At 37.9% G+C, this 101,605-nt stretch overlaps 2 protein-coding genes across 6 annotated transcripts; both read left to right on the top strand.

Moving 5' to 3' along the window:
* Positions 1-6,254: 6,254 nt before the first annotated feature.
* rbm25a (RNA binding motif protein 25a) lies at positions 6,255-39,049 on the top strand. Of its 5 annotated transcripts, none has more exons than XM_088648916.1 (19): positions 6,264-6,407; positions 7,220-7,327; positions 7,758-7,881; positions 8,805-8,854; positions 9,173-9,343; positions 10,292-10,364; positions 11,428-11,588; positions 12,368-12,565; positions 13,618-13,701; positions 18,540-18,814; positions 18,974-19,094; positions 19,364-19,453; positions 20,138-20,211; positions 24,415-24,565; positions 25,394-25,778; positions 28,834-29,108; positions 29,664-29,762; positions 36,140-36,187; positions 36,385-39,049. In XM_088648916.1, the coding sequence occupies exons 2-19, from the start codon at positions 7,274-7,276 to the stop codon at positions 36,475-36,477; spliced, it is 2,526 nt and encodes an 841-aa protein (XP_088505042.1). In that variant the 5' UTR covers positions 6,264-6,407; positions 7,220-7,273; the 3' UTR covers positions 36,478-39,049. The 5 variants fall into 5 exon arrangements, with proteins under 5 accessions (XP_088505046.1, XP_088505042.1, XP_088505043.1 ...); XM_088648917.1 differs by having other exon boundaries at positions 6,265-6,407; positions 12,383-12,565; XM_088648918.1 differs by having other exon boundaries at positions 6,265-6,407; positions 10,292-10,349.
* A 3,146-nt stretch (positions 39,050-42,195) lies between these two features.
* Positions 42,196-63,177, top strand: slc39a9 (solute carrier family 39 member 9). Its single transcript, XM_088648921.1, has 7 exons — positions 42,196-42,727; positions 48,572-48,680; positions 49,599-49,799; positions 51,853-51,921; positions 55,312-55,397; positions 57,013-57,147; positions 59,755-63,177. Exons 1-7 carry the CDS (start codon positions 42,632-42,634, stop codon positions 59,983-59,985), a joined length of 927 nt encoding a protein of 308 aa, XP_088505047.1. The 5' UTR covers positions 42,196-42,631; the 3' UTR covers positions 59,986-63,177.
* Positions 63,178-101,605: the final 38,428 nt, after the last annotated feature.

Here is a 101,605-nt window from a genome sequence, read left to right on the forward strand (position 1 = left end):
AGTCTTTTCAGACTTAAGTTATATACATTATAACATAAGATTTGTATTGTCCCCTGAGGAATTTTTTTTATGGACACCCAGCACTCCTGTACATTTAAATAGAATGCAAAGAAAAAAAAAAGAAGAGAAGAAAAGAAAAAACATTGCACATTATACGATTACAAAAAATAAGAAAAAACATTGCACATCATTCTATTGCACCTGTACAGTATAACACTTAACAACATGTAACATTTATAACACATCACAAAACATATTGCACTCAATTGGGTTGTGTTAAAATTGTGTTTATCCTCGACATTTGCGTTGACAGCTTTAATGGATAGTGGACCAATGGAATCTTTGTATCTGTTTGACTTACATTTGGGAACTCTAACACATTTGACAGAAGGAAGAAGTTGATATTCAGAGTTGAGGATGTGGGAAGGATCTTATATAATTTTTCCTGACTGTTTGATTAAGGATTTTTCAAAGATTGTCTGCAGGGCTGTTTCACTCCCATAATCTTCAAAGCTGTCTGGATGAGGTGGGTAATTTGCTATTTAAAATGAACTGATACGATTACCAAACCAAACTAAAATGCCATATCTGATAATGCTCTTGATTACAGCACGGTAAGAGTAGCATTACTTCCTGTCAAACCCCAAACTTTTTCTCAGGAAATATAAGCATTGCTGAACTTTGGATCAAACACTCTCAACATAGTAGTAGACCAGCACAGGTTACGGTCTATGTGTACACCTAAGTACAGTACTTATATGAATCAGCCTGAGTGATAAATTCATTGTGGATTACTACCTGTGAGTGATCACCAACTGCTCTGGGATCGAAAAACTATTGCGTTTGTTTTTTAAGCATTTAAAAGTAGGCTATTGTTGTCACACCATTGCACAAACGTTTGGATTTCTGACATACAGATGAGCTGCTACCTCTATGCACTAAGCCAAGAACAGCTTTATCATCTGAGAATTTGAAAATGATGTTGCTTTATCTACTGCTTGTACAATCATATGTATAAAGTGTGAACAGAACTGGAGAGCTCACACAGCCCTGACGGGCACCTGTGCTAATGGAACTCGGAAAGAGTTTTGTTGACCTTGACATATTGTATGCGATTTGTTAAAAATGAATGGTACCATCTTATAATGTTATGGTTAACGGACATTTGCTTCAACTTGCTTATCAATAGATGGGTCTGCAGCGTATTAAATGCAGAGCTAAAGTCCACAAATGGCATCTGAGCATATGCATTGGGGTCCTCTAGGTATTTTAGAACAAGATGCATAATGCTGTTGATTGGGTCATCGGTGCCCCGCCGATGTTTATATGCAAACTTATATGGATCCAGTACAATGTTCATTGCTGAGCACAGCACGGATACCATAATCCTCTCAAATCATTTCATCACAACAGACGTCAGTGCTACCGCCCTGTTGTCATTGTTATCTGAGGGACAGGGCTTTTTGGGTATTGGCATGATTATTGCTTTTTTACACAGTGCTGGAACAGAGTGAGAGTCAACTGACTTCTGAAAGAAAGGACACCATGCTGGTGTTAATTCCTCTGTGCAATTTTTTTAAAAGAGAGGTAGTGATGCCATCGGGGCCTGTTGCCTTTTTCACACATATGTGCTTGAAAGATTGTGTGGTCATCTGCGGACTTATTACAAACCTACCAGCACTACTGTCAGCTGTAATAGTATCTAATATGCTGTTATATGCACCAGAGAAGTCCTGTGTCTCAAACCTCAGATAAAAGTAATTCAACTCGTTTGCTTTAGCCAGCTCAACCATTGTATGGAAGCTCTTCTTTGAAGAATTCATGTTTGTGACTGTTTTCATTGTGTACCACAACCTCCTGGAGTTCATTGTTTCAAAGTCACTCTCCATTGTCTCCTTGTGTTGATTCCTTGCATTCCCGAGTTTTAGTTTAAGATCTTTTTGCAGTAATTTCAGTTGCACTTGATCCTGGTTTTAAAAGCGAGTCTTTTGCGGTTGATACAGTCTATCACATCCTTAGTTTTATATGGTTTATTATTTGGGTACACTGTAATGCTTTTCTTGGGTATGACACTGTCCACACAGAAATTAATGTAGTCTGTATCAGTCTCTGTTGCCTATTTAACCTCCAAGCTATGAAATATATCCTAGTCTACGCAAAGAAAACACCATTTCAGCATCTTTACTGTCATCAGTCCATACATTACATACATAACAGGTTTGCTGCTCTTGAGAGCTGGGGAGGAGGTGAACAGTATTGTGATCAGAGTTAGACAGAGGTGGTTTGGCTTTGGCGGTATAGGCTTGTATTAGAAACAAGTAATAGGTTTATTCCATCCCAAAAAAGAGAACAGAGAAAACACAACATTTCGGCTGTGAAGCCATCTTCAGGTGTGAGAAAGACAGGGCAGACAGCAAAGATGAAATAGCACAGAAGAAAAAACCGACTTATTTTCGTGTAATCTTCTCTATTCTCATGCAGGTTTTGACTTCACACCTTTCTTCACCCTTCCCCACTTTGCACTTCCTGAGTGGCCTCTCTGCCCCTCCTGCCTCCTCCCCTCTCCAAGCTTTTGTTCTTCTGTGCTATTTCATCTTTGCTGTCTGCCCTGTCTTTCTCACACCTGAAGAAGGCTTCACAGCCGAAACGTTGCATTTTCTATCTTCTCTTTTCAGCATGGAATAAACTATTACTTGTTCCTTTGTAGACTACGCATGCTGACGCAGCTACCCACCTAGGCTTGTTTTATATTACCGTAGCATTTGTCTAGAACTCTGTTCCCTCTCGTCCCACATTTGATATACTATTCAAACCCAGGCAATGCCATCTCCAGTTTGCAGTGGTTAAAATCGCCCAAATTAAACACGGGAGCTTTCGAAGTCTGCTGGAGTTGCTCATGTACACAATCGGCTACCTGAGAATCGGCAGTCGCTGCATTTCCACTGGGAGGAATGTAAACAGCACATATAATGTTACCTAAATCTCTCTGAAGGTAGAAAAGCCTGAGACTCCGGCACAAAAGCTCAACATTTTTATTGCAGATAATCCTCCTCAGAGAGTATTGCCTGCACAACTTAATGTTCACAAAGACACAAATACCACCACCTCTGCTTTTCCTAGATGTTTCAATTCTATCTGAGCGAACATGGGAAACCCCCTCAATTTCCACAAGAGAGTCGGGGAAGTCTTGTTGAATCCAGGTCTCAGTAAAGATCATCATACAAGACTCACGGTACTAAAAGCAAGCTCTAGGAATTGATCCGAAGCTCATCCATCGTGTTGCTCAGGATCCCGGAGGGCAAGGGTGGTCTGCTCACTCTTTTCCCGAGCCGCTGCCGAACGCCTCTTCTCCGCGGTCGCCTTCTTCTTTTACGGATGTCCTCGGGCACATGGTTGAGGAAACTGCAGGGGCTATCCGCTTCGCCAGATGGCCGTAATGATAAAAGCGCTTGCCTTGTATAAGAAAGCAGTGCGCGACAGTTCCTTATGTGATCCGGCTTGAGTAGGCATATAGTTAGAAAGTCGGACAGGATCAGTGTCGTAAATAGTATTGTGTAGTTAACTAAAATAGACATGCTACAATACTTTAAAAAAGCCAACGTAAACAAGAACCAAAAGTAACAAGAAAAATAGCAAAACAACAATAACGAAAATAACCAACTAATAAGGAATAAAATAAAAAACTACAGAAAGTACAGGAGCACAGGTGTCCGTGTCGCAGCACATGGACACCTGCATGAGGCCTTTGTAGTATGTTATACTATTTTAAAATCCCCTTGTAATGCTTGCACCAGGTTAAGTGCTGTTTCATGCTTCCATTACACCAAAGCCAGTGGTCAACATCCAAGCAATCTTCCAATCAGCTCGTAACCTTGAAAACATGGCCTGGCAGGTTACACTTACAGTGTTTCTAGCAGAGTATTTTTTCCAGCTTCGGTGGCATTCTAGTGCTCAATCCTATTTCCAATCTTGAGAATTCAATTGCTGTCCTAAAACATGTCAGTTTAATTTATCTAAGTAATAGTATTTACTTATGAGTATTTGAATGTTGAGTATGTTTAATGAATTAGTGTAAACGATGGTACACTAAACGCATAACCCTTGTTTTTGTATCTTTTCTTGATCTCAGCATTAGCCTAATAACCCTCACGTAATGATCAGCCTTTTGTATTATAGCGGTCCCCCTCTGTTTCCCTTTGCACAAGTGGCGGTGAAACAAGAGAGGCAGGAGACTGGAACTGCAGCTCACTAGTTTATTTTCCTTTTAGGTACATGCTAGTTACTCAGGTGAGGGAAGAAAGGAAGAAAACAGTGAGGAGAGAGTAAAAGACCCAACTGCTCAGCCTGGACTTTGGCATTAGAATACAGGAAAAAGTAAAAGAGGCCTCCTTTTTATAGGGGAGGGGAGTGGGGGAAATGTGTTTGCAATTTTGAATACTCAGGGTCAGGTGCACAGCCTCTTAGACAATCCATTTCCGGGACACTACAGTATTCAACCAGACTTCTACATATTTACTTTGAATGCCTTTATGTACACATTTTTTGTATCAATACCAGGGTAAGCTCTCGCAGTTTACCATAACAACTACGATTGTGCCAGTAAATTCACACAAACCCCTACACTCTTAACAATCAATTTGACAAGAAATAGAAATTTCTGAACTTAATCAGAGGGCTGTCTCTTCTCTCCCCACAAGCCCCTCGACACAACACAGACAGTGCAAGGAAGCTGCAGCCTACAAGACCACAAAGGAGAGAAACCAGACCAAGGGATACATTGGATACCATGCAGAGACTTTTAATACCTGGATCCAAGGTGCAAAGAAACAGTCCAGGAGAGCTGATCCTTAACTGAGGGGAATGTAGTAGGCCTTCGAATATAGCTAAAACAGAGAGTTTGGAAATTGGACCAGGTGGCATCCCCCTTCTCTGTGTGGCTGTTCTTTTCCATACCATCAAAGACTTTTACAGAGACCTTTACAGAGAAAAAAATATTTCCTCATGACCTAAAAGGACTCCTGACTCTCTGGAATCCATTGTGTCCCTTGGAGTAACATTTTGTTGCTGTGGATGCTGTTTTTTTGTGGCTTGGGGTAATAGTGAATATTCTTGGGGTATTTAGAAAATAAAACAGGCACTAATGTCAATTGCTAGTCTGTGTGTGCGTTGGTGATTCTGGGAGATAAATAGAACCTGTGGTAAAGTAGAGGGGGCCTAGCACCCTGTTTGAATTTGCTGGTAGCGTAGTTATACATGAGGCAGGAATAATTCTTGTTCAAGGGGTCACCTAACCGTGACAATCACATCACTCAAGAAGTTTGTTAATCTCCAGGATTTGCTAATCAAGCCTTGAAGGTTGAAGGGAACAGCTCCTTAGACATTACCATCACAGAAACAGACAAGGTAAGATAGCAGTTAAAAAAAATTCAAACACTGTCAGTGCCACCAGAAACACAACAATAACTGCAGAGTATTGTAGATTGACTGATTTATCACTTATTAAATAGTACTGTTTAGTAGTCAATTACGCAATTTATTAAATGATTAGGCCAACTATGGAACTGACAGCATGGGTGAAACAAATACCAGAAGACACTTCAGGAACTGAATTTGAGACCCTTTTTTTACACCATTATACAAAGGTAGGCTCCTCAATGAAATATACCTTTTTGAATTAAAACTCAGGCTGATATGACTTTATATCTGGAACACTAAAGTTGATTAGATGTGATTAGTTAATATGAGCAAGCTGCAACAAATATTACATACCCATGTACAGTTTTTGATAAGTTTCTGTGAATTAGTCAATTAAAGATTGTTTAAGCTTGATTTTTTCTCTTATATTCTTCTCATATAAGAGGTGTATTAATAACAGTCACAATTGCTATAGCACCAGAAAAGTCCAGTGTGGCTACATAAGTACATTAGTTGTTACTCATAACATACATATATTGTAACAGCTAATTGTGTCTGGGATGCTTTAAGGCTTTGGCACATTTAACACAAAATTACATTTTAAACTACCAGATAAGTGTAGCACAATAAAAATAAACTTAAAAAGTCACTAGGATAAATAATTGATATCACACTGACACTGCTACTACTAATACTTCTAGTGCTACTACTGTGCTTTTATATGCTAACTAACATTAGCATCAATGAAATGTTACATTCTACCACTGTTCTAAAACTAAAACAATTCACGGTATGTCTGGAGGACTGGCCCACAGACCTCCGAGTCCATTGTGTTATCCCATAATGCAGTGCGAGTACAGCGCTATGATTCCTTCTACGCCTATATGACTCTGTGGTCTGGTTGAGTTGACTGAGGTAGAGAGTTAAAATTTCGAAGTGAAGTATTTTAAGGGCTAAAAGCATATTTTAACTAATAAGCCACCTGGTTTCGGGTAAGTAAAAACCTTATCCGTCTAGACGGCTAGTTTGTGAGGGGACATTTTGTGTTTAATACCGGATAGGAGTAAAAGCACCCAAAAAATAGTGTTCGACGAGGACAAAAAAGCCTCCATCTTTCTGTTGCGGCAGGTTTCGGAAGGCTGGAGATCGTTTTTGTCAGAGAGCATTGCATTGTGAAGCCCTTTGGGTTGCAGAGAAGGTTTTGTTATCAAGAGGGTAAATTCCGAAATAACTCGCGTTTTGTTTTTTTTTCCGCGAATTGAGTGAATTGAAGTGAGTCCGTGTGTTGTTGGACAGGCTACACGTTTACTGTAAATTAACCGAGTTTTTCTTAGTATTTAACGAAGTTAATTATTGGATGTATGATTTTATGAGCTATAGAGAACATATTTAAAATCTGTTCCATCACAGTTTTGTCAAATATTTCTTTTACAGCGCAGTCTTTAGATTGAGGTTGTAGTTTGTAGGCCGAAAAACCCCAAGGCCTAGATGTATAGCGGTTCGAAACAAATACTACCTACAGATTAGAGAATGCATGTTTTCGAGATTTTCGTTTGAAATATAATTGGAGCAACAGGAAAAAATGGAGAGCGTCAGTGTTTGATTTTTTTCATCACTACATGTCCCTTGGGTAAAAATAATACTTAATAATTTAGTATGGATTATTTGATCATTAGTGTCTGAATATAACGCCTACCCACAGTTTATTCCTGGTTTTTTTTTTGCTTGCTTCTTATCTGATGGCTTACATTTAACGTGAAATTTAAGTATTAATGGTAGTATAAATAATTCATCATTAACAAAGGGGGTTCTATTGGGGATCGATATATGGAGAAAACCAGAGAGTAGAAGTACTTAGATGGAACCAGAGACTGCCTCCGTGCTCTTCAGGCTCAGGTCTGGACAAATCCAGGTATGATGTCAATATACTGGATCTGTAGGCTTTAGAGGGAGATGAAAAAATGTGGGATGGCATATAATGTTTTTGGTGAAAACACTTAAATTTTTTATCAATTATATTACATTTATGTATTTTTGTAAATGATTATTAGATCTAAAACAAATATTTTTAAATGGAATTTAATTAACTTCAATATTTTGGTTCATAATTGTAAACACCTGTTTGCATTTGAGTTTTCCTACAAATATAGGATTTCAATCACAATACTATATGAATTTGAATTGCTGTAATGAAAGTAAAACAATATTAACAGTAAAATCTTCTGCCTTAGCCATGTCAATATGTCTCACTCTCTATCAAACTTAATCCAAGAATTGATTTAAGATGGCTTGTATGGAAGTTTCCCGTGACAGTCCTTTTCTTTTTTTGTTTTTGACTGCAGGTTGGTGCCATACAGAAAATGTCTTTTCCACCACACCTCAATCGTCCTCAGATAGGGATACCTCCACTTCCTCCGGGGATTCCCCCTCCTCAGTTTGCTGGTTTCCCTCCGGCTGTACCTCCTGGTGAGCACTGAAAGAACAGGACTGCTTGACAATAGAACTGCCATTTATATTTGTTAGCTTTACCTGATCTGGAATGTTTTTCAAGTTTTGGTAGCAGGTATGAACCCCCGTTCCTCATAGAATACCAAATGAAGAAGTGTATCAGAATTTGACCTGCCCACTTTAGAGCTATTTGTCATTTATCATGTCACAGGCATTGTTGTTCTTTACCAGATGTTCAGATCTGGTTGGAGGAGCACTGGGGTGCAAGTGCATGACCATTATCTCTGAGATCTGAGAAAACCCTGGTTATATCGTCTTACATCTGCAGGTGCTCGACCAACTGTTCAAAACTGTTTGGAGAATCTTGGTCATAGTTGGCTCGTGACAGCAGAGTTCAACCTGCTTTCAGGCAACCAGCTTTATCATGGGAACCACTCTGCACACTTTAGGTGCAAAAGACATGGTATCTGCAAGCCCCACTGAAGCATCTGCAGATCACTGTGGGGTTCAAATCAAGTAGTAATGTTTTCTATATGCTGGGTTGGCTAAATGTTAACTTTATACCTTCATTCTCTTTCCCTGTTGACTAAATGTGTGTTGCATTTTGTAGTCAGATTTGTATGTCTTCAAAACTACTTTTCCAATATTGTGAATTCAAATCCACTTTCAGAGCTGAAAGTTTGTAATGAAGGTTTTTCTTTTTGACCTTTGCTTTACTAAACCATACTACATTTGAAACTGTAACCTGCACATGTTTTTGGTTAGTACTTGAAAATATGCTTGTCGGGAACGTCAAGAGAAATTGGTATTGGTATACCAGCTTGGCTGGTATTTTAGTTAGGAGTACATATGTGAGTTGCTTCATAAAAAGAAGAAATGAAAGAAGAATGGAATTGTAGTATTCCAAGCTTCTGGTTCATCAGGTGTTTTTTGTGTTTTAGGAACACCGATGATTCCAGTTCACATGGGCATTATGACTCCTACACCAGCTGTGAGTTTTGATTTATTGCATGTTAAAGTATTTATATTTAGGTGTTTTGCATCTGTGCATCAGTTTCTAATGACTACAGTGACCTGAATTTAATTGGCCTACTTTGACATTTTATTTTGTATTTGCCGATGAAGTTTTTTTCTGACTTTTCTGATGTGAGTTTTTGCGTGTATCTAATCTATAGTGTACTTTAATTCTTATATTAACTAACATGTTGAAAACAATTTTGACATTTAAATTTAACAATCAGAAATACAGCCCATTAGAAATGTGTGAATGGGTTTCAGGGTAAACATGGTTATGGTTTCTTTAAATTAGGTACTTGTTCCGACAACTGTGCCCATGGTGGGAAAGCCAATGGGTCCCAGAAAAGATTTCCCTGGAGTGAGAAACAAGGAAAATGAGGAGAGTGGGGGCCCCACCACTACAGTGTTTGTGGGAAACATTTCAGAAAAGGCCTCTGACATGCTCATCAGACAACTTTTAGCAGTGAGTATGAGTTGAACCTTCTCTGTTTAGTTTAATCACTGAACTAATAAATGCAAAACAGTGATGTGTGTCGAGTCTTGTTTACATGAAGCCAGGATTGGTTTTCACTGATTGCCAACTGATTTAAGTGGTACATGCCAGGAGATTGTGCCAGACGTGCTGTTCTTTCTAATCCATAACAGTGGCCTAGTCTGTAGTCTGTAAACTTTAGATTTACAGACTGTACAAAACTCTTCTACAAGAGACATTCCTGCACTTGTGAGATGATTAACTAGAATAGCACCTGGTCTTAAAGGTATGTTAAATGTGAATGACCATATTGTGTTCAGGATCACCCTCCATTTCATTAATTTAAATGTTGATATATGAATACAAAAAGTTACTGAGGGAGGCTGTTTAACTAAAGCATGTTGGTGATTATTCTACAGGAATGAGTTAAAAGTACTTTTAAGAAAGGCTTAAATGAAAATAAAGCAAGGTTTCTCTAGGTTTATGGAAAATCTGAGCTATGATTGAGTGTGGACCAAAAACTCCTTGAATATGTGATAAGTTAAAGAAACGTGTTCACTTATTCAAAATCCTGAAAGAAATAGATACTTAACACATACAGTAAGAAAGCTAGAAGCAGATTTTGCTGAATGTGATTTTACAATAAAATGTGGTTATGGATGTTTGAAGCAAACTACTTTGTTGTAGAAAGGCATTAATAAAGGTATTAACTGTGATCTTTAAAAAATGGCTTGGTCCTTGGGTCAAATAGATCCAAGAAACCAAATGAGCAAGACTGACAGAATGGTGGACTTTGACAGAATGGACTTCTTTTTGTTCTTGTGATGTTGTGCTAAACGGTTCAAAGTTGGATTCTCTTGATGGATGTGTTTTTAATTGCTTACTATAAATATGAACGTTTTTTATGAACATTGGATGTAATATTTTATCTTCCCTCAGAAATGTGGCTTGGTTCTAAGTTGGAAGAGAGTTCAAGGTGCTTCTGGAAAACTCCAAGGTAAAAACAAAACAGGTACAACACTTCTAACATTTTTTTCAGCCTTCCTGAATGAAGCTGATGTGATGAAAGCTTAAAGTCACTAACTTTCAACCTGTCCTTGACTGGGTATGGCCAGTGTGAGATTGAATTTGAGTATGCTGCTTCAATTCTTTTTTTTTTTTTTTTTTGGCAATGGGGTAAAACACACCCTTGCAGGTTTGGGGCTTCCTTGCAACCATCTGATGGAATGTTTATGGAAATTCAAATAATATTTTCTAACAAAACAGTCACATTAAAATTAATTTTGAGTTTCAGTGCTTTGAAATAAAAATATCAGAACAAAAGTTCAATGTAGAACTTGTAATTCGGTAATTCAGTAAAATGAGAGAATTGGTCAAGGGTCTGAATACTTTTGCAAGGCACTGCATTATTAAAACCTAATAAAAGCAAAAACTGAAACTTTTATAACTTAGTACAGGATAACATGCTTTATAAGTGTGGGATTCATTGTAAATTTCAGAATTGCTAATGTCATTTTGAAGTGTCTTCCCTTTGGGGTAAAGCAAAGACAGATCACTATGGGTTTTTTAAAGCACTTCCTCAGGACAAATGTTCGTGGCTTTTTGCAATGGGATGTTAATGAACTAAAATGGATCAGCTTAAAGGTTGTGTGTGTATAGGATAGATGTGTAAACACATCTTAAGCTGGTGTGGTTGGGAGGGAGTTTGGGTATATAACAAACTTTTGCTGTATAGCTGTAGACCTCTGATTAGTGTGAAGTGTTTGCAGTTAATAATTTTGTCATCAATAAGGTTTTGTTTGAATGCTTTTGTGTAGGTCTTTGTTTTTCCACCCCCCTTTCCATGGAAAATAGGTTTTGAATTTGCTTGCTTTTTGAATTTCATGGCTCAGTTTTAGTACTATTTTGAATTTATTATATATACACCTTAATCTTTAGTTTGGAAACTTCAGAGCGGTTCTGGGACACCTTCTCTCTGTACTGCTTATCAAAGAGTCATTCTTGTGCTTCCACAGAACACTGAGGTAGTTTTGCTGCCAGTTTCTTCACCATTTTGTGTGTTTTTCCCTGCCCAGCTTTTGGATTCTGTGAGTACAAGGAGCCCGAGTCAACATTGCGTGCTCTGCGTCTGCTTCATGAGCTGCAGATCGGCGACAAGAAACTACTGGTGAAGGTAGATGCCAAAACTAAAGCCCAGCTAGATGAGTGGAAGGCCAAGAAAAGAAATTCCAATGGGGTATGTACAGCAGCCTTTAACTGGAGTCCTTAAAAACTCTGGGTAAATTGGGTAGATAACTTAAGGCAGTATTTATCTGCATTTTCTTTATCTTTTTTTGCTAACTGAAAAATTAGGGTCAAGCTTCAAAGGAAATCAGATTTATAGGTAAAGTCCTTAGAAGAAAGTTTCTTCACATTGCTTTCATTTAGCAATAAGATGTTCTTTGCTGAAGTTGTTTTCTGTAATGTTTATCATATTTTATCAGCAAATAGAGGAATACGTGGTTTACAGTCAACAATGAAAATGTAACAAGAATAAAATAATAGCTGCCAAAGGTTTCTTGAACAGAAGACTCAGATCCATCTTAGCAACCAGTGGTTCTGTTAACCATTTGGACAGTATCTGTTATTTTGCAGTCCTGTAAAGTTTATCTACAACTAAAAATGGGTTAGACATTTATGTTGATATATTCTCTAGGACTCATTTCAGAGCTGTGTTACCCTGGTCTTTTTAATTTAAAGTTATGGGGTGTTACACTAGCAGGATAGTTTAGTTCAAGTTTGAGCCTGATTTGACAACATGAAAAGGTGTGTATAAGTATATTTAACATTTTCATCTACCTTTTTTTCTGCATAATAGATCAAATTAAATAATCATGTTTTTAGAAATTGAAAATGGAACTAACAGTATTTACTTGTGACTCAAAGCAAAATTGTGGGGGACCAACATATTTAGTTTTTTAGACTGCTACAAGGAAGTCAGCTTTTACGGATTAATGAGATTGGTTAACATGGCAGCATGCAATTGCGCAGAATGCCAAGCCGGGCGACAATGCAGATGAGGAGGAGGAGCTGGATGAGGAGACGAAGCGGCGGGATCAGATTGTGAAGGGGGCCATCGAGGGGCTGATCCGCGAGTACTCCAGCGAGCTCAATGCACCCTCCCAAGAAGCAGATACCCACCACAGGAAAAAGAAGAAGGAAAAAAAGGAAGATGTGTGTGATTAATTTTTACCTGTTCCAAGTTTCTCCCAACTTATAGGAGCATACAGTGAATACCGTTGAAGCAGAAATCACTGGTTGTGATACTTTTAAGTGTGAATAATACTTTTAATTTTTAATAGTTAATTGGCTTATCTGAACTTAGTTTTCTGTTGCTTCAATACCATTTCAAATTCTTATTGGCATGAAAGTTGTCAACAGCAACTATGCAACTGACTAATCCAGTAGTGTATTAAAAATGATAAACCGCTTATACAGGTCTATAAAATAATACATTAACAAGCACTGTAATAAACTAAACTGTTTTTAAGAAGCATTCTTTCTTAAATTTGTACTGGGGATTTTCAGTCAACTTTAGTGGCAAAAAATAAACTATATAATAATATAATATTAATAATATTATATAATATAATAAAATGAAAGGAAATATGTTTTATTAGTTAACAGGAGATTCCGAACAGATTAAAAATCTACACTATTTTGTTTAAAGTGCTTAATGTTGAGGATTTTCTTAAAAAGGATATATGTAATAGTTTTCAGTAATATTTTGAATTGCCATACCATAATTTATCACCCGGAGGATGGAAAGCAGTTAATGAGACTATAACTTAATCTATATAAACAAAACCATGGAGAAGTATTAAATAATTGAAGGTGGCACATTCAAATGTTGCTTTTGAATTTTGAAATTTACTTAGTGGAAGAAGATAATTTGTTTGCTGTTTAATTTCAAGTCTATATTGGACTTAACTTGAATTTCTCTGGTATACATTTTCATAATTTTATTCACATTGCAATGCAAATTTATAATGCCAATATGATGCCTTTGAGGTAATAGCTTTTCATCTAATAGAGATGCAGTGATGACAGTGGTGTTCTATAGAGAAACAAACACTAAGAGCAAACAGTAGTGTCTAAAAACTATAAAAATAAAGGCTACCTCGATTGTAATTTAAATCTTGAACAGTAGTTTAACAGTAGCAGACAGAACAAACACTTGACTAATGTTAAGCGTAGCCCTTTTAACATCTTTTTATTTCCAACAGGAAGATATAAATGCAATAGAAATGGAAGAAGACAAAAGAGACCTGATTTCGAGAGAGATCAGTAAATTCAGAGATACACACAAGGTAACTCTTATTTCATATTTTAATAGCTTAGCCCTGGAAGGCAATGAAAATTCAGCTGCCGAGTTGTAATTTACACAGAAGGTTAATGTAAATGTAGCAACATTATGAATAAAGGAATGTTGAAGTAAACCGTAGTAAAACTCATCATCTGGCTGATAATTCAACTGAAAGATTGTAATGTAGAAAATGTGGCTTTTCATAATGTGGAGGGGAGAAAAGCTTTCCTTTTCTTAGCTTGAAAGTGCTGCCGATCATCTTCAGCAAACATTGAGAAGACAATCTTTGCCCTGACGTTGCATCATGCAGGTGTAGTTCAGGAATTCTGTTTAAGGGTTAGATCTGTTCATCTCTGCCTAAATTTGCATCACCTTTCTTGTCTATCAAAATATATACTACAAGTTTGGGTTGTTGACCTTGTAACCCCGTCATTTATGCACAAGAAACTGTGACAGCTTTGTTTTACATGCATTGGTTTTATTCTATAAGGCCTGAAAACCTGAACAGATGGTGCTGAAGGCCCTGTTTATCATTCAGTACTTGTGAAATCTCACTGAAGGAAAACTGTTATAAAGTTAGGCTTCCCTATGCTTTATAGTTGACTAATAGGGAACATTATGTAACTCTGTAAGGGGAAGGCATCATTAACCACACATAAAATGCATGGACATAATGTAAAATTCCCTTAAAGCTAATCTATTCATTAAACCCCACCATTATGATAGAGATCATATGGTGACTAAAGCAAGATGAAACTCAGAGCTTTGGAAAAAGTTACAAGGATAGGATGTAAGTATGAGCTTTCATTTCTATTTTACAACTCTTGGGCGCCCCCTTCAGGAAGATTTGCAAAGGGGCAACTGGCTTTCACCGTAAAATCCCTTATGTGGTTATCTTGTTTTACACGCAACATTATATCCAAATTCTAAATTTACTGGCCCTGCTTATAAGACAGAAGAAATGGATAGATACAAGAAACTTTAATTTGCACTGCCTACTTTTGGATGCTGTTTTCTATAACATACTAGTACAAGAAATTACTATGAATGTTAAACTTGGCATAAAGAATTCTGTTTACTGCACTATGTAAATACAGAAAGAAAGGAGACAGGAACAAAACAAGGTTGTGGTGAAAAGCTTTTTAGTTTTAATACCTAAATACATTAAATCATTTTAAAATAAATTTCAATGGACTCTCCTGTGATGACATGTCTGTATGCTTGTATATAAGGTGGTGGTTGAACAGTTTTTCTGCTTGACTTTTGACACATTTTTAAAAAAAATATTAGCTTTTGTGCTTATGTTTAGCTCAGTGAACCTTTGCGTGTCTTACTGTAAAATTGTCAAGCCGAAAGTAGAAAGGCAAACAAAAACAATAACCACTGCAGTCATTCCGACTGTAGACTGTCCGTAGCAGGGGGCGTCCCTTTGCAGCACGCTGGTCTCTGAAGACTGTTTCAGGTAAGATTTCTGTTTTTGCCTGCTGCCCTTTCTTTCTTTTCATTCTTCCTTTTGCTGTTTTTTCTGATTTCACTCTTAAGTATGTCGAATATTTTTATTGCCAAGGGTGTTCCATGCACCAGCTATAATTATTCCAGTTAAGATCTGAGGAAGGTGTCTGATTGGTGCTTAGTTCTTAAAAAATGTGCGCCTGGAAAATACATTAGAGATTCAGTCCTTTTGAGCCAACAGTTTAATTTAAAATTGCTGCAAATACAATTTTAATAGCAACTAATATTTTAATAGAAAATACATTTTTCTTAAGTTGTTAGTCGTTGTCAACTGTTAAAATAACAAAAACCCTGAGTATAGCTTGGGGTGGAAATGGTTACATGACGTTCCATGTAACTATTAGTTTAGTTTCAGTGTACATTGTATATGACTGCAGGAGCTTTCTGCATAGGAGACTTATCAGTAGTGTCTTACAAGTTTTCAGCATCTACGTATGTTGCCTAGAAACCCACTGAAATTAACTGTAACTGGATAACTGAAATTTTCTTGAATTTGTTTTAATTCTTAGTGTTTTACTTTCATTCCTATATAATTTAAATAATGTTTTGTAAAATCTTATTTTCAGCTGTTTTAGTCTTTTTTTTTTGACTGAGGGGGGGTGTCAGACATTCATAAAATATTGGTATAAAATGAAATTAACTAGTCATAAATCCAGAAATATGAATTTCACATTTTTCCCCAATGAAGAAAGTTGCTGTGACTTTTCAGATTTGAGAAATGAACTTTCTAAAGATGCTTGAAAATCACTTACATTACTCATTTATTTTGTACATAGAGGTTAAATGACCATAGAGTAACATTACATATTATGTATGCATCTTGTTGATTTTAACTGTTATCAGATCTCTGTTAGAGGATTTAGATTACTAGGTGGTTTTGTAGAGGTCTTAGTTTGCAACAAGTATTGAGTTAAACTATCTTTACAAATATAAAACATTCACTGTTAATTACTGCAGAAAAGCTACTACAAATTTAAGGACTATATCACTGGGTCTTGAAAGATCACTTTAGAATTTTTAAAACGTGTAATTATATTATAATTACATTTCTAAAATATGAATACAATTATAATTACATTATTATAATTGATATTTATAAAACTCTCTGCAGAAGTGCTGTAATTAGTCTCTTGAGCACACTGCAAGTTTTAAGTATTTCTTCCTCAGGCTTAAGTGCCAATTCATGCTATGCAGCCTGTGTCAGCCTGTGACAAGAAAAACCAGCTGCAGGTTCTTTGTTTATAGAGCCGATACATTATATTAATATTTAAGTATATACATTGAGTTAGTCATAGGCCTCATTAAAGTAAATATTTTTCGACATACCCTAAGGTAAGTCTAACAAATCAGTATTCAGACAGTATTCAAATCAGTATTCAGACAGCATTCAGCTGTTGCTGAAAGTTTTTAGGGTCCGATTATAAACTCTGGTGTCTGCCCTTCCTCCACACTACACACTGAGTTCTAGTTTTTGACAATTGGTTTTACCCATTACTTTTCTTTTGTCTCATTTTATCCTCTGTCTCATCTGCTTTTTCTGTGGCATCTGTATACCCAGCATTCAAATTTTAATTTGATTTATCTGCTGTTTAGTTTCAGATCTTTTAATTTGAGAAGTGAGTACTCTGAGAACCATAATTTGTTTTAACTTCTGTAGTGATTTAGGTATAGAAGTTCTTACCAGCTCTGCATCAGAATATTAACTTTTTCTTCTGTTCCTTTTCCCATTGAGCTCCCAATAAGATGAGAAAAATTCTTTAAGAATCTTTTAAATGGTATTGTCACATTATCATTGAAGGTACATAGAATCTGTAGCAGATCTTAGCTGTATTACAGAGATAATCAGTACATGCTTACTCAAAACAGCATTTAGATTTCTGATATTTTAATCCGGAGTTTGAAATGACCAAAATATGAGGAAATTAAAATATTTAAGTATGAAAGTGTGCTGCTTTAAGCTTAAATGTTGGGTATATTGTTGGCTTATCTGGGAGTACTGTTATTATTGCTTGTTGGTGAGAACAAGCCACAGCGATCCTTAAGAAGACTACACTCGGGTAAGATGGCTTCTATGATTTAATTTATTTTGCAAAACTTTAAAAGTGGCGTTTTCATATGTAAATCCGTTTTGTGTATTTCGAAAAGGTTGTTTTGGAAATGTATTTGAGGATAACTATTAAATGCATATACATGTTGGTATTAGGGATGCTTAGTACTAAGTCACGTATTATCTGTGAACCATTTTACTTGCTTTTCCTCCCAGACCTAGCTTATAGGCATTGTAATCGCTGTGCTGCCGATGAAAACCATAGCACAACACCTGTAAGTCAAAATCAAACAGTTGCTTCCAAAGGATGGATATGTACTTTTTTGTAAGCGAAAAGAAAAATATTTTACACCGCTTTGTTGAAGTTCACAATACAAGTGTATGTATTAAAAACAACATTATTTTTAATGCAATGTGTTTAAAATGTAGAACACGGGTACTTTTTTGAAGTGGTTTCCAGCCTCAACATTTTAATTTATATTAATTTTAAGGTTAGAACACTTTTTTCCTTGACTTCGTAAATTTTCTTTAAGGTGCTACTTTTGAACACATTCCAGTTGATATGACACTGAAGGCGCAGTGTTTGAGCAGTAGATCTACACGTTTCATGCTACAGTAGCATTCTTGCTTCTGGATAAGCGTCTATCTTGATAAATATATTTTTTGTGTCCTACCCACAACTTATGCTGTTTAGGTATGATGCAAGTGCAACACTAATCTTTACTAATGTCATTTCCTTAAAACTGTGGATGACTTTTCTGGCAACAGCATGTGCAGTAACCAATACAGAAACAAGTTCATATACGATGTTGAATGCACAATTAATTCACATAAACTGTTTCATTAGTCATTTAGAGTATCATTGCATCTAAATGAGTTGCTTTTGTTATCTTCTAATGCAAGGGGATTGGAAGGGTATCATTAAGAATAACCCTGTTTAATTTTACATTAACTGATTTTTAACATTTTGGTAAGGGTAGAACACATTAATAAACACTGTTAGTAGTTTGTAAAACATGCATTTTCAATTTTAATAACATTGTGATACAAAAACAGATTTTAAAGCCATGCTCAATTTCTGACACTTGACTTGAGTTTTAGTGATGTAGTTCTAGAACTTAAAATAGGGTTAGGAAAGGAGACTGTAAACCACTTGCGTTACGTGTTTAGTTATGCTTCTTTTGCACGTTAATTTTGTGAGTTGTGTTCCATTTGGTGAGTTTCTTAAAGGTTGTCACCAGACTAACAGCAGCTTTGTCTTCTTTTTGTCTGTGGACCTGTAGAAGCTGGAAGAAGAGAAGGGGAAGAAGGAAAAGGAGCGTCAGGAAATTGAAAGAGAGAGACGGGAGAGGGAGAAGGAGCGAGAACGGGAGAGAGAGCGACGGGACCGCGAAAGGGAGAAGGAACGGGAGAGAGAGAGGGAGAAGGAAAGAGAAAAAGAACGGGAGAGAGAACGGGAGAGAGATCGGGACCGGGAGAGGACAAAGGACAAGGAGAGGGAGAGAGAACGAGAGAAAGAACGGAGCCGCGACCGAAGCAAGGATCGCAGTAGATCTCGGTATGTGGCCACTGCAGTGCTTCACTCAAGGCATATATACCTCTTAGGTTTATGTATAATAAAAAAAAGTATACAAATTTGGCTCTAAAGGTTCTTGCTAAGTAGGTATGTTATGTAAAATATTACTAAAAAACGTTGATGTAAGTGGCTCCTCGACAGAGAGAAGAGCCGTGACAGAGAGAAAGACAAGAAGCGAGACCGGGAAGAGGATGAAGAGGAAGCATATGAGCGAAGGAAGCTGGAAAGGAAACTACGCGAGAAAGAAGCAGCTTATCAAGAGGTATGAGTCGAGGCTCTGTCTGGGAAGCCGTAGTCATGGAATATAATGGAAAAGTTGAATTTAAGGAAAAAGTCTGTCATATAATGAAAAGAAGTTCTAATATCTGTTAGTGATGCAGAATCTCAGAGTTGTATTTTAATACACTCCTATGTGTTGGTGAGAGAAGTAGTAGTAGTACTGTTAGAAGAACTTATGAAATCTCCAATTTGTTTAATAATTAGCTCTGTTTTGTGAATACAATCTAAGTTTGTACTGTACGGTTTCTTAAGCGACTGAAAAACTGGGAAATCAGAGAGAGAAAGAAAGCTCGTGAGTACGCGAAGGAAGCTGAGAGAGAGGAGGAGAGGAGACGAGAAACGGTGAGGAAAAAATTATTCATCTTTGGTTGGCCTTTGTAAGTATTTGCAGACCTCCCAAATATAACTTGACAGTTCAGTAAAGTATGAGAGTATAATGAAATATGCATTTACTTTTTTCACAAAATAACACTTCATAATTTTTTGGACAGCAGGTCTGGTGATGCTTCCTGCATAAAACATTTGAAGATAATGCACTTTATTTACTTAAAATATTCCAGTGATGAAAAACTTATAACGTATTAATTTCCGTGAACATTAATTAGGGTTCCCACGGTTATGGAAATGGTAAAATATCCATTAAGTTTTGGGGAAAGTCATGGATTTTTTTTTAATTGACCCAAAATTATCATGACTGCATCATGTAACTTTGTTCATAATTTAGCAAACTTTTAAAAAGATGTTGTAGCATTGTCGTTGCTGACATTGCACCTTATAATGTTGCATCAGAGCCGTAAACTAGCTTAGTGCCCATGTCAAAATGCCGGGTAAATGTGTTTTCAGTGACCTCTGGTATAAAAAAAATACAAGGTATGGCTCCAAAAAGATGAAGACCCACAACGTGCAAGAAAGTAATGGAAAAGTTTTGTTGGTAAAAATGAGTGGGAACCCTGATTAATATTGATTCTTGTTTTATGAAACAAATGCATTCTTTTCATTGTCTAACTTTTTGTGTAACATTTGTAGGCAAAAGAAGCTAAAAGGTTGAAGGAATTCTTAGAAGACTACGACGATGACAGAGATGATCCCAAATATTACAGGTGAGTCTGAATACATCAGTGTGAAAGTAGGACAAAGTTAAAAATACCAGGTTGTGAGATCTTAAAGATTGGATAACAATACCTTTCTGAAATATAACTGAACAATTACATTGCCCTACATGTCTGGGGCATGTAAAATATAACATCTAACAGAGCAAACAAGTTTGTGTTTGGATTTCACAAATGGTATATTTGTTAGCTTTCATGGGCTTGTCTGGCTTTTCTAAAATTACTGTATTGTGATGTTTTAAGCTTGGCAGGATGCTAAAGTAATGAAACTGATTAAATATATTTCCACCTCTGTCTATTCCCCTTTCCTCATATAATGCCAGTTTTACCTTTGGAATCGGGTTTCCTCAGTGTTTGTGTATATATACGTTCCTTTGTATACTGCCCTTTTTATAAGATCACCCAATCTTATTGTTGATGTCTCTTTTCCAGACTTAGAGGAGATTTTTTTGTATCAACCCCACATCTTGTAATGAACATTTTAGATTGTCAACCTGTAAGAGGTCTAAGCAGAGTTCTCCATACCCCATACTGCAAAATGGTGTTCAAGTCTAAATATAGATACTTTATTGTCCACTGCTGTGGATATTTCTTTAGCTTCTCCCATAGAAGCACAAAATACCCAAGCAAGACCTAAGAGTCACATGAAATCAGAACAGTATGTAATACAGTTGCAAGAAAGTTTGTGAACACTTTGGAATTACCTGTAGCTGCTGATGAGACTTGCACAACGGTTAAGAGGAATTTTAGACCATTCCTCCTTAGAAAACCTTTTCAGTTCATTGATATTACTTGGATTCCTGGAGCGAGCAGCTCTCTTCAGGTCATGCCACACCATCTTAATTGGGTTGAGGTCTGGACTTTGGCTTGGCCATTCCAGATGAATTTTCTTCTGTTCAAGCCATTCTGTTGTTGATTTACTCGTGTGTTTCGGGTCGTCTTGTTTGTATCACCCAACTTCTATTAAGCTTCAGGTGATGGACTGCTACTCTGACATTCTCCTGTAAAATTTGTTGAAACAATTTTGAATTCATTGTTCCCTCTATGATAGCACGCTGTCCCAGACCCTGGGGCAGAAAATCAGCCGCAAACCATGATGCTCCTTCCACCATGCTTCACGGTTGGGATGAGGTTTTGGTGTTGGTGTGCAATGCTTTTTTTCCTTCAAACATAGCGCTGTGTGTTTCTGACAAAGAGTTCAACTTTAGTCTCATCCGTCCACAGAACATTGTCCCAGAAGCAGTGTGGAACATCCAGGTGGTCTTTTGCAAACTTGAGACATGTAGTAATGTTTTTTTGGAGAGCAGTGGTTTCCTCCGTGGTGTCCTTCCATTAACACCATTCTTGTTCAGTGTTTTTCTTATAGTGGATATATGAACAGAGACTTTGGCAAGTTCAAGAGGTTTCTGCAGGTCCCTTGCTGTTACCCTAGGGTTTTTTTTCACCTCCTTTAGCATTGCACGCTGCGCTCTTGCTGTGATTTTTGCAGAATTCCCACTCCTAGGTAGAGAAGCAACAATAGTGAATTTCTTCCATTTGTAGACAGTTTCTTACTGTGGATTGATGAATACTCAGGCCTTTAGAAATGCTTTTGTAGCCTTTTCCAGTTTTATTCATCTCTACAATTCTTCTTCTAAGGTCCTCTGATTTTTTTTGATTGGGGCATGGTTCACATTAACAGCTCTTTCTTGAGAAGAGCAGACTGTCAGTAACCAACCTTGTGTGCCTTTTTTATAGAGCAGGGCACCTCCAACCCACACCTCCAATCTCATCTGATTGATTGGAACACCTGACTCCAACCTCTTTCCAACCTACACTGTGAATTTTTAAACAATGTGTTCAGTACTAACAAGAAGTACAATTGTTTATGAATTTAAGCAGTTTGTTTTTGTCTATTATTGTGACATAGGTGAAGATCAGACCAAATTTTTATGAGTAATTGATGCAGAAATCCAGGTAATTCCAAAGGGTTTTTCTTGCAACAGTAAATAAATGGATAAATAGGTAGTGGGGAGACTACATGCATTAATTGAGTAGTCGTATTGCAGAGGGGACAAAAGACTTCTTATAAATGTTTTATTTGAATTTGGCAACCTATGCCATCTTCCTGATGGGAGTATTATGAATTGAGAGTGGGTGTGTGGAATCAGTTGTGATGTTCCTGGCCAGTCTGAGAATTGTATTATGATATAAATTGCAGAGCAGGGGCTGCTGTTTCCCAATTATTTTTCCTGCCATTTTCACAATTCTGGACAGTTTGGTTTTACTTTTCAGCCCCAGGTTTTCATATCACACCGTCATGTTAAATGCCAAGATGCCCTCAACAAAGCTTTTAAATGCCATCTCTTGGACATTTTGACTAACATTAAAGTTCATGAGTCTTTAAATTAAAAACAGCTTTTGATTTGCTTTCTTAAAAAGTCTATTCTCAGCCTCTGTTTAATGTGTACTGAGATATTTAAAACTCTCCACAACCCCTACAGACTGACCATTGAGTACTGTTGTTTGCAAAGATTGCCCTCCATTGGTTTTAGCATTGAAAAGAAGCTCTTTAGTCTTGGTCACAATTATTTCCATTCCACTGGATTGGCATCAGTTTTCAAGGATACTGTTTTTAAACTAAGTTTGCTTACCTAGAGGTTGGTCCTTTAAACAAAGCCCTAAAAGAACCACATTGCATATTTAATCAGCCTGGCTGTGCCACTCTGAATCTGCATCTCATTAGTATATATTGAGAATAGAAGAGGTGACAGTACACAACCCTGGGAAACACCTGTATTTAAAACCAGTTTGTCTGAGAATACACCATTCAAGTAGACTCTGAGGTCGTTCTGTAAGGACATCTTTAATCCAGTGTATAACATTCACATTCAAGACAAAATGCATAAAAGAATATGAATATTATAAATATAATTTGTTACAAATATAAGAGTGTCGGGTAAAGAGCAGGAAATAACCCCTAATATGACCAAGAGGTAGGTATAATTTGAGGAATGTGAGTTTTTTCTCTGGCTCAACTCTGGTGAAAAAAAGTAATAACTTGAGGCAAACTTGTAAAAACATTTATACAACATGGTTTTGTAAAGAGTGTATATGGTTTTTGTTTGTTGTATACCAAGTGTTTCAGAGGCCGATATTCAACAGAAAACAAAAAGTGTGCTAACACTGTTACCTGAAACACAATACAATACCCTGAAAAGCCAACAAGAGATGTACCTTGTCTTAAATAAGAGTATGCTTCAGGATTAAATCTCCCTTTCTAGAACATAGATGCATAAAAGTGAATGAGATTCTGTGATCCTTTTCTGAAAATGCATCACCTACTAGGAGAGTGTTTTAGCCAGAGCATTCCACAAGAAAGGAGTTACCTAAAATTAAAGAATGGCAAGCTCTCTTAATGTTTGGACAGTCAGAATCTGGTCTCCATGATTGACCAGGACAAGGTTCCCTCAACTGGCACAAACTTAGAGCAAGACAGTGCTTTTGTCTCTTTTCTTCCCTCTTCCTTTTCCTTTCTTTCCTTTCCTTGGCTCTTTTATGCTGTTTAATGAATGAAAGACTAACAAGAAGGTAATAAGAGTAAACCAGAAAGTTTCCTTTGATTCTTTTTGCCAGTGTATGAGCTCAATTTCAACTGACCAAATGGCTCAGTTTCTCCTCATTGTAGTTCACAGAGTCTGAAAAAAATGTTTTTCTGTCATGTAAACTTACGAATGGCAAATGATGGATTTTACAGCCACTGCAACAATGGTACATTGTGGAATTTATAGATGTATTGCCTTTGACAGTTAAAATTGTGAGAGATTTAGTTTGTCCACCCATACTTCAGAACATTTATTGGTGTTTTGATATAGCAAGTACCTGTTACGCAAACAGTTTAAAACTATTATTGGTCTCTTCTGTGAAATATGCTGTGACCCATGCATTCAGGAGTAAAAGTGTGATGATGCATAGAGAAACCCTTGGTACCAGTTTTTATTAATTTTACCTTTGTGTGCACAATGCATATGCCAAATTGGACTGGTATGTTAAAGCTTCTCAAATGTCTTACCACTGTTTCACATGTGAACTGTGTATTTGGTAGGATGAGTGAATAGATTGTTCAGCCTAATGGCAGATTTCACTGCACTAGGGGGAGTGAATAAAAACGTGAATGTTTTACTTTAATAATACTCGCATGTGGCTGACATCCAGGGGCAGTGCTCTCCAGAAGCGACTGCGAGACAGAGAGAAGGAGATGGAAGCAGATGAGCGAGACCGGAAGAGGGAGAAAGAGGAACTGGAGGAGATCAGGCAGCGGCTTCTGGCAGAGGGTCACCCAGATCCTGATGCTGAGCTGCAGAGGGTGAGACACTGTTATCTATGGATGGTGTAGGAATCGATCGAAAAATCCAGTTGTAAGTGTTAACTTCTAGTGAGCTTGAAAACCACATAAAACACTTTTCCAAAATAACAGTATAGGGGTGTAACAAATATTGTGAAGATTTTTAATGTTTGTGGATGTAGTACAGAAGCCAAAGTAAAAGCCCAAGGAAAATGTTTGGTTTTATTATAGATTTGTTTTGAGAGAAGATCCATAGAGGCGATGTATTTCCAAATATATATGACCCTACGTTTTGACCAATGACTATGCAAAGTGTGGGTCAAATACTTTACTGCAGTATTCTTAATGTTATGGTTTTTTTTTGTTGTAGGCATTATTTTCATGTAAAAATATCTTAATGAAATGCTATTTACATTAGCATGCCTGGATTATAGAAAGGGCTCATTAAATTGTTTTTGGTTAGAAAGACAAGTAGATATATGGTAACTTCTTTGTTCTTGACTGAATATATTTAGTTTCTTTAACTTAGTGTTATGTAGATTTGCTGCAAACTAAAAATAATCCCCAACAATCGTGGACAAAAAATGTTTAAGCACTAATCAGTAAAACTTTCTGCTAGCTAATTCCTATTTTTGCATCATCTGTGTCCCTCTAGCAACATGGTTTGTGTCTAAGGCAATGTCATGCTGTTTGATTGTTGTGTGTAAGGACCAATATTGGCATTTTCATGGTTGATGTGTATATACTATATAACTATATAGTGTTGTTGTGCTTGATGACAATGTCTGTGTGTTTAGGATTATTACAGTCACTGTGCCTAGGGTTGATGGTGTTGTGTCTGTGGGGCAGATGGAGCAGGAGGCAGAGAGACGCAGACAGCCCCCTGTAAAGCAGGAGCCTGAGTCAGAAGAAGATGTGGAGGAGGAAAAGACCCAGAAGGAAGAGAGAAGGGAAGGTGTGGAGCCGGAGCCCCAGTCCGAGGATGAAGTAGAGGAAGGTGAAGAAGAGGAGGAGGAGGAGGAAGAGGATGAGCCTCCTGAGTCCAAACCCTGCCTCAAGCCCACGCTTAGGCCAATCAGCTCTGCCCCTTCTGTTTCCTCTGCCAGCGGCAATGCCTCCCCCAACACGCCTGGGGATGAGTCACCCTGTGGCATCATCATTCCCCATGAGAATTCACCAGAGGCTGTCCCACAGGAGGAGCTGCGGCCGAGAATAGGACTCAGCCTCAAACTCGGTTGGTTTCAGTTTAGCTGCTCTTCATGTGCTTTTCAAGATGATTAATGCAGTTGGTTCTGCACATTCTGTTCATTTTTAAATTCTGGACGAGGGATCCAGGCATGAGAGATCACTTTATTAGCCATATACAACTTCTTGCATTAGGAATTCATCTTTCTGCATACCCCAGCTTGCTCTCCATGAGACACAGACACAGACAGGGAGAGAATCTTGGGGTCAGAGTGCAGGGTCACCCATTGTACAGCGCCCCTGGAGCAGTTGGGTTTAAGGGCCTTGCTCAGGGACCCAACGGAGTAGGATTCCTCTGCCGGCTGCGGAATTTGAACCCGCAACCTTCCAGCCACAGGCGCAGATCCTTAGCCACAGTGCCACCGCTCCACCCGTAAAGACCGAATGAACTTATTCAAATCATTTGCTTAAGTGGATGTGGAAGACTTTTACATAATGATTCACTGTGCTCGTTTCATTTTCAAGCATATAGGACTACCTGAACATTAAGTTATGATTGAGTCTTTTCCCTGTTACTAATTCCATCAAATGTAAAATTATTTGGCTAAAAACCTCCACATTACTAAAGTAATACTTTGCAAATTTTGAAAACGTATTGGTGGTATAAAACTTCTAAGGATTTAAGAGACTTTAATGTGCTTGGCTTGGAGATACTATTAGTCCATCCATTATTAGACAGTTGCTTTTTCCTGGTAACATGACAACACGTAGTCTATCCAAAAAGCATAGTGCCAAGATAGGACTACAGTGCCTTGCGAAAGTATTCGGCCCCCTTGAACTTTTCAACCTTTTGCCACATTTCAGGCTTCAAACATAAAGATATAAATTTTTTATTTTATGTGAAGAATCACCAACAAGTGGGACACAATTGTGAAGTGGAACGAAATCTATTGGATTTTTGAAACTTTTTTAACTAATAAATAAATGAAAAGTGGGGCGTGCAAAATTATTCGGCCCCTTTACTTTCAGTGCAGCAAACTCACTCCAGAAGTTCAGCGAGGATCTCTGAATGATCCAATGTTGTCCTAAATGACTGATGGTGATAAATAGAATCCACCTGTGTGTAATCAAGTCTCTGTATAAATGCACCTGCTCTGTGATAGTCTCAAGGTTCTGTTGAAAGCGCAGAGAGCATCATGAAGACCGAGGAACACACCAGGCAGGTCCGTAATACTGTTGTGGAGAAGTTTAAAGCCGGATTTGGATACAAAAAGATTTCCCAAGCTTCAAACATCCCAAGGAGCACTGCAAGCGATCATCTTGAAATGGAAGGAGTATCAGACCACTGCAAATCTAACAAGACCTGGCCGTCCCTCTAAACTTTCAGCTCAGACAAGGAGAAGACTGATCAGAGATGCAGCCAAGAGGCCCATGATCACTCTGGATGAACTGCAGAGAACTACAGCTGAGGTGGGAGAGTCTGTCCATAGGACAACAATCAGTCTTACACTGCACAAATCTGGCCTTTATGGAAGAGTGGCAAGAAGAAAGCCATTTCTCAAAGATATCCATAAAAAGTCTCGTCTAAAGTTTGCCACAAGCCACCTGGGAGACACCCCAAACATGTGGAAGAAGGTGCTCTGGTCAGATGAAACCAAAATCGAACTTTTTGGCCACAATGCAAAACGATATGTTTGGCGTAAAAGCAACACAGCTCATCACCCTCAACACACCATCCCCACTGTCAAACATGGTGGTGGCAGCATCATGGTTTGGGCCTGCTTTTCTTCAGCAGGGACAGGGAAGATGGTTAAAATTGAGGGGAAGATGGATGCAGCCAAATACAGGACCATTCTGGATGAAAACCTGTTGGAGTCTGCAAAAGACCTGAAACTGGGACGGAGATTTATCTTCCAACAAGACAATGATCCCAAACATACAGCAAAATCTACAAAGGAATGGTTCACAAATAAACGTATCCAGGTGTTTGAATGGCCAAGTCAAAGTCCAGACCTGAATCCAATCGAGAATCTGTGGAAAGAGCTGAAAACTGCTGTTCACAAACGCTCTCCATCCAACCTCACTGAGCTCGAGCTGTTTTGCAAGGAAGAATGGGCAAGAATTTCAGTCTCTCGATGTGCAAAACTGATAGAGACATACCCCAAGCGACTTGTAGCTGTAATCGCAGCAAAAGGTGGCTCTACAAAGTATTAACGCAAGGGGGCCGAATAATTTTGCACGCCCCACTTTTCATTTTTTTATTAGTTAAAAAAGTTTCAAAAATCCAATAGATTTCGTTCCACTTCACAATTGTGTCCCACTTGTTGGTGATTCTTCACATAAAATAAAAAATTTATATCTTTATGTTTGAAGCCTGAAATGTGGCAAAAGGTTGAAAAGTTCAAGGGGGCCGAATACTTTTGCAAGGCACTGTATATCCCAGATGGGATGCTTGTCTGTGGTAGGAGGCAGGCGAGGACAATTTAAGAGACAAAATAAACTAGCTCAATTATGTAAACCTCTGTCTGAAGGGTGGGCCCATAACCTAATTCAGGACACATTAGAGTAGTGCTGGCATTGCATTATGACTTCTGCTTCTCTTCCTAGAGACTTAGTTTATATCACAAATTTTAAATTCGTACAAGAGCTAAAACACGACAAAAATGCACACAGTAGCCCAGATTGTGCCACTATGTGGTTTGGTGGCACTTATTTTCACATAGATGGCTTTAGTTGCTTCTTAGTTTATATGTCTTGCATCTTAAGTATTTTCAATAGAATACAATACATAATTCATTCTCAGGGAGGTCATTTAAAAAGGATGTAATCCTTAAAGATGAAGAACTCCAAAATTTTGTTTTTACTTTAACAACACCATTTCACTAACAATAAATTCCTTTACGTATAATTTACATTTTAAAGAAATGTAAATCCTTTTGGGCATATTTTACTTTTTTATTGTACATTAATCATTGCAGTATCAGCGGTTTTGTCATCTTGCTTATGTTCTCTCATTAATTAATAATGTCTTAATAGCACGTTAAGGGTTAACTTTAAAGTTTTACATAAAATGTTTCCTTAACTGATTAATGTGTTCTATTTAGGGTCCTCAGCTAGCCCTGGTCAGCCCAATGCAGGAAAGAGAAAGAAACTGGCAGTGGACAGTGTGTTCAACAAGTTTGATGATGAAGAGAGTGACGAGTTGCCACGCAAGAGAAAACTAGTGCCCCTGGATTATGGGGAAGATGAGAAGGGAGCTGACAAGGGTAACGTCAACTCGGAGGAGAAGCGTAAGAACATCAAGAGCCTCATTGAGAAGATCCCAACAGCCAAGTCAGAGCTCTTTTCCTACCCCCTGGATTGGTCCATTGTAGACACGGTGAGAATTCCCACAGGACACTCAAAATAAGGCCTGTGTTATGTAAGAGCTTTAGCCCATCTGATAGCTGGCATTTGATGGCAGGTGTTTGACTGTTGTTGGCATGTTGAAATCCTGTACAAAAATGCCATTACACAGATGATGGGTATCTTATTCACAAGCAGGTCAAAAAATGTTTTTTGGGACCTAAGTCTGCTAAAATATATTTTGAATTTCCCATTCAAGTGTGCCTTTCCTTGACTAATTAAATATGTTGCAGATCTAATTTTAAAGTACTATACATTGCGAAACCTACATTTTATCCTTTGTAATGTACACTTTATCATTTTCTAAGACTGTAAAGTGAAAATACTATATACCAAAGTTTTGCTGAGGTTTGAGAATACTAAATTGTTTAGTTGCCTTCTATTGAGAGCTGTTGTTTCTTGATCATGCTACCATTAGTGTTATCCTACACCTGTGGACAACTATGGAAAACAACAACTGAGAAGTATAAGATGAATGAAAATGTTTTACATCAGACCTGTTAACCGGATTAATACAATTTCCCTGCAGACACTGATGGAGCGACGAATCAGGCCCTGGATCAATAAGAAGATCATAGAGTACATTGGTGAGGAGGAGGCGACTCTAGTGGATTTTGTTTGCTCAAAGGTCAGTCTGCAACTTGTGCATACATCTCTTCAGAAACAATAGAAAAATATTTCTCAGTCAGCTATGAATGGTTTGCATTAGTTCAATTAATGGGATATAGCTGTAATCTATATTCGTAAGGCTTGAATATATGTGGTTGATCAAAATAGAACACTTTAGGTTGTTACTTAGTCAGATAATAAGCAAGCTGTGAAGCTTTGGCCCACACCCTTGTGGATTGCAGGCGGTGGCAGCAATTATATGTTCCACATACAGTAGTTGGCCATGCGGGTAAAAGTGAAAACAAGATGCATCATAGTAGAGCTATTTAAAGAGAAATGAAATTGCAAATTGTTTTTCTGAGAATTTTCTTGAAATTGTAACTGTATAAAAATTTTGTACAGATGCAGCCATTCAAAATGCACAGTACACCCCCATACCATGTGAAATTACCCACAGTTCACTGCGGTGTACTGGGGTACGTGATTTGGCTGGCCAAAATGAACGATGTGGGCACCCGTGGTGCATTAGTTATTAGTGAAACAATGTAATTTAATCTCTTTACTGTGCATGTTTTAATCCGCTTAGTATTAAATATATATATAAGGAATTTTACAACTAAAGGGAAATTCTAGTAGCTGAGCATAAAAAGAAGAGGAGCTGTCTGAAGGTCATAAATGATATTAATTTAGGAACATAAACACATTATGTAAACTGTATATGGCTGCTATTGGTAGTTTAAATAAAAAATACACACTAGTATACCACTTTCTGCCTAAACAGTTTAAGCATCAAAGTCTTTTATTCAGTTACATACTGTGGTTATTTTGGAAAAGTTTTCCCGTTCTCCTTCTGACTATATTAAGTTTATATACTTTGTAAAAAGTTATAAGTTTTAACCTTTTCTGCAAATACTTTCGCTCATTGTTGCAGTAAAAAATGCATACTTTTCAGCATTTAAATAGAAGGGAAAATAATATGGAATTGCATATCTAAAGAAATTGGTAACGGTATAATTGTATTCATATACTGTAGTTCAAATTATCACAGTAGTACACTTTCTTTGGTGCTTTTTTTTTTCCACTAAAAAGTTGTTAACAAAATAATAAGTGCTTACACTTATATAGTGCTTTTCTGGAAACTCCACTTAAAAGCACTTTACAGGTAATGGGGACTCCCCTCCACCACCACCAATGTGCAGCATCCACTTGGATGATGCAACGGCAGCCACCACCTATCAGTGGGGAGGAGGACAGTGTAATGAAGCCAATTCATAGATGGGGATTATTAGGAGGCTGTGATTGGTAAGGGCCAATGGGAATTTTGGCCAGGATGCCGGGGTTACACCCCTACTCTTTTTGAGAAACGCCCTGGGATTTTTAATGACCACAGAGTCAGGACCACCACAGTATGCTTAACAGCTACTTGTAAGAGCAAGGTGACTTTCTACTATCTAAACCATTTTTTACAGCTTTTAAAGTCATGCTATGTTTGAGTTAGGCAGGAACACGTCATTGTATCTTATTTTTATTTCATTTTTTTTAATATAGGGTAACCAGCAATCAAATGTTCTGTTTTTTTACACTCGTTTCTCCATACTGTAGTTTGAGTCTGTGTAAGCTGTAAGTTTGTTTTACTTCTTAATTAAACATTTGAAACACTTAAATTTTGTAAATGCAACACGCATTCCATACAGAAATAAAATCATGTTTTCTACAGGTGTTAAGCAGATTAGCAGGTTGCTGACAAAATAGCACATCAAGTCAATCCTTTTATGTGCGAAAGAGGTGCTTTTTCTTCCTTGGGATCAGCTTAGAACCTTTGTATACGCTGTAAGTTTTTTACTATTAGTAATCAATAATATTAAATTAAGCACTAATAAATTGTTGCACTTTTCCCAGCATCTTGTAAAAATGTTTTCATTGTTCAAATATACATTAAATCTGGCTATCAGAAAATAAGTTAAATACAAAATTAAAGAAAAAATAGGGTAAAATATAATTCAAAATATTTTGCTAACAATGTTAACTGTTAATAAAAAATGAAATATATTAACTAAGGAATAGGATGGCACAGTTTTAGTATGCTTTTTGTATGTTTTTTGTATGTTTTTTCATAAATACAGCAATGGTAACCAGATGTCTCAGTGGCTTTCAAAATTAAATTATGCATGCAAACCTGTGAAGTAGAAAGATAACTAAGCTATCCATCCATTTCTAATGGTGGTGAAGTGGTTAGTGTTGCTCTCTTGCAGCACTGGGGCCCTAGGTTCAATTCCAACTGTCCTGTGTGTGTGGAGTTTGCATGTTCTCTGGGTTCCGTGGGTTTACTCCATGTGTGAAATATGATTTCCTCTTGCAGTCCAAAACATATTGGTAGGTTAATGGGCTTACGGGAAAACTGGCCCTGGTGTGTGTCTATCTGTCTGTTTGTCCTGTGATGGACTGGCACTATGTCCAGCGTGTATTCTGCCTTAAGTCTTGCGTATTCCTCAACTTACCCCAAATTATCTTTTTCCTACCTACATCTCTAGTTTTACATCCTGCAATAACTCTGCCAATACTTAAATACTCATTAACTGCTTGTCACAAAATATCATATCTAAATACCAGCCATGTAGTACTCTGCATTGTGGAATAATAGTTTATTTTAAAGGGAACTAGAGAAACTAGGAACTATAGAAATCAGGAAAGGCTTTTTTTCTAGAATTAATAAATGCACATCGTGTTCACTGGGTTAATTAAATCCACACTGAGCCATCTCCAATATGTTCAGAATTTGACAGCCAGAATCCTGATCGGGTTGCATTACGCCTGTCTTCAAGTCCTTGCACTGGCTTCCTATCAGGTTTCGAGTCAGCTTCAAAATCCTCATCTTCATTCAGTACCTATCTGGGTTATCTGTCTACTCCCCACCTTGCAACATTTGTCCGTCTGGTCTTCTGGCTGTCCTTAAGAACATCGACATTCTATGGGTGACAGGAACTTCTCTAGCTGCACCCCAGAGCTCTGGATTTGTATCCCCAGTGATATCAGTCACCCACCCTGAGTGCATTCAAATCTAACCTCAAAACCTTTCAATAAGACTTATCCCAACTTTGTGTTTTCTCTCTTCTCTTTTCAGCATGGAATAAACCTATTACTTGTTTCTTTGCAGACTATGCATGCTGACGCTGCTACCCACCTGACTTATTTAGTGTCTGTCTGCTTCATTTTCAAACTTCGGTAGCACTTCTATCTGCTTGTCTTTCTTATATGTATTAACTTCTTAATCTTTGGTCCTTATAACTGTTTTTATACCTACTGTATTGCTTTGAGATGCTACTTTTAAAGGTGCTATATAAAATAAAGATTTTTATTGTTATAGAGAAACATGATTTGATTTTCCCTGGTTCAGAAAAAAGATATAAAGTATACAAGTTTGACACTTTTTTGCTAAATGGCTTTGCATACTAATCTGATCCATCTAACTACCTATTTTCTGTACTTTCTCTATCCTGCTAGATTTATAATTATTCTGAAAATCTTGAAATGAGTCATTTCTAAATTCGTTTTCACTGTTAACATCTTGCAGCAACTCTGCGACAAAATATACACTTAACTCACCCTGACAGTTCATCCTGCTACCAACATTGAATAAAAAACTCTTTAGATTTCTGTATTTAGTGGTTTCATTAGTGACAAGGGCTAAACTTTCTTGGAAAAATGTATTTTACATGTTGCAAAAAACTAACTTGCTTTAACAAAATATATTTACAAATCCTTTTGCCTGGCCATCTACCTGAATGCCCAACTATCTGAGAAGCCCTCCATAAAACCATGTTTGCTATTAATTCATAAAAGGCTCTCTGACAGAATTGCTGTTTTTTATGTGTGCTAATTTTCTGACTCTATCCCATCAAACCTCCATACTCTCCCTGCCAGAAATTCACCTGATTATTGAAGCCCCCTCACTCTCGGCAAAATCTATATCATGTTGCATGTTCTTTTGTAATGCACCTGTGATTTTTCTTCTTCTGTGATTTTTTTTTTGTACATCTAAGCTTTTGCAAGTGTTCCTGCATCCCTCTTCTGCACTGTCTAGTCATTGCTTATTTCAAAGTAACACTTGCTCCATTTCTAAAACTTTTTGCTTGTGCATTTTTGTATGTTTTACACCTCTACTACTTCAACGTCCTTAATTTTCATTTGCCTTAATTTGTAGACTGAATTTTAGTTTTAGCCTTAAAAAGCTTGTTTTCTCTTTTTGTTTTTTGTCCTACAACTGTTATTGCTCAACAAATTATTGCACTTGCATTCACCCTTTCCTGACGGTCTAGGACAAGCAGAGATAGTGCTGTCTCTGGTGTGATCTTTTGCAGCTGAAATGTCACTGCTTAAACGAAAAAGAAATTAGATTGCTCATACATCTAATCACTTATTCTACATAAATACAATGTAATTCTTCTCTGAAATGCTCTTTTTCCTGTTTGTTTAAAGTGATACTGGGAAGTGGTGACTGGTGTGCTATTTTGTCAGCAACCTGCTAATCTGCTTAACACTTGTCGAAAACATGATTTTATGTACAGAATGCATGTTGTGTTGACATAATTAGTGTTTCAAATGTTTAAGAGGTAAAAAGAACTTGGTTTACACAGATTCAAGCTACAGTTTGGAAAAACAAGTGTTAAGAAAAAACAGGATATATGATTGCTGGTTACCTTATTTATTTTCAAAAAAGAAATAAGATACAATGAGATGTTTGAGTTAGACAGGAACATTGCTTGACTTTAAAAGCTGTAAAAAATTGTTTAGATAGCAGAAAGTCACCTTGCTCTTACAAGCGCAAAGAAAGTGTACTAATGTGATAATTTGAGCTACAGTATAAGAATATAATTATATCGTTATACATTTCTTTAGATATGCGATTCCGTATTATATTCTCTGTTAATCAAATTCTTAAGTATGCTTTTGTTAACTGTAATAACGAGCTTATTCGTAGAAAAAGTTAAAAACTTTTTACAAACTATATAAACTTAAGATAGAAGGAGCACGTAAAAACCTTTCCAAAATAACCACAGTATGTAACCGAATGAAAGACTTTGATGCTTAAAATGTTTAGGAAGAAAGTGAAATACTGGTGTGTATTTTTTACTTAAATTACCAATAACATAATATGTTTGTTCCTAAAATATATAATTTATGAGCAATCTCTGGGAAACCATTAGAGGCATGGTGAATTGGAGATTCTCAAAACTTACTTTGTATGATTGGAAACAAATACGTGATCGGATCAATGAAATGCTTTAAAGAAAGAGGCTCTCTTTTTCTTGGTTTAACAGTCTGTGCAGCAACAAAGCAATCCATTTAAACAAGAGTGTGGTGTTACTTTTTGTCAATGAAAAAAGTTTTTTGTGTTGCAACTAGGGCTGGGCGATATGGCCAAAAACATTATCATGATAAAAATGTTCATATCAGTCGATATGACAATTATCACGATAAATGTCAAATCATTATTTCTTTCAAGTTTAAAGGCAGATTTTCTTCTGAGTGAAAGTTGAAGAAACCAGACAGTTAATTGGTAAATTAAACAACTCTTTATTTTAAGAACACAACAAACACTTGCCAAACAGCAGAAACATTAAACTAATCTGAGGTAAAGAGTATTCAAGTCTTTTTAATGTCAAAATATGCATGAGTAAAATTTACAAAATAAATATCTTAATAGAAAAATTAAATAGTGCATTGTGATAAAACACACATAGAAGATGGCTCAGACAGACTGCAAAGTTTAAAGTGCTCTGTTTTATGTCTGATTGTAAAAAGCCAAAATATCTCCAAATTACCGAAGTTGAATGACCTTTTCTGTCGACGATGTCATCGTCCTTCGAGCTGGTCGTGGGCAGCACTACATTTGCTTCAGTGTTGCTCATTTCTCCACTCTAACTACAATCCTATCAGCCACCACCGTGTGGGTAAACAACACCACGTTAGCAACACGCACGCACACTCGCGCAGTATTTTGTGCGCATACGCGTATCATGCACAAAGCATAAACATATATAGTTTTAAGTGTTTAACATGCTCTAATACACAGTTTCAAATTATTAAAAGTCTAAAGAGTATACAATTTAAATTCTTAGTTGGAAAAAGATTGTCCTTCAGCAGTGACCGGGATTCTAAGCTGACGTTTTCTGGTGACATTTGAGATGTTAAGATTTATTAGCTGCACCTAGTGGTTTTACAAGGTATTACAAGGTGCTGCCGGATACTATTGTCATAATTTAATTTGCGCCATGCGTACCGCGTTTTAATGCAGTGTTCTTCGTGCTTTTTGAATAGCTGGATCTGTATCTTTTTAGAATTTATGTCCCTATGCTTTTATACTTTCACAGTCTGGATTTATACTTTCCTTTTCAGGTCATGGCCCACAGTACACCACAGGGCATTTTAGATGATGTTGCTATGGTGAGTGTTGCTACGTATTCATTTTAAATTTTGAAAATTAATAATCTTTAGCTTTAGGGATATACCAATAAGTGTCCTAAAACATACTTTGTAATTTTTACTATTCATCACATGTTGCTTCTTGTTACGTTTATACTTGCATATACGTTTTAATTTTTAATTTTAAATTACTTCTTAATGTGCTCCTGTGTCCATAGGTACTTGATGAGGAAGCCGAAGTCTTCATTGTTAAAATGTGGAGATTATTGATCTATGAAACTGAAGCAAAGAAGTTTGGAATAATGAAATAAATCACCGAAGGGGGATAAGAACTCATTTTTGGTTATCTTTCTTTCTGTGCACTCTTCAAGCCAACAGACATTTTTCTTCCCCTTCTTTAAGAGCCCATGGAGGGGGCTGATTTTTAAAAGCAAGAATGTGAAAAGGTTATTTCTTCCATTTTTGTTCTCTTGTTCCTTTCTATCAGAAAGCGTTGTACATTTTATTACATGACTGCTCTTTTGTGTGTGTGCACTACCTGCTGTGTGCCCAGATGAACAACAAGTGTCCACATGGCCAAAACTTAATTTTTGGGATAGTAGCTAAAAAAACATTTGCCGTAAGCTCCTTATCAGCCCTTGGTCAGGTGTCCATTTCAGTTTAAGTATGTCTATGTACATTAATGCTCTGGTCTTTTGATAGAGTGCTGGTCTAAGGAAGTATCAAGTCTAAAATATTTAGACTTTTTACACATTCATTGGGATCTAATATAATGTCTGATTCTATAACTAGTGTTTCAGTTCTGTTACATGCAGAATTAAACCTCAGCAGGTTAAAAAAACTTTTGCTGCAGACATTTTCCATAACATTTATGTTGACATGAGAGCTATAAAGGTAATCTTGATTATTCATTCCTGACCCTCAGACATGTGATTCGAGACAGTCTGATGTATTTAAAACTTTTTCTGTAGTTTAATAAATTTGTATGATTTCCATTTATTGAATTCCATGATGCTTAACAAGGGTGCAACCAGTCTAGAATTTGACTGCCTCACAGTAAATGACTCAGGGTTTTCTACTGCTATATAACAGAACTTTGTAGAACAGTTTGACTACCGTTTGTGTAAAAAGTCCCTGTACTTGACCTTCAGTCAGAATCTGCTTATACCTGTTTATAGCCAATACTCTGTATAGCCTCAAATTCCCAAATTAGAGTTCCCAAATTATCCCTGGACCTTTAGCTGGGTTATCTAAAGCTGTGTTGCAACTGTTCATTTCTGATGTTTGGCAAATGCTAACAATTTTCACCTTGTTCACCTTTTTAACTAAATTTCATTTTGTACTGGGTAGGGTGTTTTAATTTTTTATATGGTAGAACATAAAAGGTGAAAGTTCTAATTTTTCTATGCTCGACATTACTGCTAATCTTGGGCAGGTTTCATTATTCCCATTTCACAATGAAACAAGATGCTAGTGTTTTCACTAGGTCCACACAACATAAGAGTAGGATTTTCACATTTACAGATGAGTGGAAGATATCCAAGATGTTTCTTGTAAATCTAGTTTGCTTGTAACCTATAATTTCAGACATTTGAAAACTCCCAGATTATTTGAGAGAATTTTGCTATTTCAAAGATGGCATTTTGAGTAAATGATTTGGCACAGTTAGTCCTGTTAACATAGCTTGGTATTGGGTAACTTTGCTATGATATCATTATGCATGGATGTCTTGCTAAAGTTAACTATGGTCTCTTATTTAAAACACTGCAATTCTTATAAAACTCTGTCAAGACCATAGAGCAAAATCTAGGTGACCGCAGATTCCAGCATAAAATCTAGTGCCTGTATTGTGGGAACTTGAATGAGTGTTTTCCTTAACCTTTTAAGCAGCAGCTATAAATTGTACCTCATTTTTTAATGTGGCAGATCAAATGTATTAAGAAATGAGTGTACTGGATTTTTTAAGAAAAAGTATCCCAAATCACTTTTGGCTTCAGTCCTGGAAGTAGAGTTCATAGCATCAAGACAGAAGATTCCAGTGACTCTGAGACACGGTTATGTTGAAATAAAGGCGAGTAACTTTAATGCTAAAGCTATTTTGGGTTAATATTTGAAAAGTAATAGAAATATAGACATTTCAATATAAAAAATTTTGCTTAATGATGTAGTATCCCTTTTATGTTATTTCTCAGAAGTTAAAATATGAGGGTTCCTGATGAAGGAATTGCACTTGTGAATCTACAACTAAAGTGATCAAGAGCAGTTTTACCTTTTTTATGGCAGTCCCATACCTTAAATTGTAGTATGTGTGGCTTTAAATTGATAAACTGTTTAAAAAACCAGCTTAATTTAAATAAAGAAAAACCTCAGTATGAAATGGAGTAACATATAGATTGACAGGGCTGATCTGCACTCTTTTAAAGTGCCTGGGCCAAAGTGATCAGTTTAGGGTGCATTTAGTGCAGATAATTGAAGGAAAAGAAAGAGAACATTGTAAGGTCTGTTGCGTTTTAACACTAAACAGACACATAAAGTATAGTCATTTTGACCCAACTTGACTGTATGACACATTTGTGCAGTTTGGAATATTTGTGGCTTGTAAAGGTTTCCTGTGTCGAATCCCCCAAAGCTGTGTTCCTGTGTTACAGTTCTTGAATTGTATATTAGGAAGGAGAGGCCCCCCAGTGCACATTTATTTTTGTGACCCAGTGTAAATTTTCAAACGTCATTTAATGTAAAACGACTCAGCTTTTCTTAATATGAAAAATGGTTCTGATCATGGAATGGCCATGTCGTGGTGGAATGGAATATCCTAGCAATTTAACTATGTCCGTGATCTGTGGCTTTAATTTTTGTTTTAATAAAATTCTTTTTATAATCGTTTCGAGTTGTTCTTTTTGCTTTCATGCATTAGTATTATGATAGGCCTTAAAGAAACAAATGATCAGGTCATCAGTAGATCTCGATTTGTTTAATATTAGCTATGATTGTAAATATAACTGAATATTGTACAGTACCCTGTTGAGAAAGAAAAATGGATGGTAAATGATAGGAGGGAAATGAAAATTAAGTAGGCCCTGGAATTGATGATAAGCATCTATAAACTGCATGAAGGATAAGGCACACCACTTTGCAGCTGAAATATGAAGTGAGAAGCAACACCTTTTTTCATAATGCAAATGTATACCACTTTTAACCAACCAGGCTACTTCTCCAAGTATTCAGCTGTTGAGGAAATACTATATCACAATAGGTTAATCGTATCTTATAGTTTGGTACCCTGGTCTCATTATTTTTCTTTAAATGCTCCCAATTTGGAGATATTTGTTACATGTCGGCTCACGCTTACAGTGCCTTTGTCTACATGAGGACATGCTCCTCAGGCTGCTACAGTTCCTGAACCTTGAATACTTTCAAGATATTGTAGTGTCACATATCCAAATTAGCTTGTTTCTTACATAAATGTGTTATGAGTGCTAAAGTGTAGATGATGGCAGAAGCCGTGTTCTCAGGTGGTTGGGCTATCCAGTTTCCACCAGAAGGTACTGTTTGACTGATTTTTCACTGTCCTAGGTAGATATTTGATACCATTCTTCTGTTTATGACCTTTTATGTATTAAAATTTCTGACACAGCTGTTTGCTGTCTATAAGTAGAACACTGATAACAGTTGCTTAATGAGAACCCTCTGAAGCCACTTGTTTAAAATAGCCAATGGTATTCAAAGTGTTTGGTATGATTTAAATCTATACATTTACAATATTTCAGTTTTTTAAATACTGATAAGGGCGCATGATATTTTGTAAGCATTCTCTTCATTTGCATGGTCCTGAAACCATCGTTCTGAATTTTGGTTTTCAGAACCACCAATCTCCTGGAAATCTTATGTTCTTTTACTAATTGAGGCATCATTGGAAAACTTTCTAATCTTTTTTTTAAAAGACTTTCATTATTCCTGGTTTTCAGAAACCTTGCTCTAAATTAGGGGGCTTCAGTCCTGGTCCCAGAGAGTTCCCATCCAGTTAGCCTTGCATGTCACCCACGGACAACTGTTTTTCTCTTTTGGAACACCGCTCATGGTTCATGCTTAACTAATCAAATTTGTTCAGATAAATTATGAAAGCGCTCTTAAGAGTTCTTCAGAACTGAAAGGTATTCTGGTGCCACATTACTCCACTTACCAAATCTAATTTTAATTGATCACTGTTAGATTGTTCCAAATTTAATTGAGCAAATCTTAATCTAGAGGTTACATATGAAATCTTTTAGATTAGGGCTTTCCAGGAACTGGATTAGAGGAACTGCTCTAGATGTATTCTTCACATGAAAAATAGAAAAAATGTTCTCCCAAGCATTTAATGCATTGTTGCTCTTTTATAACTATTAAGATAATTGTATGTTGGTACATTCCTAACCCATAGAAGTTATGCACTATATTACTCTGTAGTGTGGAAAAGCAATTAATCATTTGCATTTTAGCACCGAGGGTCAGGTCAAATCCATTGTACTTTTAAGAAAAGTATTTCACTCAGATTAAACTACTAAAATATCATTGTGTATTAACAAGCGACTCTTCAAGTTTGTTGTAAATTTGACTTAAATAAAGGATATGATAAAGATACCTGTGAGAGTCTTAACTGAGTTTGAAAGGTGAGAAAAACAGCGTACGGCCGGGTCCCAACATGCACACTTGAGGTTTTATGCCCTTCAAATATGCTTAAGTCTTCAAGCGCTAAGGGTGTCCGATTTCTAATTTGTCTGTTCTCTGAAGTCTGCATCGGAGCGGACTTCTCTGACGGGAATTACCCTCAGTTCCTCTCGAAATGGTGTTTCATGTTCTAACCTATCAAAGCGGAGAGGAGTTGCTATGGAGAATAAAATATTCATGTTAGTAAAATTGATTTTCTTTACAGTTTAAACTCAATATTTGATGTAAAAATATCATTGGGCTACTTTAGATTTAGACTGTATGTATTGTAGATACGCAGTTTTGAAATAAAGCTTTTGTTTCGTCACCGTATTTTGACAGATGAATAATCGTTTACCTACAGTGTATTTTGTACACGGAAAGACTAAGTATTTAACATTACAAAGTTTTGAGGTATTGTCAAGTTTACCGTATTTAGTTTATCTTGAATGAACGTGACTTATCTCGTTATGTTTCTCTTACTGTCATTTTTGACATAGGACAGACGACATGAAATGTTTTTAGTAGTACAAAGATTTTAATAAACACAGTGGTACTATTACCAAGTTTTCTTTAGTTTATTTCACCCGTTTTGTGTCGGGCCTGCTCAACATGAATGGACACGATATATCACCACTTTTGTAAACCGACAGATGAGATGACATTCAATTTCATTAAACCGCGAGCGGAGAATGAAAAATTACTTAAAAATTCCCTTCAGAAGTGCACCTGACCGCTTAAAAAGAACCATCAGCAACAGAAGCAAATTAGTCCGAGAGCTGAATGACATCACGCGAGGGTGTCTTATTACCGTTTTTATATCGGTGAGCCATCGAAGGCTCGCGTACTTGCGCTAAGTCACAGACGTGCGGCATTTTAGACAAGGCCTAAAATTCTAATAACGTACTTGACACCATTCAACGAAGTACGAATAGGTAGTGTATGCATTAGCATGCGAACGCTGCCAAGAACCAGGTAAAGGTTTATTCCATACTGAAAGGAAAGAAAATAGGACACAACGTTTCTTCTGTGGAACCTTCTTTTCAGCCGAAACGTTGTGTCAATCTTCTTTTCCTTTCAGAATGGAATAAACCTTTACCTATAACATTCAACGAAGTCACTTCTCAAGCCCTTTTAAGATATACTTTTGTGTTGAGGTCAGCTATTATAATAAAAATTCAAATAAGTAACTTTAAAACAAATCTCAGCAAATCTAAAAAAAATGAAAGCAACATTAAATGCTAAGCCAAATTTAATTTATGAGCAGACGTTGTAAATACAGTATATTATTACGCATGCCCATTGCCATAGTAACGGGGTTATCCGGAAGAGGAGGTGTTTAAACAGGAAGCTTTTGATTATGCCACCCTGGACCATGGTAGCTGTTGTCTACCTGGACGGATAATGAGAGCCAGAAAATTTGCAATTATTGTCAGTGATCTTACTCTCAGAAAAACTTTAATGTAATTTAATTATAACTCCGTATATGCGTGTTTTTATTTAACTTATCCACTGGTAAAGACAAAGCAAGTCGCTCGATTTTGACAGAATATATATGTTAAATTAATATTCGGCATTTAGTAAAAAGGATACACGAGGAACCGATTGTAAAAATGTCGTTTTAAATTGCATTTTGTAATTTCTTTTCATAAACATTTCACATTTGACCCCGTTTGGATTTCCCGTGGTGGTTGTGTTTTTAGCTCATGTATAGGTCTGACTACATTATCGAGTTCTAGCGAGCTGCAAGTGCATTTGACTTTTCGAACGCTACGGAGAATGGATGATTTTAGCTCAATTAGTCTTCTTTCGCTGGCGATGCTGGTGGGCTGCTATGTAGCTGGTACCATTCCTTTAGCCGTCAACTTTTCAGAGGTAAGTTTATTTTGCCATTAATATGTTGTAGGAAGTTTGTTCGATTATGTTTAACTACTTATTACGTCATCTCTCCGAAGTGCATGTGAGTGGAAGTCAAATTGTCATTTTTATTTCTTTGCTTCTTCAAAACACATTAAGAATTGACGTTTTCTTGTACAATATATAGTATACAAGTTTTATCTACGTCCATACCATCTTGTCTTAAATTCTGACTTCAGTAGCCTTTGACATAGTGCAATTGCTACGTCAGATCTGCTTTATAATAATAATACTAATAGTAATAATTGCTTACACTTTTCTGGACACTGCAGTAAAAACGCTTTACAGGTAATGGGGACTCCCCTCTGCCACCACCAATGTGCGGCATCCACATGGCTTTAAAGCCATGTTGAATAAACGTCAGAACAGTAGTTGGTAATCGAATAAAATCTTTTCAATGATTAATATGGGATTTTCCGTTTAAATAGACACTGGTAGATTAATTATAGGCTAGGTCTCCGAATTCTTAGTCAGAGTGTAAAGATTAACTTGCATTTTTGTTTGGTCTTTACATACGGTATTGTAAATGGATACCTGATATGCATATTATACGTATAATCCATTGTAGCACAGTATGTGGGGAAAAACATGCCTGCAATTAAAAACAATACCGACCCTTCTACACCTACATATGAAACGTACTTACGCGTAGGGCTTCCGTAGTTACGGCGCTTTTTGACATCCAATTACAAGTTGCACACGTCTTTATTAAGTCCACTGCATATTGTTGTACGGCACATATTTGCTATATTTCTAAATTTATTAAACACTAATGAATTCTTCCAAGTGCCATTTTAGATAAGACGCAGCATCAATATTTATCTATAACTCCAAATATTGCTAGCAGGAACGAGTAGCTTTTATCTTAAGAATTGTAATGTTTTTTTAGGGATAAAGCCATTTTCAATGGCCTTAGAAGAGATCACTGTTAGACAAGCAGAATAAAAAACTATTAACCTTAGTAAATCAGTGAGTTGTAATGTTAGGAATTGAGGGTGACAGTATTTATATTTACAATTTTAATAGTACCCCCCACAAGAGATATGATAAAATAGGTTTGAATAGAGCAGCTCATATACTCCTTGGCAAAACGTTTGAAAATCTGAATTAAATATAATATTGGAGGACAATGCATGATTGGCTTGTAGACCACACAAGAGACCCATCATCTTTCCTAACTGGGAATCCCAACTCAGTTATCTATGGAAACTGGCTAAGTTAAAGGAACATGTAGAGCTATAGAAATGTCTGTAAAACTTAAGAGTTTAATTTTACAAATAAGCCTCAGTACATCTTCAGGAGTGGACATCTTCTTGAAAAAGCCTGTAGCTTACTACACAGACCAGCAGCATTAGTGTCTTTTGAATTTCCAGGAGTCAGTTCTGACTTTTTATGCAGCATTCCCTTATCTGTTTTGCTGTTTTATTCCACAAGCTTTCGATATCATGAAAAGAGCCAGATAGTGACTCCAGCTGCTGCATATGTTTAAATCCTTTGTCAACTGAATGAATAGCAATATCAAGGACTGTGAAGTAGAAATTCACTTTGAAACTCTGTTTTAGGTTCTGAATGGGTGTGTCTAGTTCTTCATAAGAAAACACTTTTCTTTTGCTGAAAAAAGTATAGGTAGGATCATCAGAAATTTCAATTGGGGCATCATAAACATTTTCTAGTTCATAGAGAAGAGGCTTCAAACCATCAATGCATCTCTCCCATCTTGTCTCACTTAGTGGTTTCACAGTTAGGGAACTCGCATGATGAGTTACAGTCTTCCAGCCATGTGTTGAGCCTGAAGAAAATACATAAACATGCTGGACTAGGTTAAAGACACAGCTTGCCTACAAATAGCTTCTAGCAGTATCAGTGCAGAGGAATAATACGTTTTGACCATCAAGAACACTCATTGAAGCAATTAAAGTCTAATGTTTGAATTTTTCATCCATATTTTTCCTTTTTTCAATTTTACTGCAAATTCTTTCTCATTTTAATAACATTACAATTCTTCTGTACCTCTTTCATATGAACCTCTTTCTGGCTTCTTGTTTATTTGTGACTTGTTTGTAGCTTCCTTAAGCTTTTCTTCCTTCTACATTTACTTCATTTACTTCAATTCTTGCATGTGTCTCTGAAGGTGAATATATATATATATTTTTTACTTCCATATCAGTTTGATGGGGTTAAATACCTTGATCTATAAGTAAAATCCATGATCTTCAGTTTTCAAAACAGTTGAAGATGTGAGGTGTCACTATCTTGAAGAAATGATTCTTCATTTTGTTCCAAACTGCTTCTGTGCAGATGTAAACCAAGCCTCTCTCCAAGTATAATTCCTTAATCTTTATATTGTGAACTGCTTCCATCTTCACTTGGGTTAAGGGGAAGATATTTCAGAAAGAATCCTGTTTTGTTTGGTCCTTTTCCTTCTCAGCTTTTGTTTTACGATACTCAGCTCCTGAGGGTTTTCTTTTTCCTTTTTCTGCCATGGATCAATATTTTGTTAAAATTAATAATTAATCCCTACATCTTCATTAGGAAGGAGCATTAGGGAGTTGAAGAATCATTAATGTGCAGCTAAGGTATACATAGAAACCAATATTTTTTTTCTGTCTGCAGTTTTGCAAAGTTACAAATTAGGGTGAAATAGATCCCTTTATGACAGAGAAATAAAATAATTAAGATTATTATTTTAATAATTATTTAATAATACATAATTAAATCCTGAATGTCACAGTTATATCTGAGATGGGATAATTTGAAGATTATGTCTCTGGCACAGTTCTAGTAAAAGAGTAATAAATGAGTGGTTATTTACAATAACAATAACACATTGCACATCATACAACATAAAAGTTACTGTGTTTACAAAGCAAGGTGTTTTAGAATCCTAAGTTCTAAAGACCCAGGAACCCAGAATGCTAACCCTGTAACCTGAAATCCTATTCAATGCTTAAACAGGCCAACAAGAGAAACACCCCAGTGTCCTAAATTAACAGAATCCAACCTAGTGCTAATCTCCCTTCCTATAATCTTAGATGTCCAAATGTGAAAGGAAGTCAATGTGCCTATATTAAAAACATGACCAAATCCAAGATCAGAACAAGGTCAACTCACCTACTGCTTCAGCTTCCTTGTGTTAATTCTCCTCTTCTCTTTTCTCTAACTTTTCTCTCTCCTGTATCTTTTTATGATGTCTTCATGTAAGTTAAATGTTAATTAATTAATTTTAATTAACCAGAGTGGAAGATTTCTTTTCATCCTCTCTCTCACACGTCACCCACAGCTAGGTAAATAGCTAAACTTTTACTAATATTTTATTTTATGATGTCTTAAATAGATATAATATTGTAAAATGCATTCAGACAATTAAGTGACATAAGAGTCTTTTAGCGTCTTTTATATTTCTTACATCTAAGCCAGTTATAAGAAAGAAGAGGTCATAATTATACATCCTAATATTGCTAAGGTTTAAAAATGCCTAAAGATACCCACATTCTGGATATAGAAATCTGAAAGATGCTGATTTGCAATATCACCACTCTATGGCAATAACACAGACAGCAGTGTAAAAAACAATAGTGGTGTACCCTTGTGGAGTGCAGTGATAACACAGTGAATTATAATTCCTATTCCTTCTTTAAACACAACTATTAAAACAATTAAGTGTTCATTATTTTATTTGTGATTTTTAAACCTTTAAATTTATTCTGAATAGATTTTTTTTAACTATTTTTCCCGTCAAAATTGGTGCCCCATTTAACTTGGTGCTCTAGGTAACTGCCTTGTTTTCCTATATATTTATGAGCGGGCCCTGTCTCAACCAGCTTTGAAACTGCTGCAAACAGTGGAATAGGCGCTAGTACTTATCTTAATCCCAACTGAAAGTCATCTTGCTGGAAATAGGAGAATTGTAAAAGGCAAGTATTTCAAACACTGAGTGGCAATCACATTTGGTGGCGTACAGCCTTCAGCATTATATCTTTGGAATAGGCCCAGGATGCAACGAACCTGGACTTCTGATAACGGTTGAATCTAAATTTTAAAACCTTAAGGTGTACATGCCACATTAAGTGTGTGATATGGGAGTTGTTGCTTCTTATGAAAGCCAGGCACATTATTGTGTGGTTTCTATGATTTGGTCAGTGAGGTTATGTGAGTCTGGAATAAGATTCCCTTAGTTTGTCCAAAATAGTGATCTGATTCTGTATGGTAGTGTAGCTTAAAGTAACCTAAGTACATAGTGATGTTTGTAGTGGGCACTATGTGCTTTTGCATGTTATTACAAACTATTGTGGAATGTTATTTTCAACCATGTGTTGTGATAATTTCAGTGCATACTTGAGAAACTTGTACAGAAGCTAGATATGTTAGTTATTTAGCAGAGTAAATAGTTCACGGAGCCAAATCTGATCAAAATTCCTAACTTATTGATCAGTGTTATGTTCCAGTGTGTGGTCCATGTGTGTTTTTGTTGCTATGTTCCACACTTATTGACTATGGTTGTTCTCCCTCCCCATTGGTTCATTAATTCATCTAGCTTGCTGTAATATGTCATCATCAGGCAGCTCTCGACCAATCAGAACACAGCTTCTTCGGTATTTAACTTTTTTAAGAATGAAGGAGCCTTTCTCTTGACTTTTTCTGCTCAGCTTGGCTTTGTTTCGCTTTCATTTTGCTTTGGCTTCGTCTCTCTGTTTTTGTTTGTTTCGCTTCATGAGTGTTTCTGTATAGCTTCGGCATTGTTGGTTTGTGTTCGTCTCCTCGTTCTTTCATTTGTTTTTGTTTATCCTTTATTTGGCCATTACCTTGCCCAAGCGTGTCATATCAGCCTCTGTGCTTTTTGGTCCCGATTCCTTGTCTACATTTGTTTTCCCTTATTTGTATTCGTCGTTCACTTGTGTATTTGTGTGAATATTTGTGTTTAGGGTTAGTTAAGGTCGTCGGGTACATTCTACACACGTAGTTGATCTTTGTATTAGTAACACTGGTTTAGGACATGTGAGTGCCTTTTGTCTTGTATGGTTTGGGGTAGCTAGTGAAGGTTTAGCCAGGGTGTTAGAAGATGCCGAAGACCAAGTGTTTCGGGTTTTGTTTTGGTAGATAGATCAGCTTTCCCTCACTTTATTAGCCAGCTCCGTTTTGTTTCTTTTCTTTTCTTTTCTTTCGCACCGCTCTAGTTCCCTTTCCCTGTGTGTTATTGTGTCCTATTACGTACAAGTCACTTATTTTAAAGTCACTTATTCACTTTTAAATAAATCCTTTTGCACCAAACTTGTTGCTTCCTAAGTCTCTCACCAGAAACCCACCTGCATCCAAAACCATCCTAAAGTTACACCCCTTTACCCCTAGACACTTGGGGTCATAACAGTCAGTCTGCAAACTAAAAGCCTTCCTGAGTGGGAGGCTACAGTGTATGTATGTGTTCTAGCATGGTAACCCCTCAGACATGCTAGAACATATGTGTACAACTGGCATGACTATAACAATAGCTTTCTCTGGGATGCAGCAACAGCCTAATAACAGTTTGACGTGCTGAATTTATCGTCGTACTTTTGTATGTTTCTTATTACTCTGGTTTTAACATGCTATCATGTGCTTTGCTATGTTTTGAACTGGACCAAATCAAACATGGTATACTAATATAAATCAGTATTATGACTGTGTTATTTTCATTTTTTGTTGAAAAGCAAAGTTAAACTTGTAGCCACAGCTATAGTAAGTAAGGTAAGTGCATAAATAACATTGTGAAATCATGGAAAACTTTTAAATGGTAGTCTTCATGCTGATGGTCCCCTCTCCCTGCAGGAGAAGCTGAAGCTAATAACAGTGCTGGGAGCAGGGCTGCTGTGTGGCACTGCACTGGCGGTGATCATTCCAGAGGGTGTGCATGCGCTGTACGAGGAAGTCTTGGATGGTAAGAGATCTTGAAATGGGATCTTCATCTCTTTGAGGAAACTGAAGAGTAGAGACATAGAAAAACAGGTTTCCAGGGAAAACAGTGCAGTGAAAAGTGTGTTCTGTTCTGCCATGTGTCTACAGTACAGCTGACTCTAAGGTATTCAATGTAGGTATAAGATAAGGTCAGATATTATGTACTTTCAAAGTTACACAGTTATTCTTTATTCACCAAAAAAGATACTGTTGGCTTCAGTAGGTATATCATGTAATTTTCACCTTCTCAGGATAAAATGTTTCATGTCTGTAAATCGGAAGCCACAGATGCTTTTAGTTTTTAAAATTGAAACACTGCACTTTTGACAGTTTGTACCAGTTCATGAAGTTGAAAATCTTAATTTATTTTTGAAGAGTGCGTGTACACAGTCCCGGTTTCCTACATTATTGTACTGCTCGTGTGCTGTTGAAGTATAGGTGGTGAAGACTGAAGTCTGAGTATGGAAAAGGTGGTGAAGACTGGAGAGGGGTCAGTGGTTTTCCTGACAGTTGCAGACCCCCTCTCTTCATTCATGTATTTCTTCATGCATAATTATTGTTTATTGGACCCCATGATGTCAACATACACAGTATACATACAACAGTATCTTTAGTTTACATTTTGCACACACTGCTCACAGCCTGCTGTTTCAAGAAAATGCAATGCGCTGTTCCAGTACAGAATGCATCCAAATCTGTATGTAACAGTTTGGGAATGTAGGTGTAAACACACCATATGATTCACACCTGAAAGCATTACAATTTTCTCTGACATCAACAGGGCACTCTGTGTCTTGTGGGACTGTGGTACCAACAGCAGACAGGAAGCAGTATGAACAAACGGGGCTGTTGACACTGAGACTGTGCAGTACTGACGCTGTGCTGTTGCGTGTTGTTATAGGGAAGCACCACAGGGAGCATGATGCACAGAATGTGGAAAAGGTGGTGAAGTCTGGAGAGGGGTCGGTGGTTGCAGAGCTGGGTGAACAACTACACAGCCATGAGCAGCTCCATGCCTACATTGGTGTCTCGCTGGTGCTGGGCTTTGTCTTCATGTTGCTGGTGGACCAAATCGGCAGCACCCATGTGCATGCCACAGAGGGTAAGGCTGATGAAAGTACTCCAAAACCTGGGAAGCTGGGACTGGGTCAGGTGAACGCAGAATTCACTTCTCAGTACTGTATTTCATTGTGACACATTCCATTCCAGCTTTCACTTAAGGTAGGTGCTAGTTATTCTAGCTTGTTAGCTTATTTTGAATAAATATGCAAATACAGGTGTGTGAATATAAAATGCAAAATGGTTATAAATCCTTGCCATCACTTCAGCTAAGCACTAACACTTTAAATGTTAATTCTGTTTCCTTAAAATTATTTATCTGAAGGAGTATGTTGCTTCATTAAAAGCTTTTTGGAGGATTACCTGGATGTTCCTTTGTGATATGAGTATTATGATATAAATTCCTGCTTGCATTCCCTGATTGATTATCAGAATTTGCAGGTCATATTCCACCAATTCAGTCCCCCAGGGCAGCAGAAGAAATTAATACCTTTCATCAGATGTTAACTGGCTTCATTGAGCTAAGTAATGAACTGCTAGTGAGATCTGTCTTTTTGTTTCTTGAATTATTACTTAACGTTACCTGCTTTCTTCAGGTTGTTTATTCTACATTAATATCCTGCACAATGCATGGAAAACTCTTTTAATCCTAAATCTCTTTTTACCTGGATTCTAGCTTTAAAAATTGAAGGAACAGTTCAGAAATGAGTGCAAACGTATATGGTGGATCTTCAAAGGGTCTGGGGTTTGAACATTCAGTGGGAAAAGGTTTGTAATGTGAGAATGTTGCCATGGGTGGGGAAAAAAAGTTTTTAATTAGCTTAGGAGCTTATACACCTGTGATGTGGCTTAGTGGCAGTTAATAACTCTTGTGGTTTACTGTGTTTTTTATTTTTTCACAGTATCACACCAAAACTGAAACATTCGTAGACGTGAATTGACAAGAATATGAGCTAACAATTTCAAAATTACACATTTTTCTTTTCTTAAAATAATAATCTAAGATTCTGCAGCTGAAGCTCATCATAGTAACAGAAGTAAATTCTTAGTGAATTATATTGGAAACGTTTATAGTTGGTACTGAAAATTGAAAAGTCAGTGATGAAAGCTTGGTCAATGCCTCAGTACAGCAGATTCCAGAAGAGCTGAATGGTCTTATTTACACTGCTATATGCATCCTAATAGCAGAATCTTGTACACAAGACAAAAGTGAAAAACTCAAAAATACATTTTACATGTCTAGAGGCAAAGATGGATGTAACTTTCTAATTACACAGCCATAATGGTGACTGTATGCAGTTTGTCCTATACTGGTACTTTAAGCAGAAGCATACTACGTCGGTTATAGCACCACACTGCTCTCTAGAACAACCCTAGCCTATGATCTGGATTCCTGGCTTTATTTTGCCTTATAATTGTGATCTTGGCTGTATTGTGAGACCACAGTCATCTGGTATTGCTGGTTGACCAGCTCTCCTCCTGCTAAAGAAAGCAGTGAAAACCACTTGGGCAAGCTGTGTTCTTGGGGTGGTAGGCAAAGATGATTGAACCTGAAGCAGGAGACTGGTAAAATAAACACAGATCAGATGGAACAAAAAAAAAACATGGAAAAGCAAGAAAAATCAATTTAACCTACCACCCTAAGCACACCTCCTGCCCAAGCTGTTTTCACTCCTTTCTTTAACTGGTGAAAGACTACAGTTGTAGAATCTTTTGCCCAGAATATTTCATTGGATTTTTCCTGCTTTTCCATGTTTTTGTTTGTTCCATCTGATCTGTGTTTATTTCACCAGTCTCCTGCTTCAGGTTCAATTAAACATTCAATGTTCAGTTATCTGCTGCTAAGATGAAAACTAACCACACTGACCAGAAATCAACTGCCTTGTCTGAATGATCCTGCCATTCCAGGCATCAGTTTGCAAAAAATGTACTTGTGCTTCTCCAGCGCTCCATGAGTGTCTTTTATTTAAAGATACATTTAGATCCTCCCTTAATTTTCCACATAATAGGGGTGTAATACTGTTTGTCATTTGTTTTTTAATATATTTGAGTTTTATTTGATTACTGAAATTTCTTGTGTGTTGCCTGTCTTTCAGATCCAGAGGCTGGGAGAGTGACAAATTCTAAGATCACAACCACTTTGGGGCTTGTAGTGCATGCAGCAGGTAGAATGAAATGAACATAAGCATGTTAATGGTTGCAGAGCTCCAACAAACAGAGCTCTTTATATTGACATATGTCTATCTCCAACCACCCAGGAAGCATAAAACTGACATCTTAAACTATTATTAAAGGTTAATCTATGCTAGGAGCAGTTTTGAAGTATCTTTTTATGCATTTGATATCCACCTGCTGCTTCTGTTACAAGCATGTTGTAGTCTGTATGGTCAGTCTGCACTGGCAGTGTGGGCAGTGCTTCAGCAGAGCAGCAACGTTTGAGGCTCTTAATCCAGTTAAGTTTGTGTTTAAGTATTTTTTACACTCTTGCACACACAAGTGGATCATAACACACAGAGCAGCTATATGATGCAATGTAGATATATCATATTCATTGTGATATCCCTATATGGTATCCCAATGGCCCACTACTATCCCAGAAATATCATAGGATGCTTGTGATTTTTTTTGGGAGAGCCCAGATGCCACTAATTTCCCTGAACTGTTGTTCAAAACCCTGTGACTAAAATAGGTGGCTAGATAAGGGCCAAGTAACTAATGAGGTGGAAACCGTGCGTTTTTACGAAGACAAAGAGCTCTTCAGCCCTCTTCATACACATACGTCACAAAAAATATACAGTTTATATATTATAAAATATTATTATATAATTAAATATTAATTCTGTTACAAATGGGGGGGTTATGAAATGTTGAAAATTTGGGAATTGACCGAGCGGTTTAGTCAATAAGTAAACTAAATATTTGTAACTTGTAAGTGATTTCTCCAGAGAGTGGTTGGTACAGAGGCACATAAATTCTTTATTCTCTGGCACAGCTTTGGTGAAAAGAGAAATAATCCAGGCACACTTGGTTAAAAAAATGTTTATTAACAGTGACAAGATAAACACAAGATATACACACCTAAACATACAACACACAAGTTACCATATTTATAGAATGTACAAACATGGAAACATGGCGTTTCAGAGGCTTAACATCCTAATCACCCATAAAATCCCCGGACAGAATAGCAAGTTCTCTCTAGCAAGGTTCAGATACTTAGCTCCAGTCAGGTTTTATTTGCATGATCATGGAGTAGGGGCTCTAGCCTGGAGCAAGCTTCAAGTTCCAACTCCTCTTAACTCTTCTCTCCTGTCCTCTTGTCCTCTTCTTATTGTCTTACCTTCTTTCTCGCCACTCTCCTCCCTGGTTCCCCTTGTCTCTCCTCTTGTCTTTATGTGATTTTATATAGTGTGTTTCTAGGCTACTCATTGACAATAATGAACACACAGTTTAATTACCCAAGTATACAAAGTTAAACTTTTTAAATATTTTTTATCAGGGATCCCCCACATCTCGGCAAATATCCCCTCTGCTTTTACATATACCATTCACAAGCAAGACAATAGTCATTATTAAGGCAGTGCACATACAGTATAATTAGGAATTCTACTTAAGCAAAAAGATAGACTTAAGTAATCTTTAAATAAGGGGGGTTCTGGTTTTAACAGACCAGCAGTTTCTTCTCTAGTTAAGTTTTTAAAACAGGTAATAGCCTGGGTAGGAGGGGTGATCAGCAATCTTTCCTGCTTACTTCCTTGCTTTGGAATTTTACAAATCATTAATGGAGGATAGATGACAGCCTATGTCCCTCTCCAAAGATGGCTCTGTAAAACTGTATTTGGATTGGTTAACAAACATCAAAGATTTTCAGTTGGTGCAAAAAGTACATTTTCTGCTGTGTTTTCCTTGTCATACTGGTGATATTCATGTCCCATTTAATGGTATTAGAGATCTAAATTCACAAAAAGGACTCCACCCCACCCACAGCCACATCATTGATTACCAGAGGTAATCGTTAAAATGAAATATTTCTACAACACTTTCATCCCAAAGGACTCCAGAGCAGTGTACGTGTGAGGTAAAGTGCAATACTCACAAAGGTGGGGATCTACTTTACCGTATATCAGTACAGATAAAGAACTAATAAGGAGATTCACTACTTGAATTAGGGAATATTTAGATAGACCAGTCTGTACAACCCCAAATGTCCTCAGAACACTGGGATAAACATGTCCCTCTTTTATGAACAACATCATAAGATCTTTATTGTCCAAGTAGTCAGAACCTAGGTTTGCCATCTCATTTGAAGGACCTTACCTTATGTGACAAGCTTTGTTTAGATCAGACTAGAAGGTGGTAACATTGCTGTCAGATATATAATATAGCCTAAAATGTAAAAATAACTCTTCCTAAGAAAAGTAGTAATCTACTATATGTTGTGTTAGGTTTTACCATGCAATGTTATGTTTCCATTTGTTCTGTGAATACATAATGATGAAAAACATATTTTGTATTTTACAACAATAAGAAGTGTAAGAACAGTTACATTTCTTTATAGATTATGCCATATAGCTTAGTCTTAAGAACACACATACTGCTAGTATACTACTCAGCAGAACCAGTAGATGCTGTGGTTACTGTGAACAGGACAGCCAGAATGGAGTGAATGTTACAGCTGCTGTTATTTAACACTGACACTACACACTGCTATGTCTGCCATAGCCTGCCGTCTGCTGTAGCTAGAGGTCACAATCACCACTGTCTTCAGTAATATCGGACCTTGTTTTGAAAACAAAAGTATTCAAGTATATGTGCAAAGCAGTGAACAAAGTGTGTTGTAATAAAGGCCAAAATTCCCATTAAATTCCAAAGAACATTATAGTGATATTACAAAAATGCACAATATAGTACATTGCTGTGGCAACTGTCTTGGACAAAATGCAAGTCTTATTTCTTTCTTGACCTTCGTGCCTGATAATGAGCAAGGCTAAACCCAAGATGTCAGAATGTAGCCAGATACCCGTCTGTGCCGGGGTACTATAAATAAGGTCCAGGCAGTTTTCACACTCTTGTTACCAGATGAGCATCAATGGTTTGTTCCCAGTGTGATCTGACTTTTAGTGGACTTCCAGCACTGTGTTCTTTCTTCCAGCATTAATATCCAAAAGTGGTGACCACTGACTTATTTAGCCTGATAAGTAATGTCACTTTGTGCTTATTTGGCAGATCTCTTTTCCAGTTCTTGTTTTTCTAAGACATCCACTGAATCAAATTGAGATTAAATAAACACTTATTTATGCAATTCTTTAGTAGTCTATGTAGTTGTAGAAATAAGTATTTATACTCCGTGCTCAGTAGTTATCATGTCATTTGTAGTTTGCCAGCCAGTATTTCTTACTTTTAATTATATGTAGTAGGTATGCATACTATTGGGGGTGGCTGCAACTCTGTTTAATCACATGTTAGTGTATTTGCTAGTATATCAAGGTGCTACTCTATTTTTTTTCTCTCCTTATGGAGCAAAACTCAGATCTTGTTCTGTTTCTTTTCTCCAGCTGATGGAGTTGCATTGGGAGCTGCTGCCTCTACTTCTCAGACCAGTGTTCAGCTTATAGTCTTCGTTGCCATTATGTTGCACAAGGTAGGTTGCAAGTTAGTAGAGGTCTTAGTCACTCTTCAGCACCTTTCTTGTGGGTGTTCAGGGATTTTCCAGACTGTTGTGAAAAGTTTATTACCTCAGTGGCTTCAGCAAGTGTTGGTAATTCAGGTGCTGATTTAAGCTACTTTGAATGCACAACATAGTATGAAAAGCATTGGAGCTTCACACCTGTTGTCAGATAGTATGAAGACAGTTATGAATTATAACCCCGGTGCTCTGCATTTGGATAAATATCTAAAGAAAGACTTCTTGTGTATAGTCATTCAGAACTGAAAAGTTTGTGAACAGTTTTGTAAGCAACACAAAAATCAGTGATTTAGCAAAGAATTAGGTCATGTCTTAATCAGACTCATGTCTGATTGTAACCATAAAGTACACTTTCCAAAAGTATTTGAATGAGTCTTTGAAGTAATCTGAATGAACTGCAGAGTGAATGTTCTAGAATAGGGCTTGTTGTAAACAAAAGTACTGACTCTATATGTTGGAGGATATTAAATGTCAGATTCAGATTTTAAAATCTGAGTGGTAGAAAACATTTTAAAATACATACTTGCTGTTCTGTCACTGACTTTGATTCATATATGAATAAAAGCTGGAAATGAGTCTTGGACCAGTTTTCCTGGATGCATTGTGCATAACATGCACTGCTCACATTCCTAACTTTGGGTCAAGCATTTAGAGAAACATTAAAGTAAATAATCTTATTGCTGCTGTAAAATGTGTGTTCTGTGCCTGCCCTGTTCTAATCATTGTTAGAAAAATGGAAGGTGCTTGAACTCTTCCAAATAATTTACTGTATTTACATACTGTAATTTACATACCAGTCACTTGCAGTGACTGGAAAGTGAAAATTATTTTGAGCAGGAGAGTGTGCAAAGCATTTAAGCTTCTGAAGTAACTTTAAGAAAATCTGCAGGCATAAAGCAGATGTGATAGTAATACCATTTGCACCTAGAATAATGTCACCTGTCAATAAAAATCCAAACGTCATCTTCTACCAAGGATTTTAATTTTACTGATCTGACCAGTTGGGCAGACCTCTTCAGTTATGTCATGTCATAGCATGTCATAGCTGATAAGTAAGAACTTCCTTCAGGAAAATGGTAATAAAATTGAAGTCTACATGACTAGATGTCACATTTGATTTTCAGGCCAAAAATCTTGACCACGCATCACTAAATGTATATTGAATTTGTTCACGTATTAAAGGGCACTGTGTTAGCCAAAACTGAGGTTTTTAGCTACAAAAATTCAGTTTCCAAATTTTATCACTTCATTAACATTTTTGTCTTTGTTGAGCCTTATTTGAATAATCACTTATCACTCCCATTATGGTTGCAATAAAATATTGTAGCAATAAAATGTGACCAGGACCAAGGCAGTGAACATATTTGATAGCCACTGCATATGGTCTGTTTGATGTTGTATTTTTAAAACCTTCTGTACTGATGTGAGAATAAAACACATTAATGCATTTCTGTGATTATTTGCCCATGGTGTGTCTCGGAATTCCCATGCCTAATTGGTATAGTTACTTGTAAGTGCTTCCTCACCGTAAAGCAGCCAGAATTGACAGATGCAAATGTGTTTCCTTCAGGCTCCGGCCGCCTTTGGTCTGGTGTCATTCCTTATGCATGCTGGATTGGAGCGGAATCGCATTCGGAAACACCTGCTCGTGTTCGCTCTGGCAGCTCCGGTTTTGTCCATGCTTACATTTCTGGGGCTTAGCAAGGTATATATCCCCGTCTGCCTCTGTGTGCGTCTGACTCTCCTTGTCCTGTAGTCAGGGCAAATGTAAGTGTGCTGTATTCCTTTTCTTTCTGCATCAAAATTAGAGACAGTTGTCCTGCTGTATTAGGTCAATATCTTTGTCAGTCTAAAATGTATTTGACAGAGCATTCAGAAACCACAGACAGCTCCATCACATAGGGCACAAAGAAATGTAGATCAGGTTTTGCTCTACCAATTTACAGAGTCATGTTCACTGAGGAAGAGTGAAGCCTAAAGTTGATAAACCTTGTCATTTTTACAGGATAGTTTGATCCCTTTTTAAAATTTGGTTTGATTGTGTTCAAGATAGTAAAAATCCCTGCAACTTATTATGTTTTCCAGATGCATCAATGCATTGACGTCAAACATTTTTAACACGTACTGTAAATGACTACATTTTCTGAACTGTGAATATTGTCAAGTAAACTTCATAATTGTAAATAAAAAACACTACCATGCACATTTATTTCCCCATCTTTTCGGCTGTAATGTCTTGTCATTGTTTTGATTGAATCTAGCATTGACACAGATGTTTATGGTGACTATATTCATGACACAGTGTCTAAAGTTTTTATGAAATGAGTCATCTTACTGAATATTCTTACTGTTGAAATTGAAATACATCTAGGAGACCCGCAGGCTGTGACATGTACTCTAAGTGCTGTGATATGCTTTGTGATTAAACATTTATTTTTAAATTATTTTTAATATTCAATGATTAGATGATAATAATTGCATTATATCACAGCTGCACTTTAGTTAATAATATACGTATGGATGAATCAAATGCAATGTAGAAAATTATAGTCTTTTTACATAACAAATTCCATTTGTTGCCGATGGAATTCCAGGCTATTCTTTTTCTCCTTTTAATTTTAAAGTATCTCTTTTAAAGGCCAGGTACTATCTAGTGAGATTCATTTTTCTTTTTTTTTACCAGGCCATTTTGAGATAGATTTGAACATACGAGACATGAAATAAGTCATGCATACAATGCTGCTTGAAAGTATATGAACCCTTCATCTTTCAGATTTCTTAGACAAATAATCTTAAAACAATATTCTATTTGAGCTCCAATATTAAATTAAGATAATTCAAATAACAAAACATAAAAAAAGATATGTTTTCTCAATAAATACAGTGCTTATTTAACAGTAACTCTGATTCGTCTGTGCAAAAGTAAGAGAACATTTTAATTCAATATGCATTGGCACATTCTTTAGCAGCTATGATGGCAACCAGATGTTTCCTTCGGGTACCAATCAGTCTCTCACATCTGCTTTGAAGAATATTTGCCCATTCTTCCTTACAAAACCGATTCAAGTTCTCCAGATTTATTGCCTGTCTTGCATGAACAGCCCGCTTTAGGTCTTGCCACAACATTTCTATTGAGTTGAGATCTAGACATTGACTTGGTCATACCAAAGCATAATATTTATTATTATTATTATTATTATTATTACTTTGCTATTTTTTGCTGGAATGTCAATGGTCATTGTTATATTCCACTTATTCCAGCTCCACTTCAACTCAAGGACAGAACACCTGATGTTCTCCTCCATAATATTTTGGTGTGGCTCTGAATTCATAGCTCCCTCAATGATGGTGCATCATCTTGGTCCATGGGCAGTAACGCAGACCCAAACAATGACACTCCCACCACCATGCTTGGGGATAAGGTTATTTTGGTAGTAGGCAGTGTTAGGTTCTCTGCAAACATGGCATTTTTTGTTGTAGCTAAAAAGATCAGTTTTAGATTAAAAAAGATTAACTGGACTGCCTGAAATAAGGTGATCTGATTGGTAAAAAACGCTGTCATTCATTGTATTTTCAGCCATTCAGAGCCCTTACGGGGTGAGACTTCCTCTAGAAGCCTCAGGCTGCATTCCACCTGCTTTCTAGTTTTCAATCATTGACTCAGAATGTGTAATCAATTCGTTTCTTATCATTGGTCCTTTTTTTCACACCAGAAGGCAACTCTGAGGTTTTTGTTTCAATGCCTAATAACAGAAAAAGGCTCTCTAGCAGTGTCTAAAGGTTTTTATAACAATTGCAATGGCTTTAATTGTTATTGCATTAAATAATTTTTGTAATTTATTTAAGATGCGAGAAATTTCATTCCAGGTCCAGTCTTCACTTAACACAATGTCGAATTTTTTCAGAGATATAACATAATGTTTAAGGGGTCGAAATTCCAGGCGGACATTGGCTAAAAGGGGCTAGAACAGTAACTTATTTACAAGAACTTGAATAGGGCTTCACAGACTTTCATGCAGCACTGTACTTGACAAGTCCAAGTGATTTTATAAAGAAATAACTAATAATGTGTGAAATAAACTACAACATTTGCATTAGATAATAATTTACTATAAAATTGACGGAATGATAAAATAGTTAAAACTTAAGGAAAGCAGCATAAGACTTTAATTTTCTCTTCGTTTCACATTGTGAAACAAACCACGAACTTTGGAAGAGGTAATGCCGGTTTTTAAATATGACCTCAGGACACAACAGAGACAGGATGTGAGGTCACTCAGTCCTCACTGTTTTTCTTCAATGTTGTTTTCAGAGCAGTAAGGAAGCCCTGTCGGAGGTGAACGCCACAGGTGTGGCTATGCTTTTCTCAGCTGGGACCTTTCTGTACGTGGCAACGGTGCACGTCCTGCCTGAGGTGGGCGGCACAGGGCACAGCCATGCTCCCAACGGCACTGCGGGGAAAGGACTAAGCAAGCTTGAAGTGGCCGCTCTGGTGGTGGGGTGTCTTATTCCTTTGGTCCTGTCCATAGGCCACCAGCATTAAACCTCAAGGGAGTATTGCTTGGTCAATCATGGTATTAATGATAATGGGACAGGACTGGACTTTTCTTGGTCAGTGAAAACCTGGTCACACCAGTCTGAAAGGCCCTGAACAGCAGGAAGTCATTCAAACTGTGTAGATAATGTAAATCAAACAAACAAACAAACAAACAAACAACTATGAGGAAAAGTTAAGATAAAATCTCTCCTGTGCTTGAAACAGGAATGTGGGGCACAGTGTTCTATAAATGGGTCTGGGAGGGACTTCCAGTTATTATTTTTAGTGTTGTGGGTAAGTGTTAGAGAAGAAACTTAATAATTTTTGAGAATATATTCAAGGGGACATGTGTAAGAATTGTCCATTCAGATTTCAGACTAAAGTTTTGCTAACAGTTAAGATTTTATATATGAAATATGAAAAGGCAAATGGCCCTCTGCCTTACCAACTCCTGAAGAAGCATTTCAGGTTTGTCATCTATCTTTCAGTCTCGTGATTCACAAAGCAAACTTGATTTTCAATAAAATTATAATTCTCAGATTCTTAGCACAGGATTTTTTAATCTGTTTAGAGAGAAGTTGCTTTTATCTCTTTCATAATAAATAACTTATCTTACACATAATATCATGTCTTACACAACCATGAATGGTTTGCCTTCCAGCTTTTTTTGGTAGATTTTGGTTCCACCGCTGCCATTGATGATAACTAAGTAAATACCCAGTTACACAGTCTAATTGACATTAGGATTAATAGAACTAATGGACAAGTGCAGCATAGCCCCTGGTGTGCCGGCTGCTTTTAAGTGGGCTAGACACTGGGACAGCAGCTCTTGAAAGAAACTAAAAATTATAGGGTCCTACACACAGAACCTTCAGATGATTTCTAAAGTTTTGTGCCCAGGGAGAATGTGAGTGGTCCAGCGTGGTACATTCTGAACAGCATCTGTTCACAGTGGTAAAATAATGTGAAAATGGGGCAAACATCTTGGTCACTATAACACAGCCATTCTGTTTCACTGAGGAAGATACAAGCAACATTTTTTTTTCCCATGAGTTGGAAGAGCAAGGTAGATTTTTTTTCTACCATTAGGTACACTCAGTATTGAACATTGCAGCTTTTTGTATAACCTCAGGTCTCAGTTCCATAGCCTGATTAATTTTGGTATGTTGTGTTTGTGAATTGAAAAGGTACACATGTTGCTTGATACTGGTACCTAAGGCCTGGTCATTGGAAAGCTGCAGTCTCGCATGTTTTATATGTCACCTTTAAAGCATCATTTTGTAAAGACCTGGAGTACATCTTGTCCCCAGCTGTGGTTCTTGAAGGATACAGGATGCTAGTATTTTCAAAAATATTGTATGTATCAAATTACGTTTGAACTAGTTAATAGGTCAGATCACCTACTCAAGTGATCAAAATGAGATTGTTCCAAGTGTTTAGAAATTGATGATTTAAGCTAGTTAAACCTTAAAAAACTGTTAGATTGTGGCTATACAGATCCAATGTTTGCCACTCCTGGTGTAATCAATCAAATAATTTAGACCAGAGCTGTCCAGTTCTGTTCGTAGAGAGCTGGTGTGTCTGCGCACATTTTCTATATCACTTAGAAATGTAAAAGTGAAAACTCCTGTATAGCTAGGAGAAGTTCTTAACTGGTCAGGTTATACCAAAAATGAGCTATTTAGCTCATTAAAACCTGAGTTGCAATGAAAACCTGTAGACACACCATCTTCCCAGGAACAAGATTGGACAGTCCTGAGTAACACCATTTATTTAGCTGGATGATACTGCAGCTCTCTGGTTTTGTGTTCAGTCAAGGCAAAAAGAAATGAAAAATTCCTTCTTAATATACTTTCTTTAGGTAGATTTTATAAAGATAAAGCTCCTTGATGAAATGATCTAAATGAAACACCTGCAGCCTCAAGCATTGTTCAGATTTCCTGATGTTCTTTGTAAAACAGGGTAAATAAAAATACAAGACATTCTGTTCACTATTAGTAGGGATGGTTGTAAAAGCCATAAATGCAGAGGTGAATGCAGGTGATTATTTGTGGATTAATTGTGTTTAGGGAAGAGTGATGTCTTTCATTAAATATTAGCTGTCATTGGGTATGACTGCAAGATCACTCGATATAAAACAAATGCTGGATTTAAGTGAAGCATTTTATGGTCTCAGATAAAAAGTGAAGTCCGAAACTGGTTTGTGTTCATGGAATCCAGGGAGGTGATGTTAGACATTGTGAATCATGTACCATTGCAGATATAGCAGTGATTGTGAGAGCTGGCTGTGAAACAGTCAAAGATGACATCACTGAATAAATGACATATTAACAGATTAAAGGTTAAAGGTGTTCTCAGATGGTTTGGGGTGATGCAAATGTAATTAAAGTTGCTGCTTCTGCTATTTTGTATTTAGTGCCCTTCTACAATGAATTGCTGTTTTGCTTGTGGGTTGGGGCCCTCTTATGTCAGGGGACACCACGGCACTTCTGCGATCTACTAACTGCTGGGAACTGGTGCAAAGATGTGAGCTGGGGGAATTCTTCAGTGTAATTTTACAAATCATTGTTGATAGCTCTGATGGCTGATTTTGTCCATGTTAAAAACTTCTGTTCATGTATTTTACTTGTTAGATTGCCAAATGCTTTCATGATTAGAACCCTTAATTTAAGAAACATTTTGATGACTGCTTTCAGTGTTTAAGCATAGTATAGCCGACTACAGATGTTGAAGTATTTACCAGGTAGTTTTTTTTTTAAATCACTCTGTAAATTTTAACAGTGTGTTTTAACTTACTGAAGCCTTTTATGCTGTTGTAAAGTGGTTTTTAGGGTAGAAATTGGGGCCTTAATTTTTTAGTTTTAATTGAACTCTTTTTAACAGTCTAAAGGAACATGTTCAGAATTTTGTCTATAACTTTCAAGAAAAACCCAAACAAGCAAAGAAAGATTGTATTGACAATTGAACCTAAAGGACACTTTGATCAAGGTGTTACCTCTTGGAATTTGCCCCTCGATTGACAGATGGGAATCAGCTGTGTTTCATGCCTTTTGTGTCACAGTGGCCATCAGTGTGAGGTTTTTGGGTCCTATTCTTTGTTCAGTTGTTAATCTGCACATTCTACACTTTTATGGCAGATATGAACACAGCGGTAATGTTTAGAAAATTCAAAATAATAAAATTAAAATGTATCATTTACAGATCTCTTATTTTTACAATATCTGAGCTTGTGCTATATTTTTTCCATGGCTTCTTTAAAGCAGTAGTTGCAAAATCAGGACTGATCTGGTTGTCTGATGTGACGGTGGATGTAGAATCAGTCAATCTTTTATTTGGTATAGCACACTTGCAGCACAGTGTTCTACAGATTTCTTTAATGGTTAACAACATCCTTAGATATTAGTAGTTGCATTAATAAATAGTAGTTTTTGTTTTTATTTTTAAAAAAACCCAACAATTTCTTCAAATTAGGGAATAACTTTTTTGAACGTTGAAATAATTTCAAAATGGTTTGTCCCAGCAGGGATCATATTTCTCAATGTTGTCAAACTCTTGCATAAAAAGTGTATACTGGATTCAAGAGAAGTATGTAAAATGACACCCGAAGAAGGCTCCACAGCCGAAACATTGTGTTTCTTTTCTTCTCTTTTCAGCATGGAAAAGATTAACCTTTACTTGTTCCGATGTATGTAAAATATATGGTCAATTTATTTTTATCGTCTTATAAAGTTTGTATTGTTTTGTAAAGTCAGAATCTAATGGTGCAGTGAAGTTCAGTTTTTCGCCATCTGTCTCAGTGAATCTGCCAACCTCTCCTTTCTGAGTGAAGTGGCATCAGGGCTTCAGTTAGTAAAAACCATGTGTCCGTCCCGAATATTAGTTGGCTACCATTTATGGCTGGACAGCTATCAGTTTGAACATACAGGCTAGTGGAGCACCTGGGTAAATGAAGGAGCCAAATGTATTGAAAGCAAGTGCATACAAATAAGTGTGGCTTGTGTTATTTAGGCCAATTACATCTGAGCTTGTTTAGGGTCATATACAGTCACCTTAAAATGTTTATGAAGAGAAACCAACAAAAGTAAGTGCCTGTAGTTTGATAAATGATATTGGCACTTGGATTGAAACAAGGTGCAATGCTTAGATGAGAGAAAAGTACATCAAACCTACTGCAAAATATGATGGTGGATCTTTTGTGTTATGGGGTTGTTTTGTTTCCACTGGTCCTGGGGCTCTTCGTAAGGTCATCAGCATCATTAACTCTACCAAGTACGAGGACATTTTATCCAGCAACCTGTGTTGCCTGTGTTAGGAGGCTTATACTTGCACTTATACATGTGGATCTTTCAGCGAGGCAATAATCCCAAGTATATATTAAATTCAGAAAGAAATTATTTTACCCCAAAATCAACAGTTCGCAATAGCTATCTCAGTCACCAGACTTGAACCCCATTGAAAACCTGTGGTATGAATTAAAGAAAGCAGTGCATAAGCACAGACCCAAGGAAATCAACTACCTGGAAATATCCTGTATGGAGGGATTATGTAAAATCTGTGTTTTTCAGTCTCATTAAACATTAGAAAAAGGATCATTACTGTTTTTCTTACAAGGTAATAGTACGGTACTGAAAACAGGGGTGCCAGTAATTGTGACACTTAAATTTACTGGACATGTATAATTTAAGAAATGTATAATTTTGAAATCTTTAGTCCCTCTTTTAACATGGAAGCAATGCAGAATGTTTTGAGATATTATTTTGGAATAGGTGAATATTTTACTTATTTCAATTTTTCAGTCATCAATTTCCTGTATAAGGACCACTACAAAGTTAGCTAATCAGATACGATGAATTTTTCAGGATCTTCAAGATTGTCGTTCTTGGAACAATTCTTGCAGTCTGGGTGAATTACATGTGTGATATCTCTTCCATGAAATGCTGTCTTGGGTTATGAGCATTCAAATGAACAAGGAAGCCAATAGATTGATGTCGGTTTGTTTTTTTTGGTAGGTGCTGTAAAGAGAAATAGGGATGATATTGCTTTTTCATCTGCACTCTAACTACACATCAGAGTTGTTTACTAATGACCTTGATATTCCTGAAAATATCTCTATTTTGACATTGATGATTGTGTGTAATATAGGTGTGTACATAAATCATAATATGCACACCTTCAACTGTTGTAATGTTTATTTTGCTAAATAAAAGTAAAAGACCTTTTTAATCTTGAGCTAAGAAGACTACAAGAGGACCTGATCCACATAATCAAAATTCTTGAAGTCAATCCAGTGAACATTTTCAATATCAACAGTGAAGCATGAACAAGAAGTTGCAGAAGGAAACTACGTGATGGTGTATTTTAAATCTGAGACCAGGAGGCACTTTACACAAGGTTTCCATTTAGTGCAGAGTGAACTGGAGTACGACCCTCTTGACAGATAGTCAAGACAGTTCAGAGTTGTTCACCCCTTTATGAACAGTCTGACATTGGGAGAATTCTACTTTACAATGCCAGGAACAAGCCCCAGTGAATGTGCAAATCACTTAAGTGGGACCCCAATTGCTTAAGGCCTTAAGGGTCTATGGTGCTTATAAATGTAATTATTAATTGAGGTTTTGGAAGAGTAAAAGTTAAAACTTAGAAAGAGAACCCTTTTTTATCACTTTTGCAAGCTGATTTAGGATCAGTTGTGGGGGTTTGTTCATAACACACATAAAGTTGCATCTGTATAAAGTACAGTAACTGCAGAGACTTGGCTGTTAGTGGTGAGGGACACAGTAATGCCTGATGCTGCTTTGAAAAGTTGAATTTGTTTCTACTTTTTTGCTTTGTTTGAGCACCACCGCAACAGTGAAGCCATTTCCTAAGTGTGTTAGTAGTTTTTATTCTTTATTGTAACAGCTAGGGCTTGGAGAGCCTGGAGGATCACCTGATTTAGTGATGCCCTCAGAAAACAATATGCAAACTTAATTTCTTCGTAAAATGGTTTTCTTTTCATAGTAAGACACTGAAATGATAGCTGAGTGTTCTTTACTTTCAGTCCTCCGAGACTAGGAACAGACTCTTGAGAGGACTTCCGTAAGTACATGTAGAAACCGTGCTGTACATTGCCATTAAGCTAGCAAGATTAACTTGTCCAGAGTAATTTACAGTGTACACAAAGTTGTACATAAATTACAAAGTATACACTAGATATTATAACATCTAGATACAATAAAATGTTCTACATTGTGATAAAGAAAAAGACAAAAAAAAGTACAAATTAAAGTAAAAAAGTAAAAGAAAAATTAAGAACATACAGGATAGAATGTAGGGCAATCTGACATAGGCCCTGGTAAAAGTTGAGTTTTAAGTTTAGTTTTAAAAAGTCAAAGAAAATCCAAAATCTGAAAAGTTCGATGAAGGGCATTCCACTTAAATGGAGCAGTGATAGAAAAAGCATGGTCACCAAAAGTCCGAGATTAAGTCCTGGGTGCAAATGAGCAAAGAACCAGCCAGTTGGAGAGAGTACATACAGAGCCTTGCAAAGGTATTCAGACCCTTGACCAATTCTCTCATTTTACTGAATTACAAATCATACATTGAACTTTTGTTCTCTGTGATATTTTTATTTTAAAGCACTGGAACTCCAACTTATTTTAATGTGACATTGTTTTATGTTAGAAAATATTAAGAAAAATAAAAAAAACTGAAATATGCTGTTTGCATAAGTATTCAATCTTCGCATTTTAATATTTTGTAGAGCCACCTTTTGCAGCAATAACAGTCTTTTGGGGTAAGTATATACCAGCTTTGCACACTGTTCAGGAGTGATTTTAGCCCATTCTTCTAAGCAGATTTGCTCAAGGTTGTTCAGGTTAGTCGGATGACGCTTGTGCACCACAGTTCTCAAATAGTGTCACAGATTCTCAAATGGATTGAGATCAGGGCTTTGACTGGGCCATTGTAGGACATTCACCTTTTTGTTCTTGAGCCACTCCAATGTTAATTTGGTCGTGTTTGGGATCACTGTCCTGATGAAAGATTAACTTTCTCCCAAACTTCAGTTTTTTAGCAGACTGAAACAGGTTCTCTTGCAGTATTTCCCTGTATTTTGCACCATCCATTCTTCCTTCTATTTTAACAAGATGCCCAGTCCCTGCTGATGAAAAGCAGCCCCACAGCATGATGCTACCACCACCATACTTAACTGTAGTTATGGTGTTTTTTGAGGTGTGGGCAGTGTTAGATTTGCTCCACACATCGCTTTGAATTTTAAAATTTTAAAAGCTCTATCTTGGGCTTATCTCACCAGAAAATCTTTTCCCACGTAACAACTGGGTCACTATCATGTTTTTGGCAAACTCCAGACATACTTTCACATGGTTCTTTTTGAATAATGGCTTATTTTGTGACACCCTCACATACAGGCCGGTGTTATGCAGAGCTCTTGATATGGTTGACTCCACTCTCAGCTACTGAACTCTGTAGCTCCTTCAAAGTGATTGTTGGCCTCTCTGTGGCTTCTTTCAGAAGTCTCCTTCCTGTTCTTGCAGAATTTTGAGGGATGACCTATTCTAGGCAGTGTCTGGGTGGTTTAGTGTAGCTTCCAATTACTGATAATTGAGCAACCAGTGCACACTGGGATATCCAAACCCATGGGTATCGTTTTGTGCCCTTTTCCAAATGTATGCATTTGTTTTACTTTATCTCTAACTTCTTTGGAATGCTCTTTCACAGTTGTCCATCAGATTCAAAACCTGAATAAAGATCCCTTAACTTTTTCACCGGTGTAAATTTAGAGCTTCTGCAACACAGGGATTGAATACTTATGCCGATTTCAATTTTTTATGTTTCTTAAGAATATTTTCTAACAGAAAACAATATCACATTAAAATTAATTTTGAGTTTCAGTGATTAGAAATAAACATATCACAGAGAACTAAATTTCAATGTAGGTTTTGAAATTCAGTAAAATTAGAAACTTGGTCAAGGGTTTGAATACTTTTGCAAGGTATTGTATATAAAGGGAGGTGTTCAGAGATGTATGATGGAACCAGATTATTTAAAGATTTAAATGTCGGGAACAAGATCTTTTATTGAATATATGACTTTGTATGCAACCAATATAGAGACTTAAGTGTAGGAGTGATTGCTGCCAGGGTCTGGTGTGAGTAAGTAGTCTAGCTACAGAGTTTTGGTCGAAGCCCATAGAGTAAAGAGTCGCAGAAATCAAGGCATGATGTTATAAATGCATGAATCGGGTATTCAGCATCGCGCTTTATAAAATTGCATAATGCGGGCAATTATATTTTTGCGTGGGGCTCAAGAAGCAAAGAAGATCAAGTGTGAATGCCAGATTCCTGACTACAGCTGACACCTGAAAAAGTCAAAAAGGTAAGTGATGGAGGCAAAAGTTTTAAAGTTAAATGAGTTTCATCTGCATGACAATGAAACTGAAGACAATGTTTGTGTATTATCTGACCAAGAGGAAGCATTTAAATAGTTAAACATCATGAGCCAAAAACTGAATCCTGTAATTGACTGGGTGCCAAAGGAGGTTTATGAAGACCAAGGAAAACAGAATGGTTCCTGACAGTCAGAGCAGAGTCAGTTAAAGAAAGTGGCATTGATGGACAAGAATGTTACCACAGCTGGAGAGGATCAGACACCTCAACGACCCTGATCTGCCTCGGATTACTGTGTAATTTGAAATTTGTTTTAGAACAAAAGATAAATATGAGGCAAAAGTAAAGAATGTTGGCATTTTCTTTCTGGATATTTTTGTACACCTTAAATCATGTTAGAATGATTTTTTTCAGTTCAGCATAGATGTGACAAATGCCTGACAGGTATTTCTAATTGCTCAAATGTTCTATGTTGCGTTACATGGAAACATGAAAGAGAAATGAATGTGTAGCCTTGGTTCTAGTCTTTGGAAATTACTGTTTGGGTCCGCCTCTTCAGCTGAAAGTCATAACCCAAAACTAGAGAATCATCCATGATGAAAAAATAATTGTCAAGAGGTCCCTATTCTTAAATGTTTCGTTTTCATTGTAAGTGCAAAACAATAACTGCAACATAAAATTCATGGGTATACAAATGTGTAAATTAAACTCTATAAAGGAACAGGTTTCCTTTCTTTTCTTTTTAACATGGAATAAACCCATTACTTGTACCTTTGCAGCCTATGCATGCTGACGCACTTACCTACTTGAACTAGTTAAACATTATAGGCATACAATAGAAAGTAAAGTAATTTTAGTACTAAGTGCTTTTGATTCTTTTTTCACATTTGTCTTCACTTCAAGAATAACAATATGTATGTATATTGGTTTCTAACACAAAACTGAAGAGATAACATAACAATTACAATTAGATTACTAGTTGTCCAAGAACACTGATTTTTAATTTCTCAGACATATCAGTAATAGAAGCTGCTTACTCGCTATGCCTTGGTTTATAAAGAAGTCTCAGCAACCTCCCTATAACAGTGCTGTGAGATTCAGATGAGATCTTTGTCTCATCCTACCTCTCAAAAATGGAGACATCACCTCTGGCAGAAGATCAGAAGCGATACTGGTGTGAAACCTACAAAACCCCATTAGTTTGGCCTTATTATAATTAAGACACCTGTCATCTCTAGACAGCTGTCTGCCAGTTCCGTTTCCAAATGCCAAGGCAGACAATTAATTCATTGGCATACTAGACCATACTAGACATAGTATGGTAGGCATAGTAGGCATACTAGACAGGCCATGTATTTGGCCTGTCTGGCTAAGAAGTCATTGCAATAGTTCTGTCTGTAAGAAACAATAGCATGGACTTCTGCTGTTGAAGAATCCTAACATTACATAACATGAATAAAATTAGATCATATACTGTACATCTAGTGGTTGGATTGCTTTAGCCCATTTGTTTGTGCTGACAATTCTGTCAGGGGGTAATAAAGATGCTGTTATTCTAGACTTTTCAGAAAATAACAAGAAACAACTATTTCTCCTTGAAGCTATGTACTTGGAATTGATAAAAGACTGGTGAGTAATTCTAAGGAGATCCTTATTGGCTTCTGTACGGAGGTGTACTCAGAGTTTCAGAGTTCCAGCAAATCTCATTAAAAAATGATCAAAATCTGAGCTTACATTTTATTTATTCCTAAGCGATATTGAATAAATTTGAATTGTAACCTCTCCTCAATTCCAAAAAATACCAAAAAAGTCTTTATGTACTTTTTTACTAAATCCTGTTTATCTGCCTCTAAGTAGTTTCATGTGCTGTGTAAAAAAAAAACTTCTGGATATGTAGTTAGACTTGTTTATGCTTTTAAATCACGAGTTCACTATTGAGGGAGGGCCCTATTCTCTGCAACCAGACAGTTAGATCACATTGATCTTCTTGACAAAAATACATTAGTGACTACTGGAATCAGCTGGTTAAGGTGCTTTTCGGTTCAAAATCACACACAAAATCAGACAATTTTTCTAAAATTGGGATATCGAATTATCCATATACTGTACATTGGTCTACCTTTTTTGTCAAGGTCACACTGAGGAAATGATCAGTATTAATTAGTCTTTACGCTGTCTCATGACACAGGTTAAAAAATATGTTATCTGGAGGTCAACAATTGCACCAGCATCACAGAGACCACCAGCTGATGAGGGGAATGTTCAAGCCAGTCATGAATGTTCAAGAGCTGTCTGAGTTGAGCTTTGGTATCCTCCAGTGCCGCTGCAGTTGATCAAATGGTTGGGATATGAAGATCCATATCAGGTCCATTAACACCCCTTAGTCTAAAAACAAGAAGGTCAATAGCTGTAGTCACTGCTGAAAGTTCTTATAAGATGTATGGTTTCTGCTAGAACCCAACACTGTTTCAGGAAATTTTCACCTTCAGTTAGATTTATTTGTAATATGGACCAGGGTACTGAAATTCTTAAAAGCTTATGGCACTGGGAGTTTACAGGCAATCTCCCCTCCAAGTGCTGACCAAGCCTGAGCCTCCTAAGCTTTGGAGATCACTGAACTTCAGGCATGTGGAAGCTGGTATGGCTGTATAACTTCACCTTATCTGATCTGACAAATAGAAATCATTGTTCTGCAAGCCTGCTGTGTGGACTATTTCATGTTGGTTAACAAATGTACCAAAAAACTTGAAAATCATTTTCTTCCATATCAGGAAACTTTAAAGATGCTGAAGTGTGAATCAAAGGTATTGGCACATTATAACAGTATCTTCCTGTGCTTTGTATCATCCAGAGGGAGAACGATAATATGTGGGATTAGAGAAGTGCAGCTAGACAGAAGTACGAGTTCAAGACAAAATTAGTGTCTCATAACAGAAGAGAGAAGAAAGAACAACATTTTAAAATCTATAGATAACACCCTCCCCATACTGAGTAGATATGACCTGTGTATGGAGCTCATACTGTGTGCTCCCTGTGTGGTATAAATATCCCATTTGTTAAAGCAGCAGAAAATAATATAAATAGAAGTTTTTTTTACAGGCAGGGAACAGCTGAGAAAAATATTGACTAGCCCTTCCCAGATTTAGCATTTCCTGCTCTCTCACTGTCATAATTGCTCTCTCAGTCTGCCTCTCCCTCCAGCTTTATTGGCAGCAGCATCTTTCTGCCTGACTGAATATCTGGCTTGCAGTGCCAGTTCTCCTTTCTCTTTTATCGGGACAATGTTCACTTCCAGGCCCACCTCAATCTCGCCTTCCCTTTCTATGGAGCATACGGACACTGATGCCTTGGACATCAGCACTAAGGTACAGCTCCATGGGGTCCTGTGGAAGAGGCTGTTTGGACGTCCAACAGGCAAGTGGTCCAAGAGGTACGCAGTCTTTTCATTATAAGGGATGTTTATAACAGGTTTTGCAAAGCTTTATATAACCTTGGTTCACTGTATTTGAGGGACCTTGTAACATTATCTTGCCTTTTTTCATGCATTAAATTCAGAAGATGCTGGTTTAACCACAAACCAGGTTGTAAACTGTAGATGACTGGGCTTTTCTTGTCTCTGTATAAAGTTTCAGTTGGAATTATTTGTCTTATGTATGAAACCATGAATCTAAAAATGTTTAAAACTTAATGCCATGAAATAGCTTTGCCTTTTGTTCGAAACAATTAATTAATTTAACTATTAATAGACTTTTTCCTCCTTGTTATTTTTTAAGATGTTTATTTCTTTATGTACATATGTAAGATATGTACAGTGTCGTTAGATATAATACTTTATTAAAAATAATTGATTGAAAAGTCCATCAATTGCAGTTTTCTCTTTTTACTAAATGTATGCTACTGGGCTGAAACAGTTCAATGTTGAAGTTCTGCTGAAATATGGCCCCCTTTGGTTTAAGTTTACAGTTAATCCTGACTGATCTGTAACTTCTAAACTATCCTTTTATCAATATGGATATGTGGAGAGGCGTACATACCAATTTCAAAATCAAAACCTCCTGTTCCAAACTAAGCTGTATTAATAAGAGTTTCAGTTCTTAAAATAGTAGAGAACACCAGTAGGGGCTTTAAGCAAATTGTTGATGATCGTCACACATATGCATTGTGACTCATAATTGCATCTGAGAATGGCAATTTTTACATAACAGTGTCTGTCCAAATTCTTTCTTGTAATTTGAAAGTATCAGTTGATTTCTTTTTTTTACTGTAGAACGGGATAAAAATTGATCAATTTGTTTGCTTTATATATTCATTCCGTGTTAAATTATCTGTTATTAAATCTAGCCATTCTGAGACTCAGGAGTATGTGGCTGAGCTGAGCTGAAAACTGTGAAATCATTATTGTTCACAGAGCTTCCAAAGCTGTCTTCATTTTAACTGAGAATCCTGATGATGGCTTGTTGCAAAAAAAATGAGGAAGTTCTTGGCCATTTGCTGTGAGTTAAAGACTTGAAAATATTCTAAACAAAATATTAAAAATCTCAAAATACCTTTACATACCACAAAAGACTTCTCTAAACTGTCTAGGAAATGTGTCTGCAATTGTTGCTTTTGATGATGATACCTTGAAGTTCTTACACATTACCACATTGCCTTCAAGATCTTGGCTTGCATTCAGTGCACAACACTCCATCTTGGAAACTGTATATCTCTGCTTGTCTGATGTCCCAATTCTTGGTAAAACAAGGCGTAGTACTGTTGCTAACATAGTTTCATTAATTGTGTGGAGAGTATGTTGTGTATCCAGTATCTTGCAAGTATGACTGCTATGGCAATGTGTGGTCATGCATAAAACTATACTTTATGGATCTACGCTGCACTACTTGCTCTGTAAATTACTCTCGGAAACTTTATGCATTATTTTGAGAAACATGGACTTAAATGTAGCACTCCAATGCTGTAGAATTTAAGTTCTGCATCTTTTAAAGATACAGTAGCTCTAAATTTTACAGGGGAAAGGCATTTGGAATACCTCATATTTAGGCAGTTGAATTATCCAATTTAGTTGTTTAGAGATTGGCTGGAATGATAACCAGAAGGCTTGTGGCTGTCCAGGACCAGAGCTAAGGACTGGTCATGATAATGAGCATGTCTGTGCCTGCTTTAGAAGTGCAGATTTGGGAGCAGAAATCCTGGAAATCTTTACCGGGCAAAGGGTGGTTGTCTTTAATTGCCTTAATAAAATAAAATAAATAAATAGTGAAAGTAACTGGTAGGTAGGTAAGTTAGGTCCCATTTTCAGGCCATAAAGACCCATTGGGGAATGGGCCACCATTTTTTCCTCAACCATCTGACACTGGAGGTGGAGGTGATGTGGTCAGTATCCTGCTCCCTGGCTGGCCTGTTACCACCAGTACTCATTTGGAAAGCAAGGGAAAGACTTGGGAGCCATCTGGAAGGAATTAGAGCAAGCTACATGACTTGCTCCTACCTGGGGCCTGAACCAGGGGCCTAGACGCCCTAGCTGTCTGAGCTACCACGGCTCCAGAAGTAACTGCTTAGGTATTTCAATTCATTTTAAGTCTAGATTTCTAATCTTACACTTTATTTTTGTTATTTTACAACAATACTATAGGAATATAATTTCTAAATGTAAATTTTGATCATCATATTTCTTGTTCAAATTAGAAGCAAAAGCTTTGGAAGATCTCCAAGATACAAGACCTCTATAATGAGTGAAGATTAAATTCAGGTTTATGGTCCAGAAAAAAATCTGTTGACTTTCACTAAAGTGTTCTGTGAAAATTTTATTTTGAAATAAGAATATAATAAGGTTTAAAATGTCAACATGTATTTCCTGGAAGCAAATCAAAATTTACATGAAATGGGAGAAGTTACACCAATGGAAAATATGAGGAATTGATGTATTGCAGTAAAGATAGTAAAATAAGGTACAATTGATGGAGAACTATATTTTGTGTACTTTAACTGCATTGTTTCTAATATTCTGCACATTACATATATTTAAATCTTGTGCAAAAGTCACAAATATTTTTGAGGGAAAGGGGAAGAGCAGAGATGTACTGGAAAAAGGAGATATTCAATATATTATATAGCCAGCAGCCAGATCACTCTGCAACTCACAACTGGCAACCCACTGAAGCTAAGCAGGTGTGAGCCTGGTCAGTACCTGGGTGAGAGACCTCCTGGGAAAAACTAAGGTTGCTGCTGGAAGAGGTGTTAGTGGGGCCAGCAGGGGGTGCTCATCCTGCAGTCCATGTGGGTCCTAATGCCCCAGTATAGTGACGGGGACACTATACTGTAAAACAAGTACCGTCCTGGCCAAATTTCCCATTGGCCTCCTATCATGGCCTCCTAATAATCCCCATCTATGAATTGGTTTGTTTACTCTGCTTTCCTCCCCACTGATAGCTGATGTGTAGTGAGTGTTCTTGCACACTATGGCTGCCGTCACATCATCCAGGTGGATGCTGCACATTGGTGGTGGCAGCGGGGAGTCCCCATTACCTGTAAAGCGCTTTGAGTGGAGTGTCCAGAAAAGCGCTATATAAGTGTAAGCAATTATTATTATATTATAACAGGAACATCTTCTAAACATTTTAAAGGCTTAAGCCTCACAACTGCTAAAACTGTGAATCAAAAACATGATATTCAATTCTCCGGTTAGTCATGAGTGGCTTTTGGAAGAGTTTTACTAATGGCTATAAATAACTTCTCCTTAAAAATAACTTTTACTTAAGAGCAATTGGTAAATTAAATTGTTTATCTTAAGTGTTTCTAATGCCTGCAACTTCAAGAGACTTCTGCCTCTTCTACTGTAAGACATAATTTAACCATGGGAGATTCAGAATTATAAAAGCCTACTACAGGAAAAGGACCTAGGAGACAATGTAGATTTATTGCACAGCATCTAGACCAGTACTGGTAAACTATGGTCCTGGAGAGTCACAACCCAATGGATCTTATAGGTCTCCTTTGAAGTATGAATTTGTAAAGTACAGTATGCGGGCTAGATTACTTTATAAGTTAATATATTCAGGTAAGTTAGGAATGGACAGCTGTGATTCTTGAGAACTACAGGGCTTTAGCGTTTTCATTTCAAATAATCACTGAACTTCTATTTTTTACAATATATGTCTGCTCAAGACCTGATTTAGTCTTTTTGTAATTCCCTTGCTGCTGTTTGCCATTCCTTCAGATTTTGAATCATCTGCAAATTTCGTTTTCATGATTCATTAAAAATGCATTATGATCAGCAAATCTGAAGCACTGCATGCAAGTGTGGATGACACTTTATAGAAGGTCTTAAGAAAACAAGGTAAGAGGACGGGTTACAGGAATGAAATCTGATCAGTCTAAGTACAAGACATCTGACAGGGGATCAGATTGATATGTTTAAAATTTTGAAAGAATAGAAACCAGTGTCCATACCAAAATGCTTGCTAATAACTGGGAAGTTATTATGCTGGGAAGTGGTTAAGTAGTAGAGTAGAGTAGCTTATTGCCTTATGTACACGTACACCATTCTTAATGTTGCTGATCTCTCAGGACAACAGACAACACTACACAATGTAGACAACAGGAATATAACAATAAATAAATAAATAAATATGTAGTAGTGAGACCAAGAATAAAAAATGGTAGACTATGTAAAAAGTGCAGTGTGCAGATGTGTATTGAGTCTTAGACCTTGCAGTTAGCTATTGTTGAGGATGCACTGCAGTGGGATAGAAGCTGTTCTTGAGTCTAATGGTCCTTGCTTTAACAGTGTGGTACTGCTTACCAGAGGGTAGGGGGGGAGAACAGTTTGTGGCCAGGATGGTTGGATCCTGAATGATGGATTGGGCTTCATTGCAACAGCACATTGTGTGGATCTCACAGATTGCTAAATCACATCCTATGGTCCTCTGTGCTGTTACTACAACCTTTTGTAGTGCATCTCTCTCATGCATGGTAGTACTGCTGTACCACACAGTGTGCCACTAGTGGGGACACTTTCACTGGTGCTGCGGTAATAGCGCTGTTTTGCCGTTTTCAGATTCGCTAGTGTTGTGGTTCCAAGCCAGGTAAGTGGAGATCTGCAGGCCAAGGAACCTGCAGCAGCTGACAGTTTCCACTGCTGTGCCATTGATGCTGATTGGGGCGTGACTCCCTCTGGGTCTCCTGAAGTCCACAATAAGTTTTTTTTTAATATTGACATTGAGGGCCAGATTGTTGTCAAGGCACCATCTTGTAAGTTGCTCTACCTCACTCCTGTATGAGGCACATTGTTGTTGTTGATCAGCCCAATAATAGTAGTGTCATCTGTACAGTTATAGCTAAACAAGGAGTATAGCCTAGGACTGAGACAGCAGTCTTGTGAGGCTCCAGTGTTTAGGATCACTGTAGAGGAGATATTGTTGCCAATTTTCACCACCTGAGGTCTACCAGTGAGGAAATCCATTATCCAGTTGCATAAGTCCAGGTTCCTGAGTTTTGGGATCAGCTTGGTGGGAACAATTGTGTTGAAGGCTGAGCTGTAATCAATAAACAGCATCCTAGCATAGGTACCCCGTCTGTCTCAATGTTCTAGGGCAGTGTGAAGTGCTAGAGATATGGCATCATCAACTGACCTATCGGGGGGTAAGCAAACTGAATGGTCAAGGGAGTCCGGAATAGAGCAATTTATGTAGGACAGTACTACAGTACAGTACTACTTTCCAGGCACTTCATGACAACTGAACTGAGTGCCACTGGATGGTAATCATTCAAGCAAGTTACCTTGGTCTTCTTGGGCAGTGGCACAATTGTGGTTTGCTTAAAACACCCTGGTAGAATTGACAGGGACAGAGAGAGTTTAAAAATGTCTGTATACACTGGAGATAGCTGGTCTGCAAAGGTTTTAAGGACATGAGACACCATCTGGGCTGGCTGCTTTGCAGGTTTTCACTCTACGCTGCTCATGTTTAGAGAGCTGTAACACAAAGTCCCCTGGTTTACTGGGAGCCTTGTAGTGGGCTCGGTGTTCTGAGCCTCAAATCAGGAGTAGAAGGTGTTCAGCTCATCTGGTAGAGATGCTTCAGTGGAGGAAATACCACTGCTGTTGCTTTTGTAGTTCGTGATATTCTGCAAACCTTGCCACATGTGCCCCCAAGTTGTTTTTCTAATTTGTCCTTGTATTCCTGTTTTGAGAGTTTTATAGCTTTCTCCAGGTCGTACCTTGATTTTTTTATACAGTTCTCTGTCACCTGATTGGAAGGCAGCGGACTGTGTTTTAAGTTTGGCACAAAAGTTCATCCAAGGCTTCTGATTTGGATATATCCTGATCTTCTTGGTAGGAACACATCTATCCACACAGTAGTTGAAATAGGATGTGACCACCTCTGTATACTCATTTAGATCAGTGGACGAATCTTTGAAGGTACACCAATCAATCATTTCAAAACAGTCTGTGAGTTCTTGCTCAGCAGCGCCTGACCAGCCCTGCATGGCTATGACCCTTTAATGGTAGTATAGCAGTGATCTAGTGTGTTACTCCCTCTAGTGGGATCAAAGACATGCTGAAAGTACTTTGGTATTACTTTTGTAAGGTTACAGTAGTTAAAGTCCCCAATAGAAACAACTTCTGGATGCTTGTTTTCATTTTTGCTTCCCCAATAGAAACAGCTTCCAGATGCATGTTTTCATTTTTGCTGATGATGCATAATAACAGCCGTAAATTCTGTCGGTAGGTAGAAAGGGTGACATTTAATAGGGAGGTATTCCAGATTCGATGAGCAAGATCTGTAGAGAATTTCTACGTCAGTGCACCAAAGATTATTAATCATGAAACACACTCCACCTACTTTCTTCTTGCCGGTGGAATCAGCTGTGCAGTCCATTCTGTAAGTGTGAATCCAGAGGGTTGTACAGCGGCACTGGGAAAGCTGGGTTTCAGCCAGGTTTCAGTGAAATAGAAGCCACAGGAGTGGCTGTGAAATAGAAGTTGCACTGAGTGTTGATGTGACACTGAAGTTCGTCATTCTTACTGTCCAGCAATTGCACATTTGCAAGCAGAATGCTGGGGAGCTGGGGCTGGCAGGCGCCCTGCTGGAGCTGCACTAACACGCCACTTCTCTTACCCTGCTTCCTTTTACATTTGTGTCCCTGTTTGCTCTGTGCTTGAGAAGCAAAGACATGTATGTTCAATTTCACTGAAGCTAGATCCGAAGCTCTGAATCTCAAGTCCAGTGTTTGTCGGTCATGTGTAATGGCTGCACATGTATTTTTTTGCATATTAAATGAGACATAACATGTAAATAAAATGATAGAGCTACACACGAGATGTCACCATTGATGATATAATGATAATACAGGCCCTGAAATGGACTGGTGCAGGGCTGCCCCATGACCCTCAATTGGATGATGCAGTTAGAAAATGGATGGATGGTTAATAGCCAATTTTACACTAATATTAGAAAATACTTATTACGTGATCTGCATTATCAATTTTAAGCTTGATGCTATGATAGATTCACTCAGTGTAGAGGAAAATAACAAGCATTGATAGGATAAATGGCCTGTTATTGTCATGTGTTTGTAGCAGCAATGCTTGTTAATAAGACTGAATTAAGTGTTGCTGTGCTTTCCCAAATGAGGCCTCATCTCTCTGTTCATCTCTGTGGTGCAGCCACAGAGAAACTATTCATGCAGGCTGATTTAAAGATGTTTTCTTTTGATAAGGGACAGCTCCCAAAGGGGGATGCACTTAGCTAAGCCTGGCTATCATGATCAATGGTCATCCATTGGCGCCTATCTGTCTAGGGAGTGCCAGATGGACATCTGGACTGCATTCCTAGGTGTCAGGAGTAAATGACTCATATCTCACCTTGATCAACCAATCAGGGACTGGTAGGGCCGAGTAACCCACGTGGGACTCTGATGCCCATGGAACTTTCAGCCAATCAACGAGCTGAAGTTCCTCCAGGTAAAAACAAGCAACACAGAGGGCCTGAGAGACTTCTGTGGACTTTTCTAAAGGGAATTCAAAGGAGAATTCCAGGGCAGGACGGCCCAGGAGCAGAAGGCTCCCAAGGACAGGACATTCTTGCAGCGCGCCTCCTGACCATCCTGAGACTCAGCCCGGACAACCACGGAACGGCCAGTGTGTCCGAGTGCCAGAACTTTCCTTTGTTCTAAGAGTCTAGAGCGGAGGTTGCCAGAGAGTAACCAGAGGATCCACCCGAGGTTAGCACCAGCAGCAGGCCTCGTGAACAGGTCAGAACTGTGGACAGCTGAATCACTATTCAGAACTAGCTCTTCATCAGGAACGAACCGGTCCTCTTCCTGACCTGCTGGGACCCAACACTAACTAGCCGGTCAGTGAGCATCTGCAGCGCACCATCGCAAACCGCAGAGCACAGCCTGGCACCTAGCCAGAGACCATGGATTGGACAGCAACAGCCTGCAACTGTTTCTTTGTGCCCGCAGGAGATCTGAATCCCCAGAGATTGGATGAGTATTCAACTTCACTGCATTACTGCTTGAGAATTCAATTGTTATCCCAACCAGTTGATATCAATTTAATTCCTAAGACTTATGTACTTGTTTTGACTATCTAATGTAGAAGTTATAACCAAGTTCATTTACAAAACGGTCTAAATGAATGATATACTTAACGTATGTCCTCTTGATATATGTAAATCTTTGTAACTGACTGAATATATACCTTTTGTATTCTGATAACCCTCTCGATAAGATCTGTTAGGTTTTTATGCATATTCTATGTATTAATAAATGTATCCTCGTGTGTGTGTGCGTTGTTTGAGTTATATCGCATGGTTGGATTCTAAAGCCATCAAAATAATCAATTTTGTGATTTACTGCTACAATTAATAATTGTCCCAGTAAATGCCCAAATCCTACAGAACTGGTGCCTTCAGAGAGCACACTACATGTTCTTAAGTTTAATAAAGTTATTGTAAGTAAACAATAAAGGGCTCAAAAAGAAAGCCTTAGGTGGATCCGTAAAAAACAAGGCTAGACAAAAGGGCGATTTAAACTGTGAGTTACAAATCCAAATCACAAGGGCAAAAATCGTAAACCATAGAACAAGCTAGAAAGCCAGGCAGCGAACAAATGAAGGAGAAAAGAACACGCACTAGGGAGCTCAAGAAGAGAATCCGCAATAGTAAGCAGGGAAGTGAGAAAAGAGGGAAACTGATATAGTGACAGGAGTGAACTGTGATAGGAAAATTAGTTGCAGCGTGTAACGTTGCCATAGCCAAAATGTAATGGTAGTGTGGCTCTCTGAAGGCACCAGTTCTGTAGGGTTTGGGCATTTACTGGGACAATTATTAATTGTAACAGTAAATCACAAAATGGATTCTTTTGATGGCTTTAGAATCCAACCATGCGACATAACTCAAACAATGCACACACACAGGTACTAATACACGAGGAAACATTTATTAATACATAGAATATGCATATAAACCTAACAGATCTTAATCGAGAGGGTTATCAGAATACAAAAGGTATATATTCAGTCAGTTACAAAGTGTTACACATATCAAGAGGACATACGTTCAGTATATCATTCATTTAGACCGTTTCGTAAATGAACTTGGTTATAACTTCTACATTAGATACTCAAAACAAGTACATAAGTCTTAGGAATTAAATTGATATCAACTGGTTGGGATAACAATTGAATTCTCGAGCTGTAATGCATTGAAGTTGAATACTCATCCAATCTCTGGGGATTCAGATCTCCTGCGGGTACAAAGAAACAGTTACAGGCTTGTTGCTGTCCAATCCGCGCTCTCTGGCTTGGTGCCAGGCTGTGCTGTGCGGCTTGCGACAGTGCGCTGCGGATGCTCACTGACCGGCTAGTTAGTGTTGGCTTTAACTAGCACAGTTTGTGCACAGGAGAAAAGATGACTGTAGGTCCCAGCAAGTCAGGAAGAGGACCGATTCGTTCCTGATGAAGAGCTAGTTCTGAATAGTGATTCAGCTGTCCACAGTTCTGACCTGTTCACGAGGCCTGCTGCTGGTGCTAACCTCGGGTGGATCCTCTGGTTACTCTCTGGCAACCTCCGCTCTAGACTCTTAGAACAAAGGAAAGTTCTGGCACTCGGACACACTGGCCGTTCCGTGGTTGTCCGGGCTGAGTCTCAGGATGGTCAGGAGGCGCGCTGCGAGAATGTCCTGCCCTTGGGAGCCTTCTGCTCCTGGGCCGTCCTGCCCTGGAATTCTCCTTTGAATTCCCTTTAGAAAAGTCCACAGAATCCTCCCCCGAATCCCTTCTGAATCTCTCAGGCTCTCTGTGTTGCCTGTTTTTACCTGGAGGAACTTCAGCTCGTTGATTGGCTGAAAGTTCCATGGGCATCAGAGTTTCACGTGGGTTACTCGGCCCTACCAGTCCCTGATTGGTTGATCAAAGTGAGATATGAGTCACTTACTCCTGACACTTAGGAATGCTGTCCAGATGTCCATCTGGCACTCCCTAGACAGATAGGCGCCAATGGATGACCATTGATCATGATAGCCAGGCTTAGCTAAGTGCATCCCCGTCTGGGAGCTTGTTCCTTATCAAAAGAAAACATCTTAAATCGGCCTGCATGAATAGTTTCTCTGTGGCTGCACCACAGAGATGAACAGAGAGATGGGGCCTAATTTGGGAAAGCTCAGAAACACTTAATTCTGCCTTATTAATAAGCCTCGCCACTACATATCCCCCCTTTTTGAAGGTCACGAGGTCCTGAGGCATTGTTGCCTTCAAAACAAAACAGAGTTAAGTGATGTCCCCTGCCATTAGAACATTAATCTTAAATGTCCACATTACTCCTCGAGAATTCATACCGGAACCAGCATTGGGAACAAACATGATGAATAACATCTGGAGTATGTATAAACACGGTAGGAGACATTATCTAAGTCTAGGAATTACACATCAGGAAGTTCACTGTCAATATCTGATACCTCTGTAGTAGATATTTGGGGAGAAGTCACTTCCTTTCTTTTGACATGCTACCTTTGACTCATTTGTGCTACCCGGAGTACATCTTGATGTGAGAGTACAGCATTCAGAGTACATCCAGCCATGATCCAGCTACCCGGCAGTAGTGTTACAATAACAACAGTTCCTGTTCCCAGCCCCCCGATAAACCACAACACCTGTGTTGGGTATCTGCTAGGGTGGTTTGGAGGTTTGTTCCATTAAAGCAAACTAACTACCTGTACCTCTTCAGGGCTTACTGTTTCTTGGATTTCTATCCAATTCAATAGTGTGGCACCTGAAGGCATCCATGACCTCAAGTTTGGTCTTATGTTGTCTAGTTCTAGACAGTACAGTGTTAAGTCACCAAGCTGTACTATGGCCTCCTCGGGAACTTGCAGGAAAACTGTTTGATTAGGTAGCTGCATTGTGGTAGCTGTATCATGCCTGTCACAAGTCATGGTGACAGTTAAATGTGGTGTGTTGACCAGCCATTTACTTCCCACCTGCTCTTCATGGGGTTCATTAACCTCCCTCTGCCCATTAGTAGCTTTACACCCTTCATTGGTGAATCATTTAGATACGGCCAATTGATAGCTTTGGTAGCCATACCCATCTCAAGATTTGGAACCAAATTCAATCTTGGATTGCCTTCTGGGTGAGCTATGAGCGATGGGGTTAATGTCACATACTCCTCTACTGAGAAGAGTGGAATCAAGTGGGTTGGGAATTGTGCCATGGCTAGACTGGCTACAGTGGCACTAAGCTCCCTTAACAGGTCTTGTGTCAACATTCTGGCCTGTTGCACACAAGCATAAACCCACTGTATAACACCAACAATCATGTCCACTGGTTGGGGAATAAGGTTTAACCCTTTGCATAGGAAGTTGCCTGTAGGGTTTTCCCTAAGCTTTCCAACTTTTGCTGCTGTCGATACAGTCTGTCACCACCCTCTGGCATCTCTGACACCTGCCTTCTTGGGGCAGTCAGGGGGAGAGTGCCAGTAGCACACAAACCTACCAGAAAAAGCAAACGTGCAACAGTGGTGGCAGCAATCAGTCCTCCCAAAAGTCTTTTCGGGTGGCTGATCCCAGTCATCTCCTTCTGAGTGACTGTTGCCTTTCTAAGCTGGCGCAGCGTGTACATGGTGTCTTTCTCAGTATGCCCTGTGGCATCTTGGGCACCAACATCCTGGAAATCTGGGGAGATCTGACGCAGCTGCTGATGCTGCTCCTCCTTTTCCAGGGCATCTGCTTTTTCAATTTGTTCATGCCTGTGCTCTAGGAACCCTGCAGGGGGTGGTGCAGCGGTGGAGCGTGCCTGACCCTCGGCTGAGTGGTCATCTGGAGCACCTGAGTGATCTGGGATTGTTATCCCATTCTCAGTGTTCAGATCCACCCAGCACACCTCCTGATTGAGGAATCCCTCTATCGGCATGTTTACAATCGTTCGCTGGGGGTAGGTGTAGGACACCTGCTCGGTTCCCCCCTTCCCTCGCTAGGGGTTCAGGGAGCTGCCCCAGCACTGGGATAGCTAGTTCACTGTCTTCGAACTCGCTATCACTCACCAGGCCCATGTCAGTGCAGGCGGGGATTCTGACAACCCGCTTTGCGATGTTCTGCACTGGCAGGCGGGTGGCTTGACCATCCAGCTCCAGTCTGGCTGAACCACTGTTGGTCAGACTCAGACTGACAGACTGAGCTGGTGGCTGTAAGAAAACCGGGTCAGCTTTCATTCCCTGTCCCTTCCTGGGGACTGGCTGTGTTGGAAACCCTGCCGTTGAGGCAGGAACAATCAGGTCAGTCTCACTCACTACCTGGTAGTTGTGAGAAATAATGTTACCTGACTGCAGGTTCCCTGGGTCACAGCAGAGGGAATCGGCATCTGGGATCAGGTGTGTCCACAGCGCAGTAGTCTCAGCGTCCAGCTGGACCTCCTGTCTAACCTGTGAATGTTGCACCAGGGGCACCTGGCGGTGGCCCTGTGACAGCTGCTCAAGCAGATCCTCACTAATAAAGGACCTCTAAGGGCTAAGGGTGAGGGCTACATCACCAACCTGCTCTCCTGCCATCTGGATCCCTTCCACCACTGCGGGGTGGTGGTCCTGACCCCTCTTGGGTGCCAGTGTGCACAGGGAAAGCTCCTTTTCATCGCCAGGTGGGGAGATCTGCTCCTCTTTAGGGATGTAAAAGGGGTGTGCTTTACCTGGTGCATCAGGCGGCTGCTTGGAGCACCGCTCCTGTGGCAGGGAGGCTGTTGGGACCTCAGCCGGGACACGACTTCCCTGTATATCCGGGGAACAAGAAAATATTTTTATTTCTTGTCCAGAGGGAACAGAAGGAATCTTCACATAGGCTTCTGTGTTCGGTGGGCACTGTGTGAGCACAGTCTGCCTCTTGGCCCCCCTTTCCTTCTGTACAGAAGGCTTAGGAGCCTTGACCTGTTTCCACACTTTGCCTTTCTGGCGATCCACCAAAGGTTCCTCTCTGAGTCGCATGCCCTTTTCTTTTTCAACCCGTTTGAGCTTGCCGTGTGACATTAAACACCTTTCAACCTCAGTGTCAATCAGTGTCTCACTGTGTAAGACATCTCCCATGGCAGCCTTGAGGTAAAAGCTTCCTGCTTTTCCTCTGTGTTTTACTGCCTGCTCTGTGACTTCAGGGGTGGAGTCAGCACTCGCTTGGGAGTGGCTGACCTTATCCAGGCAGGAACCCTTCCGCTCAATCAGATAGACTGAGGGAGGGAGATGGGGCGGGTCTCTGCCTCCTCCAGTGGAGAGTATCAGCTCATTCACGCTTCCGGCAGCCTTGGGGAGTGGTTGTCCCTGTCCTAACAAAGCTTGTTCAAGCCTGGCCAGGCGGGCAGCTACTGAATCCTTTTGTTCAGCTTTATGTAGCCCTTTCCCTCTCCCGGTGTTCTCATGGCACTTAGGACGCTGGGTGCGGTCCTGTGTGCCTGCTTTGGAACGGGGCTTAGCCAGCTCAGGAGCCTGTGCTCCTTCGAGCAGGGGGGAATTAACCCTGATGGCTCTGACGGCTAACACAGTCGCTTTAACAGCTTTTTGCTCAGAGCGACTTTGGACATCATACTCCCAGGCTCTCTGCATGAATCTCTTAATATCAGTCATTATCATGGTCTGTGCATCTGTATGCATTAAGATCATCTTTCTGACTGACGGGTGGAGATTCGCAATGAATAAACCCTTGAAATGTGTGTTCTCTTCGCAACCCTCATCATTTCGCCCTGCAAAATAAGTTCATCTAAGTCTCTCGTAATATTCGCGAGGGGACTCTGCTCTCTCGTGCTTAATGTTAAGGGCGGCGGCTATCGCGGCAGTCGGGTCAATAAACGCACTGTATTCCTCGATAAGTGCTTGACACAGCTCCTCAAAATCATTACAGACTTCTTTCATCTGCCTAGCCATCAACTCATATACAGCTCTGCTGGTAGTTTTCCTGACCAGAAACACTTTCTCCTGTTCTGTGGCGTTTGGCAGGTACTGCAGGTTATACCTGAGGTCCTGAATATAACTCTCGATATTATTCTCTGACACTGCGGGGTCAAATCTCTCTATGTCCTTCGCTAGCTCTCTCAGAGAATGGAGATTTATTCTCCTAGCTTCTCCGCTGACGGAGATATGGAAGAGATCGTGGTCAGACTTGTCGCTGCTAGAGAGAGTGCTTAATAGCGACTCGAATTCAGACCTTTTAGCAACCATCGTTAAACTTAAAGAGTATTACTTTTAAGTACGAAATCACAGTTTTACCACAGAAAACCACAAGATCAAGTATGCAATCAACCCGGTAGATCTCAAAAGATCACAAAACAATCAAGCACTGCTTAAAGAGCAAGGGGAACTTTTTTCCTTTCGGCTTTCAGCACACTGTATTGTCGTGTTTGAAACCCCCGGCGTTTTATATTGAATTATTCCGCTTGGTTGACTCATTTCAGTCTTGCCACGCCCACCCAGGGACGCCAAAAATGTAACGTTGCCATAGCCAAAATGTAATGGTAGTGTGGCTCTCTGAAGGCACCAGTTCTGTAGGGTTTGGGCATTTACTGGGACAATTATTAATTGTAACAGTAAATCACAAAATTGATTCTTTTGATGGCTTTAGAATCCAACCATGCGACATAACTCAAACAACGCAGACACACAGGTACTAATACACGAGGATACATTTATTAATACATAGAATATGCATATAAACCTAACAGATCTTAATCGAGAGGGTTATCAGAATACAAAAGGTATATATTCAGTCAGTTACAAAGTGTTACACATATCAAGAGGACATACGTTCAGTATATCATTCATTTAGACCGTTTCGTAAATGAACTTGGTTATAACTTCTACATTAGATACTCAAAACAAGTACATAAGTCTTAGGAATTAAATTGATATCAACTGGTTGGGATAACAATTGAATTCTCGAGCTGTAATGCATTGAAGTTGAATACTCATCCAATCTCTGGGGATTCAGATCTCCTGCGGGCACAAAGAAACAGTTACAGGCTTGTTGCTGTCCAATCCGCGCTCTCTGGCTCGGTGCCAGGCTGTGCTGTGCGGTTTGCGATGGTGCGCTGCAGATGCTCACTGACCGGCTAGTTAGTGTTGGCTTTAACTAGCACAGTTTGTGCACAGGAGAAAAGATGACTGTGGGTCCCAGCAAGTCAGGAAGAGGACCGATTCGTTCCTGATGAAGAGCTAGTTCTGAATAGTGATTCAGCTGTCCACAGTTCCGACCTGTTCACGAGGCCTGCTGCTGGTGCTAACCTCGGGTGGATCCTCTGGTTACTCTCTGGCAACCTTCGCTCTAGACTCTTAGAACAAAGGAAAGTTCTGGCACTCAGACACACTAGCCGTTCCGTGGTTGTCCGGGCTGAGTCTCAGGATGGTCAGGAGGCGCGCTGCGAGAATGTCCTGCCCTTGGGAGCCTTCTGCTCCTGGGCCGTCCTGCCCTGGAATTCTCCTTTGAATTCCCTTTAGAAAAGTCCACAGAATCCTCCCCCGAATCCCTTCTGAATCTCTCAGGCTCTCTGTGTTGCCTGTTTTTACCTGGAGGAACTTCAGCTCGTTGATTGGCTGAAAGTTCCATGGGCATCAGAGTTTCACGTGGGTTACTCGGCCCTACCAGTCCCTGATTGGTTGATCAAGGTGAGATATGAGTCACTTATTCCTGACACTTAGGAATGCCGTCCAGATGTCCATCTGGCACTCCCTAGACAGATAGGCGCCAATGGATGACCATTGATCATGACCCCTTTAGGAGCTGTCCTAGGAAACCTTATCAAAGGAACCTTAAATCAGCCTGCATGAATAGTTTCTCTGTGGCTGCACCACAGAGATGAACAGAGAGATGGGGCCTAATTTGGGAAAGCTCAGAAACACTTAATTCTGCTTTATTAATAAGCCTCGCTGCTACAAGCGTGAGTGTTTGTGTAACACTGTGTGTGTGGGAATGCGAGACCGTTTAGCGTTTAGGAAAGCGTGCGGAATGCATAATAGTTATAAATGACTTTTTAGGTTGTATATACATCTCACAAAATTTAAATATTATTGAATTATATAATTTTTTTTAGCAGTTTATTCAAAGTTCATTAAGCATCTAAAATATTGAAAGTATCTTAATTGTTTATAAAAACAAGATGTTTAAATTAAAAACAGATAACCTTTGCATATTGTAATAAATAATGTACATTTCTTTCTTTTTTTATCCTCTGTATCTCAAAAGGTTTTTTAGATGATAAACCTTTTTGTGCAGATAATTGGTTCCTGCATTTTATCCAGTTGTTTTCTTAATCACCGTTAGAATTATGGGAGTTTAAATACAGTTCTTAATTCCTTGCTCTGGAATTACTGTCAAGTGAAACTACAGGTGGTATGCTGTTCAAGTCAACGTAGCTGAAGGGTTCTGTGGGAATACATGTACACGGTGTGCCGCACTTTCAGTGAGGAGGAGTCCTGCCTTAAAGTATGAATTTCCACTATCATTGAACAGTGGTGATCATATTGCTTTCTCAAATCATTGTGATATGGACCTATTTTTCTTATGCAATAGGAACATGCAGATCCTAGTATGTCCCCTTGTCCAGTTTCAGACTACAGTACAGTGCTTGTCTTTGGCATAGTTATTTGCTCACAATCATTTTTACAATTATATTTTTTTAAGAAGCACATTTCAAAATGCTCCAAAAAAGGGTTTTTACCTTGCTCTGAGTAGGTCTTCATCAGGGAGACATAAGTCAGTTCTCAGACCACTTGTGGACTCTCCTGTTTGTGCTGTAGGGTAGGGTTAACTGTGTAGGTTTCAGAGGGTGTGTTTCTAGCAGTGGATCGAGATAATGACAGGTGGTGATTATTACATTGGAGCTTATAAAGAAAAAAGGACCATCTGTATTTTTGACTTAAGAACATAAGATTGATTTTAAAAAGTGAGCGCCACTAGACGTTGTCTTGTTCTTTGTTTGGTGCTAGTTTATTGATCCAATGATTTTGTTCAACATTTTAAAAATACCTTAAAAAATCTGCTTCTATGACATTGCAGGACAGTCTATTCCAGGCACTCATCTTTAAACCCTATATAACCCTATATGTAAAGATGTGGTTCCTGTTTTCAACTTTAAAAGATCACTCTCTTAATTTCCACTTGTACCTTTGGATCCTAATTCACTATTTATTATGAGATTATACTTTGGGTTAACTTTGTCAATATCTTCCATGATTTTAAAACATTGTGTTGTTTTTCTTAACAATGTGTAATAGCCAATTAAGCTATGGTAAGTATGATCCTACTTCATCCTGTTGGCTGGGTGATAGGAACCACATGTTAATGCAGCTGCTCTGTGTTTGGCCCAGATGTTGTGGTTGTAATGTGAACTCCAGAGTGAGGTAATGCCAGAAGTAGGCCAGTTGCAAGGAGGAAGCTCACCAGCACAGCATCACAGTCATGATGTAAAAAGAAGGGAAATACCTCCAAAAAAGACTTGTACAGTATGTATACTGCACTCTCCAGATTCTTCATTCCAGTGTACTGTAGCTCCTAACTACCACTCCAAGTCCTGTTATTTTTTATCTCTTTTGTTTAAATGAATCTCATAGATCACACCTTAGTCTTTGCTACACTTGACATCTCCCTCAGTGGCAAAAAGTGACTCATTCACATTGCCTTTTATGAAAAATCTTATATTATTATAATAATCTTATATTATTGAGCAAATAACAGAGCTCAGAAGAGCATAAATTATCAGTGTGTTGCAATACCTGTTTCTATGTCATAACCATAGTTTTTTTCTTGGTTATCATCTTGACAGATTTTTATTAGTAAATTCTAAAGTCTGCATCACCCCACTTTCAAAACCGGAGTTTCAGTAGAAGGGTGGTTTTCATCCATGGTTATCCTTTAAATATATTTAATAATAAAAACCTTTGGCGCCAGGGATTTTTGCAAAATTATTAATTAAAAAATGTACACTATGAAGAGTTTAGAGAATTAATCTAGCGTTACAGTTTTCAACTTGATTTGTCATACAAATACAGCATGTCTCCCAATCGTAGGAAACGCCTTCGGTTTCACTTCTATGATAGCTTTTCAATTATGTGCTATTCCACAATAGTGGACTGTCTGTTGGGGCTTGTTTTCCTTTCTTTTGAACTGTAGTCTCTAGTTTATTTCATACTGAAGTGTAAGAATTGCATTTCTTATCTTATCTGAGGCCTGTTTGTCTCCTGAAGGTTTTTCATCATTAAGGACAGCTTCCTGCTATACTACGCTGAGAATGAGAGGAATAATTTTGAGACAAACAGATACTTCAACATTCATCCCAAGGTAAGATGACAGATTCTATTTCTGAGGTTTAATTAGGACAGGATTTTTTAGTACCAGAGCAGGAGCAGTCTTCTCTCTGCTGGCTTCCTTTCCATCTGTGTAGCTATTTACTTAATGGATTTCTTAATTAAGCTTTTAAAAGTTTTACTTCTTTTCTAAATTAGAGATTTGAAGGTGCTATTATACACACTGTTATACAAGGTGCCATAACAGTGATCGTTTGATAACGAGTCTCTGTTACAAACATACCTTTACTATATCGGTTACTTTAAAAAACAATTCTCTTTATTATACAGTACGAAAAATGATATCTCAAAACTAGCAAAAAAAACCCCAACAAGTTCCTCTTTGATCTCTATATTTACTTTGGAGCTGGTTTTGTATAATGTGCACTGGGTGTTTGGTAGACAGACAGTGTTAATTAACTGTTGCGATCACTAGAAAATAAAAAGGCACTTAAAAATACTGTAGCATTTAGAACTCAAAACAAGTCGCACAAGCTTACAGAGTGTTGCTGTAAAGGGACAGAGGGGTCAGATTTATATGTATTATTTCATCTCATTTTCTAACCACTTTTTCTTGTTGAGGGTAGTGGTGGCTGACCAGAGCAAACTTGACAGACTTTTCTTACCTGCCTTGGTGATGTCCCACCTTCGCCTCCTGAGTCATAGAGCAGCTTCGAGGCCATCCGGCAGTCATTCTCCATGGCCCCTCTGAGCCCCTTCCATACCCATGCCTTTTCTTTAGCAACCACTGCAGCCGGGGACTTCTTGGGCTCAATACCTCAATATTTACTTGTTCAAGTTGATGGAGCTACACACACTTTTCTTCATGCACTCAACTGTGTTCTTCATTCAGTTCAGTCTTAACTGTGAAAATTACTGAAACAGCTGCAAAAAGTTCCCTCATAAAAGCTTTGCACAATGTTCATCATGGGCCAGAGAACAAAGGGAATTACTTAACAATGGTTTGAAATGTCTTCATCATATCTGAAAGTCAGGCTCATAAGAAATTGATGAACTACTGTATCTGCATCTCCATTCTGTGCAATGCATCTAGCAATGCAGATAAGCATTTGCTAAAAAAGTGGAAAGCCTGGATTTAAAATATTATACATTTCCTGTTATTATAAGAATGAGGACTCACTCTTTTATTAATTAACTTAACGATGTTACAAGTTTTGAATTCCATTGCCTCTTGCACATTTCACTCTTGGTGAAAACATATTTCTTTGAGGGCCTCATGCAATCTTTTTCCAAGTATTCTGTCCTTGTCATTGCTTTCATGGAAAAGTAAGTGATTGAAGAGTTTCAACTGTTATTTGTGGATACAAAATGTCCTCTGAAAAAACAGGTGAAAGATGTGGAGGAATGCAAAGGAAGAAGAAATAATGTTACAACCAAAGAATGCTTACTTATTTTTATTGTCCTAGATGGGAATTTTAATTAACAGGCAGTTAAAAGACATAACACAGTACATTTAACTGATGAACCCATTAAAAAATAAGAGACTTACATGTATGTTGAGAAAGAAAATATATATTTCGATTGTTATAACTTTGGGTGACTGAGAAGTGTCTCTTAGATTTTAGATAAAGTTCATCTTAGTAGGCCTAGGCAAGTTGTGGATTAATGATTGCAAAGGAGCAGGGCAGAGAGACACAGTATAAATTCACCTTAAGAGCAAAGGGCAGGGAAGAAGAGAAGAGAAGCAGGAGGAGAGGAAGGCAGGAGGAAGAAACAAGGAGAGGAGGGAAAAGAGAGAGGGAGTCCAGAGGACTTAGGACTCGAAGCTTGTGCCAGGCGAGAGCTCCTACTTCATGATCATCCAAACAAAACTTGACTGGAGCTAAGTATTTGAATATCAGAGAGAGTGTGCTATTTTGTGTTTTTAGAGAACTTGGGTTTCCTTGGTAAAAGACACCTCAGTTAGAAATGTCTTTCCTGATTAGGGTGCATTTTAAGGATAAGGATATAGGCCCCCATTTATTTTATATTTCCAGGATGCAGAGAGAGAGATTTAACTGCGGTTTGCTTTGTATTTAGTTAGAAGGCAGCTCATCTCTTGTGTGTCCTTTGTAGGCATATTAAAAGTTTAGTACTTAGTAGCAGTCTTGGGTTTTCTAGGTGACCAGAATGTTAGGCCTCTGAAACACCTTGTCTGTAAATACTGTATATACAGTAAAATGTTTTGTTGTGTGTTGTCATTGTTTTAAAATATCTGTCCAGCCCCATTTATATAATATAATATAATATAATATAATATAATATAATATAATATAATATAATATAATATAATAATGTAACTTGGTGTGTTGTATGTTTTGTGTCTTGTGTAGTTTATTATAATAAATATTTGTTTTAGCCAAGTGTGCCTGGATTACTACTCCTCTCAACAAAGCTGTGCCAGAGAAGAGTTGTTGTCCACCAATAATTTTGCTGGCTACCTTTACAATCCTGCTCAGTCTGTTTTTATTGTGTGTATCAGGGATACCAAACCAGGATGCTACAGTGAATGTTAGGACAGATTCAATAAAAAATCTCTAGAATAAATTCTTTATTGTAGATCCCTCATTAAATAGGACGATCTGTCACTGCTGCCTCTTCTTACATATAGCATCAGTGTTAACCTCAAGGATTTATAATCGACAATAGTGCCAAGATATTTGGAACTGTTGTCAATTTTAATTTTTTGTTCCTCAATGACTGCTAGTGATTGCTTTTATAATCTATGATCATGTCTTTGGTTTTGACACCTTTTCTGATGTTGAAGGAAGAAGCTGTTACTCAATTCTACAAAATAATTCACCACAGGACACTGACCCATCAGTGTCTATGTTTTGGAATAGACTGACAATGAGAATCATCAGCAAACTTAATGAAGTGGCTTACATTGTTCCACAAAGTAAAATTGCTTCTGGAAAGCTAGGTTCTGTCAGGTAATTTGTTAAAAACTAGTGTAGAATAGTTCCATAGCAATTGCATAATTACTACACCATTGCACATTATACTTTCCAAACTGTAGTGTGTTTTAATAATAATAATTATATATTTCCAAACCCAAGGACATTGTACATAATGATAAAGAAAATGGCTCACACCCGAAGAGGGCTCCACAGCTGAAATGCTGTGGTTTCTGTTTTCTCTTTCAGCATAGAATAACCCTATTATTTGTTTCTTTGCAGCCTATGTACTGTATGCTGACGCAGCTAGCCACCCAAACTAAAACAAAATGTTCCCTGACTTCCAGATAAGAGCAAAACCAGTTAACCAAGTATAGGTAGGGACTGAATATAAACAACAAGAAGTTGTTTTCAGCTGTTCATATATTTTAAGTTTATCTGAATTTAAGATTTATTAAGAAAAATCTGGTACAGAGGAATGTCAATTGAGCTAAGGTTTAAATAATTGTCTGAATCAGGAACAAGGCTAAAGCCAGATAATTGTAGATTTATAGCATCAATCTTAGATTGAGAGAATAGCAAAATTTTACATACAAAACAATGGCAGAGACCAGCAGGTGTACCATAATAAACACAATACAAAGCATAAAATGATACAAGGTGTCTACAGTTTATAAATCCTACTTTCTGTAATTTGTTCATATTGATCATTTTCATTAAGTAAAACATAATCACATATTGTTTGTTGATGCAACATTTAGACATAGTGGGATCAACACTGTAGAAACATGTAATCCATTCAATTTAAAGAGCTTTATTGGCATGACAAGTGAATTACAGATAGAGCAGATACAATTAACACAACATTTAAAGACATTTAGAGTACAAATATGTCATTGGATCATCATATCATTGTAATCACTGTCAACGAAGCCGGGTGGAGTTGAACTCTAGTGCATTCACATTTGTACTTCTAGCAAATGGTGGTAGTGCTTAAGTCTAAAAATTCCAGTTTGACAGAGTAGAAAATAGTTTCAACTGAGTCAATTTCAGAAGTTATTGGAGCTCCTTGTGGCCATATATATATATATGACTTTTTATTATCTCCTTCTTGGTGCTGACCGCAGATCAAATAGCCTATCTTGCATTTTCAACTAATTAGTCAGCAGTACACCACAAGTCATGAAATAAGTATTTTAAATGTCTGCTACAAAGAGAACAGTTCTAATTACTGATAGTAATACGTAGGTTATGTATTGCTTTTCAAATTGATTAATTGATAAAAAAACATGTTACATTAGGGAACTTCAAAGAGCAGATGAAAGGAGATTTAACATGCCAAGTCTAAGCTTTAGCAAGTGAATGCACATATTGTAGGATAATAACAATAAAGCTGCAGGTTTAGTGAGGTTTAGTGAGGTGGGACACATGAGCTGCATTGTATTAAGACTGTCTCAAATAAGAAAATGAATAAAAAGGTTTACAGAAGAACACAATATGGTCCAGTTGCCATAGATGTTCATGTAAAGGGGTTCATTGGTCATTCCTTCCTCACTCTCTCTACTCTCAGGGTGTGATCCCACTGGGAGGATGTGTGGTTGAGCCGAAAGAGGAGCAGGGCATGCCATTTGCCATGAACATCTCTCATGAGGACTTCCATGTGAGTTTTTAAAACGTCTTGTTTACTATTGTACATTTTGTAACTAGTGGATTTAAAAAACGTCTCAAGCTGCTATAGTGTTTACTTTTAATTGGATTTAAGATTTGATTTAAAAACAAATCAATTCAATATTTTTTCCTAATTCCCTTCTGATACTAGCCCATTGAATTGTCATGATGGATGTCCAGATGCATCAAAGGACAGATATATACTGTATATACAAGTAATTAATAATAATAATAATAATAATAATAATAATAATAATAATTGCTTACACTTATATAGCGCTTTTCTGGACTCTCCACTTAAAGCACTTTACAGGTAATGGGGACTTCCCTCCACCACCACCAATGTGCAGCACCACCTGGATGGTGCAAGGCAGCTGATGTGCGCCAGAAGGCTCACTACACCTCAGCTAATAGTGGGTAGGAGAACAGATTTATGTAGCCAATTAATAAATGGAGAATATAAGGAGGCTATGATTGATAAGGGCCAATGGGAAATTTGACCAGGATGCTGGGGTTACACCCCTACTCTTTTTGAGAAACACCCTGGGATTTTTAATGACCACAGAGAGTTTGGATGAGGTTTTACGTCTCATCCAAAGTACGGTGCCTTTTTTACAGTATAGTGTCCCCGTCACTATACTGGGGCATTAGGACCCACATAGACCGCAGGGTGAGCGCTCCCTCCTGGCCCCACTAACACCTCTTCTAGCACTAACCTTAGTTTATCCCAGGAAGTCTCCCATCCAGGTACTGACCAGGCTCACACCTGCTTAGCTTCACTGGGTTGCCAGTTGTGAGTTGCAGAGTGATATGGAATGTTGGTATACAGTTATTATATATAATTAACAAAATCTTTATTTTATCAATACTGTCTTTGAAGCTAAGTATTTTAGATTGTTCTTTAGAGGCTGTTTTAATCTGTGTGGCATGTTCCCCTGCCTGAGCTCAGGCCATTGGTCCGAATGATGGGTTTCTCTTTGTTTTTAGGGCAACATTGTGCTGGCAGCGGAGTCTGAGTCTGAACAGGCACAGTGGCTGGAGTTACTGCAGGAGTCTGGGAAAGTGTAAGGCTAGTATTGTGACAAATTAGAGGGGAGCAGAAAATAAATAAAAATAAACATATCTCAGAGGCCTACATTATACAGACCCAGAAAACCCAGAATGCTAACCCTGTAACCTGATTTCTGTGCAATGTATAAACAGGCAAACAAAAGATATATACCTTACAGTCTAAAAGAATATTGCCCAATGCTAAATCGTCTTTCCTGTAACATTTATGCCCAAAAGTGAACGGGAAACTGTCTCCCAATTCCTATCGTGTTATATGAACTAGGAGAGACCTCCTCTCTTTCATCTGTTCCTAGTCTTTTATGTGTTTCTCTGTGTTGAAAGTTTATCACTCCTACAGCTAGGTAAGCACCTCAAATTGTTTTCATTGTTTTTAGTCTCTGTGTTTAGGCTATAATACCAGACTCTGATAACCGTAGGTTGCAACAATATTTTCCATTAGAACAGCAAACGTTTCAAACAATGCTAAATTTGACAAGCAGTGGGACTATAAATAGGGGAATGCCTCTCATGTGATGGATTCCCTTTAAACTGGGTCAGCTGGAAAACAATGGAATGAAACAGCGATTGGTTTACACCAGATTCTCAGCTCATTTCTGTCTTGTTAAGATCCATTTCCATTTTTCCCAGTGATTTCTCTTTTGGTTCCCTTTTGCTTACAAGGGAGTTTGTCACACAGGATGTGGAGACAGTCTGAAAGCTCTTGCATTCTGCCTTAAATTTCCTGGACTGGGTGCTAAAGACATTGCAGTAGTAGTACTACTAGTCACATAGCAACTGGCTGTTCTAGATTCCAGTCAGTAAAAAGAGTGAAATTGAAATGCAGTCCATCAATTATTTATTTGTTTATTTTTTTTATTTTACATATAAACCACTATTATTCAACCTTACTTTTACAGTACACTTTCAACTATACATCAAAAGCAAAAATAGTCTATTCCTGTTTGTTCCCCTTGTATTTTACAATTATATAACTTTTAAACAAAACTATATACATTCAAAATGAGGAAGATGTATACATTTATGAAGATGAAAAGGGAAGAGACTAAATGTACCTTATTAAGTTTCAGTTATTTTGTAGCTCAACAAATTCTGACCTTAAAGGTTTAATGTACTGAACCCATCTAGACCAATATTTGACAAATGTTTTCATTTGTAATTTTAGTGAAAATGTTATTATTTCCATTATTTATATTTCCTTTATTAATTCAGTCCAAATCATTCATTGTTGTTAAATCTGAGGGAAGCCACTTTCTTGTTATAGCTTTCTTCCCTAAGGATCCTAATATGGATTCCAAACAAATATTCGTCAGTTCTCCTCCAATCAAAATCTATTTTGCCAAAATATAAAGCCTCAAATGTAAACATTCCTTTCAAATAGTTTCCAGGGCCTCATGTAACTCCTTCTGCACTGTCTCCAACATTTAGAATTTTTCCCAGTATGGTATGCCTTCTGACTCGGAATAATGAAAAATCGAACAATGTTTTTCCAGCAAAACTCTCTCCATAAATGCGAGTTAGTGCATCTGCATTGAAATTCACAAATTTTAGGCCACTCTTCATTCGAAAATTCTAAGTTAATTTCCTTTCACCCATTTATCTTTTATATACTCTGTAGAATATGATTTCTTTTCCATAAAACCTTTATATAATCTAGATATATAACCTTTACTTAATTCTGATTTGTAGGCTTCTGTAACTACTTTCACGACCCCATCATTAACAATATCTAAATCTCCTCTTATAATCTCTTTATTAAAATAGTGGCACATTTGAAGGTATCTAAAAAAATCTGAATTCTCCAAATAGTGTTTCTCCTTTAAATGCTGAAAACTTTGTAACTGATTCTTATCCATTATATTACAAAATGCAGTTATTCTTTTTTTGGTTTAAACTCTGTATCATAAGCGCACCATCTGAGTATCTTTTCTGCCTCACCTTAGTTGAACCTTTATCCATGAATTGAATATTTTTTCAGCAATTTTGTCTAAATTCCTTTTACCTAGTAATGTCTGATTTGGAGGGCTATTTACAGGGGATAATTCAATATCTCAAAAAGGGGATTAGGTTCCATTTCAGTATATCTGCTTTAATTTGAGTTATAAGGGGTCCATAATTTATTGTTGCAATGCTATCTCATTGAACTTTGGTCCCACTTAAGGTGGTGCTTTTTTTAAAATCGGGAGGGTTGTAATTAAAGGTAAGAATTTGTGTGTTTTTTAACATTTAACTTCTAGCCTGCCAACAAGCCAAAGCTATCTAAGAGTTTCATTAGATCTAGAAATGAACTAGTGGGATCCTCAAGATATAACAAAACATCATCTGCGTACAGTGCTATCTTGTGTTCATTCCCTTGTATAGAAATACCTTTTATTTTGCTATTTTGTCGTATCCGCTGGGCTAATGGCTCTATACAGTATATAGAACAAAAAGCAATGGAGACAAAGGGCAGCCTTGTCTAGTCCCTCATTCTAAAGTTATACTATCAGATAAATAACCATTTATTTTAATTTGTGCCGTTGGTCTCATATAAGGTTTGAATACCTTTGATAATATTTTCACAAAAACCAAACCTACCTAAGACCCTATAGAGGTATTTCCAACTAACAGTGTTAAAAACTTTCTCAGCATCTAGGCTCATCAAAGAAGCTTATATTTGTATATATTTTATAATCCACATTGATGGAGCCTGCTAACGGCTTTTAGATGCTGAACTGTAACCATCACACCTGCTTGATCACAGAGGCTCTGTAACCATCACGCCTGCTTGATTACAGGGCTTTCTCCCCCTGTACTTACCCTCAAATGGTGAATGTTTACCCAAATGGTAAATGTTTACACTTAACTCCTAATGACAAAGGAAGGTTTCTATTTCCTTCGGTTACATCAAAGACAGGAGGAGACTCGGAGACCGCTTCAGAGAACACGTCAGGGCTGTGAAGATTAAAGATCTCTCCAAGCCCATTGTTTCTCATTTCACCTCTGACGACCACGACCACTCTAATCTCTCTGTCTGTGTTCTCAAAGACGGTTTCCGAACTCATACATCAGAAAGACCACCGAAACCAAAATTATTCTGCAGCTAGGATCACACATTTTCCCTTCTCTTAACGGCAGACTACTGTTCTTTTAAATTTTCTCCATTCATTGGAAGTTTCATTTCACACCTCTCTGCGCCCATTCTGACTTCACACCTCTTGATTGGCCTCTCTTTCTGTCCCCTGCTCCTGTCTCTTACTCCTCCTCCCTCCCAACCTTTGTTCTCCCGCTACTTTACCTTTGCCTACTGCCCTGTCTCTCTCACACCTGAAGAAGGCTCCACAGCCGAAACGTTGTGTTCTCTTTCTTCTTTTTTTCAGCATGGAATAAACCTATTACTTGTTCCTTTGCAGCCTACGCATGCTGACGCAGCTACCCACCTGCATACAATAAAGCTTGGCTGGACGAACGAACACTTCAGGCTCGAATTTCTTGGTTTCTACAACATTAAGGACTGAGATTGGTCTGAACGATCCACAATCTAATCTAACTTTCCCATCCTTAGGGAGGCTATCATCTCAAGTGAGATGATAGCCTCTCCATGATGGGGGCATTTCCCCATCAATTAATGCCGAGTTACAAGCTGAAAGAAGATTTGGTATTAATTCTGCTCGGAAGGTTTTATACCATTCCAAATTAAAACCATCAGTACCAGGTGATTTATTAGCTCTGAGGCTAGTAATCACTGAATTCAATTCTTATGGTGTTATCATTGCTTTTAATATATTATTTTGATTTTCCGTAAGAGTTGGTAAACTTAGAGATTCCAAAAAAGCCTCCATCTTTTCTTCACTTTCTGTATGGGGTTGTGTATAGTTTTCTGTAATAATTTGTAAAAGTGTTTTGGATTTCTTCCCATATTTCCCTTATTTTATATATTTTATTATCGGTCTGTTGTTTTTTTAATTTTCGTGCCAACAGCTTTAGTGATTTTGATCCTGACTTGTAATATTTTTGTCTAGTAAAAAATAATCAATCCTTAAATATACTGAATGAGGGAGGGAATAGTGAGTATAAACTTGCCCACAGAAATCTCTCCTAAGATCTATTATTCCCATTTCTCCAATCAGTATATTTATATTTTTATGCAATGACTTAGCCCTCTGAGAAGATATATTTATAGAAGCAAGCCTGGGGTTAAGATGCACATTCCAGTCACTTCCAAAAATCAGTATCCCTTGTGTATTAGCCATCAAGTCAAACATTTTTTATAAAAATTAAAATCACTACCAGGTGGTACATTTACATTAAGTACCTTGAGTAATTCCCCTTCCATTTTTCCAAATACTAATACATATCTCCCCTCCTTATCTTTAACTTCTATAAGCAACTTAAATTGAACCTTTTGAGATATCAGTATAGCCACACTTCTCCTATGGCCAGATTTACTGTATATGAGGAGAAACAGATTTTTTGAGAAACCCATCCTCCTTAATTTCTCATGCTCCAATACACTTAGATATGTTTCTCGTAAACAAAAACAATATGAGCCCCTTCAATCTTACTTCTCTTAATAGGGTTAAATGTAAATGGTAGAACTTTCAAACTCTTTCCGATAAGACATGTTTCCTATTGTTAAACATCCTCTTCCCATCAATTTTCTCTAATAATGCATCACAAACAAAAAGCACAATAAACAAAAAAATTAAACAAACAATCTTAAACAAAACTGTATCCATCTCTGTCTCATTCATAGTACTTTCTTCACTGTTGGGTTCTTTTCAAACGAACCCTGTATGGGCTTCTCTTTTTTTTAAAAAAAAGGGAAGTCCTCCATCTCCTCTGGAGGAGGGCCCTTAAGCAGGCAGCGCGATGGCAAATCCAAACTTTTATTTATCAAAAGAAAAAAGAGGGTAACCAGGAAAAATAAAGAAACAAGTCACTCTAGTCATAGTCACCAGGTATCTATCCCAACATTTATAAATTCTCTTAAACATCGCAGGAAACTTATTCAAAAAACAAATAAAAAAAACAATTAAACAATTAAATCCTGAATGACTTTTAACAACTCACTGTATCCATTTTCTTCAATCTTGCGAGGGGGCTCTCCGCCTGTTTCTCCTTATATTACTGTTTCGAGGACTGGTCTTTCACAGGGCCACCCCATCTGCCAGCCTTCTGTCAAGTAGACAGTTGCTTGATTTCTTTTCCAATGTAGGCACTGGTGGTATAACTTGAACTTAAGTCCTCTCTCTGCCATGTCCTTTGTGGCTTCTGCTGCTGAATGGTATAGACAGGTGCTGTCTTCATAGAACCCCTGTAGCCTTGCTGGAAATGAAGGCTGAAATTTTATTTTTTGCGATTTCAGCACCTTTTTTACCTCAGAATATTCCATACGTTTTTGAGTTCTGCTGGGGGGTAATCACGATCCATGTAAAATCGTTTGTTATTATGGAAAAGTTATTTCTTTTGCCAAGCTTTACGTAACACTTCTTCTTTCATTTTGTAGCTTAAGAACTTGGCGACAATGGAGTGCGGTTTGGTGTCAGGGCCTCTGGGTTTTGGCGCTATCGCTCTATGCGCCCTTTCAATTCTCAGTTCCACATCCTTCGTTAAATCAAGTTCCCCCCTTTTCCTTTTCAAGGAAGGCTACTATGCAGCGTCCCTCAGAGTCTTCGGTGTTTCTCTAAATCGGAATGTTTCTGTCTCTGTGCGATCTTCCTTCCTGGTCTGTTAATTTTGTTTCCAAAGTATTTTGTTGTTGCAAGAGTTTGTTTATCACAGTTTCTGTTAAGACCCTTGTTTCCACTTCTTCGAT

The sequence above is a fragment of the Lepisosteus platostomus genome, chromosome 10 (genome assembly GCF_059453375.1).
Source record: "Lepisosteus platostomus isolate fLepPlt1 chromosome 10, fLepPlt1.hap1, whole genome shotgun sequence".
Taxonomy (NCBI): domain Eukaryota; kingdom Metazoa; phylum Chordata; class Actinopteri; order Semionotiformes; family Lepisosteidae; genus Lepisosteus; species Lepisosteus platostomus.

Excerpts from the sequence above, each read along its gene's own strand:
- rbm25a (XM_088648916.1), top strand. The coding sequence starts at position 7,274 with ATGGAACCAGAGACTGCCTCCGTGCTCTTCAGGCTCAGGTCTGGACAA. Across the intron at positions 19,454-20,137 it reads AGGAGAGGAGACGAGAAACG|GCAAAAGAAGCTAAAAGGTT; the intron begins GTGAGGAAAAAA and ends TAACATTTGTAG. Across the intron at positions 29,763-36,139 it reads TGGATTTTGTTTGCTCAAAG|GTCATGGCCCACAGTACACC; the intron begins GTCAGTCTGCAA and ends TTTCCTTTTCAG.
- slc39a9 (XM_088648921.1), top strand. The coding sequence starts at position 42,632 with ATGGATGATTTTAGCTCAATTAGTCTTCTTTCGCTGGCGATGCTGGTG. Across the intron at positions 42,728-48,571 it reads TAGCCGTCAACTTTTCAGAG|GAGAAGCTGAAGCTAATAAC; the intron begins GTAAGTTTATTT and ends CTCTCCCTGCAG. Across the intron at positions 51,922-55,311 it reads GCTTGTAGTGCATGCAGCAG|CTGATGGAGTTGCATTGGGA; the intron begins GTAGAATGAAAT and ends TCTTTTCTCCAG.